Source organism: Ochlerotatus camptorhynchus, unplaced genomic scaffold, assembly GCF_037179485.1.
Source record: "Ochlerotatus camptorhynchus isolate MF236.1 unplaced genomic scaffold, CSIRO-AGI_Acam_v1.1 ptg000285l, whole genome shotgun sequence".
NCBI classification, from domain to species: Eukaryota; Metazoa; Arthropoda; class Insecta; order Diptera; family Culicidae; genus Ochlerotatus; species Ochlerotatus camptorhynchus.
The window spans coordinates 98,052-242,230 of record NW_027040774.1 but is presented as its reverse complement, the minus strand read 5'-3'; the positions used below and the strand labels follow the sequence as shown (position 1 = coordinate 242,230).

Here is a 144,179-nt window from a genome sequence, read left to right as displayed (position 1 = left end):
AACGATTTCTCAACAACAATACAACCTATCGACTTGATTCCAATAACATTATCCGTTTCAAGCTATAGGTAATCGAATGGCATACTTTAAAAAAATCACAATTTTTGGTGTAAATACAGAAATTTTTAAAATATATCTATATGGACCATAGCATGCTATAATTAAAAATGGCATCAAAATCTGATTTTGAAAACATTTAAACATGTGAAAAATCAAAATCTCGAGGTTTTTTTTAAACGGTTTTTTTTTACACGGTACATATCCCTCGTGTAAAAAAAGACCTGAGTGTACCATCATTTCAGGGTTACTTCCATTCACTTGCTATAAAAAATGTTTTTTTTTTTGAATTATGAAATCATTTGATGTTATAATGATAATTATTACTTGTAAGTTACAAGAAAATATCGTGAAGTATGTTTTTTTTTTTTGTAATTACTTTATTTGTACAGGCTCAATCGAATAAACTTTACAGAGCCGAGTTATCCTTTGCGTTATACATTATTACTGTCTTAAATTTAAAGTTAAAGGAACTGGACCGAGTACTCGCGGTTGTCTCGAGGTTAGTGGAGATTTACAATTTTTTTTGATGGGAAAAGGGAAGAAGGAGGTTTGAAATGTGGTTTACGATACAACTATTTAATTAATTCTAAAGCATGAAATTATTTCTATTCATCTTGAAAACAAACATTGAAAAAAAAAACCCACACGTACAAAATACAAACTAAACACAAGGTTAATCAAACTTACAATCTAAGGTTAATATCCTTAAAGTAAACATATATGAGTTTCATAAACTCCAGATCGCGTCTAGCCAAAATATCCCGAACTGGAACATTAGGTTGTCTACCTCGAGCCCGAAGGGAATCATAAAAATGTGATCTGACTCCACGATACTCCGCACAAGACCAAAGGATGTGATCAGCGTCCTGGTAACCTTGTCCACATTCACAGAGATTGCTGTCTCCCAACCCCACACAGAACAAGTGAGCGTTTAGACAATAGTGATTGGACATGAGACGAGACATCACGCGTATGAAGTCTCGACTCAAGTCCAACCCTTTGAACCATGCAAACTTCGACACCTTAGGGATAATTGAATGTAGCCATCGTCCCAAGCTCCCTTCACTCCATTGATGTAGCCATCGTCCCAAGCTCCCTTCACTCCATTGATGTTGCCAGCTAACGAGCGACTGCTGACGATAAATAGAGAAAAATTCACTATAGGCGATTTGTCGATCATAAATGTCGCCTTCCATAGCGCCCACCTTCGCAAGTGAGTCCGCCTTCTCATTGCCCAAAATTGAGCAATGCGAAGGGACCCACGCGAAGGTGATGATGAAAGAGCGCACGGATAAAGCACTAAGCAGTTCTCGTATTTTCAAGAGAAAATACGAGAAGTGCTTTACCGGCCTAATGGAACGGATAGCCTCGACAGAACTGAGACTATCCGTAAAAATAAAGTAGTGGTGTGGAAGAAGTGAAGCAATAGTTTCCAAAGTGTAGTGAATTGCTGCCAGTTCAGCCACATACACAGAACAAGGAGCTTCAAGTTTTCGAGAGGCGCTATGAAATTCATTAAATACACCAAAACCAGCGGACTCCTCTATTAGAGATCCATCTGTGAAAAACGTTCTTGCAGAATCAACATGGCCAAACTTTGCAGCGTATAATGACGGAGCAATCATAGGACGATGATGCTCTGGAATTCCGCGGATTTCCTGCGTCATAGATAAATCAAAATTCACTGAATTGCCGAAATCGGAGAAGACTACACGATTGGTAATATTTCTTGAAGGGCTGACATCCTGTGTTAAATATAGGTAGTACAATGTCATAAAACATGTCTGAGGATTTAGCTCCAGAAGCTTCTCAAAGTTTTCGATCACCAGTGGGTTCATTACTTCGCAACGGGTGAGGAGCCTCAGAGATAACTCTGAAAAACGGACGGATAGTGGCAACATGCCCGCCAGCACTTCGAGACTCATAGTATGAGTCGAGTGCATGCATCCTAACGCGATACGAAGACAACGATACTGGATCCGTTCCAGCTTGATGATGTGCGTTTTAGCTGCCGACTGGAAACAAAAACTACCATATTCTAGAACCGATAAAATCGTTGTCCGGTACAACGTCAGAAGATCTTGTGGATGAGCTCCCCACCACGTTCCGGTAATTGATCGAAGGAAATTGATCCTTAGTTGGCATTTTCGTCTCAGATACTCAATGTGGGATCTCCAGGTGCATTTGGAATCGAACCAGACCCCGAGATATTTAAAAGACATGGAATGAGTGATCGGTTTACCCAAAAGTTGAAGCTTCGGTTGTGCTTATGCTTCCTAGAAAAAACGACCAACTCAGTTTTCTCCGTGGAGAATTCGATACCTAGCTGAATAGCCCAAGTAGACAAATTGTCCAAGGTATCCTGTAAGGGTCCTTGCAGGTCAAACTCTTTTGGCCCTGTGATAGACACTACGCCGTCATCTGCAAGTTGTCTCAACGTGCAATTGTCACTAAGACAGACATGAATTTCTCTAACGTAGAAATTGTACAAAAGGGGGCTTAAACATGAGCCTTGGGGGAGACCCATGTAGCTAAATCGAAAAGCTGTAGAGTTTCCATGAGAAAAGCTCATATGTTTTTCTGACAGCAAATTGTACAAAAAATTATTCATTAATGGAGACAATCCACAAGCGTGGAGTTTCTCTGAAAGAACTTCAACGGATACTGAATCAAAAGCCCCCTTGATATCCAAGAACACAGAAGCCATTTGCTCTTTCTTAGCAAAAGCTAACTGAATTTCCGAGGAAAGCAACGCGAGACAGTCGTTCGTTCCCTTACCCCTACGGAAACCAAATTGAGTATCTGAAAGAAGGTGGTTCGTCTCAACCCATTCGTCGAGGCGAAAAAGGATCATTTTCTCCATCAATTTCCGAATACACGACAGCATCGCGATGGGCCGATACGAATTGTGATCCGACGCGGGTTTATCAGGCTTTTTAATGGCTATCACCCTTACTCGTCTCCAATCGTCGGGAACAATATTGAGCTCCAAGAACTGATTGTACAAGTTCAACATGCGCCTCTTAGCGACGTCTGGGAGGTTTTTCAGCAAGTTGAACTTGATTCTATCAGATCCCGGGGCAGAATTGCCACACGAAAGGAGAGCTAGTGAAAGTTCCACCATTGAAAAAGGCTGACTGATGTCGTCTACCGAATTCGCGGTTTCGCGAGGAATCAACTGCGACGGCACGGAATCCGGACACACTTTTCACGCGAATTTAAGAATCCATTGATCCGAGCATTCCTCGCTTTCGTTGTTAGTAGACCGGTTACGCATTCTTCGCGCCGTACTCCAAAGCGTATTCATAGACGTTTCGCGCGACAATCCGTCTACAAACTGCCGCCAGTAACCCCGTTTTTTGGCCTTGATGAGGCTCTTGAGTTCGCGTTCAAGAGATGTGTATGCGTCGAAATGCTCGCGTGTTCCGCGTTTCCGAAAAAGTTTAAACGCGTCGGACTTTTTACGGTAAACGTCCGTGCATTGTTGATCCCACCAGAGCGATGGTGTTTTCTTACGGATTGACGATCGCGGCACCGGTCGTGTTTGAGCTTGAAGTGCGCTGTCGACGATGAGATTAGAGAGGAAATTATATTCCTCCAACGGCGGAAGCTCTTCCACTGACGATACTGTATCGTCTATCGCGGATTGGAACTTAGTCCAATCGATGTTACGGGTTAGATCATACGCGACGTTAACGGATTCTGACGAGTTGAACCCACTGGCAATCGAAATTTTGATCGGCAGATGATCACTACCGTGCGGATCCTGGATTACATGCCAAGTGCAATCCAACGATAGTGAATTGGAGCAAAAGGTGAGGTCTAATCTGCTACCATTCGAGGATGGGCCAGCCAAACGTGTTACTTCTCCATTGTTAAGTATTGTCATGTTGAAGTTGTCGCAGAGATCATAAATCAAAGTAGAACGGTTATCATCGTACAGCTCCCCCCAGCCTGTACCGTGGGAGTTAAAATCTCCCATGATCAACCATGGAGCGGGAAGTACCGCACATATGTCGAAAAGTTGTTTGCGATTAACAGAGACTCTAGGAGCAATATATACAGAAGCAATACAAAGGCTCTTACCTTTAATGGTAGCCTGACATGCGACAACTTCAATACCGGGGAATTCGGGAAGATTCACTCTATAGAAGGAATGGCACTTTTTGATCCCCAAAAGTACCCCTCCTCCACGTGAATCCTCACGATCCAATCGAATAATGTTAAAATCAAAAAAAGGGAGATCAATTTCTGAAGAGAGCCATGTTTTACAGAGGGCAAATGCATCGCAATTATTGTTATGGACTAAATACTTGAACGAATCTAATTTCGGAAAAAGACTTCGACAATTCCACTGTAGAACAGTGATAAAATCCCCGACCTCGTTTGGAAAATTATCCATCGAAGGAGATGATAGCTGCAAGAAGGGGCCATTTTGAAGTCAATTGCTTCAAGAAGGATTTCACAGTGGGAAGCAATGTGAGGACAATGCTTTTCAGAGGATCAGAAATGTTGAGGTATTTGAGAATACCGTCCACAATGTCATCAAATGAGAACAGCCCAGATGAAGAAGGGGTTTCTGTTCTTAAAATTGGGGCATCAGGGGTTTTGGATGTCCCCGGAAGAGGTGGAAAATCCTGGGTATAGTCAGTTCTGCGGAATCCAGGAGGAGTAGAAGTCTCCTTTTTTCCACCACTCCTTGATTTGGGCAAGCTGATTCGGGGTTCTTTATTTGCAACAATCCGCGAACGGATGCGCTTTCGTTTCCGTGCAGAACCTTCCGGAAAACTGAAAGAAGTTCCCTCCTCAGCCAAGTCAGAGTCAGTCTCGTCATCTGACAAAAGAGAAAAGGGATTTTTGTCAGTGGTCAATGGCGTGGCTGTCTTAAGCATTTCTGCAAAAGACCGCCTGGAACGTTCCTTAAGGGAGCGTTTCATTTTGTCCCCGAGCTGTTTGTACGCCGGGCACGACGAGAGAGCATGAGGAGGAGTTCCGTTGCAGTACACGCATTTTGGTGCAGTAGCTGCGCAGGCGCCATCCTCATGCTTCTCCCCGCATGTGGAGCAGCGTGCCTTGTTGCCGCAGTGGGAGGCCGTATGTCCCAACCGCTTACAATTCTGGCAGTTCATGACCCGAGGTACAAACAACCGCACAGGAAGACGAAGTTTTCCCAGCTCGATGTATTGAGGAAGGGCAGATCCAGAAAAGGTCACCCGAAACGAGTCTGTGGGGGTAAAACTCTTTTTACCCTCGCTGAGCGATACTGACTTCATTCTATGAACGGCCAGTATCTTTACCGGAGGAAGCAAGGGGTTCTTGAATCGGCCAACCGCTTGCTTCTCCAGTATCTCGGGGTTCAGGCTCGCCTCAGTGACCACGCCTTCGATCTCCACATCAGAAGCTGGAATGTACACCCTATATTCCAGTGTGAAAAACTGGGAAACAGCAATTTCATTGGCCTGTTTCAGGTTAGCGACGGTCACACGAAGTTTGTTGTGCCTAACCTTCGTTATTTCGGTCACGGCAGAGAATCGCTTTGTCAGATCATCAGATATCTGAACAACATTCAAGGGTTTGTTTTTGGGCTGAAAATAGACAACCCATGGGCCAGTCGAGTCATTCGGGTAGGCCCGCAATCTGGTGCTTTTCTCATCCTGCCCATTGACAGACTGAGACGACGAACCAGGGATGCCATCATCATTATTCTGAGATGAATGGTCATCCATGTCGTCTTCTGACAAAACATCCATTTTGTTCAACTAGTGGGAGCGCAAAACGCTCTCCCACTGAACGCACAGACACAATACACAGAAAACACTACAAACACAGAAATACAAAATGAAAATTTAACTAATGGGGGAGGAAAAGAAACAAAAAAAAAACAAAAACTTATCTGATAATTCTATACTACTACCACCGAGCGTTATATGTGTAGGCGTTTACGCAGATGGCTGGAAGAGACGCGCTGCGTGGATGACCTTCGTTGTGGTGCACTTGATCGAGGCTCGGTACTCAGCGCACACAGGCGCACGATGATTGATGAACGATGTAGATGTAGAAACGGGTGCTCACACTCGATGATGATGATACTTGAGCGGGTATGCGTGAGCGCGTATGCGTGACCACGCAACGATGATGCCCAAATAGGTTTGCGAATTACCAACAGCACGGATTAATCGTTCCGAAAATGACACTTTCTACTAAAAAAAACTCACTTTTCGATCAATTTACCGGGAACTATGCCAGGAGTCACTTAGTGAGAAAAAAACTGATAATTTATATCAAGCGAATACCGAGAAAACTTCCAAAACAACGGAGCGCGAAACAAGTCGACCGTACTTCTTGCTAGGACGCAGTGAGATCATCGTGAAGTATGTGTTTGACACATAAAACCTGTCAATATTACTTTCTGTACGTCACAATCAGCGATTTAACGATTCGTGAGCGCTCACTCTGAGTGAACGCTCGCGAATCATAAGATCGCTGATTGTAACGCTCTGAAAGCGAAATTGACAGGTTTTATAAGTTATACACATATTTCACACGCTCTTCCTGTTACTTACAAGTACAATATACAATTATATCATATAATGATTTCTTAATTCCGAAAAACATAGTTTTATAGCAAGTGAGTGGAAGCCACCCTGCATCATTTTATTAATTACATTTTCTTACGTCAAGTCAATCCCGAGAAACATCTGGTTTTATGTGTCCGGATTCTAAAGTGGACCAGAATTTATCGTCAAGTTATGTGTCGCATGTCCTGATTCCTTTGCTGATGAGTATTTTCGAAATTGCTGTTCCGCAATTGATCAGATTCAGTGAACTTTACACAAATTTGGCAATCCATTCTCAGTGTGCAAATTCTGGTTAATCAGTATTTGAAAGATGAATAGCGACGCTGACCACGTCATAACGGTCATCGGGGAAGGGAACGATTTTAATAGCATGGCGTTGTGACTAGAGACCGAAAACACCTAGCTGCATCTCCACATCTATCATGGGAAGGGAATTAATTTTAGCGGAAAGGTAGCCGATCAGGATTCACCATGGTATGTGATGTTATCTTTTGTTTGTATAGCGACCCTAAACATTATATACAGGGTGATTTGGAATAACTGTTACTTTTTAAAAGGTCATAGCGATTGAACGGTTGCATGATTTTATTATATCAGTATATTCCAGATATACTACATATATAACCTTCAACTTCAAGCATACTTTAATTCAAATCTCTCTCCTTTTACATTTAAGTACCAGCCACATTCGCCACGAAAATGAACCACAGCTAGCACAAACGTTTTAGATCCAGCACGGATTTTCTACGCATGCTTCCCGTTTACCTCTATTGCTTCTTTCGAAGAGATTTCATTTTCTAAAAGATAACACATGATTTTATACAGATTTATGACATGCTCTATTTTCACGTCCATGACTGCTTGAAATCGAAAACGAATTAAATTTCAAATCTTGCTATCAATACAAGCTGAATCACCCTGTAGAATGAAATAGCTGAGGATTGAACCCACGATCTGAGTTGACAAAAACGATCGCCACTAGGCCACCAAGCCCTTATTATTTAAATTTAAATCAATTATATTCGAGTTTCCTATCGAGTTGTGGTTGTTATTATCGTTTAACGACGACGACAATGACTATCATGCGAATGCAATGTAGTTTATTCCGGATAAATGACCTACTTGGATGAATATAATTATGATATCCTTCAGGTACGCTTCTCATTGTTCCGAGAATAATACTTCTTTTACGTACACGCATAAAACTCGACACATTTTTATTGGCGAATTTCCATGTAAAATTTCACATGATTTTCATGTGTCCACACATAAACCGAATCCACTCAGAAGTACACATGAAATGTATGAGTCAAATGAATAGTATGTGTGGTTTCACATTAATTTGATTTGTACACATAAGAACTATGTGTCCGACACATAAATATCATTTGTTTATCACGTTGCAAAAACTCATGTGTGGGACACATAAAAATAATCATTGCATTTTTATTAGTGTACGGGAACTGGGAGTACGCCCAGTACCGTATGTATTATGATTATTATAAAATAATAATAATGATTATTTATCCCACGCAGAGTCCTTGCCTAGACTGGTTTGAATAACACATGTGCGCAAGCAAACCATAAATATATCAGAAATCGTTGGCAATGCTATATAGACTAAATTGGACGATGTTTATCTGGCTGCGCTTGACGGGGAATATGACGTTTATGTATTCACGGAAACTTGGCTCGATGGGAGGATCAATTCAATGCAACTGTTTGGCGACTCTTTTACTGCCAACACATTACTACAATTGAAGCGGTTTGGGTTAAGGTCAGCCTCACTTAGCGGAACATCCTCATTGGAGCGGTGTATATTCCCCCTGAACGTCGACAAGACTGCAGCACAATACAGCTTCATCTGGATGCTGTAGAATTTGCATCGTCCTTGGCTGATAGAACAGATGTGCTTCTTCTGCTTGGTGATTTTAATCAGTCTGGGCTTATCTGGTCGCCCTCAGGCCAGGGTTATGCGTTTCCAGATCCGATTGCATCTTCAACTACTCCTGTCAGTCGCATGCTTGTAGACGACACAGCTTTTCAAGGACTGAGCCAGATAAACCTTGTTCCCAATTTCCAGTCTCGTTTTCTTGACTTGGTTTTTGTAAGTGAAAGGGCACTTGTAACCAGTTGATTACAATCCGTGGATTTCGTTTGTATGAGTTGTTGTTGTTTGGAAAAATCACGTATTTTAAATATCAAAGACAGAAAGCAACACACAGCAGCGAGAGGGTTAGTACCGCTGCAAAAACACTCGAACGATACTAAAGGGAGTTTCTGGGATGTTGAACTGCCTCCGTTCAGGACCTCGTACCCTAAATAAAACGGTCTTATACGGCTCGGCTCGGAAGGCAAGATGGCTTCCGAGCCTAATAGTAAATGATACTCGATCGTAGGTCAGGGACGATTCCCTCAGACCGGTGGCCTTAATTGTCAAGGAGGGTCCCGTCTCAGCTCGACCAAGGTGGCCATGCCACGGTCAGCCGATGCCGTTAACGACGGAAGACGCCTGCCAGCCAAACGAGCCAGCAACGCCTGCTGAGCCGTATGTGGCTGATGAACGCCACCAGATCCGCCATTCTCCCAACGCTGCAACACTGTCTATAGCCCGCGCCGCAAGTTTCCGGCCACACGGTAGTGCAGGAGCAGCCGTGTGGGCCAACGCCAGCGTCGCAACGGCGCAGGAGATCCCGCTGCAGCAGTGAGTACAGTGCAAATTTTAAGCACTAGCATACACGCCACATATATGTGAAAACCCACACCCACACGCCACAGAATAGGGAAATAAATGTTAGAAAATGTGAATATTCCTGTGTGTTTCATACTTTGTCCGCGTAGCCCCTCCGAATACCCAGTAACATGCCGGCCCTGCGACACAGTTCAGGGGTCTCATGCTACTGAGTTAGTTACCCGGGAGTGTCTGGTCATGCCATAATTACACACTTCTGGACTGTGTCGTCGCTGAAGTGCCTGACGACATCGTTCCTCTTGACAATTTTCAACCTACTTTGGATATACATATCTATCGCGAACGGATTTCGTTTTAATGAAACCTCTACTGCTAATCGTCTCAATTTTCAGAAGAATGATTTCCGTTTGCTGAGGCGTTCCATGGCCCGGATCGACTGGAACGTGTTGAATGACCTTGATATCGATACAGCAGTCGCTCGCTATAATTGCCTTTTGCCCGACTGTGTTTGTGCTTCAGTACCGAAATGCTTACCTCCAAGAAAACCGCCTTGGTCTAACGCTACTCGCAGCAACCTGAAACGAGTCCGAGCTAGAACTCTCCGCGCTCTCACTCAGAGACGATTAACCCTTACCAAACGATTCTTTTCAATTGCCACTAATGATTATCGCCTTTACAACAAGCTTTTTTACAAGAGGTATGTAATTCGTACTCAACATAATCTGCAAAGCCACCTCAAGGGATTCTGGTCTGCCGTCAAAAATGTTTCTCGGCAATGACGTGGCATTGACAACTGAGGACAAACGCAGCCTATTTGTTAGGCACTTCTTAAGCGTATTCTCGAATAACTCACCATCGTAAGCAGAAATTGAGCGAGTCGTCCGTGATGTGCCAACGGACGTCGTCCGTGATGTGCCAACCAACGTCGTAAACATGGATGTTTTTGCCGTAGATTTAATAATGGTTCTCTCTGTGATAAGTAAAACCAAATCATCTTTTTCACCAGCGTGATTATCTCTCACCCCAGCAGGCCTGGGTTGAATCCCAGTCGGCGCCTCCGGGATGTTCTGAGGCATAACATCTCTGGTCACGCCTTCCTTCGGAAGGGAAGTAAAGCTGTTGGTCCCCGGTTCATGAGTTGATAGGTCGATAGGTAGGTTCCAGGTGTGGGAGCTGCCTCTCTGGCGTCGGTAGCATTGGTGCTCAGCACGGAAAACAAGATCGACGGAAAAGAAATCAAAGAAAAAAAATCATTTTCACCAGGTCCCAGCGTTATTCCATCTGGTCTCCTGAAAAAATGCTCCGTATCTCAGTTGTTCCGCTGTCCTTGCTCTTCAACCTGTCGCTCGTCAGCAGAAATTTCCCACACTATGGAAACGATCTACTAATGTTCCCTGTTTTCAAGAAAGGAGACAAACGCAATGTGGAAAACTACCATGGGACCTCGCTCGGGGTTGAATCTAAGGTGTTTGAGTCGCTGATAAATGAGAGGTTGTTTCCTTCCTGCAAGCATTACTTTCCTGGCCGCTCCGTGGAAACGAATCTCGTCAGCTTTACGTCGTTCTGCATGGAATATGTATGCAAGAAACTTCGTGTGGATGCCATCTACACTGATCTTAAAGCTGCGTTTGATAGAGTTGTGTACGACGTTCTGCTAGCAAAGCTTGAAAAAATTGGATGTTCTGCTTCCTTCTGCCGCTGGCTTAGATCGTACCTCGAGCAATGTGAAGTTACTGTATGCATTGGAAACTACTCACTGTTTCTCGAACAGATCGCGAGTTCCACAGGGTTGCACTTTGGGACCAGTGTTCTTCTCTTTATTTGTGAAGGATGTAACGTTTATTCTACTACCTACATGGAGGTAAATTGTTTTTCGCTGATGACTTGAAGATTTACCTAGTCGTTAAGGACTATGCTGACTGTATTGAACTACTTTTGGAAATCTTTAATGATTGGTGTGAACGTGATTGTATTGTCCTGTGCGTCTCGAAGTGCTACGTAATTAGTTTCCATCGAACTAGGACTGCCGTTTTGTTTGATTATAACATTATTAGGACTACACTTTAACGATTTAAGGCCCTTTACTGATAATTGGTCTTGTCTGGAATCCCTACCAAGCAGTATGGAGGGCACGATTCGAAGCTGTTCAACGCAAATTCGTTAGATACGCACTGCGCTATCTTCCTTGGAGTGACCAGCTGAAGTTACCACCGTATGCTGACCGCTGTCGTTTGCTGGGTTTGGATATTCTTGCTGACCGACGAAACGTATCGCAAGCCGTCTTCGTTGCTAAGGTCTTACTCGCAAAATATGATGTTCCTGAGTTACTGGTCAAAATTAATCTGTATGCTCCTTCTCGAACACTCCGTCCGAGAGCCTTGCTATATGAAGTAATACATGCAACCAACTATTCTGCAAACACTTCCTTTGTCGCCATGATTCATCAATACAACGAAGTATCTTTTTTTTTTTTTCCTTTGGTTTGTTTTTTTCCGTCGATCTTGTTTTCCGTGCTGAGCACCAACGCTGCCGACGTGCCAGGAAGGCAGTTCCCACACCTGGACCCTACCTATCGAAAACTCATGAACCGGGGCCCAACGGCTTTACTTCCCATCCGAAGGAAGGGGTGATCAGAGATGTTATGTCTCAGAACATCTCGGACTTTGACATTAATGCCTCCAGATTTCGTCATCGTTTGCTGTCGGCCAATTTTTATTTGTTTAATGCGTCACTACGTTTAGATAAGTGTCATTGAGACTACCTAGTCAAATGGACTATTATTATAATAATAAATAAATGAATGAAGCATTAGGGCCAAAATCTAAGACCGACTTTGAGTATAATCACGATCATATTCACCTACTTTTGGGTGTAACTGACTTAATTTTGGGTAGAAAGCGAATTTTCAATTCCATAAGATTTGTGTGAAGTGAATGAAAACTTCTTTGACTCACTTTACCGTCTTTTGGCTTCCTGCAATAAAGAGTCGAGAAGTGTGAAAATAACTTACTTTTGGGTACTTTTTTCTTACCATGTATCTGGAGGTTTGAGTGCTGGAATCATTTTTGGACAGGTCGTGTGTAACCAAAGTGAACAAAGTGTGGCTTTGAATTAATCAACTACTATGATTACTTGACTGGGTTGGCCTTGGTGGCTAGGCGTATGATATTTTTCTGTATAGAAAGGGATGTCCTTGGGAGGTGGTAGATCGTTAATTTTGGCAAATTGAATAGAAATGTAGTAATGGTGTCAATTGTGGATGATAAATAGACATTCGACCTATTAAGGGGGTATTCCCAATCTTTTGCCTTTTTTCGGCCTGTTTTTCAATTAATTTTTTTCAAGGAAAATGAATAGTAATGCGCCTAACTCTTTGGGATTCTTGTTTATTGAACATTAAAGTTTACAAATAAAAATTTTTCGACATAAAAAAAGACATTATTGACGTCACAAAATGGCGGCAAACAGACCCCTGTTCGCCGCAAACGCCTGGACGGGCGAAGACTTTTCTCTGGAACGGCTTCATCTGAAACAGATTTCGTGATGAAATTAATAATCTGCATAAGATTCTCTGGAGCTTCTCCCGTTGGCAGCAAAAAATCTTGCAAATTAACAAAATGGCTGCCATATGAAAAAACAGGCGATTTTTAGCCCGCTTTTTTGCAGCTTTAAGGTGCTTCAAATTATGTTAAATGTTAATATTTTTGGCTGAAACTTCTCCCACTTTCAGCCAAAAATATTAACATTTAACATAATTTGAAGCACCTTAAAGCTGCAAAAAAGCGGGCTAAAAATCGCCAAAGAATTTAATAAGGAACAAAATGCGCAAAGATTCAAGTCAATATCTGTGGTCAAAAATGTGGTTTCGAGAAAAACGCGTTTCAAGTTTTGACTTTAGTTAAAACCATTTGGGGGTTCTTACCATTAGTCAGCTATGCCTGGACACCGAATTCGCTGATCGGAAAACGGCTTGGGGGGATGAAAGTATATAGTCTAAAGTACAAAAAAACGTGAAAAAAAAAATTTGATTTTTTGAAAAAAAAAGATCGGGAATACCCCCTTAATAACGAACTCTAGCAGCTATGTTTACGGTAGTTGTGCATGATGTACACTCACACCCATCAATGATAATCATTTCACTGACACATAGAAACGAGAGAAAAAAAAAAGCAAAAAAGCGTGACGTATCGTATCACCTAAAGCGACAGTATGAACTAACAAAAACACTTTGAATGTACAAATGCAGTAAAAGCAGCGTAATGTCAGTTCATGCACTGTATTAATGATAATTTTGTCCTTTTAGCAAGTAATATTACACCATATTTTCGACACGATTGAAGTGCATCTACTTTGATGTGATATTAAAAAAAAAAATTTGCTGTGTGGTCCATTGACACTGACGATGAGCTTCGAATAAGAAAGGGGCTCTTCAAAATATGGCCATATGAGAATTCGTTTTCACAGAATTGATTGAATGGTTGTATTGGTTCATCTTCAATCGATGAAAATTAACAGCACTGGCTGGGACTCGCTCTCTTTTTTAGTGTGAACTGAAAACCGATCAACAACTGCTATTAGTGACCGCCGTGACGTGTGAAAGAAATCTTAAACAGTAATAAACTTAAATCCATTGTATTTAAAAGTACGCGTGTGAAAATTATAATGTGCAAGATACGTGAAGACTGTGACATTTTACATAGATTGCATATAGTTGTAACATATGCAACATAAATACAGCCAAACTTTGGATGGCGCATTGTCAAGACTGTCAATTCGTCAATTGACGCTATAAGGTGACTTCAACATCCGTCGGTGATTGGCACTAGATTGCGGAACAGAGACCGACGTTAAATAAAGGAAAGAAGAAGGTGACTTCAAAAGGCAGGATCACAACATAGTTATACGCCGATTGGTGTAGTATTTGTGTTTCTTATATCTATGAGCGCAGATCGCTTTCTTTGCAGTGGTGAGGAAATTGGCCTGTTTTAGTGCTCTTTGGTAAGACTGGTACGCTGGGTGAGTAGAGTGTGAAAATTAATGTTCTCAACTTCAGCATTATTGTGCTTAGTCTGATACACTGGAGTCGCTTTTTACGCGGCTGATACGTCCAGTGTAAAAAAAACCGCGTAAATTCCGGAATCCGCTTAAATTCCGAAATCCACGTAAAAAAACCCCGGAAAAAATGACCTTTTAAAAAACCGCGTTAAAAGCGACTCTAGTGTATAACGATAAACTGCGTAAATTCTGAAATCCGCGTAAAAAACCGCGTAAATTCCGAAATCCGCGTAAAAAAACCGTGTAAATTCCGAAATCCACGTAAAAAAGAAAAACGCGTAAAAAAAAAACCCGTGTAAAAAAAAACCGCGTCAAAAGCGACACCAGTGTATTTGATTGTGTATGGAGTGAAGCTGCTGTGATAAATAAATGATGATGGTCCCACGTTTTACCCCTACAAAGGTTTGAGCTGGACGATTTATCTTTAAGATAATTAAATGTAAACATTTTAACCAGGTTAGCAAAAAAAACGAGCTGGTTACATTTACAGATATAAATTCCCTCTAGAGTTTACAGTTGCTTCACAGCGATACAAATGTGAAAAAGCTTAGGCGTCCACGTCTTAGTTCGCCTTTTTGTCCACCTAAAATATTCATAAGTATTACAAGCAATCAAGAGTTAATGAACAATCAACAAAGCATCCTATTACACTAGTAAACCCGCAATCTGATGCTATCATAATTTTCAGCAATGTCAGGAATGCTCACGAACCCCCAACATTTGCCAGAAAACTTACTACTAACTCAAGGTATCTTCCAAATAAGTTTCAATATTGCATTATTTTTTTTCAAATGTTAAATTCAGTCCTCTATATCCGTTATACGCGCGCAAGGTAGACTACTATTTTTTTTACTACTACTATTAAATCAAATATCAAAAATCCATCATCACCATCGTGGCGAACAAAATAGTTTTTGTAGTGCTACAATAATTTTTAAAAAGTCGTTATGACAGCTATCCATACAAATTAATCCGTTAAAAATAACTTCGTCAAGATACATAATTTGTCAATTCATAAAAAAAAAACACTGAATAACAGTTCAAAAGACAGTTTTAACGTGTGAAATGCAACGTCTCTTAAATTCTGCTAATGTTGTTGCACGTTTAATGTGTCTAGGTATCGAATTGAAAACATTTATTCCTTTAAAAAATAATGAATTCTGTGAAGCACAAGTCAAGAAATGTGGTGTTCTTATTTCATCCGCGTTTCTAGTATTATATCTATGATAGTCACTTCCTCTTTCAATTCGATCACACAAATATCGAGGCAGCAAACCCTTAACTACTTTAAAAATGAACACCATAGTCAAATATACAATTCTTTGCTTCACCGACAACCATTGTAAGGCGTCTAGCATCAAAGTTGACGAAGTGAATCTATTACATCATAAAATCAAACGCATTATTTTATTCTGCAAGCGCTGTAATCTCGATATTTGTGTTGCATTGGACAGAAATAAAATGGATGGGCAAAAGTCTAGATGAGGAGAGATGATTGATTTGTATAGCTGTATTTTGCTGGCAATAGTTGAATCGTTTTTCAATCGACATAGAATTCCATACTTCTTGGCAATTTTCTTGATGACATTGTCAATGTGAGAGTTAAACTTAAGTTTGTCATCAATAATCACGCCAAGACATTTAATCTCCTGAACGCGATCAATAGTCTCATCATCAATTACAACAGAGACGTTATCATTTACTCGACTCCGCGAAATTACCATAAATTTAGTTTTACTTGTATTCAATTTTAACTGCTTACACTTCAACCATCTACTAAGATACTGCAAATCTTCATTCAAGTGTGAGACGGCAACTTCTAAATCCTTAGCTGCAATGAATAACACAGTATCATCTGCAAAAATATTAATGTCGCAAAACCGTAAAACACGTCGCAAGTCATTAATATACATAATAAATAAATGGGGCCCTAATACACTTCCCTGAGGCACTCCAAGGTTGTTCCCCACGGGACTGGAAACAGAATCATTGAAAACAGTCCGTTGAGTTCTGTCAGACAAATAGCTTTCAAACCATTTATATGCAGTACTCTTAATTTCAAAGCGCGTGATTGTACTTAACAGTAAGGGCCTAGAAGTTGTTTCAAAAGCGCGTTTCAGATCCAAAAAAACAGCAACAATCGTATCTTTACGCTCCAAGTTGTCTTTCCACTTTGCTAACACCAAATTCAACGCAGTTTCTCAAGAATGACCTTCCCGATATCCCGATTGTTCTGGTATCAACAAAGAGTTGCTATTCAAATACTCCAACAGCTGCCCTTAACGACAAGTTCTAAGATTTTCTCTAATGTGTGCAACATGTTGATGCGACGAAACTCTTCGGCTTTAATCGTTCCAGCAACTTTTTCAATAGGAATCACTAAGGATTCCTTCCAAATTTGTGTTACGTGTCCATTCTGCATCTTCTTAGTGTTCAAGATGCACTTCCACAGTTATTAATTGAGAGCTTTCGTAGCCTGTACTTTTTTTGCATTGGTATAATTGTGTGGCAAGTTCAATCATACTTCTATGCCCAGGGAGACAAATTTTCCAACCCGAAAAATTCCTAGACCGGACCGGGAATTGAACCCAGCCACCTCCAGCATGGTCTTGCTTTGTAGCTGAGCCTTTACCGACTGAGCTAAGGGAGGCCCCATTCTGCAATGATTTATTAATAAGGTCCAGAAAGATGTGGCCAATGACATGAAAGCAATCTTGAATAACTCTAGCATTAACATTATCTACTCCAGCCGATTTTCCTAATGAAAAACAAATAACTCTAAGTTCATCTAATGTAATTGGTTTAAAAACTTCAAATCTACAACTACTATTAGCTGGCTGTTTTATTTCGTCAGGTTCATCGACCAATTCAATATATTGATCAATCAATGACACAGTGTCTACGAAATAATCATTAAACTTAGCTGCAATTACTTGTTCTGACTGTTCTAATGTGCCATTATAAGTTATGGTCCGCGGTTTGCAATTACTAGGTTTTAATAAAGATTTCTGCTCGTCACAACTCTGATCTGATAGACAACTATCACACTTGAACAGAACATTTGCATTATCTGCTATAAGCCTCGCCGCAGGCTTAGTGAGTGCCACACAAGCGAAATGGAACGTTCCATTGCACGGACCTACACATGTAACTGGGAGCCCACTCATAGCAATAGACTGCTCGCATACATTACACACATCCATTTTACCAAATTAAACGCTAACACTGTTAGCAGCAGACATATACTGGGGAGGAGAATACAAAATAAAATTACAGATACAGAAGCATCCATACCTCTCACGCCAAAGTCACGAGTTCAAATCTCACCCCCGGACAAGTCGTGAATGACCCAAGAGCGTTAAAGTGACTATCATAATAATAAAAAAAAAAAAAAAAAAAAAAACAGAAGCAATAGCGCGCCGGGGGAAAAATACAAAATTAATCAAAAACGAGTTTCTAGGCAACCTTTCCTCTACTTATCCAGTTAAAAAAACAACGGGCACGCGTTGGAATAGTCCTTTCGGGGCATACGGCACTATTTCACACGAAAATATGAATTTACATACTTTGTACGCCATACTACCTTTCATGTGATTGCAAACAATGACATAATTGTTCCGATTGGACAAGGTTTAAGAATCTCAATTTGGATAATAATAACAAATAAGAGTGATTTTTTTTGTTTATTCAGGTCTGCAAGTGTGGAATCTCTCTGCGGCTGACTGGCTGATTATTTTGTTGAACCGCATAAGCACTATGGTGATTATTGGTCAATCAACTGCTAACTTGATGATGTATCGTAGTAGTAGTAAAATTCTTCTTTATTTTTGATTTGTTATGTGGTTTACAATTACTAATACAGGGCAAGAGGTTAGCCAGAGGGGCTCTTCATCTTTGGTGAACTTTTTGATTTTGTGTTGTACGTGTTGTGTTTTACTGTGTAATGTTTTTCAATTTTCTTCTTGTGAAGTATGTTGTTTGAATGTTTTAATTTGTTATTCTACCTACTTAACCTAATTTAACCTAACGTGCCAGATCCATGACGATCTGTTGGTTGGATCGCCTACAGCAATCTCTGAACCTTGCGATGGAGGCAGCTCTCCGTAACTCCAGTGTCTGAAGACCAGGCAGGCGGTGGACCTCAGAGTTTCTAGTCCGCGGTGGACTGTTGAGGATCATTCTCAGGATCTTGTTCTGGATCCTTTGAAGTTTAAGATGGTGGCTTTTTGCGCAACTCTCCCAGATTGGTATCCCGTATTCTATTACGGAAAGGATGATTTGTTTGTAGACAGCAAGCTTATTGTGATGATGTATCGTAATTCGGCGTGTAAATATAAATGCAAGGTGATGGCGCATGTTGAACATTCACCGGCTGCTATTATTTTAAGCGATCAAATGTCGAAACGGTGGAAACAATGGTGCAATGTTTTCAGAAAAGCCAACTGGCGAAGAAAATGAAAATTTTTGGGAATTTTTTGTACTTAGAAGAACGTTTAAATTATTTCCGAAATATGCATAGTCTATTTACGCTACAATTAGTGTTCAGATTTTATTTAGTGAAAGTTGATGTTTGTCAAAATAGTTTAAATCATTTTTTTTATTACTGATTTAGGTAGAAAATGTTCTAAAGGGGGAAGGATCTGTAGTGTATGCTCCCATTAAAGATCAGCTATCGCACTTGAATAACGATATATGGACTAAATAAACGATGTGAGCTGGGACTCGCTCTCTTTTTTAGTGCGAACTGCAAACCGATCAACAACCGCCGTTACGTGTGAAAGAAATCTTAAACAGTATAAACTTAAATCCATTGTATTTAAAACAGAAGACACATTGTTTTAAGAAAAATTGAGGAACAGAAGATTTTTATGAATGGGCCCAATCTTTAGATCTATAGGCCAACATTGAGCCATTTCCGGGGCAACCGTAACATGTCCGAATGTGGCCAGTGTGGCCCTAGGCAATCTGAATTATTATTATTCAACTGGTTTTGAATTCTCATCTGATTTGATGTGTAGCATGATGATTTATGAACCTAGTCAGAAACTGGTCACTTCCTTGAGGGTACCCGGAATATGTCCGGATGTTGCCAGCATGGTTCTGACCTCTCCAGTTGAACTGTTTTTTTTTTTTATTCTCATGTAATTTGATGTACCGCATGATGGGCTTTATTCGTTTCAGGTCGGATTTAGTCTCATGAGCATGAGCATGAGCATGAGCATGATTGACCTCCCGCGGCTGCAACTCCGTTATTTCCAGATCAGCTGTAATTACACAAAGAACCAATGTACGTTGCTTGGGACTACCAGTCATCCTCAATGTGTAAATACTGGTGATCTAAACCTAGGCATAACCAGCGCCGGCCACGTCCGAATGCTGGTCAAGAAAGGAATGAGTAGGAATATGTTGACGTAATACACGCTTTAAGGGGAAGATTACCGCACCGAAAATAAAAAAAATATTTTCGACACGTTTTTATTTCTCTAAAAACATTGGAAAAAATTATCAAAAATCCAAAAAAAAAACAGTTTCTTCCTTAGATTCTTGGGAAAATTTACATGTAAAAATAGTTTTTCTATCCCATCATGAAAAAATATTGGACTCTCAGCAAAACTGAAAAGTTGATGTTTTGTGGTTTTTTGAGTCCAACTTTATGCCATGATAAATTACAAAAAAAAATTTTTTGCACTTCAACTTTCTTTAAAAAATACGAAAAAAATTGATTATTTTTAGAATTTTGATATCTTTTCCCAATAATTTTAGAAAAATCGAAACTCATTTTTTTTCGGAGCGATATGCTTCCCCTTAATGAAGGTCGAGATCAGCTCTGCACGAGAAATCACTGGGATGTTGGATAAAAGGGTTTGACTGGAGCAGCATTTTTTGGTGAACGAATTGAAGTCCTAACGATTTAATAGCGCGAAAGAGCTTGGGTTTTTTTACTCTTGAAGTATAACCAGAACACTTTCTTTTCGTTAATTGTACTCAAACACTAGTCTTGATAGAGTTCTTATTTTTGCAGACATCTCGATTTTCCACGCTTCGAAAGTAATCCAAAATCAAGTGTTCGATTGCACTGAAAGAACGAAAATTTGCAACGTGCACCATATTTATTTCGTTTTAAAGTTGTAGTCTGGCTGATGCAACAGAATTTCGTGATTTTTTATCGGTAAATGATGGATATAGTGAATTACCATTACCACTGAACAGATGTACTGTTCGATATGATAAGTTTTCATCATTCATGTAAATTTTAAGTCAGAAAAATATATGAGTTTTATTTATTATGGGCACGGTACGATTTGGTTCGATCGAAGATTATGGTGTCCGGTTCCGGTGATCGAAGTGTCCAGTTGTGGAGTACTAGTCTGAGAATCAACGAACATCGCTAGGACTGTATCGTGTAGAGGAAAGAGAGGTTTGTTAGTGAAACCTAATGTTAAATTTATGTTTAGATCCTAACAGCGTACTGATGCATGCACAATTCTGACGTCCTGGTGCATCGGAAGGATTTTGCAGATATGGGATCTACTCCAATCTACCTACGAAACTATGATATTCAGATAATCAAACTCAAGGCCAACGAGTTTTTCGTAAAGAAGTGCCATTTTTACCGTTCAATCTGCTGATTTTGGTCAACAAGGAATAGTTTTGTTTGTGTACGTATTGGTAGTAATAAATAAAAATTGTGTTATGTTTTTAATAATGCTTCGTTAAAACATTGAAGATAAACAATTAGAATCCATTTCTGCGATAAAATTTACTAAGATAAAAACTCAGTTTTAAGTAATTTTTACCCAATATTCTCTCTTTATGCAACAGGTATTTTACATTTCTAACTGGACTTCTGAAAAGTGCCGAATCGCTAATAAAAGTGCGCCTGGCGTACTTGGCAAAGAACTTAATTTTGACTGGTTTCACACTCGAAATGAGAACAACAAAAACAGACGCACGTAAAACAACAACCTACCGCGAAGTCGTCACTCGTTACTCTCCCTTCAGGTCAGATTTAGTCTCATGGCCCATAAACTTCAAATCAAGTTCCGGCCATATCTCCGCAACCAGTTGATCGATTCCACTAATGTTCAATAGAATTATATTAGGCCACAGGATCGTTTATTTGGCGGATGTTGCGCCCAATTCAGTTCAGTCATTTCCGAGAAATATGAGTCACAATATTCCGCTACACACACATACACGCACAGACATTTTCCGATCTCGTCGAGCTAAGACGATTGGTATATAAATCTCGGCCGGGCTTCGGGCTTCGGATCGAAAGTCGGTTATGCAAGCGGTATGTATACCCTTCTTGGTAGAAGAAGGGTAAACATTTATGTGAAACAGTAATTCTACATAAAGTCAGTTGAGTAGACCTAGAAGCAACAAAAAAAATAGAATTATTTAGTTCCGGCTCACTGTAGATAATAGTGAATTGATTTATTTTCCTTCGAAAGGACTTAAAATAGACCACATTGTAGGACAATAAAAGTCTGTTCATCGAAATATACAGTAATCCTTCCCGACGGCTCGTTGTCATATCAATGACTGTTTTAGCTTGATTTTCCATTTGGTCATGTTTCGTCCCATTTCCGGAAAACCATGTCATTGTGGATAGAAGACCAAACCGCACCCAAACCACTTCACTGCATCCCGGCCACCAGACAATCGAGCTCGTTTTCGTAATGGACCACTCGACACGGGGGTAGTGTTAATCGGATTGAATTTGCATATACGTACGATACTTGGGCGTTTGGGATCCGGAATACTATACAGACTTAACATGGAGGCTAACGAGATTTCAACAATATTCCGGAACAGCTCGTTCAAATGCATAGAAGAATGTAAATTAAATCTAGAAGCCTTGAATTCTCCGATAGGCAGTAAATTGGATTGGATTGAAAGATGGGTTAAATTTTATTACACATTTAATGTTTTTCTCGAATGAACGATGCCAAAGGACGGAAACATCATCTGGAAACCCATGGGAAATGATAGAAACCAATGAATTTAAAATTAAGCCGCTCGTCATTCGATTTCAATGAAGAATCTTTGATGTCCATCAGTATGCCTTATTTTAGCAAATAATAAAATTTTAATGGCGCCTCATAAATTGCCGAAGCAAGAATGTGAAAGCGGTTTCGGAATCAACATGTCCTCGGAGATTGCTTTAAAGCCTAAGCTTTCACAAAATTTCAATATTCAATTAGATATAATCAAATAAAGTCATTTTGTCGTTGTTACTCTCAGAAAATCAACGTTATCTATCACCTTCCGCTTCCAGTCTACGGAAAAATACAATGGGAAAAGTTTGCAGACTGCACAATATTTAATTGGTCTGCAATTGCGAGTGCCACAACCACAACTAAAAATACAACAATAGAGGAAGGTAAGACGATTATTTGCATATCAAAAACGAACGTCTGATGGGGTGCCGCAACTTTTGCCAACACAACATTGCATCGGTATAATGTTGTCTCAGACGAGTTGACAAATGTACAACATTGAATAATGAAAGGAAGGAGTAGGGTGAATTAAGCCTTCATCTTTAGGATTCCAAGCACGGCGTTTATGTCAAGAAAGTATAGAGAATCCAACAGAAGATGCCCTGGGTCGGTATGTATACTTCAGCAAAAGGAGAACGACAAAGGATATTGTAGTACCACTACTTGAAATAGGTGATTAAAACGTAATTAACCCTGGCCTAGATAGTACAACTTTGAGGCAATTGGATTGGATTTATGACTAAGTTCATACAAAGTATACAGAACCCATACCTTGGGTAATCATTCACATTTTTGCTAAAATTCGGCCATTATAGATCACGTAAACTTTTTTTTTTCAAAATGGCGTCTTTGCCTTTTATAATAATTTCTACCACAAAAACGTCACTTTTCATCAAAATGACGTCTGAGATAAAGTTGTAGAGAAAAATAAAGTCTATCTAGAAAAAATATAAACGGTTAGATTCTATAACATTTCCCAGAAAACCATTCCCCAGAAAAACCATTCCCCATAATCTCATTCCCCAGAATGCACCATTCCCCAGAAAAGCATTCCCCAGGATGAACCATTCCCCAGAAAACCATTCCTCAGAATGTACAATTCCCCAGAAGTATTCCATGTATTAGATTGACTATTTTTGTTTATCATAGTTACTCCTGGAATCTTCTTTCGCGTATATAAAAAGAAGAGAAAAACTTCTTAATGGGTCAAGGGGTTTTAGGAGACCTTAATGGATCAAGGGGTTTTCCCTTCTTTGAAAATATAAGAAAAGGAAATAATTAATTCTTTGGATATACGATAAAGAAGGGAATATTCCCTTCTTTGAATATATAAAAGAGTACATGATTAATTCTTTAAATATATGATACAGAAGGGAATATTCCCTTCTTCGAAATACAACAAAAGGAAATAATTAATTCCTTGGATATACAATAAAGAAGGGAATATTCCCTTCTTTGAATATATAAAAGAGAACATCATTAATTCGTTAAATATATATAGTAAAGATGGGAATATTCTGTTCTTTGAAAATTTGAGGACCGGAAATCATTAATTTTTTGGATATACGATAAAGAATGGAATATTCCCTATTTTAAATATGTAAATAATATGAAAAAGAAGGGAATAATCCCTTCTTTGAAAATATAACAAAAAGAAAAAATTAATTATTTTGATATACGATAAAGAAGGGAATATTCTCTTATTTGAATGTATAGAAGAGAACATCATTAATTCGTTAAATATATGATAAAGAAGGGAATATTCCCTTCTTCGAAAATATAACAAAAGGAAATAATTAATTCTTTGGATGTACGATAAAGAAGGAAATATTCCTTTCTATTCATATATAAGGAAAATATTTAATCAATAGCTTTTCGCAATGGATTCGGGGTAGTAACTATTTGAGATAATAACGTGTGGAATTATGTTATAAGTTTATAATCGGTAGTTCTGTAATATAAAACTTTTTTTTAACTCTTTATTTGTTTCAAATTTAAAATAAATTAGATTTAATTTTAACCTAGGTGCTCCAGCTACTACAGTAACTTACCAGCCTTAATTGTTATTATATATATCTAAGTGTTTTTACATTGTTCCTGCCTGGGAATTAATCGTTGCAATTGAGGATTGCAACGATTTTTGCCTGAAATTATTAATTGTTTTGTTGGACATTTGTTCTAAAGTCTCAATATTCGATATTCTATGTACTTCGGTAGTACTGTACCAGGGAGGCAACTTCAAAATCATCTTCAGAACTTTGTTCTGAATCCTTTGAAGTGCTTTTTTCCTGGTAGTGCAACAACTAGACCATATTGGCACAGCGTAAAGCATGGCCGGTCTAAAAACTTGTTTAAATATTAGAAGTTTATTCGTCAGGCAAAGTTTGGATTTCCTGTTTATAAGAGGATACAAACATTTTATATATTTGTTACATTTGGCTTGAATGCCCTCAATGTGATCTTTAAAAGTAAATTTTTGGTCAAGTATTAATCCAAGATATTTCACTTGGTTTGACCAGTAAATTGGAACTCCGTTCATAATGACTATGTGACTACTACTAGGTTTAAAAAAAGAAGCTCTAGGCTTATGTGGAAATATTATAAGTTGAGTTTTGGAAGCGTTGGGAGAAATCTTCCATTTTTGTAAATAAGAAGAGAAAATATCTAAACTTTTCTGCAGTCTGCTGCAAATAACACAAAGACATCTTCCTTTAGCGGAAATTTCTGTGTCATCATCAAACAAAGATTTGTGGCAACCCTGAGGCAAATCAGGGAGGTCCGAAGTGAAAATGTTATACAATATAGGCCCAAGAATGCTACCCTGAGGAACTCCTGCTCTAACAGGTAGTCGATTGGATTTGGATTTTTTATAATTTACCTGCAGAGTTCTGTCAGTAACTAATTTCATAATATAAAGTGGAAAATTAAAATTTTTCAATTTAGCAATCAAACCTTTATGCCAAACACTGTCGAATGCTTTTTCTATGTCTAGAAGAGCAACTCCAGTTGAGTGGCCTTCAGATTTGTTTGAACGAATTAAATTGGTAACTCTTAAGAGTTGATGAGTAGTTGAATGCCCATGGCGAAATCCAAACTGCTCATCTGCAAAAATTGAGTTCGTATTGATGTGAAGCATCATTTTATTTAAAATTATCTTTTCAAAAAGTTTACTTATTGAAGAAAGCAAACTTATTGGGCGGTAGCTAGAAGCTTCAGCTGGATTTTTATCCGGCTTCAAAATTGGAACAACTTTTGCATTTTTCCATTTATCAGGAAAGTATGCCAAATGGAAACATCTGTTAAATAATTTTACCAAGAAAGACAAGGTACTCTCTGGGAGTTTTTTGATGAGGATATAGAAAATTCCATCATCACCTGGAGCTTTCATATTTTGAAACATTTTAGTTAAAGACCTTACTTCGTCCAAATCAGTCCGCCAGGAATCATCAACAATATTTTCCCGGGAGAAAATATTCAGATAATCCCGAGCAACCTGATTCTCAATAGGACTAGTAAGACCCAAACTGAAATTATGGGAACTCTCGAATTGCTTAGCAAGTTTCTGAGCATTTTCCAAAAGGGTTTGGAATTCAGGTCTAATTTAGAAACATTATTTTCAAAAGTTTTGTTCCTCAGGGCAGATAATCGCTTTTTAATTTGTTTTTGCAAATCCCGCCAGATAACTTTCATGGCAGGATCGCGTGTTCTTTGATATTGTCTCTTACGGAAATTATTAAGACGGATCAAGAGCTGAAGATCGTCGTCTATTATAATTGAATCGAATTTAACCTCGCATTTTGGTAGTGAGGCAGCTCTTGCTTCAACTATAGAAGTAGTCAGAGATTCAAGAGCATAATTAATTTCATCTTTGGTTTGCAAAGGAATGTTTGGATCGAAGTTATATTCCATAAATGTTCGATATTGCTCCCAATCAGCTCTATGGTAATTGAAAGTAGAGCTGTTGGGATTACAAATTATTTCTTGGGATATTTCAAAAGTTACTGGAAGGTGATCAGAACCGAAGTCAGCATGGGTAACCAATTGGCTACAAAGTTGACATGAATCAGTTAAGACCAAACGAATAGTTGAGGGATTTCTTGCTGAAGAAAAGCATGTTGGGCTGTTTGGATATTGAATAGTGTAATAACCTGCAGAACAATCATCAAACAGAATATTACCATTGGAATTGCTTTGAGCTTTATTCCATGAGCGGTGTTTTGCATTAAAATCACCAATAATGAAGAATTTAGACCTATGACGGGTAAGTTTCTGAAGGTCACCCTTGAGAAAATTCTTTTGCTGGCCTACGCATTGGAATGGCAAAAAGGCAGCTATAAACATAAGTTGCCCAAATTTTGTTTCAACAGAAACTCCCAAATTTTCAAAAACTTTGGTTTCAAATGAAGAAAGAATTTTATGTTTGATTCGTCTATGAACAATGATGACAACGCCACCACATGCTCCATCAAGACGATCATTTCTATAAATGAAATAATTTGCGTCCCTTTTAACCTTATGGTCAGGTTTAAGGAATGTTTCAGTTATAACGGCAATATGCACGTTATGAACTCTCAAAAAGTTAAATAGCTCGTCTTCATTATCTTTAAGAGATCGAGCATTCCAATTTAAAATATTTAATGCTTTAAAATCCATTGCTGAATTTTAAAGTCATGACAATATTGTTTGCAAATTTTACTCCAGTTTGAATAGCATCAAACTTGGAGTTGGATTTAAGCATATCAGAAATCATGTCAATTAATGAATTCTGTAAAAATTCCATTAACTCGCTGAACATTGTTAGCAGCGAGGGGAGTAGGTATAGATGAAGAATTTGAAGAAGGGGTGATCTTTGTACCTACGGGTACGAATGTAGAATTTGTTCCTCGCTGACCGTTGTTAACAGCAGAGGAATTTGTACCTGTTCAGAAACGTGGAGCGTTTCCTACCTGTCGCTTAGAACGAGATTGTAGGACCGCTTTGCGAGTCTTACATTCCCAAAAATTGGATTTGTGGTTTTCACCACAATTTGAACATTTAAATTTCTTAGAATCTTCCTTCACAGGACAGTCGTCCTTTGCGTGAGAGGAATCACCACAATTCATGCATTTAGTTGGCATGTAGCAATGTTTAGTTCCGTGACCCCATCCCTGGCACTTACGGTACTGGGTGAGGGTTTGGAAATTTCCTCCAGTCTTCCTGAAGTGTTCCCACTTCACTCGGACATGGAGCATAAGGCTAGCTTTTTCTAAGGCCTTAAGGTTGTTTAGTTCACTAGACTTGAAGTGAACTAAATAAAAATCATTAGAAATCCCATTGCGCGAATCACCAGGACGGGATTTCATTTTCATTTTGATTACTTGGAGTGGCACAACTCCAAGTAATTTTGCCAGTTCATCTTTGATCTGATCCAGCCTTTCATGACAACCTTGAACACACGTTCAGTTTTGGTGTCGTAAGTAAAAAATGTGTGCAGCTTCTCAGTAAGATATTTGAGAATACATTTAAATCCGTCCAAGGTTTCAGCCAATACACGGCATTCATTTGTAGTGAAAATTTAACTTTCACGAAGTTCAAAAGTTCCATGCGAAGAGCATGGAAATCGGAAGGGGTTATCACAATAGGGGGAATCTTTTCCTTCTTGCCATTAAGCAGGGAAAGTTTACTATAATTTTTCTTGGATGATGGATCATTCTCATCATCCGTGAGCAAATCAAATTGATTACTCAAATTAATTTCATCAGAAGGGGGATCAAGTGTTTGCCCCTTTCTTTTGCGTTTAGGCGCCATGCCGGCAGTAAATTTTTATCCAGATCGACTTCCAATCAGATTACTATAAGAATCTGAAGGATCGAAGAGGAATTTTCCAAATCGATATCCAAGAAGGATTACCTCGGGTAGGGTCCAAACAAGGATCGAAGAGGAATAAGAGTTGAACAAGGTAGAAGTTTTATTGGTTGAGCACTGAAAAGTGCTGTTAAAATTTGTTGTAGCTATAAGTAGTAGTAATACTTCGTTCAGCAAAAAGCAAATAGATCCGCACGGCAAGAGAGCACGATGCGGACTACCTGTAATATAAAACTTATATATAATATCAGGCATAACATTTGATAACGGCACAAAAGCATTTGTAAACCAACTTTCTAAGGCCCTTTACACACGAACCAAAGTACACCCACGCAAACCAACAACATCATCGGATAGGGGCAACTATAACCTTTCTGAAAGTGGTATTGGTTTGCGTGGGCATACTTTGGTTCGCGTGTAAAGGGCCTTAGAAAGTTTGTTTACAAATGCTTTTGTGCCGTTATCAAATGTTATGCCTGATATCAAATGACCAAAAAAAAGTGATAAATTACTAATTTCATCATCTTTCTGGGGAATGGTACATTCTGGGGAATGCTTTTCTGGGGAATGGTGCATTCTGGAGAATGGAATTCTGGGGAATGGTTTTCTGGGAAATGTTATAGAATAAACGGTTAGTATGCTTTTTATATATTTTTTGCACAGAAAACAATTTAAAATCTAACCGATATTGATTCCTGTGTAAAGGTTAAATAGTTAAAAATATTTACCAAAAGTTGCTTTCTACGATTTTTTTTCCAATTTTCAAGCGTTCAAGATTTCAACATTTCAAAAGATTGCATTTTTGAGTTTTTTTAAACAATAGGGTAAATGTTGGCTTCGGCACCCATTGACTGTTTTCGGCAACCAAAATTTAAACGATAATTTCACTATGTTTTATCATCAACACACTTCCCTGAATGTATTCAAACGATTCTTTAGTCTTTCAGCTTCAATCTGATTATATTTGTACGACCGAGCAATCCTATTATGCCAGATTTTTCTTCAAATGAAGTATACGCACTACAAAATGGGGCTGATTTCGAGTTGCCGATAATAGAACAGCTGGTTAACACGCCATTCTAATGGGAAGGTTGCCGAAGAAAAAGAGGCTGCCGACAATAGTCACACTCACCTGAGAAGTTTGGAGCGTTGTAAAATCGCTTTCAAACCGGTTTGAAAAATTCTGTCGATTGGAATGGATAGAGAAGCAAGCAGCAGATGAATGTTAACAAACAGACACGTGATATATGTGCGTAACGCTGACAAAATGCTAATAGAAGTGCGGACGCTGCTTAGATTGACGAGAATACGTAAATTCCCCTATATAACTTAATAGTCAACTCTTCACAACTCGATGTCCACTAACTAGATATGTTAAAATAAATTTCATTGTTATTTTATAACTCTAAAATTCTATAAATCGATGGTCCCTGCAATATCGAGTTGTTGAGAGTTAACCGTATAAATATTGTACAGAGACATTTTGAAAAATTCATTCGGCGCCGGTGGTGTAGTGGTAAGCGTGACTGCTTTCTAACACCCCAATGGGTCTGGGTTCAATCCCAGCCGAGGTCGGTGGGATTTTTCTGAGGCATAAAAATCTCTGGTCACGTCTTCCTTCGGAAGGGAAGTAAAGCCGTTGGTCCCGGCCCATGTGTGTTGAATGGGTGCGATATCCTACGCAGGTGTGGAAGCTGCCTTCCTGCACATTCGATTGCCGTCAATGGATGGCAATCGATGTCCGTCGGTGATTGGCACTAGATTGCGGAACAGAGACCGACGTTAAATAAAGGAAAGAAGAAGAAGAAGAAGAAGTTTTTAACTTTTTTGCAGAATTTTTACTCAAAATTACGTAACAAATTTTATCATGTATATTTTCAAAGAAAGACACAAGTGTCATACAAATCGAAGAAATTCGAGTTTGATCGATTCGTCATTTGGCGTGGATCTACTCATTTGTTGATCATAATGCAAAAATTCATGTGTAGGATACGTGTATACGCTATGAGGTTTTATTCTAGTAATATTATTCGAAATACCTGTGCTTGTTTGTAAGAAATATAAATTTCTTCTACTTTCTTAAGAAATTTGTGTACATTATTATATTGTCTTCGCTTTCTGTCCCATTCAACCTATTGTCCCTCTTTGGACCATTTGATTTTTTGTCCATTATGTCGTGACCTGGCCGAGGTTTCAAGCCTCGGCCATGTGTCTTAACAAAGACCAGTGAGGTGCACATCCGTGCGCTACAACATTCGTTAAATGACTGATTCGATCATGCCAAGCGATGCACGCAAGGCTCAATTCATTCACGCATGCATATGTGTGGGTTTATTTAGACCATCGAATCAACGGTACACGCTAACTGAATCCAACTCAAATTGAGTATATCAAAACTTGAGGAGTAAAACTTTTATTATCATTGCACGCCAACTATGTATACCACATTCTTCCCCTCCTCCACTCTCATAAGTACTAATAAAAGTTCTTTTTATTATTATTATGGGGGTTTTGGCTATGCAGTCTGGCATTTACTGACGTTAACAAGCTCAACAGATTCGAGTACAAAGTTTCATTATCTTATTTTATAATCCTTGACAATTTTTTTATTTACTTCACAATTTTCTCCAATTTTGACAATATCCTTTACTTCATCATATCTATTAGTCTCAGCACAGCCATATACTTCCATGAACATACACATTCACATTTATGACAACTTCTACGATATTATCAAGTTAACCATTAACACATTAAATATCACCAACTATAATAACTACATGAGCTTTTAATATCATCAGATAAGTATTACCATCGGCCTGTATCTAAGATACTATTGGTCTATCGTATCTAATTAATTTTTCTTTAATGTAACTCCCACTTAAAACTTCTCATTTCTCCTGTCACCATTTGATTTATATAAAAATGATTATCAAAATACTCTCAGCGACTAATTGTATAAGCTTAATAGGCTCTTAGTGCAAAAAATATATCCAGAACTAAATAAACATCATAAATTACTAATTCATCTTCGATTGAAGCATCTCCGACTTCAAAACTCTTAATTCTTATTACTCATTATGATAAATTTTTCAAAACCCTCAATCAAGATCTCATATTACTAATTCATCTTCCATTATCCATTCAGTCCGACTACAAAGCAATCACTTCGTATAATTCAGAATCAAAACTGCATCAAATTACTAAATCATCTTTCATTGAAGTATCTTAGATTCACAAAATATTCTTTCACGTAATTTGGTACTCATTTTCCTTTAAGGTAGCTCCGACTTTAAAATTCGAATTTATCCAGTAATCCAGTAATTTTATCTCTTAACAACACTCCACGACTATTTTATCAGCTTACTAGGCTCTTAGTGCAAAGAAAAGTTCTCGAACTAAATAAACATCATCAAAAGAATATCGAATAACTAATTAATTTTCTTTTTAAATAACTCCGACTTGATCATTCTCATACGTTCAGAATCAAATCAGCATCAATTGACTAATTCATCGTCCGTCGAAATATTTCTGAGTTTCAAGCTTTCATTTCACGCAATTATTAATTCATTTTTCTTTAAAGTAACTCCGACTTCAAAATTATCATTCCTCATTTCTCAAAACCCTCAATTATCTCAAATTACTAATTCATTTTCCATTGAAGTAACTCTTGAAGTCTGAGCCTCATTTCTCATAATCCAGAATCAATTCAGCATTAAATTACTAATTCATGTTCCGTTGAAGTATCTCCGATTTTCAAACTTTCCTTTCACGTAATTTCAACTCATTTCTCTTTAAAGTAATTCAAAATTAACATTTATCAAAAACGTTAAGTCAGCATCAACTTACTAAGTCATCTTCCATTGAAGTAGCTCAGACTTCAAATCACTAATATCTAATAATTCAGAATCAAATCAGCAACAAATTACTAGATATTTTTCCAATGAAGTATCTCTGACTTTCAAGCTTTCATTTCACGTAATTTCTAACTTTTTTCTTTTAAAGTATGTCCGACTTAAATATTTTAATTTCTAAGTCTCCATTTGATTTATTTAAAATAATTCTTAAACTTAGCGACTAATTGTACGAGCTAACCAAGCTCTTAGTGCAAATAATAGTTCCTGAATTATTAATTTATCTTCCATTGAAGCAAAAACTATAATTTCATATAACTCATTTATCATTTCTTAAAACGCTTAATCTACATATCAAATTACTAATTTATTTTCCATTGAAGTAACTCAGGCTTCAAAGAATTAATTTCTAATAACTCAGAATCAAAACTGCTTCAAATTGCTAAATCATCTTCCATTGAAGCATCTCCGATTTTCAAGATTTGACTTTACGTTATTTCAAACTAATGTTTTCTCAAAGAAACCCTGATGTCAGCATTTTAATTGCTCCAATCACCAATTGATTTATTTAAAATAATTCCTAAACTACACTCAGCGATTAATTGTTTGAGTTTACCAGGCTCTTAGTGCACAGAATAGTTCCAGAACTAAATAAACATCATTTAATTATCCATCCATCTTCTACTTCAGCATATTCGACTTCCAAACTCTCATTTCTAATTACTCAATTCTCGTTTCTCAAGACAGCACTATATTTATTTAAAATAACTTTAAACTACACTCAGTGACTAATTTTTTTTAAGCTTACCAAGTTCTTAGTGCAAAGAATATTTCCAGAACTAGATAAACATAATCAAATCAACATTGAAGTAAAAATTTCATCTTTCAGCATTTCATCCATGGAACATGGATGGTACAAGCAACAATCAATACGAAACTAACGATTTTAAATTGGCTCACCACTTTAGTAGCCTATTGGTCCCAAGCAAACGATTAACGTACCCTATTCTAGTTGAAATTCTATTACTACACTATGTTTGTTTTGATTCGCTATGAAAGTTTGACAGATAACATCAGGGGTGTGTGGATTCATGCAGAACATGCAGGGGTGAGTGAAATAGCTTGGGACTGCTTGGGACCGTTGTTCTGGTACTGAGTGAGCCAAAAATAATAATGATTTTCTTCGGGACCCAGTGGTCTTCGAGGGGGGCGACTCTATCTACGATGCAGGAAAAATTGTGTTTTGCTGTGGTTAGCTGCATGCACACTGAGTAGATAGAAAAAAGATTGATGACGATTCTGAAGATTTCCTGCAAAAAGATGATGTGCGATGCAAGTAGATGGAAGAAATGATTGAAGATTTTTCGAAGATTGATTTGCTAGTGTGAGATTTGTTGAGCATCTAGAATTGAGATTTAGATGTGTCGCCCCCCTCGGTGGTCTTAGAGTTACCTCTATGGTACAAGTGCCACACAGCAAAAAAAATGTAATATCGATCAATGTAATTCAAGCTGATGTATGAAATAATGCTGTAATAGCAAAAAGCAGATACAATATTACATCAATGGATGTAATTTTGTTCGCAAAATCGATGTACATCGTACAACGTTATATTACACAACCGATGGATTGACCTGGTTGCAGCAGTTTGGATGTAATATTCAACAACTTTTTTTTTCTGTGCATCATGTTTTAGCATTCGTACCATTATATCATCGAATTCAATTTTAGGATTTTTTTTGCCCCTCCTCCGGCCTTTCGTCGGAGACTTTATTTTTTTCTATTTCCTTTTTTTTTGCCCCCTCGGCCTACTCCACTGCACATTTCTGTCAGGGAGCCTACCGAGAATATTTTCACGTCCTCCGCCCTTCCGTCGGAGACCTGGTCGGAGAAGCTTTTTTTATTTAATTTTTTTTGCTCCCCCTCGGCCTACTCCACTGCCCATTTCCGTCAGGGAGCCTACCGTGAGTATTTTCTCCTCCTCCGCACTCGCGTCGGAGAGGTTTTGTTGTTTTTTTTTTCTGTTTATTTTTTTTTTGTTTTCTTTTGCCTCCTTCGGCCTACTCCACTGCCCATTTCCGTCAGGGAGCCTACCGAGGGTATTTTTTTTCTCTGCCCTTGCGTCGGAGAGGTTTTGCTCTCTTTTGTTTGTTTACCTTCGCTCCTCCTCACTGTAAACATAAATACCTACTCACACATGACACTACAACACTACTGTTGCTATCATTTCACTTGAATTAAACAAAAAAACAGCTACCGCCTGCGCCATTGTCGTGACCTGGCCGAGGTTTCAAGCCTCGGCCATGTGTCTTAACAAAGACCAGTGAGGTGCACATCCGTGCGCTACAACATTCGTTAAATGACTGATTCGATCATGCCAAGCGATGCACGCAAGGCTCAATTCATTCACGCATGCATATGTGTGGGTTTATTTAGACCATCGAACAGAGCTGCCAGGTGGTTTTATAAAAAATCTGTATCCACTATATTAAAAAATCTGTATTTTCTGTATTGACGATTTTTTTTTTCTTAATTAATCATGTTTTGTTGTTTTACAAATACAGTGCATACAAAATAACCATAAAAAGTGCTTAACCACCTATTCGGGCTATCGTACTAGCCATACGGGATATAATTGCGCCATTTGTGATATCGTCCGTACTTATTTATAAGAGTGATATGAAGCCGTTTGAAAATGTATGGATATTTTAGTTTCTATTCATTATCTTCCTGATAAGCAGTTTTAAATGCAAAAAAGTGCACGAGTTCATTACTATTTGATAATTTTAATATAGATGAATACAATTAATTACATCATTTGTGTGGTAGTTACACCGAAAAGTCGAGAGATGTCGCCCCGCCAGTGCTGGTAAAATCATTTTTGCAGTATGGAGAATATCAGAAAATCCGCAATTTCTTACGAAATACATTTTCAATGCAAGTAAAATGTTTACGAGTACTTGTATTTGTACCATTTTAATGTGCTCGGGCACTTTTCTTGTATTTAACATACATGCTTATATTAGAAATATTCAATTAATACTGTAAATCCCCATACAATCTCAAATCGTTTACTACCAGCTCCATATGCATCCGAAAGCGGTTGGTCCTCTGGTTGTGAATGCTGTCAAAAACACCATAACAAGATTAATTGTCGATGGAAATTTGATAGGTTCCCGAGCAGAGGGTGAGAACAAAATGAAAACAAGAATTATGTTGTTTTCATTATTCCTGATAACTCAAATTGATTTCATTTTGATGGAGTTGATGGCTAACAGAACAAAAATGAGAGCTAAGTATGGACCACTTTGTCAAGCAGTTTTGGCGTAACTTTCTACCAGCAATTTCTCCAAACTGGACCAACAAATTACTATTTTTTAATGAAACGCACAAATGTTGGCTACTTTTCTCGTGGTTCTAGAAGAAAATATCTCAAAATAATGTTTTATTTCAAAGTTCGAGTGGTAGTAAATGTCATTTTAACTGCTCGAATGACGTGGTTAATTACAACGAAACTACCGTGACGGGCGTGACTGCGTTTTCCGTTGGAGGGAGTGAGAGAAGCATAAAAGAAACAGCAACGCCTCGAACAGATCCCACTGCAAAAAAATATGGTTTTTAGCACAACTATTAATTTTGGAGAGAAGGGGGTACGCTGATAAAATCGAGCAAGTTATTTAGTTTTTATAAATTTTGAATTTTTTTTTCTCAAGCATTTTATAAAAATCTGTATAAATCTGTATTGTAATTTAAAAATCTGTGATAAATCTGTATTCTGTATCGGGTCTGTATTAAGATTATAAAATCTGTATAATACAGATAAATCTGTATAAATGGCAGCGCTGCCATCGAATCAACGGTACACGCTAACTGAATCCAACTCAAATTGAGTATATCAAAACTTGAGGAGTAAAACTTTTATTATCATTGCACGCCAACTATGTATACCACACATTAGACCTTTTTGTCTACCTTCTAGATTCGAGTTTCAAAACCCGTCGGATACGGTTCTGTTTTAACTTTGCTCTATGTTTTGTGCGTGCGTTCGCTTTGATTGTTTTCGGTTGCATTTGGCTTATTAGCGCTGGCTCTCTGCCTCCCGGACGGTTATGTGTATGTGATTGTGGTGGTTTTCTCGCTTTCTCGTTTTCGAATCGAGAAGGAAACGTGATTCATTGTGTTTGCAAGAATCAGAAGAGATGTTGCTATCTGCAAACTTGTTCAATTTTCTTCACGTGTGCTCCCGGACCAGAAATGTGTGGCATAGTGAAGCGATCGATGCCTGCGTCGGAGGTGTTGGGTTTTCTAATCGTTCTATGATGGTGTTGGTGATCAGATGTACTTCAAACACTGAAGGGTCTGCGCAATACAGTAGCGCAGGCGAAAGAGTGATGAATGGTCTCAAAGCTTCGGTGTGAAAAGAAAACGCTTGCTGGAGAGTATTGGCAAGGATGATGCATGAAACAGCTTCGAAAACATGGAAAGACAGGCTTATAGCGGATAATTCATGTGAGATCTTTCTTTTTGTATTAATTTAAATTTGTTTGCATTTTCACTTAACCTTTACTTTATATTGTCGAATAGAGATTCCTAAGTATATTCCATTTTATACTAACACAAATGTTTCCTCCCGTGGCATCTATGAAGGTAGTATGGCTTTCCTGCACCTTCTTAAGTAGATGTTGAACTAATTTTCCTTCCTATCCCTTGCGATTGTTGTGGCCAGGTGTATAATGCGATGCTTGATTTGTAGATTTTAATGTGTGGGAAAAACCACTAGTCCCAAGTGTTTTTTTTTCACGGCAACATACGATATTTTCTCAGTGTTCACTCGGCTGTCGACGAAAGCAGGCCACTCTCGATGTGTGCCACGCGATCGTCTGTTATCTCGTGAGCAACCATTGTGTGGCCCTTCTCATTGTTCTTCATCAGCACTCAGCAGTTCTTTCGGTCGATGCGTCGTCGACTTTGGAAAGCAACCGTTTCGTGATAAGTGTGTGAGTGCTGACCACGTTTTGCGTCCATTGCTGCAATGGAAGCGCTCTGACCCTCGTTGGCGTAACTGCCATACAATGTAACCACTGGAAGCGGCTCCAGTTCTGATGGAGGAAGCTTTTTGGATAGCGGAAGATAAAGTGTTTATTGTGTTGTACCTTTTGACTATAGTTTTAAGATGTATTGTATAGTGACCAAGAATCCTCGGCTCTGTAAAGTTAATTCGTTTGAGCCTTATCAAATAAATCAATAAACAACAAACACGATATTTTCTACAAAATGTATTGGTTGACCATTACATAGCCCCCCACGATTTGTGCAATCGCTTATGCTATGCTATGCTATGCTATTAGACCTTTTGTCTACCTTCTAATTATTCGACCTTTTGTCAATTCGACCTTTTGTAGCTCTTTGGATCATTCGACCTTTTGTCACCATTCGACATTTAGTCCATTCGAGTTTTTGTTCCTCTTTGAGCCATTCGATTTTTTATCCCTCTTTAATCAATTCGACCTTTTGTTCATTCGACTTTTTGTCCTTTCGACCTTTTGTCCCTTTTTATACCATTCGACCTTTTGTCCCCCTTCTCATCATTCGACATTATGTCCATGCGACCATTTGTCTCCCTTCACATCATTCGGCCTTTTATACCTTATGTAAAAGGTCGCTTTTCTCCTTTCGATCTTTTGTCATTCGACCATTTGTCCCACAACCATATTTTTTATGGAGTCGTTGCGATTTTTATTTATGATAGATGTCATGATCATTTCAAACTTCAACGACTCAAATATCAACTCCCACAAAGCATACACAATGAACCTGATATTTCACTTTTGTAGCAAACATGTTGCTACAATTCCATGTGAGCAGTTCCACGCCAAATGACGAATCTATCAGTATGAAACTTTGCATAATTGTTTGTTATGGGTAGTCATTCACATTTTTTGCTAAAATCCGGCGATTTTGGATCTTGTGAACTTTTTCAAAATGGCGCCTTTGACATTTTTCAATAAATTGTTGCACGTAAACGTCACTTTTGATCGAAATTACGTCTCAAACAAAGTTGTAGTTGTTTTTCTTGGAAAATATACATGGAATTTTTTTTCATAATTTTGTGTAAAAATCCGAAAAAAGTGTTATAAAATTATATATCTGAAAATATCCTTGTTCAAAATTTAAATATTGTAAGCCTTGGAAAATTGATAAAAATTGTTAGGCAACATCTTTTGGTAATTAGCGGCGCCGGTGGTAAGCGTGATTATCCCTCACCCCAGCATGGAAAACTAGATCGACGGAAAACAAATCAACGAAAAAAAATAACTTCTGGTAATTTTTTCTCATCACACTTTTTTATGTAGTTTTTGCACCGACAATGATTTAAAATGTCTCCGATATTATTTCCAGTGTATAAATTACATGAAAAGCGTACTTATAGTAATAATAAAAGATCAATTTACACACAAAATTGGCCGTGTATATGTTTCCTAGAAAAACTTTATTTTTCTCTACAACTTTGTTACAGACGTCTTTTCGATCAGAAGACGCCATTTTGAAGAAAAAAATGCAAGATCCAAAATGGCCGAATTTTAGTAAAAATGTAGATGATTGCCTTAACAAATTGGGCAAACAACAAATTGCCAAACAATTATGCAAAGTTTCATACAAATCGGAGAAGGTCGAGTCAAAAATTCGCTTTTTTCTGCTATTTGGCCTGGAACTGCTCATGTACGGTATTGCAATAGTGTCCAATGGACGTTGATGGCCTTTAATAATTTAAGTAGCAGTTATGGCTTTTTATTTTTTGATGAGAGGGTAAATTATTTGCTGTGATATTTTTAATGCAACATTTTTTCAAATCTGGGAAGATCTGGAATATATTTAAAAAAAAATCTGAAAATAAACGAAATCAGGGATATATATCACAGTAATGTGCATATGCTGTGGTCTGTGATGCTGCATCAAGCGGGAAAAAATCCTATCATTTCCGCTTTACTAACCGAACAACGTTCAACAATAATATCAGATCTGCATGTGTACAAAGCAACAAAAAATCAAACTACAAAGCAGTTGAAAGTTTCCAGTTCCCTGTCTGTCATTTTATTTTCGAAAACACTAACAGATGAAAGCTGACATTTTTGCTTTCACTGCTTGCAACTGGGATATTTCCATTGTTTCAGCTCAAACCTAGGGGTAGGGGTAATACCCCGTTCACATTACAGCTTTTATCACGTAATATAGGCTGTCTTGCAATGAGCACTCATACATAGGATTTCAAGTGAAAACTAGTTGTATGAGTGCTCATTGCAAGACAGCGTATATCACGTGAAATACGCTGTAATGTGAACGGGGTATAAGAGGTGGGACCATCGTCATCATGTTTAATTGAATCCACTAAAACTACATTTTTCAATTGTGGCAATATTTGGCGAATTCCATTGGAACTGCAGAAAATACACAACTAGTTACATAAACTGAGCGAACAAATCGACAATAATCCATACGATTATTCTCTGGAGCGATTCTTGTATGAAAACAAGTCACAACACAATCGTATGGACATTTTCCTTATTGAAAAAAAAAACTCGCAACCAATATTCGAACCAATGATAATGATGCACGCACCTACCGTACTAAACTAACGATACTTGTTATAATAGTAAGGTGATTAATAAATCATATGGTGCTGTTTGTCTGGATTAATCGAAGTCCACAGGAAACCGACAATTATAGTAAGTGTTGACGTTTGACTGTTCCGCCCCTTTGTCATGTTGGTCTAGAAGTAAGCATCTATCGACCAGGGAATGGAGGTTTTAAAATTAGCGAAAAAATGTGCAAATCTCTGTGGTTATCAATTTTACCGAATAGAAATTTCTTTGGGAAAGATCGACTATAACTAACTATTTGAGTAAATATACAATTTTACTGGAGAGGTCTATTCTCACGCTAAATTACGTCTATGGTTGATGATATCTCATTTCAGATGGACGACATCGTGGTTGTTGTGGGAAGTCGATGAAAAGTGGAAAACCGTAGAATAAATCTGAATAAACTACGACGAACGGCCAATAAAGGCGAAAAGGAAAACATATTTTTTTAATAGTTGTCACATTTAACAAGTTGGAGTTTTCTGCATTTGTCATACTAATTTATTCATTGCCATTTTTATTTGCCGGTTTTCAATCCAAACGGGCTGAGTTATTAGTTAGGTGGATTATATGGTGAAGGAAAACGGTTGCTCTTGCAGAAGGAAGTGGATAGATTGGATTTTGTGGTATTTTCTTTTTATTCGTTGTAGTATAAAGAAGATTTTTTTCCATACGTCACATAGAATTTGTTGAGCCACAAGCATGAAAGCAATGTACTTTTTGTATGTGGTAAATTATTATGCTTCTTCTAAACTTTTTACGATTCATATGCATGCTTTGTGCCGGCTCTCAACTTGTGTTCTACATGCACTTCAACAGAGCTTTCTATGCCAACCAATGCATGAATTTGTTATTATTATTTTTTTTATTATTATTATTATAGTCACTTTAACACTCTTGGGTCATTCGTGACTTGTCCGGGGGTGAGATTAGAACTCGTGACTTTGGCGTGAGAGATATGGATGTTAACCACTACGCCGGGGTCGCCCCTAATTTGTTTTTGTGTTGCAAGCAAAATGATACTCTATGCCCAGGGAAGTCTAGAAAATGTTCAACCCGAAAGATTATATTTAATAACAACGGTAACAATATTATTGATCTAAATCACCGAATTTACTGCACTCGTTTACAAGTAGCATATGCGCTTCGACTTATTTACTGACACATTTCATGCCAAATTGTGTCTCTGCGATTTCGGTTGAGTTCAGTGTCCCAGTTTTGATTATTTATAACTTCTCGATGTGCAAAAGGCAGAGTGCAATAAGCAGTGCTATGATAATTTTCACGATGTCAGCTTATATTAGAAATACTGAGACTGATGCAGTCATTCACTTGGATTCAGCATTTACCGGAAATCCAAAAATGGAACTGGAAAATTATTTTGAAACCTTGCATTACATACTGAAAGGCAGTATTTCTCAATCTATGGGTCGCGACCCATACGCAAAATTATATCAAAATGCAACACATCACTTCCAGTCGTTCGTTCTTACAAAAAAGTATCAATTCCATTCGATTGGTTTGTGTTGTGCAACATAGTTTAGTTAGTTTTCTTTATTAAAGAGATGTTCAGCCTTTGGTGTGAGTGTGGTTCAAATAATTCCCAAAACTTTTAATCTTGATGATGAAACTAAACCTGATGCAGTTCTTCCCTTTGAATTTCTGATATTATTCCCCAAGAAGGACCTTACTTGATAAGATTGCTAATTGAAAACAAGAGTTATTTAAAGAAAAAAAGAAAAACCCTGATTAATTCACCTACCGGTGACAAGTGCCTTTCTCGTGTAATATTGAAAACCTTAATTTCATATTATGGTAATCAGAATATTCTGGAGTGTTATACCCCGTTCACATTACAGCGTATATCACGTGATATACGCTGTCTTGCAATGAGCACTCATACATCTAGTTTTCACTGGAAATCCTGTGCATGAGTGCTCATTGCAAGACAGCCTATATTACGTGATATAGGCTGTAATGTGAACGGGGTATTAAGTAAGTGTTGAGAACTTAATATGAGGTAGATTTAAGTTGATGTTGAGTGAAAACAACTCATAAATAAATATATTGCTTACATGTAAGTGAGTTACAAAGCTTTTAACTTCCCGCACGCAACCTTATGGTCGGGCAAATTTTGCAATGGATTTAAGTTTATTAAAGCAAGGAATTGTGTATTTAATGGTGAATAAATATCAGAAACTGAGTAAATAAAACAAAAACGACCATTCTAGGCATTTTACCGGTCCAATTTAAAAAGCCACAGAAGATTGAATTCAACACTAACAGGGTTGATGGCAGCAGTGCACGTAGCCTGGTATTCGCTTTCCCGCTCAGGAGTGTAAACAAACTTGCATACAGCGAGGTCTAGCAGTGTGAACGTTTTGTCATGCACTAGATAGTGTGACATCAAATTTGCTGTTGTATTGAAATGAAGGAATTTTCGTCACCATACCAGTTGATATTTATGAAACATGGGCAGTTTTGGCGTGGGGACATGCACTTCCAATGCATTTTACCCATACATTTAGAAAATGATGATTGAAGAATATTTCAAAAAGAAGTAGTAAACAAATTATTGACCCTTTGTAGAACCTTAATTCCCTCACATATGATTTTGTTGTGGCTGAGAGTCTAACATTGGCAACACTCAGGTATGTTCCGGGTGCGCCTGCGATAGTCATCAAACTATGATAGGTTCACTGGTAGGTGGATTAATCAAGGCTTCATATTAATTACTGATACTTTTTTGTGCGAAATCACCAAACCACTCATATATCCTGAGTACACAAAGAGGTCAGTGTTAAAGCTTTCCACCCGGAATTAAAGTTCGCTTTCGCTGTGATAGGATAAATTGCTGTCGACTGCTTTTATTTGCTCTCTTCGCCAATCGAAAATTAATCTTGGATGTTAGATTCTCAAATTCTCAGAATTGTTCTGGGATACAAGAGGAAATAATAAAGTAATTTCAAAGGGAGCGAGATATTTCACCGAAGGACGTCTCGCCGAAGGTCATTCCACCGAATGGGTAATTTCGTCGAATAGGTCATTTCGCCGAAGAGCAATCTATTTCCTACAGTTTAGAACTTTTCTCAAAGCTCATTAAATTTTGAAATCAGTCTCGAAAAACAAATTAAGCAGGTTCGGTTTTTTCAATAACCAATATTTTTGATTTATAGGAATGCTTCCTTCTTTGAAACATGAGCAGTTCTTTCGAGTTGTACTGGGGCCGCATTGCGCATCTCGTAACGAAAAACTTTTTCATACAAGCATTCGTACAAAATGTCTTTCGTTTCGAGATGCGCAATGTGCCCCCTGATTTCGGAAATTGTTAAATAATCAATGTTCTACATTTGTAGAAATGTTTCCTTCTTTTAAACATGACCGGTTCTTTCAAGTTATGCTAATTTCAAAAAAATTTGAAATAATTAATATTTTTGATTTATAGGAATGCTTCCTTTTTTTAAACATGAGCAGTTCTTTCGAATTGTACTGATTTCGGAAATTTATAAACAATCAATCTATTACATTATTACATTACATTACATTACACAAACGTCCTTCGGTAAATGACACAGCCCCAATTTCAAAGGGGTTTAAAACTTTTCACAAGCATAGATAAGCAAACTTCAGAGGAATTTCGAAATGCATCATTTCTAAATTAATTTGAGAGCTAATCCTACAAAGCAAACTCTATAGTGATTTTGAAGCAAACCTAAGAAATATTTAGTTGTGAGTTTTTGAAGTGAATATCAGTGGGATTTGGAAGGTTTGAATACAGAATTTCACTAAAATTAGGTAATTATGTGTAGGTGTTGCATGACAGGTTTTAGTACATTGTCAGTACACTGACCCCACAATTATGGATCAGCTAACAACAATAATGGATCAGTCAGTCTAGCGTGTTAATCAAATCGAAGTGACCCATAATAGTGGGTGATCCATAATTTTGGAGTCAGTGTTCAGGAACTATAAAGAAGTTCCGGAAAAGAAATCAAATATCGAGGATTACAGGGATGTTTCATGAAAAGACTGCGAGATAGTAAAGTAAGATTTAGGAACTTCTATAACATTTCGGGTTCTACAGGGAACTTTAAGGCGGTTAAATCAACTTCAAGGAAACTGCAGGAACATTTCAGTTCTATGAAATTCAGAGAGATCATGAAAACTTTAGAGAAGTACAAACAACATGAGGAAAAGTGAGGATACTTTTTAGAAATTCCAAGAACCTCAGACAAGCTCAGAAATCTTAAGGGCAGTCCCAATAACTTTAGGAAAGTTCAGAATTTCAGGAAGTTTAAAGAGTTGTGAATATTAGCTTCAATAATTTTTTGAAAAAAATCGAAAAACTTTAATTTCAGGTAAGTCCAGACAACCCCTGTGAAAACCGAAATGGCCTATGTGGAAAACCAACATCAGAGGAAGCTTGCTCTTTCAGATTTTTTTTCCTTGATTTGTTTTTCGTCGATCTTGTTTTCCGTGCTGAGCACCAATGCTACAGACCCCAGGAAGGCAGCTTCCACACCTGGACCCTACCTATCGACCCATTAACTCATGAACCGGGGACCAACGGCTTTACTTCCCTTCCGAAGGAAGGCGTGGTGATCTGAGATGTTATGCCTCAGAACATCCCGGCGGCGCCGACTGGGATTGAACCCAGGCCTGCTGGGGTGAGAGGTAATCACCCTTGCCACTACACCACCGCCGCTACTCTTTCAGATGGTATAGTTAGTTTGCGGTTCTTGCTCGGGTTGGAAGGAAATCAAGAAACATTGAAAAATAGAATGCGAATGAATAAATTGCAAATTAGATTCATTTTCAATCAATGTACGTGAATTTATGAATGTTCGCTTAATGGGGGTGAGTGACGTTCAATTGGTTTCCGCAAAAACCACACTAAAAATAATAAGTTTTCATCGTTTTTTGGGAAATTATTCTGAGCGTAACATGAGCGAACGGGTCTATAATAATAATGAAACATGCATCGTGTTATAAACATGAAATCATTCTACCTAAATCTCAATTCTAGATGCTTAAATATCACACACTAGCGAATTAATCTTCTTTCATTTCTCGCATCTACTTGCATCGTGCATCATCTTTGTGCAGGAAATCTTCAGAATCGTCAACAATCTTTTTTCTATCTACTCAGCGTGCGCGTAGCTAACCACAGCAAAACACAAACTTTCTTGCATCGAAGATAGAGTCGTACAATCAGCAATTTCCACATAATAGCGTTTAGTCTAGCTAAAGAAGTATGTTGTGCCCAACGCTTTACGGTGTAATAAAGTTGGTATCAGGTTGCCGAACCCTGTTAGTTGACAGATGCGAGTAGCGCTTGCACCAACACAAGCGCGCACTATAGTATAGAGATTGCTAAAGTATGATTGTGTCAGTGATTTGTTTTCATCGGGAAAATTTTCTGCTATGAAGTTTTTTTTCCCGATGAAAACATTTTGCGTATACGTATACGTGACGTAGTGTGCGTACGATAAACGTCAGCAATGTCTATAGGAGTAGAAAAATCGAGTTGGATCATAGCACAACCTTTTTAGAGTAGTTAGTCGCAGTTTTTTTGATCGTCACGTTGCATGGAATAAAAGCATTGCATGGAACATGAAATGTTTCTGTTAGTGGAAGAAATAAAAAATTCGGTTGGTTTTTGAAACGTGCGTGGATCCGGAAAAACATTAAAACACAACGTAGGGCCTGGTCACCGCTCGACGGAACAAAGTATTTTATTCTACAAATTGGCCGTATTTCGAAGAAAATTTTGAAAACAACATCATTTTTATAGTTCTCACTTCAAAATTTACACACTCAGAAAAATTGATGTAAATTTAGGTGCTCTGAGACTGACATATACGAGTGTCAATTTTGACATAAAATTTAGTCAACTTTTCAGTCTCGGAGCACTTAATTTTACATGATATGTTTGTTTACGTCTCAAAATTAGGTATTTCTAAGTGTGTAGGTGGCGAGCGATCGCAAAAGTTTTGCTGCAATTCATCAATACACCTTTTAAATAATTTTGATGAGCATCGCAATGATGTATCTAGTTGAAATGACAAGTTATAGCTAAACCAATTGGTATTATGGAGATTTTCAGAATTCCGTCAAATTTCTTCTCAAATGTTGCATCTTCGCATGACAAAATTTCGACATTTCATTCTTTGTAGTAATAGCAATATTTTGTAGAAATAGCATATGGACCAAAGAGCACAATTATTAAAATTTTAATAAAAAGTTAATTTCGCCATACATTCTCAAGTCGGTTTTCCACCAACCAATACATTTTAAAGCTACTCTCTGGTGGTGAGTACACGGACGCTGAAACCAACTCAAAAGTGAGTTGAATTAGAATCGATTTTGCCAAAAGTGAATTTGCTCAATGGACAGACTCCTCCTAGAAGAGTAAAATTTTCATCGGATTTTCTTCAGTTGAATTCAGCTCACTTTTGAGACAGTTTCATCGTCCGTATACGAAGCATTCAATTATAAGCTAAATGCCGCCACCTAGCACTGCCAGGTGAAGATATCCTCAGATGAACAGTTTTCCATTTAATAGATTTTGTCCATCTGAGCATCTTTGCCGAAAACAGCAACCATCTATTTAAAACCTGTCACTATATCACCACACAAAATTTTGATTTGTACACGCAGAGTAGACACTCCTATAGTTGCGGTACGTTAGAAGCTATAGGTTCCTATAGAGTCTCCATAAGCAACTAAAGAAACCGAGGTTTTACCGAGCTAGATCGAGTGTGTAGGGCATTTTTAGCCATTTTTGTCGTTCCTTAGTCCTTTTAGTTGATTCTAGGTTATTTGTGGTGTTTTGGGGCCATTTTGTTTTAAACCTATTTCTGCTGGATTCAGGAGAGGATCAGTCTATTTTTGCTTTTCTTCGTCTTGGGGTCTCATTCCGCCAATCAAAACAACAATTTTCAATTTTTCAAACAATCTTTCATAAAAAAATGATTCTTTTCTAGCTTGATGAGGCTCCTGCTTATGTTCCTCTTTCGGTTGCTTTTCGAGTAACTTTCAAGCTTTCCGCTTGTATCTAAAAATCATCCGGTGCTCTCTATCTTGCACAAGACGCAATTACTTATGTTCATGTCATAAAATGTATTCCACAATTAAAGCTGCAGACTAGGTAAAAATTTGCTGTATAAGAAAATTTTAAGCTTTATACCCAAGTACCCAACAAGCCCACTAATCGCACTTTTTGCAATAAAAAGCTTTGGGCACCCTATATTAACTGTATATCGCAAAAGGGCGATTATCGGGTAGTTAACGGGCTTGGATAAGCTAATCTGAAGCTATAATTGTTAGTTGGGATACTTCACTTTCCCGTATTTCCAAAGCACCAACGCAGTCAGGAATTTACGGAGGTAGGTTTGTATACTCGCACATGTTCAACGTAGTTCTTCGCAGGCGACATCCCAAGTAACAATTTTGGTTTTATGAAGGTTCTGTAGACCATGATTTAGACTTGTAGAATGTTTTAAAAACATGATAAAACGTGCAATGTTACTTGAGATGCGTACCTCCTTTATTTTTCCATTCACATAATGAAAACTTAAATCATCCGAGTTAAATATTAGTGCATGCAGCATAGATTCATATGACTTTATGAAAAGTACTTTCTCCTCCGTAATCCGGTAAGTTGCTTTTATCGAGATTAGCATCCAGTGCTTTGACAAAATTGTCAATTTCGCTTATAATTGGCTTCGCACTTCCATTGCGAAAACTGAACTTGATCGTATTCTTTATTTTGACGTCTCTCATTATTGTTTCCATTGCACAGTCGACCAGAAATGATATATAGCAGGAAAATATAATAACGCTCTGGGATCCCATTGAGTTGGCGTTTGCAGCAATGTTCAATTACTTAGTTTGGACATAAAAGCTGTATATCATCAAACAACAAAGATTTACGATTTTTTGAAGAAAAAAATGCCTGAAATTCCCGATTTTAGTAATAATAATACAAAAAAATATCCCATCGTCGGTACATGAGCAAATCGGTGATCATCTCTTTTTTGTCAGTGGTGGTGGGAGGAAGGATACCCCTCACCATCCCTCTCCAACTAGGGAGTTTGGTAAAGAGAGATGATCAACCCGATTCGTACCTTCCTCAAAGTTGTCCTTGCTCACTTTCTACTCTCAATAAACACACTGCCATACTCTAACGGAACTATCAATTCTACACTTTCATCTCCTCATCTATCGTATAAAAATTACCACTTTAATCTGTTATTTTAAATTAGCATCTTCAACTATGTCGTTAACTTCACGCAGAAGTAATACAAAAACAAATAGTTAAACTATCAAAATTTTGCAAAAAGTTACTGAAGAAATTTCATAAGAGTTTTTTAATAAGCTTTCCGGATAGGGTTTCTGGACTCTTATTCAAAACTGAATTTGATATTTTGCTTTCTAAAATTTTGCTTGAATAAAGAAGTCTCTGTCAGTTCTACTTACAATTATAATTGAAGCTTGCAAAAAAAAACTGTGTATAGACAAAAAAGACCCGGCATTTTACGAGTAAATCGTACACAACAATGCATACAATCTCAAAGAACAACTTTCTAATGCTGGATAGGTAGACCATCCCAGAAAACTACTTATGAAATTTCATGACAAGCTGCTATATTAATGCGAAGCGTATACATGTGCATCAGCAGAAAAGTTTGAAGTTCTCTTTTGTAGTGATACGGTTTTGGTTCGCACGTTAAATTGTTTTACCGGCTGCGGTGATAGTGCACGTGTGCAAATTTTAGAAAGCAACAACGCATGAAGCTGCTGCTACAATCACTTAATTTAATCAAAAAGTGGAACAGCAAAATTCTCATTATTATCGGAAGCACATACTGTGCTGCAGCTTAAATACACAGTTGGTACGGGCACTACGTGTATATGTACCTAGAAATATTATCTATCACCAGTCTGAATAAAATGTCTTGAACCAATTTTAGTTGTCAAAAAGTGGAACCAATCGAGCAGTACTGAATTTTGCAGTACAAGTATTGTGATAGAGCCATAATTTCTGAAGCAATGTTAGAATAAGTATAACTATTTTGATGATGTTCATCACGGATCATATAAAAAAGCTTCGTAGTTGCGGTTTCAGATAAGATCAATTTTCACGACAAAAATAATAAACGATGCCAACGAAAAAGCTGACTTGTTTAACTTTTCGCTTTTTTAAAGAGTCATATTCCAGCAGCAATATTTTCCCGTGGTGTTTTAGTTTAAAAACTTACGTTGCCTTTTTTTTTGTTGCTCTCTCCACCAGACTATAAATATAGCGACTATACCTAGAAGGAACTAAACCCTATGCTGATTGCTAAAGCACATCGTGACATCAGGTCGTTTTTAGTGCGGTAAGCTCAGTTTTAGAAAGTGGAGTAGTTGCCATAAAAACTTTTAAAAAAATACCCTCTAGCAGCCACCATTCCTCCTTAATGATGCAGTTTTTATATTTTTACTCGGCGAAGTATGGGAGGGAAATCTTGAAATTCGATTATGTTCTGAACAAATTTTTTGTGAAAAAAAAATTGATGCAATCGTATGCGTATACAGTGCATCACTCAAATCTCAAAAATGTTTTTAAGCAAACATGGTGCTGTTCACTGGCATTTTAAGTAAGTGTGTCCTTCCTTTTATGTTTGCTGGGGGGGGGGGTTTTCCTTAGGTTGACCGTCAGATAAAATACAACTGGTTTCTGCGATGTCCAAAACTATAATCAGACCCAGTCTCAGTTTTATTTCTTATTCTCGACTCTCGAGTATCGATCATCGTATCTTTTTCCTACTATGTTGTCGCTCTGTTTCTTGACAGCAATCGGGGCACGTTCGTTAGTGCGTTACACTCTAAAAGCATTCTAATCAATAAAGAGTTGTACATAACAACTCCTCCATCCTTAAGCAAGTAATATAACTTATTAAACATCGATTGATTTATATAATCCAAAAATTCCTAACTTTAAGTACAAATTTCGACAGTTTTTTGCAAACTTATTTTCAATAATTTCAGTGACTAATAATACATTCGATAAGAAAAACTGGCTTCCAGTTTCTTCACGTATACACAAAATCGCTATCCTTTTTCTGAACCCGCATGCGTTTCGATCTCCTTAGTTGGGGATTCGACACCATCGCCGACTCTTGATGTTTCCTTTTCACACTTCTTGGTTGATTCGATAGCGGATTCGAGTGGTCCGCTTGGGGGTATGATTGGCTTGCTTGATCTGACGAATTCGCTTGACTCGCTTGGGGTATAATCCCCTCCTCTTCGATCTCCCTGACGTCATGTGGTCTCTCAACATTTCTGCTCGTGTTTGGGATGGGATGTCGTAGCAGGATGCTGGGTCTTGACAACTCGTCAACCTTCTTACATGCTTTCAACTGGCTGCGATGGGCCAGGATTACAGCGTTTCCAATTTGAACCTGGAAGGTGTTTAGAGAATACTTTTTAATAAACAATACTTTGATCCAACGAAGATGGTTATGTGGGTTATTATTTTTATACCACAGGCTATCTCCTTCAGTCAGAGTATCCAACGGATCAAAAGATCGTTTTGGGACGCTTCCCACGCTATTTGGCTCTGTATGCTCCTCATTAGATTGGGTTACCAACTGTTTTTTATAATGTTTAGTAGGATTCATCAGGTCAATCAGTGTTTTTGGCCTATATGTAAAAATCTTTTCCGTTGGAAATTTTTCATCTCCAGTCACACAAGTATTTCTATAATTTATCAGGAATAGGTTAATCTGGTCCTCCAAATTCATATATGCCACTTCTGGGTCAATCAAAAACTTCTTCAGAACATCTTTTACCGTCCGCACAAGCCTCTCTGCTTGGCCATTACTGGAGGGGTTATAAGGCGGACTTTTAAAAACTTTTATTCCCTGTTTTTCTAAGAAACTTGCAAAGGTATATGAATTAAAAGGAGGACCTCCGTCTGAAACTACCACATCTGGTAGTCCGAATCGAGCAAAAAATGCAACCAACTGTTTTAAAACCTGACCAGCATCCGTTCCTTTTTTCATCCAGATCACTTCTATCCATTTTGAGTAACTGTCAACAATTAATAGAAAGGTATGATGAGAAAAATGGAAAAAGTCCATGTGGATTCTACTGAACGGTCTTGTGGTAGGAATCCATTTTGACTCAATGTTTGGTTTCTTTACTACCGCCATGCTACTGCAAACATCACATCCAGCAACAAATTTCTCTATGGCAGAGTTTATCCCAAACCAATAAACTGATCGCCTTGCCAACTGTTTCATTTTGACCATTCCCGAGTGATTAGCATGCATCAACTTCAAAATGTGCCCTTGTAACTGATGTGGTACTACCACCCTGTCCTGGTACAAAAGGCATCCGTCAACCATGTCCAAATCGTGTTGATTTGAAAACACATCAACAAAGCTTCTTTCCACCTTGACAGGCCAGCCATTCTTTAAATATCCTATGATTTCTTGAAGAAACTTGTCACTCTTAGTAGTTTCGGCAATCACCGCACAGTCAATAGGCAACTCTTTCCCAAAATTAATACTGCGAACTAAATCATGATCATATTCATTTGGGATTACCTCATTCAACGGAAATCTAGAACAAAAATCCGCGTTGCCCATTTTGGAAGACGGTCTGTATTGAATATCAAAATCATATATAGATAACTCCAGAACAAATCTTTGTAAACGGGTAACATATATTGAATTCCTACCGGATCTCCCAAAAATTCCTACCAATGGTTTGTGATCGGTGAAAACTTGAAACTTTTGTCCGTACAAAAACTTGTGAAATTTTTTTATAGTGCATACTAAGGCCAACGCTTCAAGATGTAAAATTGGATATGATTTTTGGGCGTCATTCAAAGTAAAAGAAGTGAAACTTATTGGCTTTTCAACTCCATCAATGTTATGAGCAATCACTCCACCTAAGCCATAACTGGAAGCGTCACTAACTATCACAATCGGCTTACAAGGGTCGTAAAATTCAAGAAAATCAGTTTCAATCAACGAATTTTTGCTTTTTTCAAAGGCTGTCTGACAGTTTATATCCCTCACAAATTTTACATTGTTCCTCAACAGATTGTATAGGTGGTACAACTTTGAGGATAAATGAGGAATAAATTTATTGTAATAATTTATTAACCCCAAAAACGATTTAAGTTCCGCCACATTAGTAGGACTTTTCGCATTCTTAATTGTATCTATTTTATCCTGACAAGGCAAAAGACCCCTATTGCTTATGACGTGACCCAGATAAACCAGTTCTTCAACAAAAAATTTACACTTTTCCCAGTTTACCTTAATGTTAGCTTTATCCAATCTGTCTAAAACAATAAACAATTTCCTTTTACAATCATCCAAATCGTCTCCAGCAATCAAAACATCGTCCAAATAAACATATACATGTTCAATACCTTCTAAAACTTGGTCCATCACTTGTTGAAAAATGGACGCACTGGATGAAGCGCCTTGAGGCAATCTGTTATACTTGTACAATCCTTTGATTGTGTTTATTACCATGAATTCCTTTGATCTTTCCGATAAAGCTAACTGTGTGTAGGCACCCTCCAAATCTAATGCGCAAAATATTTTAGACCCCGCCAAACCGGCGAATAGATCCTGGGCCACAGGTAACGGATACGTATTAGGTATTAAACATTTATTGATAGAAACTTTACAGTCTATGACTAAACGTATTTCATCATTTTTTTTTATCACAACAATTACTGGCGATGCCCACTCACTCGTTTTGACTGGAGTAATGACATTTTCATTCTCCAATTTCGTTAAGTAATCAATTACTCTGTCTTTTAACCGATAAGGAACACTATATGCTTTTTTAAAAATCGGCACGTCATTTTTTAAAACTAAATCGGCTTCATAACCCAATATGGGAGATGAAAAATCTTTGGTGAATACTTTTGCAAAACGTTCTTTAACTTCATTCACATAACCAATGCTTCGTTCATCAATTAAATTGTTTACCATAAGAGTATTGGTAAAATAGTGCCTCCAATTTGGATGAAATATATCAAGCCAGTCGCGACCTAGCAAGGGAGTAAACTGATTGTCGCAGTTTAACACTAGTAATTTGCATTTACTCTCAACTCCCTTGTATTTGACCAATACAACAGCTTCTCCCTCTATTTTAAGTTTTGCTCCATTAACTACAATTAATTGTTTGGAATAGTTTTTTAATTCGTTTTCAAATCTAGAAAAGTATTGATCCTTATTAATGACTGACACCGATGAACCGCAGTCAATTTCCATTTTTACAGTTGTATTCTCTATAGTCACATCTACCAAACAGGGATTGCTTATCTTGTTAACGGACGTTACGAGCTTACATTCATAATTACCTTCATCATCACTATCGCTGTCCGAATCCTTAGTATTCATTCTATCCAGGAGCTCACTGAGGTGTCTATCCACGGTAGGTTCGGGTTGTGTTGTTTCCAAAAGGTTCACTGCTCCCTTCGCTAGATGTTTCAGTTTGAAGCACTTTCGTTTTATGTGACCTTTGATACCACAAAAGTCACAAGTCAAGTCTGCATATCTCGAAGGTTGCCTTCCATCGTCTCTACGCCAGTCTCTCGTACGCACATTATCCGGTTGACCTCTATTGCGGAATTTGTAATCAAATTGTCCCCGATGCCTATAACCCAGTCGATTTTTGACTGGTCCGCGATTTGAATGTTCTCCCTCTTCAAAACCATCATATCTACGATTACGATTAGCCGCATCGTATACTTTTACCAATTTATCAAAACTTTTCCCAGTGTTATTTGGACTACGATCCTTAAGTGATGCGATTAATCCATAATTATTATTAGAGCCCAGGTTTCTAGCATTTTCCCCTGCCATTTCCCATGTAGCAATTAGTTTTTCAGCGCTCTGCAAAGTTAAACTTTCTTCATTTAGCAATCGTTGCCTTAAAGCTGTGTCTCTCAACCCAGCCAAAATACGGTCCCTAATTGCCACTTGTTTAAATTCTCCAAAAGAACAAAATTCTGCTTGTAATTTTAACGAAAGCACGAAGTCCTCAGCCGTTTCGTCTGGCTGTTGTATTCTGCAGTTGAACTTCATGCGTTGAACCAAATCTGATTCGGTCTTGTCTAAACGAGCCTTCAACTTAGCTACCATATCCGGGTATTTAACAGCGGTCAAGCTTTCTCGGGGATATAGTAGCCGCAGTTCGGAGAAAATTACAGGCCCACTTAAAGCAATTAAGTAAGGTTTTTTGTTGTCCTCAGACACATCATTGATCACAAAAGAATATTCTAATCGTTCCACCCAATCGGCGAATGAACCACCTTTCCGGTATGGCTCAATAGTAACCGCCATACTTGGGCCGGCCATTGGTACAGAATAGGTTTGAAAAGAATTACAAGCAATATGATGTGTATGAACTAGCGTTCCAATTGATATTTGACACAAATCCCAATCAATTATCCAAAATAACACAGGAAACAAAATCGAAAGTATCTCGATTAGGTTAGAATAAAAAGAATCAAAACTTTTGACTCACCAGTCTCCGCTTCACGCTACCTCCAAAAAGTAATCAGCAGTAAAGGTTTACCGCCGTCGCTGGTTTTTGGGAGCTGCGCCTTCCGTGCACCACACCGAATGTTTGATTATCGATCAATGTGCAATTCCTGTTTCCGGCGTGTCACTTTTTCGGCGTCTTGTAGAAAAGCGTTCTTAATCCCGAGTCTGACTCGCTTCCGGGTTTTTTTTTCCAACGAACCACGCCGACCGGGTACCAGTACAGAGAGAGGCTTGATATTGCAAGCAAACGTACGATGAAAATTAACACCTTGGTTTTACTCCACCGCGCTTGAACGGAAAGATTACCTTTACCCGTGGAAAAATATGTTTTTCCCGATCAAACCTTCACTGTTAATTATCCTGTTCGAGTAGTCCGGAATCCGTGTCCTAATCCGTTGCAAAAATCCTAGTTCAAATCCGTGTAGCCGAGATTTCCGCGAAATCCTTTTAATCCTGCGTCGTCACTTTTATGTTTGCTGGGGGGGGGGGGGGTTTTCCTTAGGTTGACCGTCAGATAAAATACAACTGGTTTCTGCGATGTCCAAAACTATAATCAGACCCAGTCTCAGTTTTATTTCTTATTCTCGACTCTCGAGTATCGATCATCGTATCTTTTTCCTACTATGTTGTCGCTCTGTTTCTTGACAGCGATCGGGGCACGTTCGTTAGTGCGTTACACTCTAAAAGCATTCTAATCAATAAAGAGTTGTACATAACACTTCCGTGCATCACAAAGGACAAATAAATAATTCATTCGTAGTGTAATGTGTGACAAGATGGGTCATCTATCTAATTTATTAATTTAATTGATTGTCAACATCGACAGGCTTAATGTAGCCCCAATGCTGGTTTGAAAAAGCAAACCATCATTAGGGCTGCATTGAAACTGATGATTTTAACAATCAAATAAATTTACAAATGTACTATCTTACCCAATGAACCTTCTTGCCCCGTGACCCAGCTTACCCTTCCTTACCATATTACTTTACTTTAGGAATGGCTCTAATATTGGTCAATCACACTTAATTCTTTTTGCCAAGATTTCAACAGCCGAGTATAGTTCTGCAAATTTTACGTATATTATATTTGCAAACATGTGAAATTTTTCATAAAAATCATAGAGAATTGAGTTAGGATATTTGCTCGTCCTTCAAAGAATTGCTCAAATACCTTTAAAAAATATCTAGAAATCAATTCACTAAAACGCATATACCTCGGTCCAGAAAGCAGATAGCTAAATTCTTCCTGGTGCAAAAATAATCTACATAAAATTTTCTACAATAATGGTTGTTACGACGAGACCCCCCGTCGCAATTCAACTATGGCCGGACAGAGTTACGATCACCAGTGGTCGATCAACCATCAACGAAGAGGTGAAAGAGTGGTAGAAGTCGTCAACGATGACTTCCTAATGAGGACCATTGTCGTCGTTAAGCAATGATGAAGTGGATTTAGAGTGCCATCGTCGTAAACTTATTCCTTAAACTACTTATATACTAGATCAGTTTCTTATACTACAATTTAAATTATATGCATTGCTTAAAATTAGGTCATTCTAATGACGGAAAGTTGAGCTTACCCTAGTTAGCTATAATTAATTAGCGAAAGTTGAAAAACTATTCAGTGTGAAGGTAAACAGTGAAATGTTATATGAATTATAACCTAAAACGAAATTTTCTTAACCTAGGGTAACGTGAATTCTACCTTAAAGGTGGTTTCGCATCTTACACACTTAGATTTTTTACCAAGATGGGCACCACTGAGCAGCAGGGCAATCTATTTTGCTGGATCTCAGTGAAAAATTTGCCGAGGTTCAGTGAACAAACGGGAATTTTGCCGAAGTCTCGGCTAACAAACATAAATTTTGCTGAGATCTCAGTAAAAATAAATACCGAGCTTCCTCGGTGGTGCCAATCTCGGCAAAAAATCTAAGTGTGTAGGACAACAAGGATCTCACATAGTTTTGATGGGACGCAGTTCCACAGAATGTGCTACTTTGGGGAACCACTGCATCGGTGGAACACAATCCTATGCCTGTGTCCGCAATACCAACATTTACGGGAGCAGTACGCACTTCCCAACAGCATTAGAGACATACTGGGCGACGAACCACTTTAGCGACAGTTATTTATTTCCTCAGGGACGCTGGGCTATACAACAACATTTAGGTCCTTTTAACTTTCTACATAACTTTGATGTACCAGATTGCTTGAATTTTTGAGTTTTGACCATAAAAGTACTTTTAAACAAAAGCTTTACCGACACATACCACTAGGAAATTTTATGAATTAAAAGTGAAGATGATAGTCTAAGGAAGCCTAAGCGTGCAATTTAGAAAGCACAAATGTCAGCATCCACAAAACATACAAATGTGAAATTGCTACTCCTTGGTTGCTGCGCTACTACAAACAGAGAGTAGCAATTTCATTACTATATTTTTTGTGGAAGCTGACATTTGTGCTTTTGAGATTTCACGCTAAGGCTTCCTTAGAATGTCACCTTAAAATAATTAAGTATAACACCTAAAATTGCACCTTATCGTATTCTAAATTGAAGACCCATGTTCGAAAGACCTAAACATTCAGAACACACGCTCTTCGCACAACAGTAGATACGGCGACACCACCACTGTTGACGTTGTCAAATCCCACTGGGACACTCCATCCGTCATCGTGGCTGTCCGCTTTCCAATTTTCAATCCGTATAGGTACCTACCATTGCCTATATGAAGTGAGGCACATTATCTCCTTCTGTTCCAAGTCCTATCAACTGCCAGAACGGGGGCACGGCAAAAAACACCGAAGCACGTGATCAAGTTTATTTTTTCAACGAATTTATGGACCGTGTCGTTTCATCACTCAAGGCTGTTGACTTTCCACGTTTCCCCTAGAGGGTAAAAGTGGGAGGAGAAGACATTGCATATTGCACACCCGCAACGACCCTTGTGTGATTTTTTCCCGTTTCTCCTAGCAGCAGCAGTGTAGAACGTTGTCGGTTTTGTTGATATTGGAACTGGGTGTAATACGCGCCAGCGGGGTTATATGACCATCAACATGTTTTCAAGTAGGTACTTATAAAGCAGTTATCAATATGAAAATTCCACCAATTGATATATCAGTTCTGGATGAAAAACCATTCACTTGTGTTTGAAAAGTGATACTACCAACTGGCGCGTTTTATACCATTTCCCCCTATCTCTTCTTAGGCAGAGTGCGTCCGGTATAAAATAGAAAAATGAACACACAAACAAAAGTAACGAAGTTGGACCAGCCATGGCTGGGTGGGGGCTTTGAATGAAAATAATTGATTTATTGTGAGAGATTTTTTTCGGCGTGAGATCCCCTGTGATCCAGTGCGCTTTGCAAGAATTCACAAATGGCCGCTATCATGGCTGATTTTACAAGGCAAATCAACCATGAAAACGGTCAATCGAAGAGTACTGTGCTTGTATATGGAAGCAAAAAATTTTGCATACAATATTGCTAATTTAAGCGATATTGCGCTTAAATTTACACGAAATATGCCAAATCTAGCGTTAATTTTATGTGCGCTTTACGCAAAAATTTACGTGAATTTTTCAAACGGTGTAGGCTACTGAAATGGATCGAGTCGTACTTATCACGACGGACGCAAAAGCTAAGATTTGAAGGAAATCCGTCCACCATAGTTAATGTAACATCTGGTGTACCACAAGGTTCACATCTTGGTCCATTACTGTTTATTTTATTTTTCAACGATATAGAACATATTTTGAAATTTCTTCATGTTTCTATATATGCTGATGACATGAAACTTTTCATGGAGATATCTAAAAAGCACCTAATCTTCAAATATTTCAACATGAAATTGGCGTTTTTACACATGGTGTAAGAAAAATTTGTTTGAACTAAATGTTAATTAATGCAATTATATATCGTTCACAAGAAAGCACGCTGTAAAACACGACATAATTACTCTTGACCAGAAAACAATCCAAAGATCCTATCAAGTCAGAGACTCAGGTGTTATCCTCGACTCCAAGTTAACCTTTGTTGGTCACTACAATAACATAATCTACAAAGCAAGCAACATGCTCGGGTTAATTAAAAGATTTAGTTTGCACTTCAATGATCCCTACACAATCAAAACACTTTACGTAGCATAGGTGAGGCCTATTCTCGAATATAGTAGTATAAGTAGTTTGGGCTCCATGTAAACCGCATTGAATCAGTTCAAAATCAGTTCTTGTTGTTTGCTCTAAGAAAGTTGGGTTGGACGAGTTTTCCACTTCCATCTTATGAATCACGTTGCATGCTAATTAATTTAGATGAGCTCTCCACATCCATAAAATTGTCATCCACTAACCTCGAAAAGACCGCGAGTATTCGGTTGAATTTCTTTAACTTTAGATATAAGACATTAATAAGTATAACGGAAATGATAATTTGGTTCTGTAAAGTTTATTCGATTGATCCTGTACAAATAAAATAATCAACAAAAAAGTGTTAACTATCATTAAAACATCTAATACTTTTCTTAATCCGAAAAACAATATTGTATAGCGAGTGAGTGAAAACAACCCTTCCCCAGGGGAAGTCGTCAGTTTCTGGCTTGGACTAAAACCCATCAAGCAACACCTCAAATCACATGAGAATTTAAAAACAAACGCAATGGTGGTTACATCAAATAACCATGATCACATTAAATAGACACATCCGGACATGTTCCGGGTGCACCTTCGGTAGTTTGAAGTTCCTTTCATGGGCCAAAGCCTATCATAAGACACATGAAATCAATACATAAGTAGGGTCAGATCTTACCATAGGTGGATTAATTCAGGTTTTTTGAATACCTATTGTATAACCAAAATCGCAAAAACAAGCAGGTTATAGTTTTGCGTTTTTCTAATTGTTTGACACTTTGACAGTTTGTATGCACATGCTCAATTGGGCCACCTACATGTACCTACACGAAGTGCACAAACTTTACAGTCCACAGAAGAAGACTATCTCTGCAGTGATATTACGAGAGGACTTTATGGGAAAGTTGCTTTTATTATGAAGATCATAATCGTAAAGCTGTTTCTTAACGACATTTTTTTTCCTACATGAGGCTGTGACCGTAAGCGTTAAACATATACAAGCGAGTGTCACCGACTGTCTGACAGTGATTGGCTATATTATACGCAGGGCAAACGCTGGAGATCCATAATTATGTGGAGTAAACTGTTTATGAGATGAACTGGCGTTGACGACGACAACAACAACAACATCAACATCCATCCGCTACGACAGTGGTGATGAGGTTTGAAGGAAGACGATGCGATGATGAGTTTGCAGAAGGCCACCAGACTCATCATCATTTATCTCACTAGGGCACACAATGGATCAAAATAGTCTCCGATGATATTATCAAATGTTAACTGTATGTGTTTCGTGTTTGGAAACGATGAATGCTTCGTAATTCGGTAAGCTCTATAATATTGTTGTAAGGCCTTTTACACGCGAACCGAAGTACGCCCACGCAAACCAGTACAATTATCGGAAAGGGGAAAATTTCCCCCACCCGATGATGTTGTTGGTTTACGTGGGCGTTCTTCAGTTCGCGTGTAAGGGGCCTTACAACTTTTGTTTACAAAAGCTTTTGTGCCGTTATCACATGTTACGCCTGATTTGATCGTCGATTTGGCGTAACTGGTAGCTCGCCCACGCATGCTAACACTACCATCAATAGCGGAATTTTTTTGACCAACCTGCTAGTGGTGTTAGTAAGTGTGTGCGAGCTACCAGTTACGCCAAATCGACGATCAAATGCATTGTTTAAAAAAGCTGATACCTCCGTTTGAAAAAGTAATCGTGATTTACTGTTTTTGTCTACCAAAATTTAAACATTAATTTCGTTGTATTTTCTCACCAAAACACTTCGCTGAATATATTTAAACGATTCCTTTCAGCTTCAATTTGATTACATTTTGATGACTGAGAAAACCTGTTACGTACGGCTGATTGCTGGTTAACACGCAGTTTAAATTTTAAGGTTACCGAAGAAAAAGAGGCTGTCGACAATAGTCACACTCACCTGAAATGTTTGGAGCGTTGTAAAAAACATTTTCAATCCGTTTTGGAAAATTGTGCCGATTGGAATGGATAGAATAGCAACCAGCAGATAAATGTGAACAAACAAACACGTATGTGTGCGTGTTGCTGAGAAATTGCTAATAGAAGCGCGGATGCTGCTTAGATTGACAAAAATACGTAAACTCTCCTATATACAAACAGCTCAAATCTAAGCCGATTGAAGACCCCATGAAAAAGAATACGACATTCTTTCAAATGCCCATCATGTTCTGCAGTGTTTCTAAGAAAAATTCTAACAACCTCATTACGAATATGAAAATCTCAATGTTTGTTTGCTTTTCATTCAGCCAGGGTAGCGAAATTTTGTCATTGGCGTTGTTTTCAAAGATCAAAATTTCATGATTACCGGAGATTTGTCAATCATGCAATCAAGAAATATTGCTCATGCTCTCTACGCATGCTCACATTGCTTACCTGTCGTATTGTATAAGGCAAACCAAGTAGTATTGCAAGTTTTATCAAGGTTTTAAAGCATTCTAAAAGTCCAAATAATGGTCTACAGAACCTTCATAACACCCCAATTGTTACTTGAGAGTTGCCATCGTCAGGTTTGAATTGTTATAGGGTAAATGCTCCTATAGTTGCGCTACGTTAGAAGCGTTAGGTTCCTATAATTGTGTATTGAATCTCCATGCACAACTAATAGGAACCTAACGTTTCTAACGTACCGCAACTATAGGAGCGTTTCCCCTAACTAGCATCAACTCGATCATAAGTTGTGTGTTGTGATACGACGAGCTCAGCTCAGGACGTAAGATAAAGGGTGTGAAAATTTTCATAGTTCGCTATTGCTGGCGAATTATTTGCTGTTAAAGTGCATGAAATATTCACTATTGAACAATGCAACACCAAATGACGCATCGGAAAAACCCGGCCTTCTCGGATATGTTTTTAAAATGCAACTATTAAATTTTTCAAAAAAAATTTGCTCCGAAACGACACTTCTGATCAAAATTACGTCTGAGATAAATTTCTACTAGACATAGAAATAAGTTAATTTTGTTACAAAAAATGAACAACGAATTATCGGCTCCGTAAAGCTAACACGGTTGAGCCTTCCAAATAAACGAGCTAAAAAAAGAAATCCTGTGTTACCTGTGTTCAGAATGAACCACTGAGTATCTGGCACTGTAGAAAAGACGGTACCCTTATTGATGCATTGAGATTCTCAACACATATATTGCTTGCTAAGCTCCGCCCCAAACATGATTTTCCACTTTTTTTTTAGAGCGGGCTAGTCCTATCAAGCAATCTTTCTGTTTTTTACCATAACGGTTATTTGGTAAGGCTCAACTTCTTAATAAAACTTTACGGAGCCAAAAGTCTTTATATACAACTCTACAATTAAAATAAAACAAACACTATTCCGAAGTAGTATCGTAGGGGGGCCCGCGATGAATTCTTCTGATGTTTCCTGATTGGTGACTTACCATGTGCCATGCGAATGTGCTATTGGCAAATCAAATTTGGCACTCGTGGAGAATAGAAGAACTATGAAAGTGATGATGGTTTCAAAATTTTCCACGGGAAGGTATACGAATGCAATCTTAAAATGCTTTTATTTTTCAAATGGAGCATTTTATTTAAATCTGGTTTCTGCTATAGTGGTAGAAAAGCTGAAATCTATGTATACACTTAAAAATCAGAAAAGAAATTATATTTTCTATATTATATGTTTATTGAGTAGTCCTTATGTTTTCTACTAACGTAGCATTAACCAGATTTAAATAAAATGCTCCATTTGCAAAATAGAAGCATTTTAAGATTGTACTCGTATACCTCACCGTGTAAAATTTTGAAACCATCATCACTTTCATAGTTCTTCTATTCTCCACGAGTGCCAACTTTGATTTGCCAATTGTTATCGTAAGCTCTTCAATTCATTAAACCGTTGCTTCTTAATATTCTCCGTCCAATCTTCTTCCACACCAACCTCGTATAATTATCCCGATTCATTGAATATCGCTGGTTCATGTAACGGTACTGCTAGATGTACAAGCAAGTATATAATCTAAATCGTACACACTTAGATTTTTTCACCGAGATGGGCACCACCGAGCAACTCGGCATTTTATTTTGCTGGATCTCAGTGAAAAACTTGCCGATATTCAGCTAACAAACGGGAGTTTTGCCGAGATCTCAGCTAACACACATATTTTTTGCTGAATTTCCAGCAAAATAAAATGTCGAGCTGCTCGGTGGTGACCATCTCGGCAAAAAAATCTTAGTTTGTACGCAAACAAATTAACATAGCCTATTTACTTTGAAACAATAACGAATGTTCACTCCTCAACAGTTAAAAACCGAAATCTAATTATGAAAATAATGCATCTTTATTCACATTCAACTCACCGTGCAACTCAATAATCCGCATTCGATGTCCATCTATTCTTGGTACCTGTGCTGGGTCCACTCTTATCAGATTGATCCCGCAAAAACCGTAAGCCAGCCTCGATTGATGCCTCCAGGACATTTTTCGAAACCGGGGGTGCTCTACGTTGGTTTTGCTTTACCGTTGACGAGATCGGACCGTAATACTCGAACGTGGGAGGTGGAGGTATTTCCGCCCCGGTTCCCTCTCGTCTGTATGCCTCCTTCTCTTCGCCAGAGTCATCGCTCAATTCATTTCGTATTGGTACTGCTTTCTGCTGTGGTTTGGATCGTTTTTCCGACCCGGCATCGTCACACGATGCATCATAATTCCGTCGTTTAAATTCCTTCTTCGTCTTCTTGGTGGTGAAAAACAGCGTACGGTTGGTTTCTTCCGGGAGAACGATGTCGTTCTCCGTTCCCGGGATGGTAGGCATGCTGACATCCTCATCTTGTGCAGCTCCGGACAACGACGACAGCAAAAGTGGATTATTAGCCGTGCTATCTTCTCTGTCATAAAATCGATCACTAGGAAGCGGACCAATCTGTTTTTCCCCATCCGCATCAGAATCATCATGCTCGTTTTGCCCAGATCTGTCTTCAACGTAGCTTGGTTCCAGGGAAGGATTTTGCCACCCTCGTCCCACTTTCGATCTATAATCGACAGGTGGAGCAAACTCATCTATCCGTTCTTTTCGTTTCATCTCATTCCACTCCTCCTGAGACATAACGTGCCATTCTCTAGCTGGTTTCCACTCCATATCTTCGTCCTTGTGTTTCCCTGCGTCCCAAGGTCGAACGTGTTTTTGACGTTCGCGTTCCTTTTTGCGTTCTTCCTTCTCCCTTTTCTTCTGCGCCTTAGCCTCCGCCTTTAGCCGTTTCTTCTCCTCGCTCATATCGTACAGTGCATCTTCTTTAGCATCCGATTGCTGCGGTTCCTTTTGCGGCTCCGGCTCCTCCTTCTCCTCTTCCGGTGGCAACCCCAGTCGAGCCCGTTGCCGTGCTTTGGCCGCCTTCATCCGGTCGGCAATTATATTGTCGCGTGCTTTGCGCAAATCTTCCCGCTCCTGTTGGGCTTCCAAGGTTGCATCGCGAATCGAGTCTAGCTCGTGCTGTTGGCGGTTTCTTTCCTCACGGTCAGTCGAAAATGCATAGTAACCGACGCCATGCTGCCGAGCCTCTGGGGATGGAAAATTGGAAGAAAAATTGGGATAAGAAAGAGTTTGCTTACAGTCAACAAAAGAAGTAATTTAAAATATTGGGTACTGGCGAAACGGTTTTTATGATTAAGCGTTGATAGTATCTATGAATAAAATGTGACAGGATTCTGCTTTAACATCGTGAAAATAAAATTTTCTTCTGTACCAAAATGACAACATAATACAGTAAGATGGGTATTCCTCACCTTAACCATGTCAATTAGCTTCAAATTCAGACAATTTCTCCGAAATATGCCAGTATGGATTTCAAATGTACTCTTCATGATACTGGATCAAGAAGACTCTCAAATAAATTTCCCATTTTGAGAATCGCAGCAAAAAAGTACACCGTCAGCCCCTTCAATCCGCTTGCATAATATATTCAACAAAGTTTGCCCAATTCATTAATTTTCTCCCGTGTTCAGATGACCTGGTTCAAATTTTCAACACTATCGTCAACTATTTCTGAAGCTCTGTTTCCGGCAATGCGAACGAATACGAGAATATATCTACATATATCTGAATGTGTACGTACCTACATATATGTCATACTCCCTGTCTCTTTGTATACTGATTAAATACGATTTTTCACTACCTAAAACTGGGAACGATGAAATGTAACTTTGTAAAGAGCACATTCTGTTAGATGTCTGGATAGTTGGAAGTTTAAAGTTTCAATAACATTTCTCTTAGATACACTATGTAATACACCACTTTGTCCTTCTTTCAAAATTTGCTCGTTCTTTTCTCACACCAATCTATGTGACTTTAATTTTTTTTTCGGTATTGATGAAATTCTATTCATCCACTGTCAAAAAGAAAGAAATCAAAATGTAACGCCGGTGGTGTAGTGGTAAGCGTGATTACCTCTCACACCAGAAACCCTGGGGTCAATCCCAGTCGGCGCCGCCGGGATGTTCTGAGGCATAACATCTCTGATCGCGTAGTAAAGCCGTTAATTCCCTGGTTCATGAGTTGATAGGTCGATATGTAGGATCCAGGTGTGGGAGCTGCCTCTCTGGCGTTGGTAGCGTTTAGTGCTCAGCACGAAAAACAAGACCGATAAAAAACAAATCAAGGAAAAATAAAATAAAAATGAAATGTAACATTTTTTATGAATCCACGAAAATAGGAAACCTAGTTAAAAGAATACGTCCTGCCTCTTGTTCAACGTTGTGCTATAACATGTGGGCATTAGACTGATGCAAAATTTTACATTTTCGCTTTTTTTAGATAGATATGAACAAAAACATAAGTTTTTCCATAGTAATTCCCATATAAACTTGAAATGGTTTGTGCCAAGTCAGTTTCTTACTAAAGTAGTTCAAATTTTGGGAGGCTAAGCAGGACCTAATTTGGAACCGTTTAAGCACTGTGGAGAGAAAATTTCGAATTTTGCATCAGTCTAGTGGGCATGATCTTCAATAAATCTGGTAGTCTTTTCATGTCCATAGCATAGATTAACATTACTGGTTAGTTAGGTTACAGCTTTGAATTCAGAATTGCTTCAGTATCACGAAAAAATATGAATTCAAATCAATTTTCATACTAGTAAAAATACAAGCGATGAAAAAAAAACAGTTTTTGACATACTCCGGAACATCCCCGGTCGCTATTGGCTACTACATATATGGAGTGGAAACCCCACATATTCGGAACATCTCCGGTCGCCACTGACTACTACAAATTTTCAAATGAAAACTGCTATAAATTTCCCGTCTAATACATTCGGTTTCATCAAAATTGGTTTATTTTTTGAAAATGTGAAGCCATTTGAATTTTGACAAAATTTTGCCTGTCCCGACCATTTTGTCTATCCCCTGTATATATATACAAAAAAATTAGGTTGGTTTCGATTTCCGGTTCTCCGGTTTTCCCGGTTTTCCCGGTTGAGTTGCCACCCTGCAAATGTCTAGGTCAATGAGTTGAAAAAAATATTACAATATAAGTTATTTTGTCAAAACCAATTCGTCAGTTAACGTTACCGCCTGGTCGCAACTATTCTACACGCACAAAAAAAAACCCGTTCCATTATTCGTGAATAAAAAATCATGATTTCGTGAAGTGCTAGTTCATCTGAATTCATGGCTTTGTTCCCGTAAACGTGATCACTTATTTCGGGTTTTCAAGAATGTAGTCGCAAATACATGAACATAGTTCACATATGTCAACCAACCAACCAAAAAAATCGCAACGCTATATAAAATTTAAAATGAAATCATGATTTCGTGAACCATGAACTCATAAGCGTGATTTTGTTCTTGCTACCATGAACTTTGATCACGAGCAGAGCTACAGTATAGTCGCTCATTGACTTCGTTTTTGTAGCTTTTGAACTAAAGTATCGTACAAAACGCATAATTGACTTGTTACCTCTGAAACAATGGATTTATTTGATGTTTACTGCTCGATAGGCCCAAAATGGGAGATTATGCCAAAGTAGTGCTCTACCCTATATTGAATAAATGCTGTAAAACAGTGAACAATGCTGAATAAAACGGGTTGCCGAATTATGTGCTGAAAAAGGCTTATTGAGATCGATAGATGCAACTTCGTTCCACAGTTTGCTCTGATCTGATTAATGTACCGTGCCGATGCAAATTTCGGACACTTAAACTCGAATTTCGGACACTTTTAAAAGTTGATTATCTCGGTCGAATATGATCCACATGTCTTGTAAATTTTAAATTTTTTTGACTAGTGCCCTCCACGATCATCTAACATTATTACTTTGTTTCTAACTGGATGTAATATTTAATTAAAAATGAAAGTGTCCGAAATTTGAATCGTCCGAAATTTGAATCGGAACGGTACTTATTAAAAGCTTTATAAATGTTGACTGTCTTCCCGACTCAACACCGAAGTTTAATCTAATAACAAACTGAATGAGTGTAATTTGCACATACATCGACGCTTTAATTCGACACTTTTCAATTGATTTAATAGCATGCTTTATTATTTGTTTAATAAATATTTTCTAGCTACATTATTAGATTTAATAGCATTGCTTTACAATATTGCTGAATAAAGGTGGATACAGTCAGCAAAATAGGTCTTATCCCACTATGCGTCCATGTTGTAATCGCAACCACAACACTGGTTCAGTCCAACAACAAGACGAAATCAGTAGTATAGTGGTTACCGTTTCCGCTTTCCAAGTAGAAGGTCGCGAGTTCAATCCCAAGCTCAACCCTTTTTTCATTTGTTTTCTTCGCCTAATTAATTTAAATCGTAATCATTGATCACATCACTCACGACAATGAATTCACTGATTTAGTTTAAAAAATAACCCGGCATCCTTTCCTTGGAAATTGGAGAGGTGAAGTGGTAAAATTGGTCTAATGTAAAACAACGATGAATGAATTAACCATTCCCACTGGAACTTGAAGAAGATATAGCTATAGAATTGCTATCGGGAGTGCTGATAGGTATTCTGTTTCAAGCAAGTTTTTATTGATTCTATAGCTGCCCATATGCTGTATTCTGGGTAGCTCAGATGACAAGGCAAGCGGCTAGTGATCGGAAGGTGTACATGGTTCAAATCCCATGCAACGACCTGCACGGTGCTTCGCGAAAACCCATTAATGGGTATAAAAATACCCACATTCGCTAAAAGTGCCCCTCCTCATTTAATGGGTAAACTATGGTTTACTCATTGATGGGTAAATGATAGGTCTGTCAATAAATGGGTGTTTTTTACCCATTTTCTTAAATTGTGTTTACTGTAAAATGGGTAAAAATACATTTTTTTCAAATCGAGGATGCAGGTTATTTGTCCTCATTATTTCGCAGGATTTCGAGGCTTATTTGTCCTCGTTGATATAAAAAACTTTCTAATACATTGAAAATAAATGATCAAATTTTATAACACAAAATATTATAATACCATATTGGATAAAATTGTATTGACTTATAAGTAAGTCTCTCCTACGTTTCGGATTCTAACCTTTTCGGGAGATTGTCAATTTTTGCTAAAAAAAAAGCTGCGGACAGTAACTGTTTGCATTCCCAATGAGTCGGTGACGGAAAAGAGACGATAAAATTTCGAAGTTTTTTTTCACCTATTAGTGGGTAAAAAATATACCCATTATGCAACCGTGAACTGATTCTTTAAATGGGTATTTTTTCACCCATTTTATGATTTCAAAATTTCCCCATTTTTTGACAGCTGCATACATGGTTTGAAAATGGGTATTTTTTTACCCATTAATGGGTTTTCACGAAACACCTTGAGTATGCATGTACGAAATTTTCTAATATATGTGTAAAACAATCACTTAAGAAACAACCAATCCTGTCTCCCATCGTTCCCTTATTTTTCGGGTAAGTTTTTCGTTTAATAAATGTATGATAGTGTCTTCAGCATCGCTATTTAAGGAAGCAACGATGTCTAATAAACGCCGAATAATCAATCATTTTATCGAATAAGCTCTTGTTACAACTCATACATACATACATTTATTTGTACAACATCACATTTAAGATAAGACATAATCAACAATAGTACGCCACAATACTTAGTTTGCGGCTGCCGCTCTCCATCCTCGGTCACGCCCAATGCTCGCTAGATCACGCTCTACCTGGTCCGCCCATCGTGCTCTCTGCGCTCCACGCCTTCTTGTGCCAACCGGATCAGTAGCGAACACCAACTTAGCAGGGTTGTTGTCCGGCATTCTTGCAACATACCCTGCCCACCGCATCTTTCCGGTTTTGGTCACCTTCTGGATGCTGGGTTCGCCGTAGAGTGCAGCGAGCTCGTGGTTCATTCTTCTCCTGCACACCGCCGAAGATCGTCCTTAGCACACGTCGCTCGAAAACTCCGAGTGCTTGCAGGTCTTCCTCGAGCATAGTCTATGTCTCGTGTTCATAGAGGACCACCGGTCTTATTAGCGTTATGTACATGGTACGTTTGGTGAATACGGTTGTGGGGGTGAATCTTTTTTGACCGTAGTTTCTTCTGGAGCCCGTAGTAGGCACGACTTCCACTGATGATGCACCTTCGTATTTCACGACTCACATTGTTGTCAGCCGTCAGTAAGGATCCAAGGTAAACGAATTCCTCCACTACCTCGAAAGTATCCCCGTCTATCGTGACATTACTTTCTACACGAATCCTGTCATGTTCGGTTCCGCATACTAGCATGTACTTTGTTTTTGACGCACTCACCACCAATCCGACCTTTGCTGCTTCGTGTTTCAGGCGGGTGTATAGTTCTGCCACCGTTCCAAATGTTCTTGCGATAATGTCCATGTCGTCCGCAAAGCACACAAATTGACCGGATTTCGTGAAAATCGTACCCCGGCTGTTGAGCCCGGCTCGTCGTATTACACCTTCTAGAGCGATGTTGAAGAGTAGGCATGAGAGTTCGTCACCTTGTCGCAGTCCCCGGCGAGATTCGAATGAACTGGATAGTTCACCCGAAACCCTTACGCAGTTTTGCACACCGCCCATCGTTGCTTTGATCAGTCTGATCAGCTTCCCAGGAAAGCCGTTCTCGTCCATGATTTTCCATAGCTCTGTGCGGTCGATACTGTCGTATGCCGCCTTAAAGTCGATGAACAAATGATGCGTTGGGACCTGGTATTCACGGCATTTCTGGAGGATTTGCCGTACGGTGAAGATCTGGTCCGTTGTCGATCGGCCGTCGATGAAGCCTGCTTTATAACTTCTCACGAACTCGCTCATTTTAGGTGATAGAACACGGAAGATGATCTGGGATAGCACTTTGTAGGCGGCATTCAAAATGGTGATCGCTCTGAAGTTCTCATATTCCAAATGGTCGCCTTTCTTGTGAATGGGGCAGATTACCCCCTCCTTGCACTCCTCCGGTAGCCGTTATGATTCCCAGATCCTGACGGTGCAGGCAGGTGGTCAACTTTTCTGAGCCCATCTTGATGAGTTCGGCTGCGATACCATCCTTACCAGCTGCTTTGTTGTTTTTGAGCTGCTGAATGGCATCCTTAACTTCCCTCAGCGTGGGAGTTGGGTTAGTTCCGTCCTCTACTGGACTGACGTAGTCGTTTCCTCCATTGCGCTGGTCTCCCGTGCCTACGTTCTCCTCGCCAGTCAGGTGCGCATCGAAGTGCTGCTTCCACCTTTCGATCACCTCACGTGCGTCCGTCAAGAGGCTCCCGTCCTTATCCTTGCACATTTCGGCTCGCGGCACGAAGCTGTTGCGGGATGCGTTGAGCTTCTGGTAGAACTTCCGTGTTTCTTGGGAACGGCACAGCAGTTCCATTTCCTCGCACTCCGCTTCTTCCAGGCGGCGTTTTTTCTCCCGAAATATGCGGGTCTGCTGTTTACGCTTCTGTTTATACCGTTCCACGTTCTGTCGGGTTCCATGCTGCAGCATTACCGCCCGCACTGCGTTCTTCTCCTCCAAAATCGCTCTGCACTCCTCGTCGAACCATTCATTCCGTCGACTTCTTTCCACGTACCCGATGGTGCTCTCGGCTGCGTCGGTGATGGCTGCTTTTACTGTACTCCAGCAGTCCTCTAGAGGGCGCACATCGAGCTCGCCCTCCTCTGGCAACGCTGCCTCGAGATTCTGCGCGTATGCTAAGGTGACATCCGGTTGCTTCAGTCGCTCTAGGTTGTACCGTGGCGGGCGTCGGTACCTTACATTGTTAATGACGGAAAGTTTTGGGCGCAGTTTGACCATCACCAGACAGTGGTCCGAGTCGATGTTAGCGCCACGATAGGTTCTGACGTCGATAATGTCGGAGAAATGCCGTCCATCAATCAGATGTCGATTTGCGATTCCGTCTGCTGTGGTGATCTTCAGGTGTAACGATAAGGGAGTTGGAAAAAGGTGCTACATATGGCCATGTTCTTGGAGGCGGCAAAATCGATGAGTCGTAGGCCGTTCCCGTTCGTCAGCTGGTGGGCGCTGAACTTTCCTATCATCGGTCTGAATTCCTCCTCCTGGCCTACCTGAGCGTTTAGGTCTCCTATGATGATCTTGACATCGTGGCTTGGGCAACGATCGTACTCGCGGTCACGCTACGCGTAAAATGCGTCCTTGTCATCATCAGTGCTTCCGGAGTGAGGGCTGAGCACGTTGATTATGCTAAAGTTGAAGAATCGGCCCTTGATCCTCAACCTGCACATTCTTTCGTCGATCGGCCACCAACCGATCACGCGCATTTGCATTTTGCCCATCACGATGAGCTGTGCCCAGCTCGCGTGTGTCGCCGCAACTCTGGTAGATGCTATGATTACCTCTAAACTTCGCACCATGGATCCTGTCCAACACACCTCCTGCAGCGCTACGATGCCGAATCTGCGGTCCTTCAGTAGATTGGCGAGTATTCGGGTGCTCCCGATGAAATTGAGAAATCGACAGTTCCACGTGCCGAGTTTCCAATCGTAAGTCCTATTTCGTCGCTGGGGTCGTTGCCGTTGGTCTCGGTTCGTATTCCTCTGTTGCTGATTTTCCGTTGCAATGCTTTTTTACGGCTGGCTCGCAGGGCTTGACACCAACCCCCTAACTTTCCGGAGGATCAGGGTGCACAGTTGTGCTTAGAGTCCTTCACTGGCACTCGGACGTAGATCAGCCGCCCCTTACATGGGGAACAGACGCTGTTGTGAGCCGCTCCTCCTGGAGAACAGACGCTCATGCTTGCCGAAGCAAACCCCCTTCCCTGTCAGCCTATGACCAAAGTTCCCACCGGGGTTGGTTACCCGATCTTCCCTAAAATTGCTCACAGTTCCCGGCCGGTACCACGGGGAGGTGTTACAACTAAACTCATGTAAGTCGAATAAAAGCTTCTTAAAATACCTTGTACAACACCAAGTAGTTCAATGTTGTGGTTTTATAGATCCTCCGGATTTGTGTGAACAAAGCCTGAACAGAAGTTATTATTAGAAATAGTACAAGTAGTATTAAACGTGCAGTTGAATAAAATCGTTAAAAAGCCGTTTCTTCAATAGGCGATTAATCCATGGTCAAAACATTGATAATAATAATGTTAACATTATTTGATAGCGGCGCCGGTGGTGTAGTGGTAAGCGTGATTCCCTCTCACCCCAAAAGGCCTGAATTCAATTCCAGTCGGCGTCGCCGGGATTTTCTAAGGCATAAAATCTCTGATCACGCCTTCCTTCGAAAGGGAAGTGGTCCCCGGTCTATGAGTTGTTAGGTCGATAGGTAGTTTCCAGGTGTGGGTGCTGCCTACACTCAGCACCGAAAACAAAATCGACGGAAAACAAATAAAAAATACATTTTTCGAGAACTGGTTCACGATATCATGAACTTATGAACTTATATCTCGTTTACCAAAACTGAAAATCATGTTTTTCGTTTCTATGACCTGTTGCCATTACTGGTGCCCGGTGCACTGTAACACAGGCGTTACGATTATTTTGTGGAACAATGTTCACGATACCATGATTTTATTCATGGTGTATGGTTCGTAAATGAAAAATTGACTTGTTCTGAAATTTGTGAGTTGAGGTTGACGAATTTCGTAACGTTTTTTTTTCTGTGTAGTTAGATTTTATCGTAAAAAAGTGACTAAAGACTAATTTTTAAGAGATAGTGGCTTTAGTTACTTTTTGGTGTAAAAAGTGGTTTTTTAGTGACTGATTTTAAAATAGTGACCTGGCCACAAAACAAGTGACTTGCAAGCCGCCCTGTAGTATGTATGTAGTACTGACATCTGTCCTCATGATCGCGGAAAACGTTTAGGTAAACCACGAACACGCGTGCAAAAGTTATTACTTGGTTCGTGTCTGATCTATGTTGGACAAATTATTTTTATCCAGAAGAAAAAATACGATAGTGAAGATGTTTTTACAGATCAGAACGCTACACATTTGAATCGGCCGTTATAGATTTATCGTGCAAAAATTAAGTTTATGTTTCATGGATTATCGGTGATACAAGTATCGTGCCGTGCACGATCTTAATGGAACCTTACATTTTCCAATTATGTGAAAGTTCATTCAATAGTCGACTTTATAAGAACCCGGTTTACTTTGAAAGCAGAAAGATGTGCTCCAACTAACAGAATGATGCTGTAAAGAATAAACCACCGACCCACCGCACCGGGTGGCAGATTCTGCAAGCAGAGATTCTTCTTCTTTATGAAATTCTTACCAAGGAAGGGTTGGCCTATACTGACACAGCTCACTCCAACCCAACCACCTCTGCCTTACACACTTATCAAGCCCGGTGCCAGTTGGAATCATAATTTAATTAAAAAGTTGAATGAAAAACTGCTCAACACTGGCTGGCTGCCGCTCGTATGCTGTAGCACTGTGGAAAAATAGTAACATCATCGTCAAGAACTATCCGTAGGCTTCCGGTGAAATTATTACTCCAAAGCTTGGTGTTTCAACCATTGATGCCTATTCCATTCCAGTTGCTTTGTGCTGACGAATGCTATAGAACATACCAACTGTATTCGTAAGTGGGCACTAGGATGCACCATTTTGGAAAATAAGTTTCAAAATCAAAAGACGAAGAGTTATCTTCATCGTTGTCTTTATTATGTCCCTACTGGGACTTTACGCCGGCCCTCAACTTAGTGTTCTTTGAGCCCTTCCATTTACCATTTTTGCATTAGTATAGTTGTGTGACAAGTACAATCATATTCCTATACCCAGGGAAGGAGGGAATTTTTTCAACTCGAAAAATTACTAGACCGGCCCGGGAATCAAACCCAGCCGCTTCCAGCATGGTCTTGCTTTATAGCTGCGCCTTTTCTGACGGAGCTAAGAAAGACGTAGCGTTATTATTTAAAATGTAGACTAGATTGATTGAACCTCAGAGGTTGCAGAAAAATTTTCTAAAAAAATTAGAGAAATTTAAAGTATGAAATCAGTTTATTTTGGGCCGCTAGGTTTCAAAACATGTTGTCCCAAATGGTACACCCTATACTGTACGTAGGAAATGCACCACTATTCTAGTTGTAGTAAAAAGGCGAAACAGTTGGCTGCTGTAATAATAAGCATGGGACTGGCAAAGAGAACGGTTGCTCCGGAGAAACAAGACCAGCTGTCGATCTTCAACACGGGCCCGGGAAAGCGAGAAAATGTGAAAATGTAATAATAACCCGGAAAATGTGGTGTTTTGACGGAGTCGCATATACGTAGGTACTGTGCGGGAAAATTGCACAAATTAGCGAAACAATATAATCAGTAGAATGTTTTCATAAACTGTTCGTTCAAATGCTTCAATGAGCTTGGCAACATTTGTTGCACTTGTGGGAGAGTGTGAACATTCCGATTCAGGAACAGAAACCCGAGAAACGCTTCTCAATGGATTTTTTTTAGACTAAGCTGAAGCTGTGAAAATTATTTGACCTGCAGTTCCTCCACCTAACAACAACTTTTACTTCTTGTATAAAACCGTTTACCATGATCCATTAACCACCAACAGAGAGTAATGGAAACCAAACCGATTATCTGTAATTAGTTAAAATAATTCCAATAATGACAATCCCGACGGCATAGTTTACGTTATTAAATCTGCAACAATAATTCCGGTATGGAGCTGACCGACAACTGTGGATGAACTAAAACACCGACAGAAGGCACGGTACGACACATTTGAAGCGAAAACGTTTTACCAGCTTTTAGCCACAACAAATCAGCATGCCACACGAAGAACGTCATTGTCACGAACGTATATGTCCGTTTCCTTCATAAACATGATCCCTCTAGAGCTCGGTTCAGATATGATATGGCATTACTCTGATGGACACATGCTTGCCAACTGGACATGGCCATGTCAGGCCAGGAGGGCAACGATTGTGGTAGAAAGTCTGGTTAATTTCCGTTCCACATGTCAGCCACCGTGCCAACGTTGGAGACCACCAGCCTGGACCGAAGGTTCGAAAATTATCCTAAAACAATTATTCTCAGGTCGTCGGGGAGGCAGTGTGTCTCCTCGTTGGCGCTTATGCTTTCTGCACCGTTGAATAATATATTCCCATATCCATGCCACTGTCGGTCCGTCATCTCTCGCAGGTCGATTAAGCTGGCTTATGCCATTGGAATAATTATTCATAAACATCAGAATCATGTCTGAATGCAATGGAGTGATCAAATTCATCATTTCGCTCAGTACGGTGTGTAGACACGTACCCAAGCTTTGGATGTGATTTGCAGCGTTGAGTGAGAACCGATGTTCGAAACATGTTAGCAAACGCAAATCCCGTTCCAGATCCTTTTTGGAACGTTGCACACTAGAATGGTTCATTGGTAGCTGTGTTTAATGTCGTGAATTCAAAGTCGTGTTCTACACATTAAGATTCAATCCACTAGAGATGTCATACTTTTCCTAATTGTTATGAGATTACATGTTTACTGTGATTTGATTAAATGAATCAGGCTATTACTATTTAAGATTTCATTATTCAGAAGCGCATGGTATTTTCTACAGTGGCGTAGATTTAGAGAGGATATTAAATACGGCTTGCAGAGTTCCCTTGGCAACAGTGGCACGGGACGCATTATGGTACGTTGATTACCTCTGATCACACCGAAATTGAAATCGACAAAACCGAAAATGAGCATGGATAAAAGTTCGGAAAATCAATCTCAAATCTCATTAATTGAGCACTCCTGTGTGAATGAACTCACGTGCGAATTTTAAAACAAAACTCACACTTGAGATTCTAATGCATTTTCAAGCACTCACACACACAACGCAAAAAAATAATTCCTACTCAAACCAAGCATGGGAAAATTCGCGCGAACACCACAGAATCAAAATAGCCATCCTCACCTACAAACAGATTGCCGAACGAGTGTAAATTTTCTCTAGCGAGGGAGAACCAGATTGAATGCGTAAAATCCGAATGCTAACGATTTAAATAGCCGAGTCAGATAGTTTTTGGCTCACTGATTTAAATCAGTTGAATTGGCCACAGCAGTTTTAAGTTATTTGCGTGACGCTTATGTTTATGTGTTACAGTATAACAGTTTTCTCGATATTAAGGTTCAATTTACTTTGATGCTTTTTGGAAAATTTCAAAAGCAGTTTTTTCCGACGCATTACTTCAGATTGCAAAAAGCTCGCACTATTCGATTCCTTTTGATATTTTACACAAAATGACGCGAGCTTTTTGCAATCTAAAATAATGAGTCAGAAAAAACTGCTTTTGAAATTTTCCAAAAAGCATCAAAGTAAATTGAACCTTAATAGCGATATAAATTTGTCAATGTATGTTTAAAGCTAGAAAATAAAAAGTGATTCTTTCTGCAAAATTCTCATTCAGTTCACTCAGCAGAATGTAATCGTAAAAGGCTCAGCATGGAAAAAATAATAAGAGAGGAATTATCCACACTACTACACTCAGAATCATTCATGTTACGCTCAGCTGTCTGTCAATTCTGCGTTCATCGAAGAAAATAGAAGCAATGCGAATACGAACGAAATCAGTTCGGCTCGCACAAGCTGCTGTTCGTTTCTGATGTTGTATGCGTGTGAGTGAGTAGTAAATGCAAAATGGAACGATTTTTCCCATGCTTGCTCAAAACTCATTAAATCTGGTCAAACGTCAATTAACGTATAGGTAATCATGCATGAGATTTGAGTGTTTGAGTTTTTCCGAATACTGAGCATGAGCATGATTGACCGCCCACGGTTACAACTCCGTTAAGGCCAGATTACCTATACTTTTACACAGAGAACCAACAGACGCAACGGCGCCGGTGGTGTAGTGGTAAGCGTGATTACCTCTCACCCCAGCAGGCCTGGGTTCAATCCCAGTCGGCGCCGCCGGGATGTTCTGAGGCATAACATCTCTGATCACGCCTTCCTTCGGATGGGAAGTAAAGCCGTTGGTCCCCGGTTCATGAGTTGATGGGTCGATAGGTAGGGTCCAGGTGTGGGAGCTGCCTTCCTGGCACGTCGGTAGCATTGGTGCTCAGCACGGAAAACAAGATCGACGGAAAAAACAAACCAAAGGAAAAAAAAAAACCAACAGACGGACGGACGGAAGCCAAAAATTCCGAACTCAAAATGTAGTTACTCTTCTTATCTATCGTCAGGAATTGTCATAGAAATGAACCATACTTTTTCGTAACACATTATTAATCGTAAGCTCAGAGCCATGCTCAGGATTTGTGTTTAGATAGCAAACGCTCAGCTTTGCGCCCCTCCCCTGGCAACACATTTTCACTATTATACCTGTTTTCTGTGACATTAGTGAATTTTTTCGGCGATTTTTACGACGAACTTTTGTTGCCCAAAAATATTCAATATGAGATCCTTCCTACCTGTTCACACTGGTGTCGCTCGTAATATATTCACGATCGTTGCACAATGGGAAATTTGAAGGACAATCTTAGCTTTGCAATGAAACTGGTTTTATTAAAATCGATTGGTATTTCACTTAGTAATCGACTATAACACAATTTTAGGCACTAAAATTGCTTGTGTTTGCCTCAATCTACCCAAAAATGATTCGTGCAGGATACCAAAAATTAAGTTTAAGATTATCTTTAAAAAAGCTAGCAATGTCCCAGAGTCTGGCATTTTGAATACAGTCAACTCTCCACAACTCCATTTTCTATAACTCGATAGATTCTGCGGTCCCTTCATTTTCCCATGTACCATAATCCCCATAAGTCGATATTTCTACAAGTCGATGTTTCCTTTGGACGATAATATGTAAAATTATTTTGAACTTTAAAAACATGATAACTGGTGACCATTTTGAGAACCTAGGACCTATTAATTACATCAGAACATGTTCCTGGTGTTTCGGGGAAATGATCCGTACTTTTAATTTATACTAGGACCTATCATGAGATATGTCAAACAAAGTATATGGAATGCTTATGGTGGATGCTGGGTTATTATGCCGAACGGTCACTAAACCAAACAATAATTCGACCTAATTAGGCCAGGCAATTAGGCCAAATTATCATTAGGCCCAATTACAGAAAATTATTTCTTAACACCTGCGAAGAAAAATTGCTGGAGAGAATAAGCAGAGAGATACATAACGCTATTCCATATTCGACTCAAATCGCCCACAATTATATCGTCTCATACCAGGAAGAAGAAGAATTTATCCACCTATGGTGTGATCAGACCCTTCTTACTTATTCAAGTTTATTTATTTTATTGTCATTATCAGTGACCAAGCCCCCCACCCCCGTGTCATCCAGTGACGCTACGCCACTGCCTGGGGGTACCCGGAATATATCCGGGTGTAGTCTATTTGGTGAGGCTACCAATCAGCTTATCATCGTATTTTAATGTGATTTAATGGGTTTTAATTCAATTCATATTCAAGCAACTTCCCCGGGGTACCCGGAACATGTCCAAGTGTGTCCAATGTGGTCTGGAACACTTAACACGACTTGCATTGATCTTATTTTTGAATTCTGTAGTAATTTGATGTGTCGCATGATGGTTTTGATACGTTTTCCGTTAAATCCAGCGTGAAGGCCCATATTCACCGGATCTTATTCCAGCCATATCTCCGGAACCGGTTCACCGATTCCAAAACCGTTCAATAGCGTTAAATGGGACCCCAAGACCTATCATTTGGCGCCGAGTTTGTCCAAATCGGTTGAGCGGTTGCTGAGAAACGTGAGCGCATTTATTTCGTTACATACACACACACATACACACATACACACATACACACGTACACACACACAGACACAGACATGTTCCGATCTCGTCGAGCTGAGTCGAATGGTATATGACACTCGGCCCTCCGGGCCTCGGATCGATAGTCGGTTTTTCAAGTGATATCTATACCCTTCTTTGTATGAAGGGTAAAAAATACTATAGACAGTCAGGGAAAAACCAGGAAAACCGGGAATCCTCAGGACATTTTATTTTTTCCAGGAAAAATCAGGAATTCCCAGAGAATTTTATCATTAGTCAAACTTAAATTTGAACTGTTTTTTTTTTAATTCTGGACTAAAAAATAATTATACATGGAGAAATTTTCAAAAATCTATTTTTTAGGTATTTTTCAGGATCACAGATTTTAAAAACATCAAGATTTTTCAAGACTCATGAAATTGCATTATAACACCCAACCGGGGGGGATGTAAGATTCGCTTACAATTATGTGGGATTCATCATCAGAGGATGTTAGTGGAGACCGCATGAACCGAGGATGCGATATACCTAGCTGCGGTCCAGTGCAAGAAAATTGGAGACCGAAAAATGTAGAGTGTATTAGTGAGGTAAATTAGTTATGTCGAAAAAAATAGGAATCCGATTGCCGACTGGACTCGAACCAAGAACGCTTCGATTATCAGACCTGTGCTTTCTCCACTGCTCTCTCCATGCTCCTGAATATGGATAGCCTAAAAGCAAACATGAAGCGCTCATTTTCTCGCATACTCGACTTCGTATGCTTTTTCTGCTGGAGAGATTCGAGGCAAGTGTGTGCGTCGTTCTACAATGTTCTACAATGTGCGTCGTTCTACAAGCTTACTGGTATAGTCGAAAGCGTAGATAGAACACGAAATGAAAAAGACAAAAAACCATTACATCGCCTGTAAGGTCAACTTCTAACATTCGCTGCGATGTTCATGAACAGAGGATGATAGGAAACGGAACTAACATTCATTGTAATAGATTTTTGGTTTGCGTCAAGGAACTCATTCCAAATGAGTTCTGGAAAGAGCTGTGAGGAAACCATCAAGTGCAATCTGCATTCAAGGTAGTGCTGAGGAACTCCAGATTCTATGTGAAACCTGAATACCAAGGTAGTTCTGCGTAGAATTCCAAGTAAACCCTGAATAGGATAATAAAATTTTAATGAAAATTCAAACGAATTTATGAAGTTAATTCTTAAGGAATTCTGAAGAGGACTCCAAGGAAATTCAATAAAAAATTCCAAAAGAATGCTGAGGATAACTTTACGAAGTTTCAGGGAGAAAAGAAAAAGAATCTGTAATTTCAAGGAAATACTTTGGGAGTATGCTAAAAGGAGGATTACAATTAAATCTGAATATAAATCCAGGAAAACTTCAAAAAACTCGGAAAACAATTCCAGGAGAGTTCTGATTTGAATTCCAAATGATTTTTAATGAGAAATCTATGGAATTTGAATTCTGAAATAATTCCTAAAGATTTCTACTGAGGAGCGTTGCAAGGTAATTCCGATGAAAATACCCTTGGAATTGATTTTCGAGGATGATTCCAACGACATTTCAAGGGAATTGCAATTCAAAGGAGAGTTTCAAAGGAATTCTGAGGAGCATTTAAAAGAATTTATGGGAGTCCTGAACAAAACTAAAACCAAATTCCTAGACAAATCCCATAGGAATTTCTGTAGAGTACAAAGTAAATGCTGAGTAGAAGTGAATTTTTTGGAGGAATCTCCGGGGGATTCCTGAGTAATACTGTATAAATTATTAATAGTTTGTCGAGCATTTCAGGTTGAATTCAAAAAGTGTTCTGTAGATGACATTCAAGAGTATTATGGAGCACATTATAAGAAAATACCAGAAGGAGGAGTCTAAGCATAGAAAAATGTAACATTATTTCCTATCACCAAAAAATCGAACCAATCATGTTTTCTCTACGGACGCTGTCTTGCTCGTGTAGAGCACATAAAGGATCTCGGCGTTACCTTGGACTGCAGACTCACTTTCAGAATCCACTACAATGACATCATCTCCAGAGCTAATCGACAATTGGGCTTTATTTTCAAAATTGCCGACGAGTTTCGTGACCCGCTATGTCTCAGGTCACTTTACTGCTCGCTTGTGCGATCCTTATTGGAGTCAAGTTCAGTTGTTTGGTGCCCTTTCCATGCTAGCTGGATCACTAGAATTGAATCCGTTCAACGCAAGTTTGTGAGATATGCTCTTCGTTTCCTCAACTGGCGTGACCCAACGAACTTGCCACCGTACGAGGAGCGTTGCCGTCTCCTGGGAATCGAGCCATTAGAGGTGAGACGGACGGTCGCTCAAGCTATGTTCGCTGGAAAGCTGCTTACAGGTGACATTGACTGCCCAACACTGCAGTCACAGCTAAATATGTATGCCCCTGAGAGGTGTCATTATTTTTCATGAGTGAGCTTTTATTCGCGAGAAATCGACGGCTAAAGCCATTGTTTACAAATTCAATTACGCCCCTTTGAAATGTTGGCACTGATTTATCTCACGAGAATTTGTTTAATCTCCTGATTATTATTTTTTTAATTCGCTTGGAATATTCTACAGCCATTTCAGCCATCTCTTGGTATGCCATTTAAAATTAATGAATGAATTCTCCTTGGATTTCACCTCTAAATTTGTCTCAAAATTTCCTTGGAATTCTCTTGAAACTCGCTTTAGTATTCCCTTGGAAATATCTTCAGAATCTCTTATAGCTCTACTTGTAGTTTCTTTAATAATTCTGTAAACTTCTCTGGAGCTTTAATCATCTAAACACAGCAAAAAATTAATTTTGATACCACATCAAACTGAAGTGCTTCAACCGTGTCGAAAATATGGTGTAATATTACTTGCCAAAAAGGACAAAATTATCATTAATACAGTGCATGAACTGACATTACGCTGCTTTTACTGCATTTGTTTATTTTTGTGGCCAAACAAATTATATGAGATTTTCGACATGATTGAAGTGCATCCTCTTGGATGTAATATTAAAATTTATTTTTCGATGTGACCTGAAGGTCTATGAAATAACAAAATTGTACTTTTTACTTTTTCTTTCAAAGATTTTTTTTTATATTTACGAAAAAAAAAGATATATATTTGTACTAGTTTACGTCGGCTGACAACATAAATAAAGAAAAATAAATAAATAAGTAAATAAATAATGTTTGATGAACCTGATATCTTGAGATAATATCCCCGTAACTTCTAACTTTACCACAAAAACAATTAATACTGACTGAAAAATCATTAACCGTAATCTAAAAGTATCCAAAGGACTTTATGAAGATCTTTGATCAACTGAAGGCCTTTGGATAAATTTATGGCGAGCCTGCTATCTTGAGAGAATATTCTGGAGACATAATTTGTAATGATGGAATGTTGGAGATCTTCCGGATAATACATGATAAACCTGAAGCCATGGAAAAATGTCCAAAGGACTTTATGAAGATCTTTGATCAACTGGCCTTTGGAATAATTCCTGATCAACCTGTTGTCTTCAAAAAAAAAGTGAGAGACGTGACTCGAATTATTGGCAGTAGAAGATCTTCAGAATAATACTTGACCAACCCGAAGTCTTGAACTAAATTTTTAAAGGACTTTATGGAGATTTTTAATCAACTGATATTTACTGATACTGACTTTAATATTTCCTGATAAACCTGATATCTTTAAAATAAAAATATCTGAGAAACGTGACTTGAACTGGTGAACATTCGAAGAACTTCAGAACAATACCTGATCATCCTGAAGTGTTGAAAAATATCCAATGGACTTTATGGAGATCTTTGCTCAACTGAAGATCTTTGAAATAATTCCTGATAACCCAGATATTAAAAAAAATAACTGAGAAACGTGACTTGAGTTGTTGAACTTTTGAACATCTTCAGAACAATATCTGACCAACAGTTTCTGAAAAGTTTATAGAGCTTTCAAGGTGCTTCTAGATGTTCATACAACTTCCGAGATGTTCATAAAACTTCCAAGATGTTCATAGAACTTCCGAGATGTATTATTATTATTATTATTGTCTTTATTAAAAACGCATCTCTCATTGAACTTCGGAGCGGTTCATAGAACTTCCATGCAGTTGATAGAATATTCGAGATGTTCATAGAATTCTGAAATGTCCCTTGAACTTCCAACCAGTTCATAGAACTTCCGTGTAGTTCACAATACTTTCGAGAAATTCATAGAACTTCAGAGATTTTCATAGAACTTCCGAGGTGTTCATAGAACTTCAGAGATACCCATAGAACGAAGAAGTTCATAGAGTTTCCGAGCAGTTTATAAAACTTCTTAGTCATTTATAGAGCTTCCAAAACTCTCATAGAACTTCCGAGATGTTAATGGAACTTTCGAGATGAGCTTGGAACTTCCGAGATGATCATAGATCTTTTGAGATAATCATAGAACTTCCGAGATGTTAATGGAACTTCCGAGATGATTATAAAACTTTTGAGCAGTTCATATAACTTCCTAGGATTCATTAGAACCCTCCTAGCAGAGCATAGAACCTCCGAGGTGTTCATAGAACTTCCGACATGTTCATAGATATGCGTCAGGTTTATCAAACCCCAACGCGATCCGAAATATAATTTTTTTTCGTTTCCGTTTTATTTGTTTCCCCTAAGGTTTCCCCTTTACCAGGGTTGCTCCACTCACATGCTATAAAAAAAAAATATTTTTCGGAACTATGCAATCATTAGATGTTATAATGCTATGTTGTACTTGTAAGTAACAAAAAGAGGATGTAAAGTATGTGTTTGACTTATAAAACCTGTAAATTTCGCTTTGAGAGCGTCACAATCAGCGATCTTATGATTCGTGAGCGTTCACCAGAGTGAGCGCTCACGAGTCGTAAAATCGCTGATTGTGACGCACTGAAAGCAATATTGACAGATTTTATGTGTCAAACATATACTTCATGACCTCTTCTTGTAACTTACAAGTACTAATAAGCATTATACTGTATCATGATTTCATAATTCCGAAAAAACATTTTTTTATAGCAAGTGAGTGGAAGTAACCTTGCCCTTTACCATAGATGGCTAAAAATCTCTATAATAAAGATTAAAAAAAACTTTACCATAGACTCAAACCAATTTTGAGTCGCTATAAAATCGCCCCGTGTGAACACTACGGACACGCAAAAATTGTTTATAAAAAGTCTGTCCTAAAAAACGCCGTGTGTGTTCAGAGCTTAAGTGGGAGTTATTCAGCCCAGGGATGCCAGGTACATTTGTAGGGGTAAGAGATGGAACCATCATCATCATCATTACCATCACCATCATCATCATCAACACTTCTATGAAGCCGGCGCCGGTGGTGTAGTGGTAAGCGTGACTGCTTTCTAACACCCCAATGGGTCTGGGTTCAATCCCAGCCGAGGTCGGTGGGATTTTTCTGAGGCATAAAAATCTCTGGTCACGTCTTCCTTCGGAAGGGAAGTAAATCCGTTGGTCCCGGCCCATGTGTGTTGTTGAATGGGTGCGATATCCTACGCAGGTGTGGAAGCTGCCTTCCTGCACATTCGGTTGCCGTCAATGGATGGCAATCGATGTCCGTCGGTGATTGGCACTAGATTGCGGAACAGAGACCGACGTTAAATAAAGGAAAAGAAGAACACTTCTATGAAGATAAAGTAATGAAATTAGGTTGTTATCGGAATGCTTAAATAAAACAGCAAAAAGTAAATGTTCCATTTAATTCCACTTAATTAATTTTGGTATCTATGACAGATACGTATTTCGACTACAATGTGCAGTCTTCCTACCTACTCTCTTCTAAAAAGATCATTCTCTAGCTAATAAATTATCACACTAAAGCTTCATGTTAGCATTTCCAACCAACTCTGAACTTCGCGTATGAAGTAACATAAAAAAACACTTTGAATGTAATCTTAAATGCAAACGATCGCTCTAAGGCCACCAAGCCCCTCAATGTGTATGGGCGATTATCTACGCGGGGGGAGGGAGGTCAACCTATCAAAAACTGTATAAGTAGTTTATGCACAGCCACTTATGATCGAGTTGTTGTTAAACCATTTAAACCCAAAGATCAAAATATAAAATGAAATATAATTAAAAATACTTTTCAGGAAAAATATTAAGATATTAAAAAATCGAATGTTTTGTATTGTAAAACATTGATTGTGTTTGTTTTTTTATGGTTTTCATGGTTTGTACACAGAGGCCGCAATATGTTTTATATATTTTTCTTTGAAAATTTAGGCATATAAAAAAAAATCAGCGATGTGTTTGTTTTTCGTTTTTGAGACATATTTTTTTGAAGTTTTCAAGATACATAATCTATACCTATTTTCTGTCTCATAGGATTATTGAGCAAAAACCAACTTGATAGCTTAAACAAAATATAACTCAAAAACGAAAAAAAAACACATCGCTGATCTTCGAAATCGGCCCAGTGGTTAAAAAGCTATAAATTGTTGAAAAAAGTATTTTTTTTAAGTCGAAAAAAATCGTTTTGTTGGACCACCCTAACATGGAAATGATCACCCTAATGACAAAATAAAAAATACGGGTCTAATATTTTGCGATAAGGAACAAAACTATAAATTTTTACGAAATTCTGAGAACCACTATATTGTTTTGCTATGTGCACAGATAGCAAGTTTATCTAGGTATATATCATTTTGATGAAAGGTAAGGCCGAGGTGAACAGCAAACTTTTCCCATACACCGAACTGGGAAATGTAAGATTCTATTACTTCTATTCTATTCCATTGCATCAAAAGTATGGGTTGATGCATATATTATGTCACGCTCTAAGGGGGGAGGGGGGAGGGGGTCTAAGATTTTGTGACAAGCAATGCATAAGGTATAGGAAAAACGTCACGATACGGGGGGGGGGAGAGGGTAATTTTTTGCTCGATTTAGCGTGACATAATTAATGCATGGGCCCGCAGAATTTGCAATGTTTCGCGAAATAAACAGATTCTGTAATGGGGTCGCAGGAAAGATTTAAAAAAAATTGTAAATTTTTGATAGCTCAGTTTTTGATCAAAGTTTATTTCCCGTAATGCATTGCGTCTATAAAATCATCTCGTGAAAGTTATATACAAAAATTTGCATTCTGTAAAACCTTGCTTGTAAGCTGTAGTCCATTACAAGAACTGCACATTTTTTGTATGAAACATATACAGAGCGTGTAATAAATCCAACCTTATATTGGATGAGCATGAGCATGAGAATGATCATGGTTGACCGCGCGCGGATGCTATTCTGTTATTGCCAGATTAGCTGTAATTACACAGAGAACCAATAGACGACGCTTGGGACTAGCATTCATCCTCAATATTTAAAAACTACTGATCTTAAACTAGGCAATACCAGCGCCAGCCGCGCCCGAACGCAAGTAAAGAAAGGAAAGGGTAGGAATGTATTGGCGTGATACCCGCAACTTTATCTTAAAAGCCGAAATATCCTCTGCACTTCCACGAGAAATCACTGGGATGTTGGATAAAAGGCTTGGGCTTGCAGCAGAATTCTTTTTGGTAAACGATAAGCTGAATTTATATCCTGACGATCCTATAACGCGAAGGAATTTGGGATTGAGCCCACGGTCTTCTGCTCAGTAAGCAAAAACGTTTGCCCCTAGGCAAACGAGGTCCTTTTATTACAACCCACCAATGATCGAATCGATTAACGAATCTTGAATGTGGAGGGGCATTGGATTAAACTCGTGATGTTCTACTCAGTAAACAAAAATGGTAGCTCTAAGGCCACCAAGCCCCTCATATAACATCATACAAGTTGCGGTCGCATTGTTATTGCAACCATTCAAAACCGGCGACGTTAATGGCGATGTTAAGTTTCTCAAAACACACGATAGTCAAGCGATGTTACTATAAGCCTCCTTACTATGATGACCAGGGATTCATTCAAACTCAAACTCGACGGCGGTGCCCTTCACATGAGAATAAGCCTCTACGACCGATGATCTTTTAAACCTGGAGACAAAAAAGCTACGAAAAAGCGCTTATGCCTTCATTAAATTCTACTTTCACATTTTTGGGATACCGTGCCCCTTACTTCACAAAGTAAACTACGATTGACGCGACGATTTTACCAGCGTACAAATATTGAACATCTTCCCTAATAACATTTGTACGACGTGTTCAGGGTATCATCCCAACCATATGTGAAATAGTTCAATAATTTGGATTATGGTTCGGGTATGGTATTTTTTAAGATTTAAGATTTTAAGCTATCTCGACCGAACTCTATTCCGTTTTAAAACGAATGTTTTCTGCTTCATATTTCACCGGACCGCCCCGATTATGCGTCAAACTACCGCATCAAAACCACCAAACCACTCAAAAAAACACTACCCACCATGACTACCTCCCAAGGCCCTCATGATCGTATTAAGGACACACCTAACAGCACATCAAAAACTAATCGGTCAAATGCCAAACGTGCATGTTGCGACATTTATTTTCTTAACGAATCATGCTTCAACATGAAAAAAAAATCATAATGCGGCACCGAGGAATATGCTTCATGCGATCAAGGTCATCCCTCTGACAAATGGGAAACTATGAAAATTAATCTCGATTACTTCCCCGAAGGGACGCATCCGCTCCCGCAAACAATGCATTCGATCCCCAATTCGGCGCAACCGGCATCCCGACTACGCATGCGAACACCACCATGATAGAGGAAATTTTCCCTTAACATATAGCGGCGCCAGCATGCACGGGCGAGCCACTAGCTATACCAAACCGACCATCAAGCGCACTGCTCACAAAAGCAGGCACGTCCCCTTGAAAATGCAATCAAGAAATGTATAAGAACAATCTTCATTGGAACATACTCACCAAATCATGATATACAGGAGCGCATTCCCGATGCTTCCACGCATATTTTTCTCTAGTCATTTTAAAACAATTCCTCTTCCAGCGATTCCAACTACAACTAATAGATATCAATAACTAGATATCACTTTTCTTTTTCAAAACACTCTCTGCACAAAAGCAATGCACATCGTAAAAACCTAACTATAGATCAGTGCGGTCGAGTCACACCGGCAACAAAGGGAAGCAAGAGCACACCAAGCACCTAAGCATGTAAGATGATGTCCTGACTACTTCAAACTAGGAGGACAGGATTTTTCAGTAATGAGTTAGTTAGTCTTCATCTATGTGATTCCTAATCTTCTATTCGTTGTTCCCTAGTTTGAAGTGGTTAAGACTAGGTCTTTGATGCATGGTCATAATCGGTGTCATTCCTTAATTTTGTTGCTAAGGAATCCAATTTTGACTGACAAAGGGGCGCGCCTTTGGAGGGTGTTTCAACACTCCGAAGGGTATAAATAGCGGTACCATTCAATTAGAGTCGGATCCTTGCGATAAATGCAAGAATGACAACTGTAAAAGAAATCGAATACTTCATCATTTCTCAATAGTGATGGAGTAATACGACATGCACTAAACTAAAGACAGTGGTGTTAGGTACCGAACAGAGAAAAAAAAAACAAAAAAAGCACCTAAACAATAGGGTGGAAAACAACAGCACAAACCTTTCCAAATCAAATTATCGTGCCATGCCCGGATAGAAATAACCATACAATTAAAATATCAATGAAATGCACAAGATTCTATTGACGACAATTAACTCTATTATAATTGTATCGTATTGGTCAAATAATCAAATAGTGACCACAATAGGTTAACAATAAATTCTATGTTATCAAAATATTTAACAATAAAAAACAATAACATTTATTGTAATGAGACCAAATTTGTTCGAGAAAAAATAGATTTTGTTATGGTTATGGTAACTAACAACCCCCCTTTTCTCGCTCTGATGAGATAAAGAAAGGTCACCCCTAAGCTCCTCCCCTGATCCTATCCTTCGACAATGTACCCCTTTAACCTCGAGTAAGCCGCAAGTATTCGGCCCAACTCCTACTACACATAGAATTAAGTGAATTTTGTTGAACAATGAACAACGAATTATCGGCTCCGTAAAGCTAATGCGATTAATAAACGAACTAGATAAAAAATAACTCCCCTTTTCTATAGTAAAAGTCTCGTTTACAATAGATTCTATTGTACATAACAAGTTCTAATGTTTTTTAAATTGTTTTTGGCTATAAGATTTATGGTTGCTACAATAAATGTTATTGCATTATAACAATAGGTTCTAATGTTTTTGTATGGTAAATTTTTATTCGAGTGGGGGGGGGCACAAAACTAATCAAATGCGAGGACCGAAAAACTCCACGCCCGCACAAAGACAGCACGAACTAAAAAAAAAAAAATAAATGCCCGCTGCGGAGCAAAAAGACAACCTATTCGAACGATTCTCAAAGCGAACTCGTAAATCCAACCTTATATTGGATGTAAGAGAAATTTGTTTTGCGTGTAGAAATTCCCATATAAACTTCAAAGGACCAGTGCAGGACGATATCACAACAAAATGAGCTCACATTTTGGGAGAATTGTCAGGATCTGATTTATAATCGATTGAGTGGGGTGATGATGATATGGAACTACCACTCACTTAGCAAGACAAATGTCAGTAAACTGTGGACTATCTTTGCTCTTCGACTTGATAAAGAATAATAACCTCTAATTGTATTCAACCTGCCATTGTACGAAGGACTAAAAACGGTTTGGGTAAATCCGTGGACCACATCGCCCATGTGCTTCCACGGGATAAATGATAATCTCCTTCCAATGGCAGGATGATGCAACCGATCAAAAACCAGGCCATCCAACAGGAGGATGCCCCAATTAGTGGGGAGAAGAGCCCGCCCTTTATTCACGAAATGTTAAAGACAGGGAGTTGGCATGTCCACTCTCCCCACCCATTGCGCATCAATCGAGTGCAATGGTGCACCCTCCCGTGCCCAACATTTAATGTTTCAGATAATAATGGAATGAATGAATAGCTTCAGCACAGATGCCTTTCCAACAATTTTGGATACTTTTTCCCAGACTTTCGCAAACTTTGTAACGGAATTCGATGCCTTTACATGTTTCCGCAAATATGTTTTGGTCAGGGCCCAAAAAGTTGGCCGTGGCCTGGTCTGGGGACAGTCTGGCGGATTCATCTCCTTGGGTACGAATTTGACCTTGTTGGCTTTATACCAGGCTACCGTATCGTTGGAGTAATGAACCGACGCCAAATCCGGCCAAAACAGAACTGAGGCGTCGTGTTTGCGGATCATAGGTAACAGACGCTTGTTTAAACACTCACGCACGTAAACATCGGTTGTTATTGTCTCCGTTGTCACAAACGGTTCGGAAAGCATACCACACTCACAAATGGTTTGCCAAACCATAGCCTTTTTAACGAATTTTCCGGTAAAAATCGACAAATCCGCGTCGTCAACACTTCTGCCATCACGAACGGTGTAGTACTGATCACCAGGAAGAGTTTTGAATTCAAATTTAACGTATGATTCATCGTCCATAAGCACGCACACCGATTTTTCGCACAGGCTCCGATGCTTAAGGCCGGCGCACAATGGATAAGTTTTCAGATTTTTTGACAGTTAGCCCATGCATTATCTGTCAAAAACCCGGAAACTTATACATTGTGCGCCAGCCTTTACACCTTTCAATTTCGCTATTTGGCTCAGAGAAATGTTGGGGATAGTAAGTGCTGCAAAATCTTGACAGTACACGGCGATATTCAAAATTCTGCTTTAATCACTCATTTGAGCAAACAGTGATCGTCAAAGCAAACCATTTCCATTTTCAGTGAAAATGCTGTCAGTGACGAACATGTGCAGATTTTTGTATCACCTAAATTTGAAACGAAATAAATGATTTGAGCAAAACAATTACATGGAGCCGTTAAAGTGCAGAAGCAACTGCGTTCTGAACTGCTTGGATAACAATAATATGACTCAGAATGCGCGAAATTACACTTTTTGTTACCAAGTGAATCTCTGTCATTGATGAAAAATTAATGAGATTTTGACAAAGGTTTTTTTGAGGAATCAGTCTATCAGTGACTATGTGATGAACAATTTTCTCAATATCGCGTGGAAGTCTGTCAATGACAAAGATAAATCTCAGTACTGGGGATAGTACACCATTTGTGCACGATCTGTTTGCGCTTTTCCGGAGAAATGCTTCGCATTGTCACGAAAATGTAAAGAACCGACACTTGCGATACACGAAACTGTTGGTCGAAATGTAAACAATTATTCAGCGTGATAATCAGCTGTTTAAACGTCACCTGAAACAAGCAGGGGTGTTCCAAAGTCGTACTTAGACATTCTGGGACACCCTATATATTATACTGATGCAAAATTTAAAATTGCCGCACCACAGTGCTCAATCGGTTCCAAATGTGGCCCTGATTAGCCTCCTAAAATTTGAACTCATTTAGTGAGAAACTGACTTGGCACAAACCATTTGAAGTTTATATGGGAATTACTATGGAGAAACCATAATTTCGGTTCATATCTATCTTAAAATTCACCAGTTCACTCTACTTTAGAAAATGATAGCTTGTTGAAAATTTTCTCAGTAACTACTTTGCTGAAGACTTTTCGATCAAATATACAGTTGTTTAATTTTGCCATAAGATTATCAATCTATTAAACAATTAATAACCATTTAATTTGACGTTTGGCTGAAAAAAAGATTTTGTGCAAAGTTGTAGCTGATAAAAATTCCCATAAGAAAAGCTATAGAATTTTTTAACAGTACAATACGTAGCAGACAATGTTTTTGTTCATGTTTTGTTTTCTCATAGTAATTTCCATATAAACTTTAAATGGTTTGTGTGAAGTCAGTTCAGGATCAGGAATCAGGAAACCGTTTGAACACTGTGGAGCGAAAATTTCAAATTTTGCATCAGTCTACTATATATGTTGAATCACTATAATATGTATAGCTGAAGAAAACCATCAGGCCTTACCGTGAATGAAAAATTAATACCCCAAGGCTGCGAGCCTTCATCAACCGATACCTCCGGTATATAATTCATGTTTGGTAACCTCAAAACTACGTCTCGAATAGTGAACTCCATCATCGATGTCATCATGCACTATCAAAGTGCAGAAACGAAATGTACGAGCAAGCAAAAGATTGAAATCCAGTAGAAGCAAACTAAGGAACTCATGGCAGCGGTGTTTCAATAGAGAAATAAAGAGAGTTCTGTGTTTGATCACAAATTTATGATTTTCATTCGCATTCAACAAGACATTTTGCTCCTATCCTACGCGGGTCAAGTCGGTGCCACTGCTTTTCTACAACAGCATTTGTACAGTAGGAGAGAGTAGGAAAGTGTACTATATTCAAACGCAATGTGATGATTGTCGGTATCGGTTTGCATACTGGATCGCATTTTGGGCAAATTATTACGCTTTGAGATTTATGGTAATGTTTGCGGTCCGGCGATATTGACGATTATTTCCATGCGAATAATCCTTAAAGGCCTTGAACTATAATAGGCACGTTGCGATGGGTTATTATTCCAAATCGAATGGTTAAATTTTGATTGGATTTGACGGATTTCACGCCAACTCATCCAGTGGTTGGCAGCACCCTCTCAGAACCTTATGGAACTTTGTGGGTGTGGAGACTTAGCAATTTTAAGCAACTTTGCGTACTTATTTTTTTCAAAATTTATCTCGCCTAACATTTGATAAGGGTCAAAGTTTTTTGTCGATTTTTTTTTCAAATCGATATAGCTTAAAAATGACAAGCCCTACAAAAAAGTGATGTATGGCGAACTTTTAGCAAATAATCTGAAATTTTATAAAACAATTTAAATAAAATAAAAACTCGGTTTCTACACTCTAAAAAAATATATTTAAAAATTAAAAGTCATTTTCCCAAAAATGGTACCCCTCAGATTTGCTTGATATTTTTTCTCATGAAAGGCAATATAATTACCTAACTTTTCTTCATACATCGCAAAGTGGGCGCTTTTAAGGAAAAAAAGTTGTTCGAACAACAACTTTTTCATGTTAATTTTTTTTTAGCGTGTTTCACTCAAAGTCGAATAGTAATACGCGCACAACCTTATTAAAATTCGATTAAACTTTATGGGTATACTTTTCGATAATCTGGGCGAAATCTAGCCTAACATTTGAAAAGGGTACAGAGAAGTTACCTGCAAATCGTCCAATAAGAGTTCAGAACAAAACGTTCTAATGAGGAACAGCCATCTCAGCATGGTTTGCACTTTCCTGTGATGGATTGTATTATAATATATGCATACACTCTATCCAACTTCTATAAAACCACCCTCAAATTGTTCCAAATCAACAGGTAAACTAAGTAAAAATCACTTAGTATGTTTTATTCATGAAAAGATTTCAATTCATGTATTTGTGATTAATTTAATTAGAAAAATAATCATTCATTTATTTTTATGTATTAGGTGTGTCCATTAGTAAGCAATATGCATATATGTTTATACCTCATCTCTCAAGTGAATACATATAATAGCGCAGGTAACTTAACGATTATTTAAGGCATGCCTAAAATAATCGTTAAGTTACCTGCTATATAGCAGTTATATAACAACGCAGGTAGTCACATGAGAGATATAAGGTATAAACTTAAAGCACCGCAGTCTGTTTCTACCGACATAATCTAATATTTAAGTTTGGTGATATCACAACAATGCTCATAGTTGCTGTAGTGCATAGTTGTTGAAAGTGTAGTGCTGCATAGTTGTTGAAACGAAAAAGTGTTTATATATACAACAATGGAAAAATCTGCTGAATTGATTATTAAAAGGGTGCAATGTAGTGCCAACATAAACAATCCCAATTGCAGCCGCAATAATTTACGTAATTTATCATCAAGTCTCATAGAGAAAATACATTCATGGGGCTTTGATCATCAATTGGATGTAACAATGCGTATTTGTGAATCGTGTCGTGGAATTTTAGTGCACAATAGGACACCTCTCCCGAAAAAGAGGCGATCGGATGGAAAAGAATCAAGCCATGCTCGGAAGTTTGAAGAGCCGCAACCATCAACAAGTCATCAGCAATCAGAACATCAGGAATTTGATGATACACTAGGTAAATAATAATAACTTTAACTGTTTCAACTGTGTGGTTTAAGGATTGTACATCGAAGATACAACTTCATTTTCAACATTTTTTTAGAGCACGAGCTGGATGAACCGCTTATCGTACAAATTTGATCGATTGGTAGGCCAACCTCGGTGAACAATCTATCAAATTTTCACGACTGTACGATATGCGGTTTATGCAGCTCGTGCTCCACAAACATGGGGAAAATTCAGATGCGGCTTCGATGTACCGTAAACGGGGATGTCTTTGATAATGGAGGTAACTTTGATAATGCAGCTAATCCAAAAAGTTATGACTTAATGCTCTTCGTATTCATTATTTTGGAAGGGAACATCGGTTTCCTATCCAAAATATTGCGTACGATGTGCCTTAAGTCATAATTTTTTGGCTTAGCTGCATTACCAAAGTTACCCCTATTATCAAAACCACCCCCGTTCATGGTACTATCACCTTAACAGCGTTATATATTAATGTGTGGTAATATTTTTTTTTTCTTTTCTTTAATTTTACAGATACAGATCCATCGCTAGAATCAATCCCATCAGCGGATCAGATCCAAGGTCCATATAATGTGGAACAATTCAATTGTATAGCTTCAACCTTACAGTTATCACCAATTTCATCGAGAAGTATGAGAAGTATGAATTATCGTGTTCAAAAATCTGCAGAGATCACAAAGGCAGTGCGTAAAAATATATTTGGGATGGATTTAGACGATGTCAACAAATCAAATGATTTTGACGAAATGATCATGCAGTTAAAGGAGAAATTTAATTTGCCTTCTACGAGTACAAATGACAAATTAAAAGTGTTATCAGTGCTCCCTAAATCATGGTCAGTGAATCAAATAGTTAATGAGTTTAATGCACCCCATCATACAGTGAAACAGATGAAAAGGCTAGTCAGAGAACAAGGTATTCTTTGTAGTAAGAAAGCAAGAAGTGGTCATGGATTTAATTATACTGAAAAACAAATTGTTTTAAATTTCTTTGACAGTGATGATATTAGTAGGCCTATGCCAGGAAGTAATGATTATGTTTCTGAATATCGAAATGGATATAAAGAGCATGTTCAGAAACGTTTATTGATGATGTCTCTTAAAGAGGCTTTTATGATTTTTGAAGAGAAATACAAAAGTGTTAAAATCGGATTTACTTCGTTCACTCAGCTCCGACCAAAGCATTGCATACTGTTGGATAGTACAGGTACACATAATGTATGTGTCTGTACTATACATGAAAATGTTAAATTGATTATTGAGCGGTTCCACGAACAAGTGGGAAATTTTTCCAGTTTTTATTTTTTGTATTTTTTGATTTGCATGAAACTTTGCATACAAGTTTTTGAGGAAGAAAAACGCCGTTTTGCATACTTGGTTCGCCATTTTGAATCTAGCCTTACTTATGAGAAGGGCCTATGAAAAATGCACATGATATCTTCAAAAAATTGTATCTCGGAAACGGTTTGTCCGATTGGTTTGGTGTCTTGGGCGAAGTTTTAGACAATTGTTGGTGTTATATGGAGAAAATATGCACGGTAAAAAAAAAGTTTGGTATTTGTGTTTTGAACTAAAATATAAATTTTCCCTTTAAAGTGACATGTCAATATTTTTTTTATTACCTTTATGTTATAGCTGACTGAAAATGCTATCTAGTGCACAGTAGGTTGTTCTGGAGAAAAATAGGATACAATGAAAAAAATTGTTTTTTAAAAAAATACAATTTTCAAAAAAGCTATTAAGAAAAGTCAAAAAAGTTTGTCACCCTAATTTTATGAAAGTACATCAAATTTGCAAACAAAAAGTACTTCGGTAACATTTTTCTAAGATGCACCGTTTAGAAGATATTACTGATTTAATATTGTTTTTTTTTGATAACTTAATAAGTTTTGGCCCTTTTCGGATGTACTCCGTGTTTTTCCAGTTTCAAAAGTATTTTTTTTCGGAAAGATTGGAAAATTTTGAGTTAAAATGACACTGACAGCTTAAAGATTCGAGTGAAATTCTCTGCCTTAAAAGTATTTTGAAAAACAAGTTACAAAATCCCACTATCAGGAACAATGATTTCTTCAAATGATTTTTGGTGCGTTGTGCTGAAAACGTGCTAACAAGTATTAGATACATGTAATCAGATACCAGTTAGCTGTACTACGTACAGTTGGTGATTGTAAACATGGTCTTTGTTGGAACTAGTCCACCATGGCCACGCTGGCCATAACGAGGCTAGCTCCGTCGTTGACCGTTCCTTAATAATAAATAAAAAGAACGCAGTAGTCACCTTCCATCAAACTAGAGGGCTGCCGACTGATACCTCAATCAACAACCGCCGCACTCTTTATTCATTCCAGGTATATACAATTTACAATCTTCTTCAATAATAATATACCTACGCCAGCAAATCTACCTCGCTCCAACTATCCAAACTCGTACCTGAAGGTTCGACGATACCTGAGCGTTCAACTCTACCTATCTTCCAACAGTCTTTACCCAGCATTCTATGATTTCTACCCGGGAGCTGTATAATAATGTCTGACTCGGTTCTGAATTCATCCAGTATCTACTAGGGAAAACCAAACAGTAAATGCAGAAAGGTTGCTAGTAGCATAGTGATTATAGTAATTTCAGCGCATAATCCTGTGTTTTTGAACGAGATCCAGTGTTGTTTGATAACATAATAATTGTAAAGGAAAGTGTAACACGTTTTGGTGCAAAGGTAAGTTTTAAATACACATTTTAATTATATGTTTTGTGATATTTTCGTACAAAACTAACAATTGGAAAATATTTTCTATGTTACAGATTACAAAATGAGTAAAATAAGATGTATTCGCCCATTCAAAGACATTCAGTGTTCGAAAGAGCTGCGATATCTCACGGATGGTATCATCCAAAAACTAAAATCAATTGGATTTTCCAAGGTATCCACACTGAACACCAAGGATTTTCGTGTTTGTTCGTCTTGCCGTCTACATATTGATTCAAGAGCTCACCTCACCCAAAACGAGGAACAAAGCGTAGCCGGCGGCTCAAGGATGCCAACTGTTCAGACCATACCTGATGTACCTGATTCGCAAAGCTATGAAAGTTTGGTCACGATACCATCAGAGTCAACGCTAAGCACAATTAAATCAAATGAAGACTTCACGATGCCTGTAGACGTCGAAATATTCAACCGAGGAATAGCAGCTATTCGTGTTTCGCCTATAGATTTAGGTAAGGTTAAAAATGTTCACTATCCTGAAAAAAAGTGCGCTGAAATCGTCGAAGGTGTACGAAGAAATCTTTTTAAATTAGACGCTAAAACAGAAAAAGCAAACGAGTTTGATGAAGTCATAGAAAATATGAAAATTAATTTTTTAAATTCAGCCACAAGGCAAGAAAAACTATCAATTTTATCATTGTTGCCAAAATCATGGTCAGTACAAAAAATTGTAGACGAATTTAAAACCAGTAGAAATATGGCATCAGATGCAAGAAAGGAAAGAGATAATGTATTTGATTCATCATTTGTCTCATCGGTTTGATGTCTGTGGCGATGTTCGGCAATAGAGAGAAAATATGCACAGTATAAACACATCCAGTTTAAATGGATTAAACTGTTAGGCGATATGCAAGAGTTGAATGCACATTTTCAGCACAACGCACCAAAAATCACTTGAAGAAATCATTGTTCCTGATAGTGGGATTTTGTAACTTGTTTTTCAAAATACTTTTAAGGCAGAGAATTTCACTCGAATCTTTAAGCTGTCAGTGTCATTTTAACTCAGAATTTTCCAATCTTTCCGAAAAAAAAAAAATACTTTTGAAACTGGAAAAACACGGAGCACATCCGAAAAGGGCCAAAACTTATTAAGTTATCAAAAAAAACAATATTAAATCAGTAATATCTTCTAAACGGTGCATCTTAGAAAAATGTTACCGAAGTACTTTTTGTTTGCAAATTTGATGTACTTTCATAAAATTAGAGTGACAAACTTTTTTGACTTTTCTTAATAGCTTTTTTGAAAATTGTATTTTTTTAAAAAACAATTTTTTTCATTGTAACCTATTTTTCTCCAAAACAACCTACTGTGCACTAGATAGTATTTTTAGTCAGCTATAACATAAGGATAATAAAAAAATTATTGACATGTCACTTTAAAGGGAAAATTTATATTTTAGTTCAAAACACAAATACCAAACTTTTTTTTTACCGTGCATATTTTTTCCATATAACACCAACAATTGTCTAAAACTTCGCGCAAGACACCAAACCAATCGGACAAACCGTTTCCGAGATACAATTTTTTGAAGATATCATGTGCATTTTTCATAGGCCCTTCTCATAAGTAAGGCTAGATTCAAAATGGCGAACCAAGTATGCAAAACGGCGTTTTTCTTCCCCAAAAACTTGTATGCAAGGTTTCATGCAAATCAAAAAAGATGAAAATTACTCGTTGCTTTAATGATATGGAACCGCTCTATTAATAGTGTAAAATTTGATTCATATAAAGAAATTGCAGACAAAATACTTTGCAGTAGTCCTATTAGAACCATAGATTGTTTTTATCGTACATGTGAAGAATGCATTTCCACAGATAGTATCGTGAGGGAACTTACATCAGTATTAGAAGCAGATGATATGGAAGAAGTTTTATTTCAACAGTGGTTGACTACCGACCGTTGTAATTTGGAAACTATTATTAAACCTGCAGATGAGTTTGTTCAATATTTGACGGAAAAAGTTGAAAAGCTCATAACCCATGATTTTATTCATAAAGAGCAATCATCTTACCTAAGTAATAAAAAAAATTCTCTTCAAAACGGTGAAATTTTAGTGATTTGCGACTTTTCTGAAAATTATTCATTTATTATTCAAAACTCAGCACAGGGGTATCATTGGAAAAATAATCAAGCTACGATACATCCTTTCGAAATTTACTACATAAAAGAAAACAAGTTGGAAAATTTAAGCTTTATTATTATTTCAGAAGTATTGACCCATGATACAATAGCAGTTCAATTATTTATATCAAAATTGTTAGATTTCATTAAACAATCTATTAGTTTCACAAAAATTACTTTCATGTCAGATGGAGCAGCGGCTCATTACAAAACATAAAAAGAATTTTGCCAGTTTGTGCAACTTCAAGTCCAAGTATGGATTGGAAGCAGAATGGCACTTCTTCGCAACGTCTCATGGGAAAGGTCCATGTGACGCAATTGGAGGAACTCTCAAACGAATGGCAAAGAGAGCAAGTCTTGCTCGAGATTATGGAAACACAATCACAACTCCACAAGAACTGTATGACTGGGCAGTTAAACAAACAGATACAAGCATAACAAAATTGAACTTCTGCTTCATATCAAATGATCAATACACAAAGATGTCCAATGAACTCAAGGAGCTGTTCAGTCATGTAAAAACTATACCTGGTACACAAAAATTTCATTGTTTTGTACCTATTTCTCAAAACATAATTTCTACTAAGCGATTTTCACGTTCAAAGGAAACTCCGAAAAATTTCACTCTGTTTCCGATAGACTAATAATCAATGAAAAACTCAAATTATGTATGGAGAATTATAGGAAAATAAATTATGCACTAAACAAAAACACTAGAGTTTTCATTTATTAAAACACCATTCGAAATGCAGGAAAATCCTCTGTATTAGGCCCTTTCAAATGTTAGGCTAGATTTTTGTTTTAAGCACGCCCAGTTTATCAAAAGGTCAAAATCTTTATGCTCATTAAGTTTCAACGGATTTTAATAAGGTTGTGCGCGTATTACTATTCGACTTTGAGTGAAACACGCTAAAAAAAAAATAACATGAAAAAGTTGTTGTTCGAACAAATTTTTTTCCTTAAAAGCGCCCACTTTGCGATGTATGAAGAAAAGTTAGGTAATTATATTGCCTTTCATGAGAAAAAATATCAAGCAAATCTGAGGGTACCATTTTTGGGAAAATGACTTTTAATTTTTAAATATATTTTTTTAGAGTGTAGAAACCGAGTTTTTATTTTATTTAAATTTTTTTATAAAATTTCAGATTATTTGCTGAAAGTTCGCCATGCATCACTATTTTGTAGGGCTTGTCATTTTTAAGCTATATCGATTTGAAAAAAAATCGGCAAAAAACTTTGACCCTTATCAAATGTTAGGCGAGATAAATTTTGAAAAAAATAAGTACTCAAAGTTGCTTAAAATTGCTAAGTCTCCACACCCACAAAGTTTCATAAGGTTCTGAGAGGGTGCTGCCAACTCCGAAGACGAGTTGGCGTGAAATCCGTCATTTAGAACACCACGTGCACTTGATGAAGATAATTCTATTGAACGAATAACAAAAGGCTATACACTGGAGTCGCTTTTTACGCGGTTTTCTTTAACACGGTATTTTTTTACGCGGATTTCGGAATTTACGCGGATTGTATAATTTACGCGGTTTTTTCACGCGGTTTATCGTTATACACTGGAGTCGCTTTTTACGCGTTTTTTACAGGTTTTTTTTACGCGGTTCTTTTTAAGCGGATTTCGGAATTTACGTGATTTTTTACGCGGCACGTATCCCTCGCGTAAAAAGCGACTCAAGTGTACTCATATGTATCCTTTTCGTGGCATTTGTCATTGTTATAGTTATGAATGATGAAAATGTCAATTTTTAAGGCTAGAAAAGTTAGGTGCAATTATACTTCAAAAATTACTACATCAAAGAAACACATCATTATAGTAGAACTTATGATGGAGAATTCAGGGAATCAGAGCGTAAATCCCTTTTAACTCTGTTACGACGCCGGTGCATACTTTTTCGTAATCTATGTTGTTGAATCATACTCAGAAGGCCAGTTTCAATCGAAAATTTTCCAAAAAAGGGAAATAGTAAAACTATTCTTAATCCAATACCAACGAAAAGTTATGATCAACGCAAGGTGGGTCGTTTAGAATCGAAATACATACCTACTTAAGTTTTTATTATCGAGGTATTTGTTATTTTATGGAAAACTAATCAAAATGTTTCGAAGACGTCAAAATATCTAGCTACAATTTTGATTAACTTCAGAATTAATTTCAGGATAATCTATGTAAAGATTTTTGAGAATTCTATGCACTTTAAATCGTTAATAAGTGTAAGAAAAAAAAACTTCAAAACCAATTGGCCTACACAAAACAAACATCAATTCAAACATAACTTTTCAAAAGGACGTTTCATACGTTGATAATTAATAAGAGAAAATGGGATGAAAATAAATAAAAGGCGGTGTTAAATCAATGAACCATGCATTAAGGCCTTGATCGATTCTCTTAATCGACTTTCTCTTTTGTTAATAACTTGAGTACAGAACCGTTTCTTGTCGTATTTGTCATATTAGAAGCTAGATAATATCTTCTATCATCGATCTGTGAGCAGAAAATAGCTGGAAATGTCTTAAAATGGCCGTGAGGATGCAACGAGAAAGTCGACGAAGAAAATGCTACTTAGAACCTAATTCAGTGTTCAGCTTTAAATTTGCCCGAAAGCCAAAAAGTTCCTTGTTAGACCAAACCCAGTTGATAAACAGAGTAAAGTTTTGTAAACATGCAATTAAAAAGTGTAGTCTGAGGTCTGAGAGGCAATGTTTGCAACAAATGTCGCGGTTTATGCGGAAAATAGGGTAAATGTCGGCTTCGGCACCGATTGACTGATCGGCAACCAAAATTTATACGTAACTGTATTGTCCATCAACACACGTTGAATATATTCTCAAGATTCTTAAGCCTTTTAGCTTCAATTTGATTTCAGTTTTACGAGTGAGTAATCCTGTTATGAAATATTTTTCTTAAAATGAAATATATGTACTGCAAATTGCGGCTGATTTCAAGATTCCTGGTTTTTTTTAACTAGTTTCATAATATAGAGTGAAAAATTAAACTTTTTCAATTTAGCAATCAAACCTACATGTCAAACACTGCCGAATGCTTTTTTCTATGTGTAGAAGAGCAACTCCAGTCATGCTTGGCATACACAGTTTTGGTCACGAACTGCTCATTTGCTAATAACTTTACACACAGTTGACGGAACACAGTTCTTTTTGAAGCAGTAGATAGAATAGAGTGTAAGCTTGTTATAGATATGTAAAAAAAAAGTAGATTTTAATGCTAGTAGTAAACTGTATTGCACACTACACATCTCGGAATTTAAGTGTTAAATTGATTAGTGTTGATTCAAATGTTAAGCTTTACCTAATATTCGCACATCTATAGTAAACTATGAGCCTAAATTTTTCTAAAAGAAAAATAAATTTCAACATCTGAGTGAAAAAGTTATTACTAAATGAGCAGTTGGTGTGTACAACTGTGCATGCCAAGCATAACTCCAGTTGAGCAGCCTTCAGATTTTTTTGAACGAATTAAATTGGTAACTTTTAAGAATTGATGCGCAGTTGAATGCTTATGGCGAAATCCAAACTGCTCATCTGCCAAAATTGAGTTCGTTATGTTGTGAAGCATCAAAATTATCTTTTCAAAAAGTTTACTTATTTAATAAACCAAACTTATTGGACGGCGAGAGTTGGACGGTAGTTAGAAGCTTCAACTGGATTTTTATCCGGCTTCAAAATTGGAACAACTTTTGCATTTTTCCATTTATCAGGAAAGTATGCCAAATGGAAACATCTGTTAAATAATGTTACCAAGAAAAACAAAGTACTCTCGGGCAGCTTTTTGATGAGGATATGGAAAATTTCATCATCACCTGGAGCTTTAATATTTTGAAACCTTCTTCCTGACCATTTGATTCCCGTCAATAATGGATGGCAATCGATGTTCGTCAGTGATTGGTACTAAATTATGGCACAGAGACCGACGTTAAATAAAGAATTCACGAAGAAGAAGAGGAATAACAGTAGTCAAATTTCCATTGTATGCAGTGATGCCAACAATCAGTAAGCAGATGCAGTATTTGATTGCTGATCAACATCGGTTTACTGTCGGCCGCTCTACAACCACCAATCTGCTGTGTCTCACATCGTATATAACCTAAAGCATGTCGGATCGGATTCAAACGGACTATTTATTCAGACCTATCCGCAGCATTCGCCAAGTTGAACCATGCTATTGCGATTACTAACTCGACAGGCTCGGTGTAGGCGGTAATCTTCTGAGTTGGTTTCGATCATATCTTACCGGTCACCAAATAAAGGTAGCCATAGGAGATTGCAGATCAGCTAGCTTCTTCGCCACATCAGGTATACCTCAGGGAAGCCACATGGGACCGTTAATTTTTATACTGTACTTCAACGACGTGCATCTGGTCATCGAAGCTCCTCGGTTATCATATGCAGATGACCTCAAAATCTTCCTACGAATCTGCTCCATTGCTGACTGTCACTTTCTTCAACGTCAGCTGAATGTATTCGCTAGTTGGTGCAGTTTAAACAGAATGGTAGTGAACCCAGCCAAATGCTCCGCTATTACGTTCTCACGAAAACAACAACCGATAATATTTAGCTATGATCTGCTTGGCTCGACAATCGAACGCGTGAATCAGGTGAAAGACTTGGGTGTGATCTTGGATTCGCAGCTTTCATTCAAACAACACATTGCATATGTTGTCGATAAGGCGTCAAGAACTTCACTGTCAAAAATCTCTCTATTGTTCGCTTGTTCGATCGACGCCTGAGTATTGTTCAGCGGTTTGGAACCCAAACTACAACAAAGGTGCCGAGAGAATTGAATCTGTTCAACGTCGCTTTCTTCGTTTTGCGTTGCGTAGATTGCCTTGGAATGATCCGTTTCGATTACCCAGTTACGAAAGCCGTTGTCAACTCATCGACCTGGAACTTCTCCGGACTAGAAGAGACATAAGCAGAGCCCTAACCGTGGCCGATATCCTGCAAGGAAGGACAGATTGCGAGGCTATCTTGAGGCAAATTGACCTGAATGTTCAACCCCGACCGCTTCGTAATAACCTGCCTCTACGTCGCACAAATTATGGAGCATACGGTACGATTTGCGGACTGCAGAGAATATTCAACAGAGTTGCATCTGTTTTCGACTTTCATCTCTCCGTGATGCGCTTCGGCAAAAGTTTTCTTTTGTTTTTCGCCGGCAGGAGTAAGTGACTATAAGATATATGTTTTTTAATGTTATTTTTATGTTATGACCATGCTTGAATGTATTTTTTTTACTATAGTTGATAAGGTTAATATCATTGGGGCTTGATCCAGCCTGTTGATGTAAAACAACAATAAACAATACACATATACATTCAAAGTGTTTATATGTTACTTCATACGCAAAGATAGCGATTTTCAGAGTTGGTTGGAAATGCTAACATGAAGCTTTAGTGTGATAATTTATTAGCTAGAGAATGATCTTTAGAAGAGGGTTTGCGGATAGTTCCGTTAGAGTACGGCAGTATGAAAATTGGCCCTTCGCTCATTTTCAACTTCTAAAGATCATTCTCTAGCTAATAAATTATCACACTAAAGCTTCACGTTAGCATTTCCAACCAATTCCAATAAACATATAATTCTACTTAGAACTATCTTGGATTCGTCCGGTGATTTTGCATGGAATCTGGTGTTCCTCAGAACTACTTCGAAAGTAGATTTCTGAACTCTTGGAATGAGTTCCTTAGGCATTCAAATAGAATTTCATGAGCCTTGGAAATTTTGCTTGGTTGGCTGATTTTTTTTTTCAAATCCTTGATCTTGGTAAATATGCAATGCCCAATATCATGAATATTTATCTTCGTTCCAGATTCTTGAATATTTCTTCAGGTATAAATATTTATAAACCCAGAGATTAAAAAAAAATTCAAGTATAAAATCTGTGAAAAATATCCATCATGAGCGTCTAAATTTTAAAATGTATTTATTTATTTACTGTCGTCAATTAGATGTAGACCGTATGACCGCCAAATACTAACGATACATTTTCTCCTCTATTAAGTTAAATGAGTGAAAGAATAAAACAAGGAAAAGGAAATGTAGAAATTATAAAATACATTCTTTTCTTAATAATGTAAGAGAATTTTAAAATTGCTTGAGGAATGAAGAAATTCCCTGAGAATAACAAATGTTTCCAAGGAAAATAAAATACACCCCCAGTTGTACGGTAGTTGACACGCTGTTTTGTTCGAACACAAATATATACATGTCAAATAAATCATTTTTAAACTATTGCTTATAAATCATTGTCGATTTTTTAGTAATAATTGAGGAAAATACGCAACAAACAATTTTAGCTGCAAAATAGTTAAAAAGACAAAAATTGACTTATACAGCTAATTTTTGCCTGTATAAGCTAGTCTGCAGCTAAACTTGTTTATTGGGTAGTCTCAAAGAGAATCTTCAAATAATTGCGTTGCGGACCGTGGCGGACAACGTAAACAGAGGATTCGTTGAAAACATATTACTCGAAAAAAGAACGAGAAAATACACTCACCATCAAACAGCACATCCTGATAGTGCACTGAATCCTTATCCAAGTTTTCCTCCTCCTGTTTGGCCCACTGTCCGCGCATCTCGCGAAACCGTTCACCAATGGTTTCCTCAGTGATGGCCATCGATGGAACGGGACCAATTACTTCTCCTTCCTCTTCATCCTCAACCACATCCTTCTTAGTATCCCGTCCCAACTCTCTGTCCTTTCGTAGACATTCTTCCAAATCTTGCTTCTTACATTTACGACTCCGCCCTAGATAATCCGTATATTCAACCCTAGAAACAAAAATAGGTTGTTGTATCATTTCACGCAAATAAATTCTATGCAAATGTAGCAACTCACCAATTTTCATCTAATTTTGAACTGAATAGTACACGATTCCTGGGAGGCTCATCCTCATCAGATGACGAATGATTATCCGAGCTACTGTAATAATTCTCTGGCATCGGTTTATCGGTTTGTTTCTTCTGATTGAACATCACCAAACATTGTTCGTCACTGTTGAGCGATCCACCGGATTGCACCATGCGCTCATAGTATTTTGCTTTCGACTCAAGGATCTTTTTCGAACGAGCCAATTCGGCGGAATCTTCCAGCTCAAAAGGTGCATTCTTGCCTTTCGCTGAAGATGACTGTTTTTTCGCCTCGACCGAGGAGGACGGCGGCTTTTCCGGTTTGGGAGCTTTCTTCGGTACGAAATCATCGATTGAGGAGCATGCTTTGGCTCGGGATACTTCCTCCTGTTTACGGAGCAATTCTGCCTTCAAGCTGAGAAGCTGACGGAGTGAATCAAAACATAGGATCGGATTGAACTGAGGACATGATCTCCATTACTTACCGATGATTTATCGATGTCTATCTTCCTGTTCGGGTCATTCATGGCTGAAGGAACTGAATAGTACCTAACAAAACGATTTGCAAACAAATTTTACAGTAGCGACTCTAATCTGTTTGTCAACAAAAATCATATGGTCCGGGATCCCGAGCAAACGTTGTAGAGAATTTAAATTAACAACGTATGATCCAGCGATGCCAATATTCCACACGAAACGAATTCACGGCGAATGAGAACTACCCAAATTTGAGATTAGTTCACTCATAATCGCCAAAAGTTCAGGAACTCAGCGATGAGTAAATTTGCCTCATGTTTTCCCAGGTTTTTCCAGGATTTTCCAGGGAAAAATTCACGAATTTGAGAAAAGTAAAGATTGGATTCACTCAGTCTATTGGTACTACCCTAATAAAAAATACCATAAACGAACGATAACCCTAATGATTGAACTATTCCACTAATGGTTTGGATACCCCGAACACGTCGTTAAGCAAATTAACCATAACATTTTTATTAGGGTGCTCCGAGACTGAATAAAATTTTCGTCAATTTCCTCATTTTCCGGCAGATTTTTTTAGGTTTTCCACAGGAAACTATGAGATAAATTTTACTCATCGCTGAGTTCCTGCACTTTTGGCGATTATGAGTGAACTAAACTCAAATTTGGGTCGTTCTCATTCGCCGTGAAAATTATTAATTATTTTATTCATGTGTTTCACTTAAACATTTTTTGTCAAAACATCAGCCTTTACACTCCATACACATTCCATACACGGTAATCGCAAAAAATTATTTTATGACTATTGGCGTTGACGGCACCGTCGAAAAATGTGCTCTTCCTGCAAATATAGACAGTTTTCATTGGAATTTTCAGAGGAGTGAAAGGGTAGTACAGACACAGACAACAGACAGTAACACTCGCAAATAGATCATCGAACAAGCATTTAACGGTCAATTTAAAAGTATCGTAGTTGGTAGTACCGCCACCAAAATGAGTAAAATTTTACACATTTATGAGTAATTACTAGTACAAAAATAAATAAATTTTATGCATTTATGAGCAGGGTGCCTTCCATTCATTTTGACTAAAAAAATGTTTTAAACGCTGGCCAGACTGAGCAGTTATAACATGTTATAACGGTTGTCAAATAATTGCAACACAGAAACCACCATCAAGATAGCGCTATAACATGTTATAACTCTGTAGTCTGAACGTACTATTAGGAAATTATTGAATAATAAGATATTATGATGGTATTTTGCTTGTGTAAGGAACAAGAAAAGATTTTAAAGTTTGTGTTTGACACATAAAACCTGTAAATTTAGCTTTGACAGAGCCACAATGAACGATTTTCTGATCGCCTCTTCGCGAAGAGTGGGTGAGATAAATGACAAAATCGTTTATTGCGATTCTCGTGCAGCAAGATTGGCTGGTATTATGTGTCAAACACAAACTCCACAATATTTTCTTGTTCCTTACAGAAACAAAATATTATTATAATATCTTATTATTCCATAATTTCATAAAACATTTGTTTAGCCAAAGTGAATAGAAGGCACCCTGTTTATGAGTAACAGATGCTCATAAAAGGTGTAAAAAATACACACATTTTAGGTGTAGTCCCGTTTTAGCCGAATATGCATACTTTATACTTTATAGTCAAAATTGAGTCCTTTATAGTACGTTCAGACTACAGAGCTATAACATGTTAGGGGTCGTCCATTAATTATGTCACACATTCAGGGGGGAGGGGGGTTTTGAAAACTGTGACGAGCCATACAAAAAATAATTAAGGTTCATACAAAAAATGTGACACAGGGGGGAGGGGGCGTTGAAAATGTGCCAAATTTGCGTGACATAATTAATGGACCATCCCTTATAGCACTATCTTGATGGTGGTTTCTGTGTTACAATTATTTGGCAACCGTTATAACATGTTATAACGGTTCTATAACATTCCCCAGAAAACCATTCCCCAGAATCTCATTCCCCAGAATCTCATTCCCCAGAATGCACCATTCCCCAGAAAAGCATTCCCCAGAATGAACCATTCCCCAGAAAACCATTCCCCAGAATTAAAGAGCCTGAATTTATAAAGAGGTGACACCTTATCCATTTGACAGGTCTTATGCTCGATTGGAATGACTTTTCCTATGAATTTGACAGACAATCGATTGTTCCAATTTTGAGATGTCGTCTCTTTATAAATTCAGCGTCTTTACCCAGAATGTACCATTCCCCAGAAAAGTATGCCATGTATTAGATTGACTATTTTTGTTTATTATAGTCACTCCTGGAATTTTCTTTCGCGTATATATAAAAAGAATAGAAAAACTTCTTAATGGATCAAGGCGTTTTCCTTTCTTTGAAAATATAAGAAAAGGAAATAATTAATTCTTTGGATATACTTTAAAGAAGGGAATATTCCCTTCTTTTAATATATGAAAGAGAACATAATTAATTCGTTAAATATATGATAAAGGAGGGAATATTCCCTTCTTTGAAAATATAAGAAAAGGAAATAATTAATTCTTTGGATAAACGATAAAGATGGGAATATTCCCTTCTTTTAATATTTGTAAGAGAACATGATTAATTCGTTAAATATATGATAAAGAAGGGAATATTCCCTTCTTTGAAAATAAAACAAAAAGAAAGAATTAATTATTTGGATATACGATAAAGAAGGGAATATTCCCTTCTTTGATTATATAGAAGAGAACATCATTAATTCGTTAAATAAATGATAAAGAAGGGAATATTCCCTTCTTCGAAAATATAAGAAAAGGAAATAATTAATTCTTTAGATAAACGATAAAGAAGGGAATATTCCTTTCTTTGAATATATAAAAGAGAAAATAATTAATTCTTTGGATGTATGATAAAGAAGGGAATATTCCCTTCTTTTAATATATAAGGAAAATATATAATCAATAGCTTTTCGCAAGGGACTCGGGGTAATGACCATTTTGGATAATAACGAGTGGAATAATGTTATAAATTTGTAATCGGTAGTTCAACGTTCCATGCACCGATTTTTTAATCCATCACGAGAAATCCTTCAACTCAGGTCGAACATTCGATTTATTTGGAAGAGTGCATTGTTTTTGTTTTTGTTCTATTTTCATTTCAATATTATTATTTTAAAATAACAAGTTTTCTCGAGATTATAGATATAATAAAATAAAAACATTTATAACAGCTAAGCAGTACAATTGATCGTGAACTCTCCAGTAGGAGTTTCTGCAATGGATATAGAAGAACATATTACGATTCATAACGGAGACGGGATAAGTTCCAATTCCATTAGCAACTTCTGACTAAATAAACAAGCTGAATTCTGTTCTTCAACTTCCTCTTGCTGTGGATCCGGTTCCCGGGTTGGTTGATGTTTGGTGGAAAAGATTACCGTGACATTGGAGTTGCACGAGCGAACAGCCTCGAAGTAGTGATGTGCAGCGGTCCTGATAATAGTGCGACTGGTTCTGGTGATTTCGGTTCTTTTCATACGGACATCTCCTCCATGTAGTTAAAAATATTAACCTGGATTTGAAAAAGATTGAGTTCATTGATTTTTTTTATGATGTCTGATTATTAAACCCTACCTGAACATGCGTGCCGGTTCCTCATTCGTGTACACCGAGATTCATGCTGCAGAATCGTGCTAATCGATCTTGAAAGTTCTCCCAGTGGCAGCGGTAAGGGCGCAGCAATAGGTGCAGGATAATTCAATTCGAAAGAATTTATTATTGAAATGATTTGTAGGACCGCTTTTCACAGTATTTACCTGTTATTCATATTATTTCTAAATAATTCAGAAACATTTACTCTGCTCTTTAGTTTACCAAACGACCTACCGAAACAATTAAAAATAATGGTTTGAAGCGAGAACGGTACCATCGAGTTTGACATGACGTGTGTACTTTGGTATACATTAAATGAATTTCTCACCGTTATTCTTCTTCTTCTTCTTCTTCGCATTTCAAGCTTATTGCATATCGCACATTAGCTTATTGCGTGCTCTCAACTTAGTGTTCTAGAGACACTTCCACAGTTATTAATTGAAAGCTTTCGATGCCTGTACCATTTTTGCATTAGTATAATCACAAACGAAGTGACAGACGGAGCGGCTCGAATACTTTGGTGACTAACCTTCTATTGCAATTTTTCAGTGTACCACATGGCAACACCACTACTACTGGATTGTACCACATGGCAACACTACTACTGCTACTACTGGATTGAACTAGCATTTTCACCAAATGTACTAGAATATTTTGGTTCTATCTCTTTCACTCTACTCAAAACTGAAATGCATAAAAAAATGACAAAATGATACGCACTCTTTGCACACTGTCAAAGAATCATTGTACACAAAATCAACTTTGTTCAAATCAAAACAAAAAAACTAACCCATCTGGTGGATGATGGCACAAGCTTCCAAGAAAATTCTATTACAGTGAACCACATTATTTAAATGGATTTCTTCGCCAGTAAGTCGTCTGTCACTTCGTTTGTGGTATAATTGTGTGGCAAGTCCAATCATACATCTATGCCAAAGGAAGTCGAGAAATTTTCCAACCCGAAAAATTCCTAGACCAGACCAGGAATCGAACCCAGCCACCTCCAGCATGGTCTTGCTTTGTAGCTGCGTCTTTATCGACTGAGCTAAGGGAGGCCCCCACCGTTATTCAGCCTCAGTATAATCACAAACGAAGTGACAGACGGAGCGGCTCGAAAACTTTGGTGACTAACCTTCTATTGCAATTTTTCAGTGTACCACATGGCAACACCACTACTACTGGATTGTACCACATGGCAACACTACTACCATAGAGGTAACTCTAAGACCACTGGGTCCCGAAGAAAATCATTATTATTTTTGGCTCACTCAGTACCAGAACAACGGTCCCAAGCAGTCCCAAGCTATTTCACTCACCCCTGCATGTTCTGCATGAATCCACACACCCCTGATGTTATCTGTCAAACTTTCATAGCGAATCAAAACAAACATAGTGTAGTAATAGAATTTCAACTAGAATAGGGTACGTTAATCGTTTGCTTGGGACCAATAGGCTACTAAAGTGGTGAGCCAATTTAAAATCGTTAGTTTCGTATTGATTGTTGCTACTACTGCTACTACTGGATTGAACTAGCATTTTCACCAAATGTACTAGAATATTTTGGTTCTATCTCTTTCACTCTACTCAAAACTGAAATGCATAAAAAAATGACAAAATGATACGCACTCTTTGCACACTGTCAAAGAATCATTGTACACAAAATCAACTTTGTTCAAATCAAAACAAAAAAACTAACCCATCTGGTGGATGATGGCACAAGCTTCCAAGAAAATTCTATTACAGTGAACCACATTATTTAAATGGATTTCTTCGCCAGTAAGTCGTCTGTCACTTCGTTTGTGGTATAATTATGAAGTCATATTCTCACCAATGTATTGCGAATTTCACACCAAATTGGACTAATAAGCGCGTTTTCACTTATTAAAAAGTGTGATAAAATTGCAAGTTTATATCTAATCGTCTTGGTGTCTTCGGTGCACTTATTCCTTATGATGCAAGCAATAAGTGCTCCCAAGACATCAAAACGATTTGACGGAAATGTGCACTTCTATCACACTTTTTGCATTTTTGGGACAGTCCAGTTTCAGATGCAATCATTGGTAAACCATATAAAGATTAAATTTTATTCTTTCTTTGAATAGTATAATTTTGAGTGTACATTTCATGAAATAAAGGATTCGTTCTCAAAGATAAAGCCGTGAACGCTCTCCATTTCGTTTGTTTGTTTTACAAACGAAATATACCACGTGGGCTCATTCCCTTTCGTCTGAATCTTCGTCACCCGTTTTCGATTCTTTTATCTTTTTCGGTCTCGTCTCGTCACATCAGCACGAGCTGCTACGTTTGCAAGTGAGAATTTTACCGAGAAAATCGTTTTATTTCTGGGTTTCTCTCGTTAAATCATTCGAAAATTGCATATTTCAAACAATTTTCCATCTATGCAAAGTGAATCCATTGCAAATACTCAAATATCGAGTCAGTTACAAGTGTAAACACCATTTGTCTGGCCTGGAAAAAATAGTCTTAGTTGGTTTAGCTAACATTACGAAATACCCCCGGAACGGTGATTCCCGCATCCAGTAAGTTTCCTCAGGAGGACAAGCTTACCGCGATGGCCGATCTACCGAAAATCTCCCGCTCGATGCGGGCCAGCACAGATCTGGACATCCGTCGCGAACTCGCCAACCGGCCCGAAGATCGCCCCACTCTGCAGATGTTTCGCAGCAAAGAGGCTAAGAGGTGAATGGTTCATGAAATTTTGTAATTAGGTATGAAAGATTATTAACTTTGCATTATTTTAGTGGTGTTTCATGGAAGGAACTGAAGCTGTTCATCAACCAAAAAGTGGATGCAACGGAAGCATCAATATTAACCAATAAGTTGCGCGAGCTTTGGAATCACTGCCGGGAGATGCTAGGCACCGAGGAAAATGCCGTCCTGGTGGATGAAGCAGCCATCTTCATCCTGCGATTGTTCCTGGATCAGAAGATTGTCATGCTGAAGCATACCTCCCGCATCAAGAAGATGTTCGGCCAGGTCCCGAATTCGTTGATCAATAAGATGTGCAAGGTGAGCTTAGTTTGATTCGCTTGTTTCGTTTTGGAGAATAGTGGAGAAGCTTCGTTTGTCTTTCAGCTTGCTAATGAAATGAGCAATCATTTGAATGAAGACTGTCGAAAGTATCTCGTGGAAACAGAGAAGGAGAACCAAGACTGTATCGTGGCCGTTTGGGGAGGACATATAAAATGTCACATGCCAGACAATCTCAGCGGAGACTTTAGCTTGCTAACGGTGAGGAGTTGTAGGGAGCCTTATGACTGAATTTAAAAATTACTTGATTTTTAGGACTTATCTCCTATGCAACCAGCTGAAACGAAATCTGCCGTGAAATTTTCGATGAAGTACGACAACAAAAAGCACGACCAACAACAGCCGCAACCCGGACCAAGTTCCTCTAAGTCAGCGGATGAAAAGTACACCCGAAGCTGGCTAGCGAAACAGATGTCACCGGATCTGATAGATAATTTGATTGAGCTGCTCAAATGTGGTAAATCGAACGATGAACTACAGGGTGAACTGGTAGATTTCTTGGGCTTCGATAAGTTTGAACTGATCGAGGAGGTACTCCAGAATCGGAAAATAATCATAGAGCGAGTCAAAGCTATGTCCCAGATTAATTTGTTCAAAGAGAAGGCCACCAAGAAGCTGGAGGCGATGCAGCATGCACCTTCCTATCTTATGCCGGTCATGATCCAATCAGAGTCGGAAAAGCAACTGCGAAAGCAGGTCAACAAAGAGGAGAAGAAACTGAAAAAGTTCCTCAATGCGGTGGGCGGAGAGGAAGAGGACGAAGAACTGGACCCCATGAAGATGAGAATGAATTATCAACAAAGCTTGCTGATGGCAGCCCAGATGGCCCCACTTTTGGATGACAGGCCTCCCAAAACGGTGGCTCCGAAACCTCCCAAACAGATTAAGTACCCGAATGTCTTCGATTCCTATAGTGAGGCTAAATCGCACATCGGGTTCATTGCTGGCGGAAAGCTAATGCTGCCGGACAACGTTGAGCGGAATGATACCAAAATGTACGAAGAGGTCAAAATCCCTGCCACCGATCCACCGCCCCTGTCGATTGGGAATAATCGAATTCTGGTCAGTTCCATGGACGAAATTGGACAAATAGCTTTCAAGGGTTGTAAAGAGCTAAATAGGATACAGACCATAGTCTACCCTGCGGCCTATCATAGCAACGAGAATCTTCTGGTCTGCGCTCCAACCGGCGCTGGTAAAACCAACGTAGCCATGCTGACAATTTTGCATACTGTCCGGCAGTTTGTAGACCAAGGCGTCATCCATCGAGATCAATTCAAAATCGTATACGTAGCCCCCATGAAAGCTCTGGCTGCGGAGATGACCAGTAACTTTGGCAAGCGGTTACAACCCTTAGGAATTTCTGTACGAGAACTCACCGGTGATATGCAGCTAACCAAAACTGAAATGCAGCAAACGCAAATGATCGTCACAACGCCGGAAAAGTGGGACGTCGTCACCCGAAAAGGAGCTGGGGATGTCGCCTTCATTAGTCTCGTCAAGCTACTGATTATCGATGAAGTTCACCTTCTTCACGGAGAACGTGGTCCAGTCGTGGAAGCACTAGTCGCTCGAACCCTCCGTTTGGTGGAATCCTCGCAAAGTATGATCCGGATCGTCGGTCTATCAGCCACTCTACCGAACTACATCGACGTTGCTCGATTCCTACGGGTCAATCCGATGATTGGCCTGTTCTTCTTCGATTCACGCTTCCGTCCAGTTCCGCTCAGTACCAACTTCATCGGTGTCAAATCTCTGAAAGCTCTCCAGCAGATGTCCGATATGGATATTATCTGCTACGACCGCTGTATCGATATGGTCCGCCAGGGTCACCAAGTGATGGTGTTCGTCCATGCGCGAAATGCAACTGTGCGAACGGCGACTGTCATCAAAGAATTTGCCCAACAGAAGGGACATATCCAACTGCTAACACCGGAAAGCAGCCCGGACTATGGCACTGCGATGAAGGCGCTTTCCAAGAGTAGAAATAAGCAGCTGGTAGAGCTGTTCCAAAGTGGCCTTGCAATGCATCACGCCGGAATGCTGCGGCAGGATCGAAATTTGGTGGAGAAGTATTTCGGCGAAGGAATCATCAAGGTCCTTGTCTGCACGGCCACCCTTGCTTGGGGTGTCAATCTCCCGGCGCACGCAGTCATCATCAAGGGAACGGAAATTTACGACTCCAAACACGGTACGTTTGTGGATTTAGGTATCCTGGATGTGCTGCAAATCTTCGGCCGTGCCGGTCGGCCTCAGTTTGACAAAAGTGGCGTGGGAACGATCATCACAACACATGAAAAACTCAATCACTATCTGTCGCTGTTGACCAATCAGTTCCCGATCGAGTCCAACTTCATCCAATGTCTGGTGGACAACTTGAACGCTGAGGTGACACTAGGAACGATCAGCAACGTTGATGAAGCGATCGAATGGCTCAGTTATACGTATCTGTTCGTGCGGATGCGGATGAACCCCCAGTGCTATGGACTGAACTATCAAGATCTACAGGAAGATCCAACGTTGGAGCGGAAGCGTCGACAGTTGATCAATACGGCAGCAATGGCGCTGGACAAGGCGCGGATGTTAAGGTATAATGAACGAACAGGTGATTTGAATGTAACCGATCTTGGGAGAACGGCTTCGCATTTCTACATCAAATACGACACGGTGGAGGTGTTCAACGAGATGCTGAAGCCCATAATGAACGAAGCGGACATTATAGCGATGATGTCCAACGCTCAGGAGTTTGAGCAACTGAAGGTTCGGGACGACGAGATGGACGAGCTGGATGAGTTGACGAAGATTTATTGTGAAGTTCCGGTTCGAGGAGGCAGTGAAAATATTCACGGTAAGGTAAACATCCTGATGCAGACGTATCTATCGAAGGGATTTGTACGGTCGTTTTCGTTGATTTCGGATATGTCGTACATCACACAAAACGCGGTGAGAATAGCACGTGCGCTGTTTACCATCGTAATTCGGCAGAATAATCCCATCCTAGCCGGAAGGATGCTGAACATTAGCAAAATGTTTGAAAAGCAGATGTGGGAATTTATGACGCCCATGTATCAATTTCCGATATTATCATTCGATGTGATCGAGAAAATCGAGCAACGAGGACTCAGTGTTCTGGCTTTGAGGGATATGGATCTGATGGAGATTGGTGATATGCTTCGGAATCACCGGCAAGCGCAGGTTGTAAAGCGATGCGCTGAAGAATTCCCATTGCTGGAAATCGAGGCATCTCTGCAGCCCATCACCAGGACCGTTCTGCGAATCCGCGTATTCATTACACCTGCGTTCAAGTGGAATGATCGCGTCCACGGTAAGACGGCAGAATCGTTCTGGATTTGGATCGAAGACCCGGAGAGTAACTTCATCTACCATTCAGAATACTTCCAAATGACCAAGAAGCAGACCATGCGACAAGAAGTACAAGAGTTGGTTATGACCATACCCCTGAAAGACCCACTTCCGCCACAGTATTACATCCGCGCAACCAGTGACACCTGGCTTGGAAGTTCCAATCTCGTTCCACTTTCCTTCAAACATCTCATCCTACCGGAAGTACATCCACCCCACACAGAACTACTTCCCCTTCAACCGCTGCCGGTGACCGTTCTGAACAATCGAAAGTTCGAAGCGCTCTACAAATTCACCCATTTCAACCCGATCCAAACGCAAATCTTCCACTGTCTCTACCATACTGACAACAATGTCCTCCTGGGTGCCCCCACCGGATCCGGAAAAACCATCGCTGCCGAAATCGCCATGTTCCGGGTGTTCAAAACGCTCCCCAAAGGTAAGGTCGTCTACATAGCGCCACTGAAGGCCCTGGTTAAAGAACGAATCGACGACTGGAAGCATCGTATCGAGCAAAAATTGGGTAAAAAGGTCGTCGAACTTACCGGTGACGTTACACCGGACATCAAAGCCATCAGGGAATCGCATGTGATCGTTACAACCCCCGAAAAGTGGGACGGTATTAGCCGATCATGGCAAACGCGTGACTACGTTCGAGATGTCGCCCTGATCGTGATCGATGAAATCCATTTGCTCGGAGAAGATCGCGGCCCCGTTCTTGAGGTGATCGTTTCTCGAACGAACTTTATCGCTTCACACACCGAACGAACACTCCGCATAGTAGGGCTATCGACGGCCCTTGCCAACGCTCGAGATCTCGCCAACTGGCTGGGCATCGGAATGATGGGCCTGTACAACTTCAAACCTTCCGTTCGTCCGGTGCCACTGTCCGTTCACATCCAAGGATTTCCGGGAAAACACTACTGTCCCCGAATGGCCACCATGAATCGACCTGCTTACCAGGCGATTCGTCAGTATTCACCATGCACTCCGGCGTTGATTTTCGTTGCGTCGCGTAAGCAAACACGCATTACGGCGTTGGATTTGATTGCATTCCTGGCCGGGGAGGACAATCCGAAGCAGTTCCTGCACATTCCGGAGCATGAAATGGATCAGATTCTGATGAACATAAAGGATAACAACCTAAAGCTGACGCTGGCGTTCGGTATTGGAATCCATCATGCAGGTTTACAGGAGCGGGATCGGAAAACGGCCGAGGAATTGTTCCTACATCGGAAGATACAGGTGCTGATTGCAACGGCCACGTTGGCCTGGGGAGTGAATCTTCCGGCACATCTAGTGATCATCAAGGGGACCGAGTTCTTTGATGGAAAGCTGAAACGGTACGTTGATATGCCCATTACGGATGTGCTGCAGATGATGGGCAGAGCTGGTCGACCGCAGTTTGGAAACGAGGGAATCGCGTGTGTGTTTGTGCATGATGTGAAGAAGAATTTCTACAAAAAGTTCCTGTACGATCCATTCCCAGTGGAATCGAGCCTGCTGGAGGTACTACCGGATCATGTGAATGCGGAGATTGTGGCTGGAACCGTTCAAACGAAGCAGGGTGTGCTCGATTATCTCACATGGACGTATTTCTTCCGGCGACTGTTACGCAATCCGGCTTACTATAATTTGGAAGACGTTGAGCAGGCTCAAGTCAATTACTTTTTATCGACGTTGGTGCAAAAAGTGCTGGATACTTTGCTTCGGGCGGGATGTATTGAGATAGCTGACGATGAACGAGGATTGATTCCGACGTCGATGGGACGCATATCGTCGTACTACTACATGTCGCACCAGAGCATGCGACACTTTGCCGATCGGATGAGCCGCGACATGAACTTCGAAGAGCTTCTGCGTGCGATGGTGGACGCCTGGGAGTTTGAACAGCAACCTGTGCGGCACCATGAAGATGTATACAATACGTGAGTATTGAAGTCTGGTATATTTTAGAAGCTTCGTTTACCATTTCCTTCACAACTTAGTATTCTTTAGGGACACAGTAGAACGTATGTTGTAATATCGCATCGAAACAGATGTACTTCGCCTATGCCGAATCAATGTACAAATTTATTTATTTATTCGTCAATCAGGTAATCGGAGACTACATTATTATCTAGTGATTCGCAGAGTTTTGAAATATTTTCGTCATTTTGCCTTTGACATATTTAGGTCGATCATTTCGCAATGTTTGTTATAGGCAGAAATTATCTGTTTTAGCGGGTCAAATTTGGCATAATTAGTACGATGGTGATCTGCTGTGAACAATTGTCAGTATCGTAATTGGCGAGAGGGTGCGTACAAATTTAATCTAGACACCAAATATGCTGAGTCAATGCGCTGTGAAACAATATTGTTCACAAAAGAAACCATAGCATGTTCGCGACGCTCTCTCAGTGTTTAAATATCAATTAATACGGCGGGAGCGGAAATACTGTCCATCCTAACTTGCGTAAAGCATGTAAAAAACTTTGTTTTTCTATTGTGTTAGTACGCCTATCGATTCGGCGAACCCCTCTACTTCCTGTGAGTGATGAGAAGTGAGCAGCGGGACCTGTCACTGATCTCGCATGATCACCACTGCATGATCGGAGACTAGATCAGGTCAGATACCAGAAACAAAAATTCAAGGGAATTACAACAGGTATAAGGAAACATATAGTCAATTGTTCAGTCGATATCGTTTGCTGATAAATAATGACTCCGTTACTCCAAACAAGTTTTTGAGCTTTGATTACGGTTTCGTCGAATAAGAAATGCGTTGAAGCCTTTGGCAAAATAAAGATACACTACCGCTTGTTTCACTTAGTTTGCACATTAGAAACTTTGCATTTTGCTGTTCAATCAGCCGGGATACAACAACCTTGGCAAACCACGAAAAAATAATTATGTAGTTCTCGGCATCGTGAAGAGTGCTTTCATTTCTGAACACTTTCATGAAAATACAAACTTACTGACTTGTTTTTCTTTATATTTTTCAGTGATCTAGCCAAGTTGTGTCGGCTGAAAATCGATCCGCTGTCCGTGGATAGTCCGCACACTAAGGTGTTCCTACTTATGCAGGCTCATCTCTCTCGTTTGCCACTACCGAATTCTGACTACGGAACAGATACGAAATCCGTTCTGGATCAGTCCATACGTATCATTCAGGTAAGAAACTTGCCAGTCAGAATGTCAGACATGACACATTTGATATGTTCACCATCCATTTCAGGCTATGATTGACATCACGGCGGAACGAGGCTGGCTGGTGAGCACCCTTGGAATCCAGCAACTAATGCAATGTATCGTTCAAGCTCGTTGGATAGACGATTCTGTGGTGATGACACTCCCAAACGTCGAACCACACAACGCTCACGTGTTCAACCACATTAAACTGGAGTGAGTCATGCGAGTAGAAGCGTATGCTTATTCATAATCAGCACTAACATATACACCTCTCTCCAATTGCAGTCACCCATTCCTAACTCTTCCAGCACTGAAGGAAAAATGTCACCGAAAGTACGAAAACCTTGCCGGTCCGTTGAGGCAGGAGTTTGAAGAACCGGAGATTGAGCAAATCTACAAAGTCATCTGCTCACTCCCCGCCATCAACGTTCAACTCGCAATCCGTGGCCCGTGCGGTAACGAGCCGAGTTTGGACCGTCCGGTGGTACAACCACAAACCCGCGAAACCTGGATGGAGATCTACGCCGATCAGGAATATGTACTGAACGTTCAAATGATACGGTTGGGCAGTTTCGAATCGTTACACATTCACTGTCCCAAATTCCCTAAGGGCAAAGACGAGGGTTGGTTCCTTACGCTTGGTCACCAAGCGGAAGCGGAATTGATTGCTATGAAGCGATGTGTCTACCGTAGCAACAAGAGTTCGCATCAGCTGTGCTTCAACGCGCCGAACCGATTAGGTATTTCATTCATTCGTGAAATATTGAGAACCCTTTTTCCTAAAAACCTATAACCTTTTTTCATTAGGTCGCTGTATTTACACCGTGTACCTCATGTCGGATGGCTACATCGGATTGGACCAGCAGTACGACATTCACTTGGAGGTGGTCGAGCCTCCGCGGAACGTACAGGAATCAATAGCAGGGGAATGTGATGCCGACTATTACTCGTTGTTCAAAGATAAACTGTGAGCTTCTGCTAATACTATTATTCCACTTGAAGTCTTATGAAAAATCGTAAGCATTGACGCACTAATTAAAAATGTGTTTTGTACACTGCTTCCGTATAATACGATACCCGTATACAGTGTAACAGGAGGTAAGTGTATAATTTCAATGCCATTTGTTGATGTTTAGCCAATAAAGCTGTGCTACATTTGTATAGAACTTGAATTTACTATTTTTTTTTGTAAATAAATAACGAATTATTTATTATCCTAGCTGAAAATTTTCGTAAATAGAGCAAAAGAACAGGCTACGATTTTAAGATACGACTGGGTGCACTATCAGGAGCGCAATTTCGGGAAATTTTAAGATATAAACCAGGAAAACCAGGAATTTCAAAATTAAAACTCACTGGCCAATCGTTTTCTGTCATTTCTAAATGTGTCAAGCCTACTGAAACTATTCATTTAATTTTAGTATAAACATTTACTTTTCTCTAGCGCGAATACGTTTTTTCCTTGATTTGTTTTTTGTCGATCTTGTTTTCCGGGCTGAGCACCAAAGCTACCGACGCCAGGGAGGCAGCTCCCACACCTGGACCTTACCTATCGACCCATCAACTCATGAACCGGGGACCAACGGCTTTACTTCCGTTCCGAAGGAAGGCGTGATCAGAGATGTTATGCCTCAGAACATCCCAGCGGCGCCGACTGGGATTGAACCCAGGCCTGCTGGGGTGAGTGGTAATCACACTTACAACTACACCACCGCAACCGCTTAGCGCGAATACTTGAACAGTGTTAGACTAGCTCAACATGTAAATTTTTGTAAGATTTCTACATTCGAAAATAAGGTTTATCAGTAGTTCCTAATAGCGAAACGGCCGAGTCGTACTCAGGTTATTTGTTTAGGTGGTGACCCTTATTTTAGCGAGAACCTGCTCTTTTATTTTTACGATGCCTTTATTACATTCCATAAGTAAGAGTAGCGTAAAAGAGAAAGAGATATCACAACAAATTCCTTGTTGCCTTCAAATTCTCACTATCATAACTATTTTCTCTTACATTGAGTGGGAGTTGTTCCGCAGATGATCTGACGAGACTACTCATAGAAGCTACATTCAAATTTAAACATAGATTTTCTTAAATTTCGCAGAGCTTCAATGAAGTGCTTCAAATTTGATTTTAATTTTGATTTTTTTTTCTGAAATCACAGATATTTCTTAAACTTCCCAGTACTACACTAATGTTTGTAGATTTTCTCTGCGGTTCGCAGAACGTCCTTAAAATTTGCAGAACTTTTTTGACTCATGCATAATTTTTCTGGCTTTTATAAAACTTGCAAGAATGTTGCAGTACCTTTCCTAAAGTTTGAAGAACTTATCTGAAGTTTGAAACGCGTCTTAAAAGTTTGCAGAATTGTCCTGAAGTTTGTAGAACTTCCCTGAAGGGTGTATAATCAAAAAGTGATGAATGTCTGATAGGCCACCCTCTAGTTCGTGTCATTGTCCCTAAATATGAAACTGTGTATAAAATGGTAAAGATTGATGAAGGTTTAGAGGTCGCGCAAATGAATTGAAATTTGTATGGGAATTACTATGGATGGATCACTTATTTAGCTCTACATGGCTACATGTTGAAAAAATGTAATATGTTGTTGCTATGGCAAGACCATAGTTTGTTGTTACGATCAGTTTTACAAAATATCATCTTTCTTCAAGAATGTGAAAATATGACGAAATAGGGTAAATTGACACACGAATATGTGCAATACAAAAACGCCAATCACACCAACTACAGGCTTGTTGTTCATTGTCTTGACAACTACATACTAATTTTCAACGTTTGGACAACTACAACCAAAGTTACAGTAATGTAAGTGAAAATCAATAATTTCCAATACTAATTCACCGAAATCTCCAAATCATCTGCGCATCCTCTAAAACTTCATCAATCTTTACCATTTGTTGCACAAGTTATCAAATTCATCACTTTCGCCAAATAAAGCACCCTATTGCTGAGCTTCTCTGTTCCTCTGGAGCTTGCATAAATTTCTTGGAGTTCGCAGAACGTCATTGAAGTTAATAGAGTTTTCCTGAACCTCGTAGAAGTTTCCGGATGTTTGCATAATGTACCTGAAACTCGCAGACTTTTCCTGAAGTTCGCAATACGTTCATAAAGTTCGAAAATCTGCACCAAAGGTCGCAGAACGTCTTTAAAGTTAACAGAACTTTCCTAATTTTTTTTATTTTATTTATTTGTCGTCAATCAGTGTAGACCGTAAAGCTCACGGCAGTTCCCTGAAGTTCGCTAATTTTTTTCTAAAGTTCATAGAACTTTCCTAAAAGCTTCCTTAGAAAATGGGAATGCGTTGAAGCTCTGATAACTCTGTAGTCATTCAAGGTGAGAGTTACCTAAACTCACTGGGTAAGAGTAGTAATCCTATATTTATACTATATATATATACTACTGTGTTACCTGATTCATAGCGAATATACGTTCTATCCGCCAAGATTCCAACAGCCGAGCAGTTCTGCAATATATTTTGCTGAGATTCAGTCAAACATTTGCCGAGACTCAGCTAACAAATAACATTTTGCTGAGATATCAGCTAACAAACAGATATTTTGAAGAGATATCAGCAAAAGTAAATGCCGAGGTAATCGGCTGTTGGAGATTTTACCGAGCTAGCTTAAGTGTGTGCCTTCGCTCACACTGCATGTAATTGAGGCATTTTTCCATAGAAAATGTACGCTCAGACATTCAAAACAAGGATTGGGTACCATCATGAAGAATAAACGTGCTGACAGTAGTGCACTGCTGTTAGTGACTCGTTTACTTCCCAATCATTCAGACTCTCACGAGGCAGTGAATGCCAAGGCGGATAACTTTTCATATTCATATGAAAATCACTCATTGAACCTGATTGTTTTGCACACTGGTTCGTTGTAAGTCAGACAACTCATTAGTAACACACACACACACACACACGACTGTCCAAGGTTAAAGGCAGTGCGAACGGAGATGCCCGTCCTTAACGTGGAGAATGTCGTCGTTGAAATGTGTCGAGAGGAGGGCACTTGGAATGCCGTCAGCAGGGCAGTCACGCAGATTATGTCGGAGCTGCAGCGTAAATGGAGAGAAGAGCAGCGATCTAGCAACGCCAGCTAGCGCTGAGAGTACGACAAGTGCATGAGCACAGCCACCCCCCGAAGTAGTCGCTTCACAGTGGTACCGGGGGGATCCAGGTAGAGGAGAGAGTAAGGAATGGGTTTTAGTGGAGCTGCATTAGGCAACTAGTGGATACCACACCGTGCCAACTTCACTACAGGCCAGACTTCTTGAAGCTTTCCTAAACCTTACTACAAACACACACACACACACACACACACATTTCTCTTAGGAACCATCAGCACCTTCCGCAAAGATGGTAGGGAATCCATTATCGACGTCACTTTCTGCAGTACGTCGCTAATGGCAAATATGAACTGGAGAGTGTGCGAAGAATACACCCATAGTGACCATCAGGCGATCCGGTACAGTATCGGCGAACGGACACCGGTGGAAATGCGGAGGACGAAAGTAAGCGAGCGGAAGTGGAAGACGAAGGCATTCAATAAGGATCTCTTCATCGAAGCTCTAAGGGTAGACACCAGCGTCCCGGGCCTAAGCGTGAACAAGTTGACCGAATCATTAGCAAGGGCATGTGACACAACTATGTCGAGAAACTGGAGTCAACGAACAGGCGGCGTCCAGCTTTCTGGTGGAACGAGGAAATTAGCACCCTCCTTGCTACTTGTCTTCTAGCCAGAAGGCGTGCTCAGAGAGCAAGAACAGAAGCAGACAGAGAGGAGCGCAGGGTGGTCAGGGCTGCACTGAAACGAAAGTTGAGCAAGTCAAATAGTTTCAAGGAGCTGTGCCGCGACGCCGATGCCAACCCCTGGGGCAACGCATACCGAGTCGCGATGGCGAAGATCAGAGGTCCAACAATGCCGGTTGAAATGTGAAAGTCATTGTGGAGGAACTTTTCCCGCAGCATGACCCAACGAACTGGCCACCTACACCATATGGCGAGGAAGATGAAGACAACGTTGAACAAGTCTCCAACGAGGAACTCATAGCAGCAGCGAAAGGGTTGAAGGCGAATAAAGCTCCCGGCCCGAGTGGAATTCCCAACGTCGCGTTGAAGGCGGCGATCCAGACGTTCCCGGACATGTTCGGGATGGTGCTGCAGAAATGTCTGGACGAGGGTCAGTTCCCTGATAGGTGGAAGGTACAAAAGCTTGTGCTGTTGCCAAAGCCCGGAAAACCGCCGGGGGATCCTGCATCGTATAGGCCAATATGCTTGCTGGATACTGTCGGAAAGCTCTTGGAGAGGATCATCCTAAACAGGCTGACGAAATGCACGGAGAGTGAACACGGATTTTCGGAAAGGCAGTTTGGAAAGGGAGATCGACGGTGGATGCAATTCGGACAGTGATTGACAGAGCCGAGAAAGCTTCCAAACAGAAGCGGAGAGGAAATCGATACTGCGCCGTGATTACGATTGATGTAAAGAATGCATTCAATAGCGCCAGCTGGGAGGCCATCGACAAGGCGCTCCATAGAATGAGGGTTCCAGACTACCTCTGCAGGATTCTAAGTAGTTACTTCCAGAACCGGGTCCTGGTCTACGCGACAGACACGGTGCAGAAATCGCTTAGAATCACGGCGGAAGTTCCACAGGGCTCCATTCTAGGTCCCACGCTGTGGAACGGAATGTACAATAGCGTACTGACGCTCAAGCTGCCCAAAGGAGTTGAGATCGTTGGCTTTGCGGACGATGTCGTCTTGGCGGTAACCGGTGAGACGCTGGAAGAAGTGGGAATGCTGGCGGCCGAGGCGATAGATACGATTGGTAGCTGGATGCAAGGAGCGGATCTACAGATAGCCCACCACAAAACAGAAGTGATTTTGGTCAGTAACTGCAAAGCAGTGCAGCGGGCAGAAATCACCGTTGGAGAGCACACCATTGTTTCGAAGCGCGTGCTGAAGTAACTGGGAGTGATGATCGACGACCGGCTAAGCTTTAACAGCCACATCGAATATGCTTGCGAACAGGCGGCGAAGGTCATCAACGCAATAGCCAGAATCATGCCGAACAATTCTGGTTCAAGCAACAGCAAGAGGCTTCTTCTGGCTAGGGTATCCTCATCGATACTAAGGTACGGAGGTCCAGCCTGGATTGAAGCGCTAAAAACGAAGCAAAATAAAAGGAAATTAAGCAGTACGTTCCGACTCATGGCCATTAGGGTGCTTCATTCTGAAAAAAGTGATGAATTTCTGATGGGCCACCCTCCAGTTCGATTCATAGCCCCAAAATATGAACCTGTGCAAAAATTGGTAAAGATTGATGAAGGTTTAGAGGTCGCGCCAATGATTTGAAATTTGTATGGGAATTACTATGGAAGAATTTAAAAAATCGCTTATATCGCTATAACTTTGCTTCTACTTGTCCAAATGTCGAAAAAATTTAGTATGTTATTGCTATGGCAATAAACAAAAAGCCTACAGTTGCTACGCTCAGTTTTGCAACGTATCAAGAATTATAAAAATGTGAAAAAATGGCAAAATAGGGTAAATTGACAGATGAATATGTACAAGGCAACAACGCCAATTTCATCGCAACAACAACAGGCTTGTTGATCATTGTCATGACAACCACATATTTTTTTTTTTTCAACGTTTGGACAACTACAACCAAAGTTAGAGCAATGTAAACGAAAATCAATAATTTCCCATACTAATTCACCAAAATCTCCATACAAAATCCAAATCATTGGCGCGACCTCTAAACCTTCATCAATCTTTACCATTTTTTGCACAGGTTCATATTTTGGGGCTATGAATCGAACTGGAGGGTGGCCTATCAAAAATTCATCACTTTTTTCAAAATGAAACACCCTAATGGCCATGCGAGTCGTGAGTACGTACAGAACCATTTCGATGGAGGCAGTATGCGTTATCGCCGGTATGATTCCAATCGGCATCACCTTGGCGGAGGACGAGAGAAACCAGAGGAAAACGAAAAATGGTGAGAACGGTGTCGATGGCTAAGTGGCAGCAGGAGTGGGATGCAGCAGAGAACGGTAGATGGACACACAGGCTAATACCGATTCTTTCGACCTGGGTGAACAGGAAGCATGGAGAAGTCAACTTCCACTTGACGTAGTTCCTGTCTGGTCATGGCTGCTTCAGGAAGTACCTGCATCGGTTCGGATACACAACGTCACCCTTCTGTCCGGAGTGTGTGAATGTGGAAGAATTACCAGAGCACGTGGTCTTATAATGTCCTAGATTTGATGCTGTGCGAGAGGATATGCTCGCCCTTAGCACGGAGAATGTCGTCGAAGAAATGTGTCGAGAGGAGGGCACCTTTAACGCCGTCAGCAGAGCAGTAACGCAGATCATGTCAATCAGCTGTTAAACTTTGATTCTCATTTCAAAAGCTGTTTCACTAAATGTTATTTTCAAAACACTGTCAGCTTTGTTTGAATAATCGAGTCTTGCCATTGTGGAGAAGTTTTCCTTGTAGTGAAGCCTTAAAACCTACGGGAAGGACAGCTCCAAGTATCAGCATCAATACCGATGATGGTGGAAATATCAAATATTTTAATATGTGTGATATTTGCGAATCGTATACTTGGTCTGACAGTCGAGCGTCACTTCTGGTCACTGGTCTATTTTGGTATTGCAGAAGTAATACCAAATTGAAACAGTGACCAGAAGTGACGCTCGACAAGACTTACATAATAGGTTTATGGGCCCTATAATAATAATCGACAAGAAACGTTTCATCAAGATAGGTTTATAAAATGTATAACGGTATAACTGCTTAGTATGGCCAGTGCTTGAAACCGGGAATCGAATAAACCGGGAATTTGATTGGAACCTTTCGTTGCACTTACATATAGGGGAAATGGCTCTAATGTTGGCCTATGGATCTAATATTGGGCCCATCGCTAAAAATCTGCTATTTATCAATTTTATCTAGATGAACGCGTCATTGGGACGGTACTAATGGATATTTTTGGTCACTATTGAAAATTTAGTCGTTTGCTGAATTTATGTATAGGCCCAAATTAGGGACATTTAGGCCGACATTACCTACATTTCCCCTATTAATCGGTTTGTTTGTTGGTTGTCTTTATTAAGGAGATTTTCAGCCAGACGCTGGTTCATCTCCGGTAACCTTATTAATCGAATGCTGTTAATTAACATTCTAAGTTCGATATTTTAAATATTTCTGTTAAAATTTTAATATTTTTTCGGATATGGATTTCCGGATAAATCAATCGCGGAAATAGATAAGTTAACAATTGACTTCTTACCGAAAGTTCCGGAGAAATTTGAGATTAGGGCGTAATTGCTTTTGTAAACAAACACGTCAATCGCCAATTTCTCGCAAATTAAAGCTCAATCTAAAAAATTAAGGGCACAAACAGGTAGAGAAATGATTCCTTTATCATTTAGTTTGTTCGCGAGAATAAGTTTCAATTTACGATTAATCGGCGATAGACGTGTTTGTTTACAAAAGCAATTACGTCCAAATCACAAAGTTCTCCGGAGTTGTCTATAATACAAACTTGCTAGTGTGCTATGTGTAAATGAGATTAACCAGAAATAAGGTTTCCACGGTGATTCACCTTAAACAAATGGAAACATCATAGCGGCACAGAGGATTGATCTGTAAATTGCGTAACCGGAGGAGTGTGGTGCTGTTAAAAAAAATGCTTATCAGCACAAAATCAGTACATCACGATGGAGGTGAATGTAAAGTCAGGTGACTGATAAATTACCTTGAAAAGCAATATCCATGAAGTTGAACATGGTTCGGCGTGTCGTGCGCTCTGTTCCATAATTCCACACGTGGCATTTGAATTTTAACATTTCTTGAAATCTATAAATAAGTACCACTGCTCTCATTTCTAAAAATGCCATTGCCTATCTTATGCAGGATAAAAATTCTATGCTATGTCTAATATGGGCACAGATTTCAAATCATCTCACGTATTCACATCTTTCGAATTCGGTTTTTTAAAGAGCTACCCTCTTTGTTGCCGTAAATTTTTACGTTGCTATCTGAATTTAGTAATCACCGTCAAGTTCACATACTTAATGCGAAATCACAACACCTAGGAAAGCGATAACTTAATTGTCTTATCAATGTCTATCTACTTTGTGTACCCTGCCCATAAAAGCATAAAAGTCGCATCTTTGCATGTTTTCCTATTCAAATGGGACTGTTATGCGTTTATAGGTAGTACCTACCCTTATCTCATTCGTCCGTTCGTTTGCGATTCCACTTAATATGTAGTTGCGTGGTGTACACTTTACACTTCCATTATGAGTGTCCATACATAAATGATAGGCGCCCGCTCGGTTGACGATGATCCAAGTTTCTTTTTGTTTACTCATTTTAAGCTTAAGAAAGGTCCTGTAATTCACAGTAAAATCTGCACACTATGTTTATGGGACTTTTATGAAAAACTGTATTTACCTACAACAAATGTCCGTAGAATCATAGTTTGGGACCTCTACGTTCGTAATCTGATCGGTTTAAAATATTTCATCGGTGAAAATATGATTCTGATTTCTGAGTTACAGAACTCTGAATATTATTCGAAGCACTAGGACAAACGCTATTGAGCTGCATGGATCATAAGGTAAAAAATTAGAAAGCTAGAGATTATACTTAGAACACAGACCAACAGATATAACACATTGAATATTTCTCACTGTAAAACATCGTCGCTAAAACATTACCGCCATCTGTTGAGTACACTGTGGTGGGTAGTACGCTGAACAGATGGCGGTAGTGTGTAAACGTCAAACGCAAGAGAATTGACTATGCGCGCCACAGGTGGCGGTACTACGAATTACGAGACTTTTAAATTGACCGTTAAATTCTTGTTCGATGAACAACTTGCGAGTGTTATGTCTGTTTGTCTGTGCTTGGAACTTCATTTAAAAATCATGAGCTAGATTCCATATTTGAAAAAGAAATCAAGATATTGTGCCCTGGAAAGTTGCCAAGGCTCTTGGACTTGGATGAACTTACAGGAAGAATTGTCAAGAAAATTTCAATGAAAATTGGGATAATTCCAAGGAAACTCTGAAGAGCAGCAACAAATCAATTTGATATCACATCAAAGTGGATGCACTTCGGTCGTGTTAAAAATATGGTGTAATATTATTTGCCAAAAAGGACAAAAATTATCATTAATACAGTGCATGAACTGACATTACGCTGCTTTTACTGCATTTGTTTATTTTTGAGGTCATAAAAATTACATAAGATTTTCGGCATGATAGATTTGGGTAGGGTATCCTAGTAGTCTTTACGTAAACATGCTGCGCGTTGAGCTTGCATTTGCAATTGCAGCAGGTCGGGTTCATTCCGAGCATGTGCTCAATTTCGACCCCCTTTTAACTATAGTTGTTATTTGAAGGAAGGCATCCAGTCGTAGGTTTGGAAATTGCAAGCACATATCGTGGTAGGGGTAAACAATAGTTGCAATTTCCAAACCTACGACTGGATGCCTTCCTTCAAATAACAACTGAAGTGCGGTAAAAAATCGGTAGAACTGTTTCAAACACACCGTTGGTACTTGAGTGGGTCGGTTTTCATCTCTTTTTGCCAGTGGTGGCGGGGGGGGGGACACCCCTCACCATCCCTCTCCAAAGAGGGAGTTTGGTAAAGAGAGATGAAAAAACCGATTTGTACCTTGCTTAAAAGTTGTCTAGCTCGCTATTCTAACATCTATATACAATCTTCACACTGCCGTACTCTAACGGAACTATCAACTCTATGCTTTCATCTACTCCTTCTATCGTATAAAAATTACCACTACAGTCTGTTATTTGAAATTAGCATCTTCAACTATGCCCTATTAGATTTTTGGACAATGACAATGAGCTTTTCAAGAGGTCATTTTGACATTTGTACAATTTTTATTTTAAAAATGTGAACTTTTAAAATTACGTGTCGATAGTCAAATAAAAACTTTCAAATCATAAAAAAATAAATTCACTTTGAATATTTTCGTAGTTGAAACACCAAATTCGAGAAACTTTTAATTCGAATTGTTGTATGCATATCGAGCTTAAGAGCAATGAATCACGCCTGGGGATAAAACATCATGTTTGCGCTCAAGCTTGAACATCTGAACTAAGGGACGGGCCCGGTGTAATGGTTAGCATTCATGCCTCTCACGTTAAAGGTCATAAGTTCGGGGACATGTTTTCTTATGTGGAAAATGATTATTAGGACTAATTAAGTAACATATCAAAAATTTAGAGTTGTCGCAAGGGTTCTAAGTCCAAAATGTCGAAAGATGAGCTTTTTAAAATAAAACATAAATAGTGCTGGAAGAAACTACTTCCGCTTTGAAGTGAACGGTCTTGCAACCATTAGCAATATTTTTGAAAAACTAGGCACTGCGTTTCGATTGCGCTTCTCTTTCACTACATCTCATGGTTATGAAAACTGACGTTTGTACACACCTAAGTTATTCTAAATACTACAAACAAAAACCTACACGGTAAGAAAAAAGCACCCAACGGAAAGTTCACTTTTACCTACTTTTGACTAGTTTGTCTCCTTTTCTCCTTCTAATGTTGTCAAAAACAGAGGAGTAAACCCACCCAACAGGGGTAGTAAAGTGTGGGAACCCAACGTTGAGTATAACCATATTTACCTACTGTTGGGTACAACTAACTTACTTTTGGTTAAAAAGCAAGTGGAAAATTCCATACGAACTGCACACAAGTAAATGAAAATTACTTTGACCAGCTTTACCTACTTTTGGGTTCCTGCACTATAGTGCCGAGATGAGTGAAAAGAACTTAATTTTGGGTACTTTTTTTCTAACCGTGTACTGAATGGTATGTTACACGATAAATCTAACCGAAGTATTCGATACAAAATATAGTGCACAAAATATGCCGGTTACTTTCCAGACATGCTTTAATCATACTTAATGACCGTAACCAACCAATCACGTGCTTGTTTGTTATAACCGAGGGTGGCGACACATCTAAATCTCAATTCTAGATGCTCAACAAATCTCACACTAGCGAATCAATTTTTGAAAAATCTTTTAATTTCTCGCATCTACTTGCATCGCGCATCATCTTTTTTGTAGGAAATCTTCAGAATCGTCATCAATCTTCTTTCTATCCACTCGGAGTGCGCGCAGATAACCACAGCGAACACACATTTTTCCCTGAATCGTAGATAGAGTCACCCCCCTCGGTTATAACTATCGAAAGAACAGAGAAACGAGTCGATAGCGAGGTTATAAAAGAGCGTATCTGCAGCTTTTGTTTCAGTTCGACTGTGGATGTGGCGGTTGTTACATCGTTAGACGCTGACCACGGCCGATGAGACTAACTTAATATTTAGTAGGATTTCAATTAAAAATCCTAGACAGCAGAGAACAAAAATTTTCCTCGATTTTATTTATTTACTTGTTTATTTATTTCTCCTTTGATCATCTAACTGAAGGTAGTCATGAAATTTTAGATGAGGTAAACTCTCTTTATGGAAATTTACTTTGATGCATTTTCGAAAAATTCATACCCAGTTTTCTTCAGTTCGTTTTTTTTTCTGTGTAAAATAGTAAAAGGACTGTAATGACGAGCGCTTTTTGCAATCTGAATTGATGCATCGAAAAAACTGGGTTCGAATTTTTGGACATCGCATCAAAGTAAATTGAACTCGAGAAAAAATCCTAGACCGGACCGGGAATCGAACCCAGCCACCTCCAGCATGATCTTGCTTTGTAGAGCTAAGGGAGGATCTTTAAAGATGGTCAGAGAGATTCATTTCAGAGCAGAGCAACTGCAGGAGAATTCAGTTCAATTAACGTCAATGAAATTACAGGAACTTTACAGAAGTTTCTAGAAACTCGGGGAATGTCCGAAATATTCAGCAAAGTTCTGACATCATCAAAGAAGATCAGAGAACTTTAGAGAAGTTTAAAGATTTTTAAGCAGCTTCATTATTTTCAGAGATGTCCCAAGTATTTCGAGGAATCAGAGATCTTCAGAGCAGGTGCATTAATTGCAAGAACTTTCAAGAAATTCCGAAAAACTGTCTACGTAGTTAATGAACAGCCCCTTATAGTTGGCTACTTGACAGTTTTTCATAAACCGGAAGACGCCATCTTGGATTCCAAAATGGCATCAATAATCGATTTCCGGTCTCTAGACGTCCCAGTTCCAAAAAAAAATCCTTTTTGAAGGGTATTCGAAATGTCATCACAGACCGGAAATCACCTTCTTGTATTCCAAAATGACGTTAACTATCGATTTCCGGCCTATAAACGTCGTTCTCGTTCAGAAAATACCTATATTGTCGTTTCAAAAAACCGTGTAAAAAAGGCTTTAGTGTATTGCGGTTTAACTTACCTCGGAGATGGAGGGTACTTCAGCAATATCTTACACAAGGATGTTGATAATAAATGAAAACGAATTATTTGAAGCAAGATCTTACTAATATCGAATTCGTTTATTATTCACTTAAAACCTGGATCGGATATCAAGATTGGGTCTGCTTGTTTTCTGACGCACTTCGTTTGTTTTTTAAATCTAGCTCAGGTTGAGGTTTGCACTTACTACTGAAGTTCGGATTCGCGCCGATAATAAACGAATTCGCAATAAGTAAGAGGGGTGTTTCCAAAATATTTACAAAGTCGTATAGCGGGAATAATGATTGAATAATCCTAAAAATGTTATTCTAGGGGCTGTTCATAAACTAGGGTGGTTTTTTTTGGGTTTGACACAATTAGGTGATCCAAGAGACGTTTCTCAGTGGAACTGACAGCTTGAAATCTAGAGTGTGTGAGTGATATGGTGTTAATGGTGCTGAATGTAAACATAAACAAAGCAGAAATTCATATTATGAGAATAAACTGCTAGTTCTATTGTGATCGGTCAAAAGTTCTTTGTAAACAAAAAGTCAACTGATCGCAACTGTCTCGTGGACAGCATTATTGTTTATGCATGTTTTTTTTTTGTATTTGTATGGACCGTAGACAATCGCCAACTCCCTTCAACTATCTATGTAGTATATGAACAGCCCCTTTAGGGAAAAAAATAGGATAAATCGAAACACGTGCACGATTATGTATGCCTAAATATACCTGTCATGAGAATTAACTGAAGCTGTTCAGTGTTCAATGTTCAGTCGGATAAGCAGTAGGGTGTGATCGCATTTCAACATACCTTCACTTCAGCACAACCCTCTCACGTCAGTCTTATGTTACACTATTCATAATGTAACTCGTGCACACTTAATCATGGCTTCTCTGTGCGGTTTTTTTTTTTTTTTTTTGTATAGTTTTCGAACTGTAATCCACAAAAAATACCGAACATTCAGCTATTGACCACTTTGTCAAGCAGTTTTGGCGTGACTTTCTACCAGCGATTTCACAAAACTGGACCAACTAATTTCTTTTTTTTTATGAAACGCACAAATGTTGGCTACTTTTATCGAGGTTCTAGAAGAAAAATTCTCAAAATAATGTTTTATTTCAAAGTTCGAGTGGTAATAAACGTCATTTTAGCTTTTGTGACAAACAACTGAATACGGTGATAGCAAGTACTGTTTTTTTCGTAAAATAACAGATTTACGGTGAATGACTAAAACTCAGTAAAATAGAGTACCGAGTTTTCAGTATTCATTATGTTTTACTGAACAGTCATCAAACGAAATGCCAAAATTGCTGATCTCACCAGTAAGTCAACTTGATGGAGCGTCATCCTCCTCCACTTCACCTCGCGCACTTTACCACGGAAATTTGTGTGTTAATAGAAAACCCTAGATAAAACCTTTGTGAAAATAAGTGAAGTGAGTCTGGAAGCCAATGCTACCTGAAACATGAACCTGCCACGGAATTGGGTAGTTTATGCACTCCTGCATAGACTTCCAGATATTTCACTGATTTTTAAGCAAAAACATCCACTAATATTGCCTGTAGAGCTCCAGACATAGACACGCAATCCGCACACCAAGAGAGCACCAACCGGCCGAACCACCAGGAAGCGATAATCTTGTTAACCTCGCCCCTAAATAAAAATCCTAAAAAAATTTAATCATTTTAATCCTACCCATTGTATGATACCATAAAGAAATCAACATGCTGAAATAAAAATACTTAAATAACTCAGCAAAAAATAAAGGTCAACAAATAAATTACTAATATAGACAGCAAATTTATTACTGACTTAAACGTTATTTTTTGACAGTTCAGAGATTCTGCGATTTACGGAGTTTTCAGTAAAAGTAAAAACTACTAAGTTGATTACTGAAAACTCAGCTGTTTGAAAACCCAGTAAAATTTTATCGACTTCGGTTTTCTAAACTCTGTGTGTGAGCAAAGCATTTGATTCAAGAATGTTGAATGTTTATATTCATTGTTGTTGACGTCTATGGTCCCATATGTGAAAGTAGTGCTGCACCCTAAAACTGTTCGTTCACCATAGTTTTATCATGACGGAAAGTAGCATCAATAACAAAAATATCGAACTATGTGTTCGGAAAAGAGCATAGACCGAGAACATATCCCGTTACCCTTTAGTCAATTTACCATATATAACCTTCCCTCCCGCTATCATATAGGGTAAACGCCCCAATAGCACCGACGAACCGAGATGCCACAAGAGCATTTCGTTTGTCCACAATTCGAATTGTCAAACGAGCGATTCGAACTTTCAAACGGGTGATCAAACGAGGTGAGACGCAAACCAAGGCAATGTAAATTACATGTGTGTTCGTGTCCTTGCTCATGGTATGACGCGATCGGATGAGTAGATGTCGGTAGTGTTTAACGTATTTTAAATATGGCGTCTTGGGCACGAATTTGAAAGTAGCTTGTATAAGTTGTCACGTCGGTTCGTCGGTGCCAATAGTGTAAGTACGTTAGTGCAATGTGTTAGACTTCTTAAGCCACTATAGGAACACATTGTACTAACTATTGGTGCGTTAACCCTATATTTTTGTTGTACACAACTTCACTGCCTATAATCGCACATCAGTCCCGTATGGATTTTCATCAATTTTGAGATAACAATACTATCCACTATCAATTGGCATCTACTTTCATATGATGTGATAAAACTACGGACTATCATGAAAAATGTGAAAACAACATAAAGTCAGTTTGTCTCTTCAAGCAAAGCAATCGCATATCAGTCCCATCCTCAAATTCAATCGTCCAGATGTGAAGCTACAGTTCTGCTTTTCGAGTTGCCATATTTTGCTGATACAACATAACATACAAGTGATTTTAAGAAATTAAATTTATTGTGATTTTTCAAATATTTACATGGGAATCGCATATGGGATTGATATGGGATTATAGGCAGTTCAGCTAAATTGCTTTTTGGTAGAAATAGCTTATCGCTAGGGTAACCCTGCGATTCGGTCAGAGAGCGTATAGGGCGTCGTTGTGCCAATTTGGTCGTGGCACATTTCAAGTATGAGAGAATAATTGCAGTTAGATCAAAAGTGCCTGAGAAAAATGCAAGTACTTTCGCTGATTACCCGAAGTTGCGATAGTGAAGGTATGATCACAGACAAGCAGACATAACACTCCTAAAACGTTCACCAAAATCGTTTTTAATGGTCAATTTAAATGTTTCTTAGTTGGTAGTACTGTCACTTGTGGTGCACATAATCAATTCCCTAGCGTTTGACGTTTACACACTACAACCATCTGTTTAGTGTATTGCCCATCATAGTGTATCCGACAGATGGCGGTAGGGCTTACAATGATAAATGTTCAATGTGTTATGTCTGCTTGTCTGTGAAATAACATTGAGGTAACGTTAGGATAAAATCAAAACATTGAGAAATATTACGCATCACTTTCAGAAATACTTCACTTCGCAACCGATGAACCATTCTGATGGCCATATGAGTACCCAAGTAACCATATAGTCGCAATATAGCTTGTATATTCTTACTTTGCTTGAGTATGGTTAGTTGGGGAATCTGATGAAACTGTCACTTCTTGAAACTGATCCCTTTCGTATTTCTTTCATTCTCCTTTCGCACACTGAGCGCTCGGTGGACCAGCGTCTTTGGACGTGAGCCTCGTCCCAGATCACCATGGCAATTCAATAACAGATGGTGGACATCAAACCGACCAATATCCATTTGATAACGGTGATGCAAACATGCGGGGCTTATTGTAAGTGAAAGTAACCTCGGAATGGGCGTGACCCTCCAGACATTCTGAAATGGGTTGCTGGATCTGCAAATGAGCTATCACCTTCTAACTCCCGGACTAAAGCTGTCTACAATGACCATAAATGCGACATTGTGGAGAGAGTTCTTCCATAATAACACTGCCGGCCAGTGGGGGTTAGAGGGAATACACACACACACATACACAGACACACACACACACACACACACACACACACACACACACACACACACACACACACACACACACACACACACACACACACACACACACACACACACACACCAAACACACACACACACACACACACACACACACACACACACACACACACACACACACACATACACACACACACACACGCACGCACGCCCATACATACATACACACACACAGACACACACACACACATACACACACTCACACACACACGCACGCACGCACATACATACATACACACACACAGACACACACACACACACACACACTCACACACACACACATACACAAACACACACACACACACAATAGCTAATCGCTAGGGTAAATGGATCAAATGGAACACATTGCACTAATGTACCTCCACCAATAGTAGAGGTACATTAATGCAATAAGTTATGGAGTCTCTAGTAACTTCAAAACTTTTTCATCACTTAGTTGAAATTACGTTTTTCTTAGCTGCGTAGCTCCGAACATTAAAGAAAAGTCTAGACTTTCGGGGAAACTTAAAGATCTTGAAGAATTAGTCATTTTGTTTCAGCTAATATTCTTCAAGAAAAAGATCCAGGAATTGGGATCTACATCAGGACTACTTTTAGTTTATGATCATTTGGGCTGAACGAAACTTTATATACTCTGAAGAAGACCAAGCATCCTAGCGTTTTGATCCACCATTAAACTGAAAAGCCAATCGCCTTCATTCTTGTTTGCGTTTGAATCGGATACGCCATACAAAAAAAAAAAAATGCGTGGTGTATCCGATCCGAACGAAAACAGGCAAATATCCGAAAAATTTCATGTGCGTATGCTTAATGGCGAGCTGATAGCAGACAAGTTTACCCGTATCCTAGTTTTAAGAGACCTAGTATAATTCTGCCACTCTTCGCATGTCCGTACCATAGCGAAAATCGGCAATCCTAGAAAATAGCGTTTTAAGTTTGCATTGTTTCTTATGTGATGAGACAACCAATGTGACTGTCTTTCCAAACTTTTTCAGAACAAAGTTGATGAGTTCATCCAGTATCATGAAAATATGGGTAATTAGCTACCATTTGCATTGAAAAACTAGGTTTTGACAAAAACGACTATGGGATCGACATGCGAAGGACGGCAGTATATTGTGTGTACATCCCAAAGATAAGATTATGGGCGCTCCATATGAAAAAATCAGTGAATAACCAGCTCCAGATTCACTGCCGCCGATTTTACTTGATAAATGATAAAGCTAGGTAAGCATGTTTTTAGGTAACTTTGACATGAACATTTTGTTTTTGTGTGCGCTGGTTAACTTTCCCATGTGTAAGAACGTCAGATTTATCAGTAGGTGGATAGTTTTTGTCGACATCATGATAATTTTCAGATAAGTACGGCTGCGTAGAAGCGATAATTAGTTAAACAAGTAAGATGGACTTCAGTTTCTATGTCATTTCCCCAGATAACTCAGTTTCGAATGATCTTTCTTAAGATATAGATAGGATTATCATTTTTAAATAAACAGAAAGGTAACAAAGTGTTAATGACACGGGAAACGGAAATAACGCAGACTACCTACCAAGCCAATCAAATGAAAATAAAAGCTCATTCAAATGTGTGAAAAGTAATTTTTATTCGCATAATTTCCTGCTTTGATTCATGGTAATGCACAACAAGTTTTCTAAATTGCAGTAATGAAATGCTCTGGGACGATTTTTGTTTTAAATGTGTAAACTCTGTGTAGCATCATTAAATAAAAACTAATACCTGCATTTTTCTTCAATGCCATCCAGTTACTAATGTGGGGCGGGGATATCTCCAAGCCGAAACGTGACGTGTCTTCTTTTCTTTTCGTTTTTTTTTCTCTCTACAAAGGAACTTAATTCGTGATTTCACCTACATAGGTACTGTGTAGTTATGATTTCAAATTGTTTGGAGGTGGAACCAATGTTCGTCGTTTTTTGCTGAGGGGGTTTTCGAATATTCCGCAAAATGAACACACCTCATTTGAACACGGTTCCCCACACCGGGAGAGCTATAACCAGCTAGGATGAAATTTTTCGCTTACATTCTACTATCATCTGTTAATTCTTTTGTTTAACGTTAGGACGAAAATAATAAAACTTTCTTTTATTAATTCATCTTATATATAATAATAGCTTTGATTTGTTGTTTAATGATAATATTAATCTTTGACTACAACCAGGACTACAAACATTACGTTCAACTTACTTTGCAAAAAACAGTATATTGTAGAGCTCTCTGGGAACAAACATTAGGATTTGGAACGGGTCAGCAAGGGCTTCTCGGAATCGTCGAACGTGACCGCTAGACTGTGGGTGCGCATGTTGGCAGCACTGACGCTGAGACTACTGGGCGGCACTGGTCCATTGTTGTGATCGGATAGCACCGTCGTCGGTGACGGGGCGTTGCTAGTAGGTTTGCTGGCCTTCGGAGTGTGCAGGTTAGCCACGGTGTCCGCTCCATAGCTTCGATCGTCTTCGTCCAGCGAGTGCAGCAGCTTTTCGACCTCGTCGTCGATCGGTTCCAGTGACTGATCGCCGAAACGTTGAGAACGTTCCATCAGGGTAGCACGTTTGGCCGCTAAGTACAGGTTCCGCTTGATTTGGATGTACACCACCTCGGTCACCGCTTTGACGGTGTAATCCGGTATGAAGGTGTGACGCAACAGGGCATCCATGTTGAGCGATTGTAGAGAACCCATGATTTGCTGCGGCGAGTCCACTGGGATATCTACGCCTACATTTTGAATCAATGCTTGCGTTCCAAAGTAAGTAAATGGGCCGCTCTCGAAAATTAAGTTCTCCCTGCCGACGGTCACTTCAACGCGACCTTCCAGAATGAGCACGAAAAAGTCCACCGGTTTTCCACGGGTGACGATGAACATGCTCGGATCATTTCGGTCTTTTCCTTTGTGTTTGACGTGGTGGACAATGTCCTGATTCAACAGACGACGGAGAATTGTTTCGGAAACCATATCCAATTTAAATGCTTCCACCGAGGTGCTCAAGTACTGGAACGTGGCCAGTGTGAGCTGTGGAGAAATGCGCAAACGCTGGGAGGTGGTGTCCCGACCCTGAGTAAATACTGTAAAGTCCTGGCGAAGTTTGCTACGATCTCGTCGTACCTTGCGGCGATTGTCCGTGAAAACATCAGTTTCATCCATAATTTCCGCCTGGATCAGCTCCTCTATGACGTCTTCGAGTGTTACCAACCCAATAGTTTCATAGAACGGATCACCCTCGCCTTCATTGTTGACTCGGTGTACAAATGCCATGTGACCTTTGTGGCCTTCCTTAAACTGCTTAAACATCACATCCAATGTTACATCTTCGAACACAAAATGACACGGATTCTGATAGAACTCACAGAGCGTTTTCAGTTGAGTGTTATCGTCCGGATCAACGAACGCTAGATCTTTGATGTACAACAGTGTAACAATATTTTTCCTATCTCCCTCATACACCGGTATCCGAGAGAAGCCTGACTTCATTATCTCGGTGATAGTTTCAAAGTCTAGCACAGCATCGAGTGATAACATAAATGCATCTTCGATGCGTGTCATTACATCTTCGACAGTTTTCCTCCGCAACTCCAGCACACCGGAGATAACGTTAACTTCATCCTTGTCCAAGTCGTTTATGTCGGTCGTCACTTTAACAAGTTCCTTCAGGCGCTCCCGATTGTAGAAGTTGCCAATTTCCTCGCCCAACAAATAATCAAGCACTTTCGAAGTTGGGTAAGACAATGGGAACGTTACCAACATAACAGCTTTGGTGACGAGTATCGTTCTGGCTCCGACGGCCAAACCATGACGAGAGCAGATGGCCTGCGGTGTTATCTCGCCGAAAATCACAATCGCGATCGTGGAGCAGATAATTGCAATCAATCCAGATGTCAAACTGTCCAGCAATATAGTGAACGTCGAGTTTACCAGCACATTTCCAAGCAGAATACTGCACAGCAAAAAGTTTCCATGATCTCGAACGGGCTGAATGGCACGTGCAAAACGTTTTTCCTCTTCCGTCCCGGTGTTGCACAGGATCTTCAAATCGGTCCTATCCAGCGACATCAAACCCAGATTTAATCCAGAAAACAGTGCCGAAAACATCAGGCAAACTCCGATGATGATAAGTGAGAACCAAAGTGGTAGGAATGGTTCATGGCTAGTCATACGCATCCACGGTTTGGATCCCTGGTGTATGAATGGTTCCACCGCTTTGGCCAACTGTTCGGAAGCAGTTTCGATGGTGGTTTCATACTTTGCACATACATAAAAGTATTTACCATTCGTTCCAGGCGGAAGCTCGATACGGACCAATGCACTGTGCTCGGTGATAGATTCCTTAGTAACACGGAATTTATTGGTCACCGGTACCAGACAGGAACCTCCATATACATTATGCTCATTTGTAAAAATAACCATTGTATTTTCGTTCAATCCAGTGCCGAACAGCCGGAGCGTTACGGAAGAGTGAGCCAACACAGACGGAACAGCATCCTCGTCTATGGTCGGTTCCTTATCGGCATATTCAACGCGAAGGCCATGTATCATCAGGTTCTGACTCGAAGTCGTTACCGCTGCTACCACCGATTCTGCAACACTGTTCACCCCCTCGTCTCCATCACTAGCGATACTACGCTGTATTCGCGGTATCTCATTCTTCTTCGTTTGCGCCGATGAGATGGAAATCGGCAAGTAAAACAAATCGTTGCCCTTCTGCTCGTTAGCAGCCATCGCACACACACCAACTATCCACTGTCGTCGACGGCTATTGAGCAACCCACCACTATCGGTTATGAAGTGCTTCTGCTGATGGTTGTAGAATTTCACCGACACTTGCATATGCGTATCATTTCGATCTAAGATACGTGCTCTTCCGTCGAAGGCCGGAACCTCTTGCCTCCAGCAGTCTTCTTCACTATGCACCAATCTCACCAGAAGTTCATCGTTTAGCCCAAATCCGGTCAAATCACTGGTCGCGGTCATAAGCAGCAAATGTTTACTTCTAAAGTTATCTTCATCGTCCTTATTAGTGGCAACATCGTTGCTGGCAAGACTTTTCCCATTTTCTTCACTAAGTAACGAGCCATTAACTACGGCGGTAGTGCCGAAGGATTGCAACACCACGGCTAATACTAACACAAATTCGACCGAACGAGTACTACTTTTTCGCGGCGAAATTAGACTGGCCTTAGGCATATTTTTATTTTCACTAGAAATACTAAAAATTAATGCTACACTCGAATCCGTGCATGATCCGTTCGATTTCGATCTATATTTTGTTCTTGCTTTCCTGCTGCCCACTAGCAACTGCGACCTGCGACGAATGACTCACTTTTGTTGTCAGTTCAGTTCGACCGATGTTCACCAGAGTGAATAAGAGCATCTCCATCGGCATGCCAATGATGCCAGCCAACGAATAGTGTAGAACAGTTTGCGCTTCAAGTGGTATACAGTGGGGTGCTTCATTTTAGAAAACAGTGTTAGATTTAATATAGGCCACTCAGCAGTTTGATTCATCACCCCAAAATATGAGTCACTGCAAAAAGCGGTAAAGATTGATGAAGTTTGGTCACGCAAATGGTTTGAAATTTGTAAGGAAATTATTATGGAAGCATTATTGTAAATTTCACTGACTTTGATTCTAGTTGTCCAAATGCTGAAAAAACTAATATGTGGTTGCTTGACAATAACCTACAAGCCTGTTGTTGTTATGGTCAGTTTTACAGCAATTCAAGAAAGATAGAATTGTGTAAAAATGACAAAATAGCATAAATTGATCAGCTCAGTATACAGGGGGGCTCATCCGACGACTAGATACGGACCCCGTTAATCTGGAAAATGTCAGATTAAATAGCATAATCTCGCTTCTGAATACATTGTGCTGTCTATTTTCAGATATGTGCTGTAAGCATGCTGTTTGTTTTGATTTTTTAGTATGGATTTGACAGTCGGATTAGCGAGTCTAACCCAGATAGTACCGCCATCATTTTGTCGGATGAGCGTACAAAAAAGGCGGTATGCTCCAAATCGGATTAACTTTTAATACCAACCCTGTTTGGATGATCAGCAAAATGTTCGTTTAAAGTCGTGTTGATTAACTATGATGTCGACATCAAAGTAGCCGGACATTCTTGATCGGGATTCAATACGAGGATAATAGACTTATCTGCCACCTTTAGTATTAGCATAGAGGTAACTCTAAGACTAGAAGGTCTCGAAATAGCGTGCTCAACTTTTTGGCTCAGCTCTGATGCTCTCTTCGGTCAAAAGCTAATCGACTCACCCCTCGAAACATAGGAAAATCCACTAACCCCTCATTTTATCTGTCAAACTTTCATAGCAAATCAAAACAAACATTGCGTAGGAGTAGAATTTCGACTAGAATGGGGTACGTTAATCGTTTGCTTGGGACAAATAGGCTAGTCAAGTAGTGAGCCAATTTCAAATCGTTAGTTTCGTATTGATTGTTGGTATTAGCAACAATCAATACGAAACTAACGATTTTAAATTGGCTCACTACTGGACTAGCCAATTCTGCCGCTATTCGCATAACAGTCCCATGTCCTATGGATTTCCTAACTAAAGGGCGAACACGAAATTATTGCGACACATTCAACAGGGCATAACTTTTTTACCATTGGGTAAAAATCAACCAAATTTTGCACACTTTCTCATTGATGTGTATTGTGTACATGCTGTCAAACTCGAAGTCGTGTTTTTCGATTCAACGAAACTGGAGGTGAACCAACGCGAGTTGAGAGAACAAATTCTTTCCAAACACCTGGAATTTCCTGACCTGTCGCACCGGCAGTTGGGAAAAATGTTGAACATTCACCATTCAACCGTCTCCAGAGTGTTGAAGCGGTTCCAGGAGCGGTTGACGTTGGACCACGGCAAAGGAGCTGGAAGAAAACCGGGACCGGAGAATAAAAAGACGGAGGGAAAAGTGAAGCGGATGATTAAAGCAAATCCCAACGTCTCAAGCCGTGATTTGGCTAAAAAGATCGGCATGTCGCAGAGCTACGTCCAGAATGCAAAGAAGAGAGCTGGACTACATACATACAAGGTACAGAACTTCCCAAACCGCGATGAGCGGCAACAATCGACGGCTAAAACTCGGGCACGGAAGCTCTACGAGAAGATGCTGACAAAATATGGCTGCTGTGTGATGGACGACGAAACGTATATAAATGCCGATTTTAAGCAAATTCCGGGGTTGGAGTTTTTCACCGGCAAGAGCAAGTTCGATGTGGACGACAAATTTAAGAAGAAGAAAATGTCGAAGTTCGCCTCCAAATATCTCATTTGGCAGGCCATCTGCTCTTGCGGACTGAGGATGACGAAGCTCCGCTATTTTGGCCAGATTTGGCATCATGCCACTATTCTAAAATTGCCAATTGTTCCAAAGGACATGAATCCGCCAAACTGTCCGGAGCTGCGCCCGGTGGAGCAGTACTGGGCAATAATGAAGCGGGAACTTCGGAAGAGCAAGAAGACAGTCAAAGACGAGAAGGACATGTTAAGAAAATAGAAAAAAAAAACTGAGAAACTGGCACCGGATGACACTTTAAAGACTTTTATGGAGGGCATCAAGCGAAAATGCGTTCAATTTTACACTCAAGGCTCCATCGATTAATTTTTCTTTTGATTTTTGAAGTAAATATATGTATAAAACTACCCTAAAATTTTGGTTTGATTCTA

The 144,179-nt window shown here is 39.0% G+C and overlaps 3 protein-coding genes across 3 annotated transcripts; 1 reads left to right on the top strand and 2 right to left on the bottom strand.

Moving 5' to 3' along the window:
• Nucleotides 1-62,723: 62,723 nt before the first annotated feature.
• On the bottom strand, nucleotides 62,724-105,941 carry LOC135706683 (coiled-coil domain-containing protein 174). Its single transcript, XM_065228328.1, has 4 exons — nucleotides 105,857-105,941; nucleotides 105,361-105,794; nucleotides 105,019-105,293; nucleotides 62,724-63,959 (listed from the first exon to the last, which is right to left on the bottom strand). The coding sequence occupies exons 1-4, from the start codon at nucleotides 105,896-105,898 to the stop codon at nucleotides 62,770-62,772; spliced, it is 1,941 nt and encodes a 646-aa protein (XP_065084400.1). The 5' UTR covers nucleotides 105,899-105,941; the 3' UTR covers nucleotides 62,724-62,769.
• A 5,815-nt stretch (nucleotides 105,942-111,756) lies between these two features.
• On the top strand, nucleotides 111,757-120,205 carry obe (obelus). Its single transcript, XM_065228319.1, has 8 exons — nucleotides 111,757-112,174; nucleotides 112,237-112,504; nucleotides 112,571-112,726; nucleotides 112,781-117,816; nucleotides 118,873-119,041; nucleotides 119,106-119,272; nucleotides 119,345-119,799; nucleotides 119,867-120,205. Exons 1-8 carry the CDS (start codon nucleotides 112,047-112,049, stop codon nucleotides 120,028-120,030), a joined length of 6,543 nt encoding a protein of 2,180 aa, XP_065084391.1. The 5' UTR covers nucleotides 111,757-112,046; the 3' UTR covers nucleotides 120,031-120,205.
• A 17,853-nt stretch (nucleotides 120,206-138,058) lies between these two features.
• uex (metal transporter uex) lies at nucleotides 138,059-141,809 on the bottom strand. The gene has a single exon (XM_065228318.1). The coding sequence runs from the start codon at nucleotides 141,672-141,674 to the stop codon at nucleotides 138,726-138,728; it is 2,949 nt and encodes a 982-aa protein (XP_065084390.1). The 5' UTR covers nucleotides 141,675-141,809; the 3' UTR covers nucleotides 138,059-138,725.
• Between the last annotated feature and the right edge of the window lie 2,370 nt (nucleotides 141,810-144,179).

What these genes read in the sequence shown, in the direction of transcription:
- obe (XM_065228319.1), top strand. Translation starts at nt 112,047, where the DNA reads ATGGCCGATCTACCGAAAATCTCCCGCTCGATGCGGGCCAGCACAGAT. An exon ending in CATGAAGATGTATACAATAC is followed by an intron (nt 117,817 to 118,872) that starts GTGAGTATTGAA and finishes TATATTTTTCAG; the next exon opens with TGATCTAGCCAAGTTGTGTC. An exon ending in TTCAACCACATTAAACTGGA is followed by an intron (nt 119,273 to 119,344) that starts GTGAGTCATGCG and finishes CTCCAATTGCAG; the next exon opens with TCACCCATTCCTAACTCTTC.
- uex (XM_065228318.1), bottom strand. Translation starts at nt 141,674, where the DNA reads ATGCCTAAGGCCAGTCTAATTTCGCCGCGAAAAAGTAGTACTCGTTCG.
- LOC135706683 (XM_065228328.1), bottom strand. Translation starts at nt 105,898, where the DNA reads ATGAATGACCCGAACAGGAAGATAGACATCGATAAATCATCG. An exon ending in TAGACATCGATAAATCATCG is followed by an intron (nt 105,795 to 105,856) that starts GTAAGTAATGGA and finishes TCACTCCGTCAG; the next exon opens with CTTCTCAGCTTGAAGGCAGA. An exon ending in TCAAAATTAGATGAAAATTG is followed by an intron (nt 105,294 to 105,360) that starts GTGAGTTGCTAC and finishes TTTTGTTTCTAG; the next exon opens with GGTTGAATATACGGATTATC.